Source organism: Moschus berezovskii, chromosome 13 (assembly GCF_049115385.1).
Source record: "Moschus berezovskii isolate FMDL1 chromosome 13, NW_MosBer_1.0, whole genome shotgun sequence".
NCBI classification, from domain to species: Eukaryota; Metazoa; Chordata; class Mammalia; order Artiodactyla; family Moschidae; genus Moschus; species Moschus berezovskii.
The window spans coordinates 65,008,350-65,143,600 of record NC_142472.1 but is presented as its reverse complement, the minus strand read 5'-3'; the positions used below and the strand labels follow the sequence as shown (position 1 = coordinate 65,143,600).

Here is a 135,251-nt window from a genome sequence, read left to right as displayed (position 1 = left end):
GAGCCTGGGAGCTGCAACTGTTGAGCCCACAGAGCCCCAACTACTGAAGCCTGTGTGCCCCAGAGCCTGTGCTTTGCTACAAGAGAAGCCACAGAAATGAGAAGCCTGCCACACTGCAACAAAAGAATAGCTCCCCGCCTCCGCAACTAGAGAAAAGCCCGCACAACAATGAAGACCCAGCAGAGCCAAAAATAAATAAAATTTCAAAGACAAAAATAAAGCCTAAAAGAAAATAATGTTACCTATTAAAAAAAATGCTCAAAGTAGTGAAAATCAGGGGAGAAAAGTGCCTGTTGCCTGGAGAGCTAATAAATAAACTGTGGTTTATTCATGCCACGGGACTCTACACAAGCAAAATGATGAAAATAGAGCTATACACATCAATACATATGAATTCAGACGTTGAGTGAAAAATAAGTTGCAGAAGAATGCGTGTAATATCCTCCTCTTTACAATCCTGAATATATTGCAGAGCATTAAATATGATTACAACAAAGATCATGAGAATGATAAACACAACACTGTTAACTCACAGAGGCAGGAGAGAGAGGCTATGGCATGGAGGAGGTACGCCCAGGGAGCCTACACATGACTAACATTCTATTTCCAAAGTTGGGTGGTAGGTTCACACGTGGTCATTTTACTATCACGCTTTAAAAGTTATATTACAGATCTGCCTTTATATGTAGTAACATTTCATGATATTTAAAGGGGATGAATATAATTGGATACATAACTGGAAGATATGTAAAGTTTGGCCATTGCTTTGAAGGATATATCCCCACAGTTGAGACCATGACATTAACGATGTTTTAAAAATATATATATTTATTTACTTATTTGGCTGCATGGGTCTTAGTCGCAGTTTGTGAACTCTTAGTTGAGGCATGTGAGATCTAGTTCCTGGACCAGGGATCAAACTCGGGGCCCCCTGCATTGTGAGCCAGAGAGTCTTAGTTACTGGACCACCAGGGAAATCCCAAGAGACCATGACATTAAAAACACCCTTTCTTTGTCCACTTTCACACTTGATTCTAAACAATGTACTATCTTGAGATTCTTGGTCCTAAAGAATACGTTGTACTTAGATTCTTACCTGTTCCTATTCTTAAAAGTGCTCTGAAACTTGCTTGAGTAATCAGTTTTAAAGCATGCAAATAAAGACAACAAAACTATCTTAATCCTAAAGTTGCTTTATTAAAAGAACCTATGCATTTATTCATGTATGCAAATTGCTATTAAATTAGGAAGATTTCATTCTAAGTAACCAGGTTTTAAGAGGCTAAAGCAAACCTTTCAGGACTAAGCTATTTCTGAACATGGTATGATTTATGAGGTATCTTAATATCTCCTTGAACTAGAATATTAGTGATGGTGGTGGCGGTGGGGTGGGTAAGTAGCTCTTACTAGGGAAAGCAAACAGTTGCTGGAATACGCTCGTGATTTACAGCCTCTTTTTTTTTTTTAATTGTGTTAGCTGCAAGTGAAAGGAAGGACTAATGTTTTCCAAGGTTTCAGTAGCATTTTTGTGAAGAAAGAATGTAGTATATAATATTAGAAAACACTATAGTTTCTGGAATTAGTACTCCCCGTGTGTGTGCTCGGTCATCTCTGACTTTTTGTGACCCCATGGATTCTAACTCTCCAGGCTCCTCTGTCCATAGCATGCTCCAGGCAAGACTACCAGTTCAGTTCAGTTCAGTTGCTCAGTTGTGTCCAACTTTTTTTGACCTCATGGACTGCAGCAGGCCAGGCTTCCCTGTCCATCATCAACTGCTGGAGCTTGCTCAAACTCATGTCCATTGAGTCGGTGATGCCATCCAACCATCTCATCCTCTGTCATCCTCTTCTCCTGCCTTCAATCCTTCGGAGCATTAGGGACTTTTCCAATGAGTTGGTTCTTCGAATCAGATGGCCAAAGTATTGGAGTTTCAGCTTCAGCATCAGTCCTTCCAATGGGTATTCAGGACTGATTTTCTTTAGGATGGACTGGTTTGATCTCCTTGAGCGGGTTGCCATTCCCTTCCCCAGGAGATCTTCCTGACCCAGGGACTGAACGCTAATCTCCTGCATTGCAGGCAGATTCTTCACTGTCTGAGCCACCAGGGAGCCCGTGCCCAACCCAAGAGGGAGCATTTCATGTATCTGATAGCTGTTTACCTTAACCAATTTTCTTTTTTTTTTTTTTTGGTTTGTTCTTCCTTTACCAATTTTAATTGTGACAAAGGTCATTTTTCTGTCTGGTTCTTAAAACAGAAAGCAAAAGCTGGTCCAAAATAGTTACCTTTGCATGCACTACTATTCACCGACTGAACATTTCAGAGGGTAAGGAAACAACCAGAAATGCTCCGATTGGTTTTCTGCATTATGGTTTCTGGATTGTTGACAAGTCTGCAGTGCCCTTTCTGTGTTTTTCTATCCTTTCTTCCATTTTTCTTCTCAACTTTGGAATCAGAAGCTTCAGTTAAAAATCCTGCTACATCAATAGGAGCTGTGATTCTAAGAACAGGACTTCATTATTCAGGCTCTGTTTCCTCCTTTGCAAACAATGGTTTTAATTCCCATCTCAGGGGATTTGTAGATGTTAGAATTGAATGAGACAATGTATATGTAACAGTGACTAGTATATAAATGCTTTGAAAATAAGGTTGGTTTTCTTTCTCTGTACTCCTCCTTGGGATCCCAGTGTCAAGAAGGACAAAAAAGGAGTCTTTTTTTTTTCACTATCCGGCATTCAGGATTGCTGGCTCCTTGCTCATTTATATCATTACCTCTTACCTGTGAAACAGGATCCTTAATTTTTATGATGTATTTTTCTCACCTTTGAATATCCATAACATTTTTTTCTTCACTATTTTCATCACTGTTTAGTGGACTCTTGCTTTCCCAGGCAGAAATGCGGATGGGCAAGTGTTGGGATGGGATTTGTCCTCTGATCGATGGGTATTCAGTTCTGTACCTGAGAGCTTCAAGTTCTCTCCTGTGGAAAAGGGCCCAGGTTTGTGCAAAGGAGCAGATCCCCTTATGAATGCTTTTCTCCATGATCTGCTTTGATACCTCGCAGGGTGTCCCAGTGAACTTTTTTTTTGATGATATACCGTAGTTCTCTGACCAGGGATCGAACCCATGTCCCCCTGCGTTGGGAGTGCCGAGTCTTAACCACTGGACTGCCACGGATTCCCTCGGTGTCCCAGTGAAGCAGAATAAAAGCAGGTCTTCTCATGTCAATAAAACAATAATGGCTAACACCTGTGCGTTATTTTGTTAATTTCTGTTGGCGTATAGTCGCTTTACAAGGTTGTGTTAGTTTCTACTGTACAGCAGAGTTGAATCATCTGTATGTGTACATATGACCCCTCTTTATTTTTTTTTTGTAATTAATTTATTTTTTATTGGAGGCAAATTATTTTACAATATTATATTGGTTGGTTTTGCCATACATTGACATGAATTCGCCCCGGGTTTACATAAGTTCCCCCTCCTGAACCCCCCTCCCACCTCCCTCCTCCTTCCTCCCTTTATCCTCCCTCTGGGTCATCCCCGCATGCCAGCCTCGAGCATCCTGTAACATGCATTGACCCTGAACTAGTGATTCATTTCACATATGACAACATACGTGTTTCAATGACATTCTCCCAAATCATCCCACCCTCACCCTCTCCCACAGAGTCCCAAAGACTGATCTATACATCTGTGTCTCTTTTGCTGTCTCGTATACAGGGTTATCATTTGCATCTTTCTAAATTCCATATATATGCGTTAGTATGCTGTATTGGTGTTTTTCTTTCTGGCTTACTTCACTCTGTATAATAGGCTCCAGTTTCATCCACCTCATTAGAACTGATTCAAATGTATTCTTTTTAATGGCTGAATAATACTCCATTGTGTATATGTACCAAAGCTTTCTTATCCATTCGCATATGACCCCTCTTTAAAGTTTCCTTCCATTTCGGTCACCCCAGAGCAGGAGCAGAGCTCCCTGTGCTGTATAGTCGGTTCCCACTAGTTACCTACTTTATCCATAGTGTCAACAGTGTGTATATGTCAATCCCAATCTCCCAATTCATCCTTGCTCCCCCGTTCCCCCCGTGGTATCCATCCATTTGTTCTCTACGTCTGTGTCTCTATTTGTGTATTACTTTTATAGCTTCTAAAGTGTTTTCACATCCATCACACATTCATTAGCTTGTTAAGCATTTGCTGGGTTCTGCCATGTTCTGGCCTCGCCTAGACGCCAGACAATAAATGCACTGGTAAGGACTCCCTGGCCTTGACATTCTGTCACTTCCCAAGAACTGTCACTTCCTGAGAAAGCCTCCTCTCCCTGCCTCGTTAACTTCCTACCTTCTCATTGTCTAATGCGGCACTGTTTCCTTTATAGCATTTCCCATCCTGATCTCTTTAAGGGTTGGGGTTATGTTGGCTTTTGTCACCTCTGTGAGGTCCTGTGTTCAAGATCTAGCATACTGCTAGGCCCCAAGAGGAACCTCAGGCTTCCCAACTGGCTCAGTGGTAAAGAATCTGCCTGCAATGCAGGAGATGCAGGTTTGATCCCTGGGTCGGGATGATTCCCTGGGGGAGAAAATGATAACCTGCTCTAGTGTTTTTGCCTGGAGAATCCCATGGACAGAGGAGCCTGGTGGGCTACAGTCCATGGGGTTGCACAGTCAGACATGAACCCTACCACCAAAAAGAGGAATCTCAAAAAGTTTTCCAAACTGAGAAAGACAAACATCTTTTACTGATTCTCCATTCATCTGATTCAAATGGATTGAATATCACCATGTGAAAATAGCTCACTGTTATTCATTACTGTGAAAAACCAAGAGATTTAAATGAGATTAACATCTTTATTACTCTCAAATCATCCCACCCTCTCCTTCTGAGATATTAAGAATTAAGAATCCAATTACCTCTGCCACATAAATTAACGTTGGTTCATGCCTTGACATATTGTGCTACAAACAGGCATTTATAGTCTTTGGTCACTTCTATACCAAAACTTTTAGCCTAACTTGGAGATGGAGGTCTAGCTAATAGGAGCCAAGAATTATGACTATGAAGCACAGAGTTCCCAAACTGAGAAAGACAAATATCTTTCACTGGTTCTCTCATTTCATAGATGTGGGCAATGGAGGCCCAGAGGGAGTAACTTGCCAGTGATTTCAGTTTGTTTACTTTTTCTTGGCCATGCCTCGAGGCTGGCAGGATCTTAGGTCCCCAATCAGGGATGGAATCCAGGCCCCCAGCAGTGAAAGCAGGGAATCCTAACCACTGGATCTCCAGGGAAGTCCCTTATAGTTCATTTATGGCTGAGCTGAGACAAAAGCCCCAGATTCTTATCAGGGACTTTTCCACCGTGTCCTACCCCTCTCTTTGATATTAATCAATAGCTTAAGCTGATAAGAATTATTTTCTGAATGAACAATAGTGAATTCCATAAACTCAAAGATGAAAGCAAATGCAAATTGTTCTAAAACCATTTCAGCCATTTTTATGAAAGCACATGATTTCGATGAAGAGCAGTCCAGTATTAGAGGAAATGCTGAATAATATTAAAATGCTCAGCATAGCCATAACCAGGAGGATGTGGTTTCTAATGTGTACAGCGAAAATCATGCTTCAGGTGAAGCTTATTTTATTTTCAATTAATATTTTTACTTTTGAAATAATTTTAGACTTACAGAAAAGTTGCAAATATAGTAGAGTTTATATATACCCTTCACTCATCACCCTCTAATGTTAACAACTTACACAATCATAGTTCAGTGATCAAAATGCAAAAACTGAGGGACTTCCCTAGTGGTCCAGTGGTTATGACTCCATGCTTCCAACACAGGGGACACAGGTTTGATCCCTGGTGCAGGAAGACGCCACATGCCACAGGACAACTAAGTCCATGCGCTATAATTACTGAGCCGGAGTGCCTGGAGCCTGTGCTCCCCAATGAGAGAATCCATCACAGTGAGAAGCCCGCTCATCTCAACTAGAGAAAGCCCCCCTGTAGCAGCAGACCCAGTGGCCAACAAGTAAATAATTCTTTTAAAAAATTTAAAAAATCGACACTGATACAACGCTATCGATTAAAGCACAGACTGTATCTGAGTGTCATCGTTTCCCCCTAACGTTCCTTTTGAGGAGACCCCACACTGCATTCAGTCTCCATGTCTTCCTAGTCTCCACTCTGAACCAGGGCTAGTCTTTCCTTGTCTCTCACGGACTCTCCGTTTTCTATTACTGGAGTATAAGCGCTCTCCAAGTTTCCCTGGTGGCTCAGAGGTTAAGGCGTCTGCCTCCAATGCGGGAGACCTGGGTTCGATCCCTGGGTTTGGAAGATCCCCTGGAGAAGGAAACGGTAACCCACTCCAGTGTTCTTGCCTGGAGAATCCCAGGGATGGGGGAGCCTGGTGGGCTTCCGTCTATGGGGTCGCACAGAGTCGGACACGACTGAAGCGACTTAGCAGCAGCAGCAGCAGCAGTGAAAATATGGCGATGTATATATTCTCTCAAGTTGTCCCACGCTCTCCTTCCCCACTCTGTGTCCCCGAGGCTGTCCTCTGTGTGTATTTCTCTTCCTGCCCTGCAAATAGGGGTTCTTCATCCCGTGGACTCTTGAGGAGTGCTGGTCAGCTGTTCTGTAGAGTGTTCCTCCGATGGGTTTGTTCCTTTTTTAATTTTTTTCGTGATTAGACTTAGGTTACAGATTTGAGAGAAGAATGCCACAGAGGTGAAGCTCTGTTCTCATGATTTCATCTCGGGGGTACACAACGCCAGCTTGACTCAATACTAGTGAAGCTTGATCACTTGGTTAAGGTGGTGTCTGCAGGGTTTCTCAACTGTAAACTTACTGCTTCCCCTCTGCAATGAGAAATGTCTTAGAGATGCTTGCAGACTTTGTGAATGTCCTTTTTCTCTTCAAACTTTTGCCCCACTAACACCCATCAGTGGACCTTGCCTGTAGCAATTATTCCTATGGTTTTCTAACGGGGAGTCTATATTTTCCTCATTCCTGCTGCATTTATTTTTTTTTTTTGATCTTTAATTGGAAGGTAATTTTTTTACAATGTTGTGTTAGCTTTTGCTGTACAGCAATGTGAGTCAGCTTTAGGTACACATCTATCCCCTCCCCCTTAGACCTCCTTCCAACCTCATCCCCCTCCCCCACATCTAGGTGGCAGAGGTGACACAGGTGATCTAGGGGACCGCAGGGCACCGAGCTGAGCTCCCTGGGTCACACAGTCGCTTTCCGCTACCTGCTACATGTACTCACTGGAATTCTCCTCCACATTTATTCAGTAAGTTAACCACAGCAGTTCAGACTATGGATATTAATTTTGTTCTATAGATTACTCAGATATGCAGATGACACCACCCTTATGGCAGAAAGTGAAGAGGAACTCAAAGGCCTCTTGATGAAAGTGAAAGAGGAGAGTGAAAAGGTTGGCTTGAAGCTCAACATTCAGAAAACAAAGATCATGGCATCTGGCCCCATCACTTCATGGGAAATAGATGGGGAAACTGTGGAAATCGTGTCAGATTTTATTTTTTTGGACTCCAAAATCACTGCGGATGCTGATTGCAGCCATGAAATTAAAAGACGCTTACTCCTTGGAAGGAAAGTTATGACCAGCCTAGATAGCATATTAAAAAGCAGAGACATTACTTTGCCAACCAAGGTCCGTCTAGTCAAGACTATGGTTTTTCCCGTGGTCATGTATGGATGTGAGAGTTGGACTGTGAAGAAAGCTGAGCGCCGAAGAATTGATGCTTTTGAACTGTGGTGCTGGAGAAGGCTCTTGAGAGTCCCTTGGACTGCAAGGAGATCCAACCAATCCATTCTAGAGGAGATCAATCCTAGGTGTTCATTGGAAGGACTTATGCTAAAGCTGAAACTGCAATACTTTGGCCACCTCATGCAACGAGTTGACTCACTGGAAAAGACTCTGATGCTGGGAGCGATTGGGGGTAGGAGGAGACGGGGAAGACAGAGAATGAGGTGGCTGGATGGCATCACCGACTCGATGGACATGAGTTTGAGTGAACTCCGGGAGTTGGTGATGGACAGGGAGGCCTGGCGTGCTGTGGTTCATGGGGTCGCTAAGAGTCGGACACGACTGAGCAACTGAACTGAACTGAACTGAACTACCATTACTGGCTTTGTTGCTCAAGTTGTTGCAGCCTTAGCCTTTGGGAGATTTTTCGGGTTGGTGCTTGTGTCTTTCTGACACGCTCCCATCTTTTTAGAGAACTTTCCTGTTGTCTGCTATCCCTAGATGCTACAGGCTTATCCTGTCCCTGCCCCAACCCTGGACCCAATAACTTCTCTAAGGTTTCTCTTGGGCTTCCCTGGTGGCTCAGAGGTTAAAGCGTCTGCCTCCAATGCGGGAGACCCGGGTTCGATCCCTGGGTCGGGAAGATCCCCTGGAGAAGGAAATGGTAACCCACTCCAATATTCTTGCCTGGAAAATCCCATGGAAAGAGAAGCCTGGTAGGCTACAGTCCACGGGGTCGCATAGAGTCGGACACGACTGAGCAACTGAACAGAACAAACAGAACAGAAGCTTTCTCTTACTGGAGGAAAACATGTAGAAACCAAGATGTGTGCACAAAGGGAAGACATTCTTTGATGATTATAAAGCTTTTATATCAGAAAACTTAAGAGTATAGGATCATGCAGTGTCTCCAGTAATAATTCTGAAGCAGAGCAGTACATATAGGTTGGCTTTATTTTTAAATTTTTATTTTTTTATTTGGCTGCACAGGTCTTAATTGCAGCATGTGGGATCCAATTCCCTGATGAGGGATTGAACCTGGGACCCTGCATTGGGAGCATGGAGCCTTAGCCACTGGACCACCAGGGAAGTCCCTATAGGTTAGCTTTCTCTGTGTATACTCAGTCGTGTCCGACTCTTTGCCACCCTGAGGACTACAGCCCACCAAAATCCTCTGTCCTTGGAATTTTCCAGGCAAGAATACTGGAGTAGGTTACCATTTCCTTCTCCAGGGGATCTTCCAGACCCATGGAGCAAATGCACGTCTCTTGCATCTCCTGCATTGGCAGGCGGATTCTTTACCACTGCACTACCTTGCAGCTTAGTTATCCTTATATCTCCATGTCTAGCATAGACTGATGTGCAATAAATAGCTCCTGAATTAATGAAGTAATTCAACTGACTGTCCCTGGAACAGGGTCTTAACCTGGCATCTAGAGTGTCACTGGAGGAGGAGATGGGTCTACGGATAGTGTGCAGGATGAGGGGATATATGTGAACCTAGGGGGAAAAAATTACTTCCTTATTTCCACTCACCTCTAACTGAAAATTAGCATTTCCTCCAATTATGAATGCGTACAACAAAACACAGTAGTAATAGCAGTATTAAGACTCTGTCACCCATTGAAGTCTGTTTTCACATCAACATTAGAGTTGTTGCAGCTATCTCAAAATATAATATATGCTCATTACCATTTCAAAATTACAGTAATTATCAGACCTGCCACTGGATCTTGTTGTTGAAAAAGAATAACTCATTATTATATCACATTAAAAATATTTTGATGAGTGTATTTCAATGGAACTGGCTTCCTTTGTGGTCCTTTGTATTTTGTTTTATGCATTTAAAAACAGTATTCTGAGAGGAAGTCTGCAGTTATCTTTAAGAGTTCATAACCAGAGACTTCCCTGGTGGTCCAATGGTTAAGACTTTGCCTTCCAGTGCACGGTGAGTGGGTTCTATCCCTGGTCAGGGAGCTAGGATCCCACATGCATCGTGGCCAAAAAAAAAAAAACAAAACAGTAACAAAAATTTCAATGAAGACTTTAAAAAAAATGGTTTGCACTAAAAAATTTCTTTAAAAAAGTTTGCAACCAGGTGGTAAAGAGTGAGGTATATATAAACATATACTCTCTGTGATGAAGAACTGTTATCGTAAATTGCAAGTGTCACTATCCAACTCCCATTCTAACAGGTGTCACCTGAAAGACACAGCGCAGCACTTCTCCTTGATCCCGCAGGGCCGTGTGGCCCAGTGTCCATGCAGCACTTAGGCCACTTAGGTCAGGGACACAAGCAGCCAGACTTCTGATGAGCTGTGCCACTGTGCAGCAATTATTTACTGCCTCTGTGCCTCGTGCATGCCTGCATGCTAAGTTGTGTCCGACTCTGTGCAACCCTATGAACTGCATCCCTCCAGGCATGGGACTCTCCAGGCGAGAATACTGAAGTGGGTTGCCATGCCCTCCTCCAGGGGATCTTCCAGGCCCATGGATCGAACCCATGTCGCTTTTGTCTTCTACATTGTCAGGCAGGTTCTTTACCACTAGAGCCACCTGGGAGGCCCCTCTGTACCTGTTTCCCCATTTGATAGCGATTGTAAAATTTGATTCCCATCCAATAGGGTTGTTGTGCTATGCTGTGTAATATAGTGCTGAAAACAGTACCTGATACATAACAAACAGGAACTAAATGATAGTTCTTTTTCATAAACACTGTGTAAGGAAGCATAAGTGAGTTTCTCCTTGAACAACTATGCAATCCTAGGTTTTCTCTTAAGTTCGTGATAGGGCTCAGCATAAAGAAAATCAGGGCCACTATTTTTCTGTTTGTTTTTCTTTAATGATAACTATTTTGAATTTTAATTTATTTGGCTGTGCCAGGTCTTAGTTGCAGCATGGCAAACCTATTTTCCCAACCAGGGATTGAACCCGGGCTCCCTGCATTGAGCGTGCAGAGTCTTAGCCACTGAACCACCAGGAAAGTTGTAGAGCAAACTGCTTTTTGTGTCTGAGCTTCCAACTTTACCTCCCTGTCATTGTTGCAGTTTGGTGGCTAAGTCACATCCGAGTCTTTTGTGACCCCCATGGACTGTAGCCCTGGCAGGCTCCCCTGACCATGGGATTTCCCAGGCAAGAAATACTGGAGTAGGTAGCCATTTCCTTCTTCAGGGGATCTTCCCAACCCAGGGATGGAACCTGTGCCTCCTGAATTGGCAGGCCGGTTCTTTACCACTGAGCAACCAGGGAAACCCTTATCTACCTGGAGAGGTTGTGATTTCAAAACAAGAAGTTCCACACTCCCATTCAAGACTGTATAAGCCATAATGTGTTTGTTGGTGACAGTCTATTTGTATTCTTTTTTTTTGAGGTAGATATTTTAGTCAAACTATGGAATGCAGATGAATACGAACTCTTTCATCATGAAGATCTGCATTTTAATAGGCTTGGTTATTTTTTTTAAAAATTGTCCTGTCCGTTCCCTTCCCCCGAGCTGAGATGTAAAGTTGAGTCAAATTTATTATATGCTTTTGACCTTATGAAAAACAGGCCCTGGAGACAGTTTTCAAGTTGTCTACTTCCTGCAAAATTATAGTGGGTAGGTTTGGTTTGAGAAGAACTGTCAGTTAAGGCAGCATCCCCCCCACACAGTATGACTAATAACGGCAGTTATTAAAATTGAAGTTAGAATACCTAGAATTAAGATTTTGGCAGAACACATGGAGACATTCCATGGTTTTGGACATTTTAAGTATACGCCTTGATGAAACGTTCGCGTCTCACTTAACAGATTTTAAAAGCGAGAGGTGGAAATAAATGACAGAAATAAAAGTTATATGACAAACGTATCTCAAATGCTCCTCCAATGAATTTTAAAATTTAAAGTAGGAGAAGGAAAAAAAAAGTCTGAGTAGAAGATCAAGTCTAAAGGATTGAAAACAGCTTCAAAAATCCTTGAGGAGAGCATTTGGGGCAATTTAAGTTTCCTGGGAAATTTTGCTCTTTGTGAGGACATAGTACTTTGAGGGCAGCTTTCGCTGTGAGGGCTAGTTTTCCAGATCTGGTAGAAGATTGTTGAGTGAAAAGGTTTCCCTTGGTCCGTTTTTGACATGAAGTTATCTCCTGTTTCCCTCCAGCTTTGCAAAAACAGGCCCTCCCGTCACTGACTGAAGTGGAAACCCCTGTTGGGCCCCTGGGACCTTCAGGGCAGACCAAGTTCCAGTAGGCTGTGGAGCGCTGTGGAGTGCTCTTACATCCTTGCTTACGTGTCCTCCCCTTTGGCTAAGAGTTGACTCAGAGCTTGAAGCATTATGGGCTCTCTCTGCCATAGCTGATTGCACATTCTACCCAAAGAATGTGAGGAAAAAATAAAAAAAAATTCCCACGTGCAAATTGTTGTTCCCAAATTATTTTACTATCTAAAACAGGGTTTGTTTTATCAGGGACAAGACTCTGTCCATATTTAATTAATTGTCACTCTGGTTCCAACCCTTACCCCCCACCCACATCTCTGCCTTACGTCCTGTCCCCTCTAGAGCGTCTTCCGTCCACTGATCTCTGGTCTGTTCTCTATCTCTTGTGAGGAGTGTGTCTACTTTGCACAGGGATTTTGGATTTTATCATAATGGCTGTTTGGCAGTCTGCCTCCGTTCAGTTCAGTTCAGTTCAGTTCAGTCACTCAGTCATGTCTGACTCTTTTCGACCCCATGAATCACAGCACGCCAGGCCTCCCTGTCCATCACCAACTCCCAGAGTTTACTCAAACTCATGTCCATCGAGTCGGTGATGCCATTCAACCATCTCATCCTCTGTTGCTCCCTTCTCCTCCTGCCTTCAGTCTTTCCCAGCATCAGGGCCTTTTCCATTGAGTCAGCTCTTCGCATCAGCTGGCCAAAGTATTGGAGTTTCAGCTTCAACATCAGTCCGTGCAATGAACACTCAGGACTGATCTCCTTTAGGATGGACTGCCTCCGTAACTAGTATCATTGTTCATGAAAATCCAAAGCATCAGTTTCCTTTGAAGATTTATCCATCCCCTGATCCCAGTGCAGCCAAATAAATATTTCTTAAAAAATATAAAATAAAGCCTACTTACCAAAGCCTACTTCCTCCCTTTTTCTGAAGTGAAACAAAAGTTCTATTTTAGACTGATAAGCAGCTTCAGAGAGGGTGTGAAGATGTAAGGGAAATTCTCTCTTAATGAGTATGCTTTCTAATTAAATAAAAAGGAGCCATTTTCCAAAACAGTTTTTTCCACCCAAACTAAAAATTAGATACAGAGAAAGATGTAAATAAGACACTTAATGTTAAAATATGTCTGTATAATGAACAACAACAAAAATGGTGGAGTATTTATACTGCTTTTAACTAATATAGTATAAAAATTAAGTGATTTTTAAAGGCTCAAAAAGGCTTATTTTTCTTTTTTATGAATTTATTACTTTAAAAAGAGAAGTGAGCCTTTTTTTTTTTTTTCGCAAACGGACTATGAATGTCACACACCAGTAGGGGGCACTAAAACATCACTGTTAAATGTTTAAAAAATCACGTTTGGCAACTTTAGCTCCATCAGTTTAATCAGAAATGATGGAGGGCAATGGCAAGGGAGAGAAACAATTCAGTTAGAATATCAAAGCTAGCTAGCAAATTTTCTTAGCTAAATTTGCAGAGAGAATCCTTTTCTGTGTAAAAACTAATGCGACAGCTGTGATTAATATGTCTGGAATCAGTGAAACTGTGGACACAATACTTCCTGCTGGCTCTCTGACACCCCATAACGACTGAGGACAATTACGTATGGGGAATCCTCAGATGGAAAGAAATGGCAAGACTCAGCTGTACGTGGTCTATTATAGCCTGTGATGGCCTTGTTGTTCAGTCGATCAGTCGTGTCTGACTCTGCAATCCCACGAACTGCAGCACTAGAGGCCTCCCTGTCCATTACCAACTCCCGGAGCTTGCTCAAACTCCTGTCCTTTGAGTCTGTGATGCCATCCAACCATCTCATCCTCTGTTGTCCCCTTCTCCTCCTGCCCTCAATCTTTCTCAGCATCAGGGTCTTTTCCAATGAGTCACTTCTTCGCATCAGGTGGCCAAAGTATTGGAACTTCAGCATCAGTCCTTCCAATTCAGGGTCTAGAATACATAACCTTAAAATCCTGGATTGGGACTTCCCTGGTGGTCTAGTGGTTAAGTCATCGCCTTCCGATACAGGGGCTTTGGGTTTGATCCCTTGTCAGGGAGCTGGGATCCCACATGCCTCATGACCAAAAACAAAACAAAACATAAAACAGAAGCAATGTTGTCACACATGCAATAAAGACTTTTTAAAAAGTGACCCACAGGGAAAAAAAAATCTATTAAATATTTTTTAAAAAATCCTAGGTTGTAATAACTTTCAGGTAGATGGTAGTTTGGGCTTGGGCCCTTTGTCAGTCCACTTGAATTACAGCCAGGTATATGGTGGGGAAATGGCAACCCACTTCAGTGTTCTCACCTGGAGAATCCCAGGAACAGGGGAGCCTGGTGGGCTTCCATCTATGGGGTCACACAGAGTCAGACATGACTGAAGTGACTTAGCAGCAGCAGCATATGGTGGGGAATGGCCAGATGACACTCTTGGGTGTCGGTACCACACTGACCTGGTCAGCCTGGACCTGGAGCGACCTGCTCTTTACTGTCAGGAACAGCTAACACCATGAGGTGAAGGAACATCTGGTCCTAAACAAGTGAGTGCTAAGCTGCTAGGACTGTTTATTTCCATGCGAGGGAAAAGCAAGCCCATGCATGTCTCTTTGGCTATGCCGCAGAGCTAGAGAATGTGCCCTGAATTTAGCCTGGCCTGTGGCATTCTGGTTGTTTGTTTTGCAAATTGTAGCAGTATGGAAAGAAACTAGGAGCACAGGGGAGAAAAATTCCTACGGCACTGAATATGTTGAGATTGTTATCAAATACAGGGCCCGGCCCAGCTAGTCTCCAGTGGGGTAGACTTGCACTCCATCCCAGCCGAGATGTTGAAAACTCCCGGGACAAGGTGATTCAGCTGCACCAGACGCAAGATGAGAATTTAGATTCAGACACGGGAGCAGCTGCAGTAATGTGAGCGGAGAGGAATGCCAGCGTGTGTGGGGAGTGTGGATTTCAAAAGCAGGTTCTCCAAAGAGTGTTTCTCTCCCTGACGAGAGGCTAACATTAAGTCCAGACAGGGAATCAATGACATGTTGTCATCGACCCAAACAGGTGGACGCCAGAAGCCTGGATGATGGGGATGAGAACAAGTCTGAGAGAGGAGGGTGACTGACTGACTACTCAACTTGTCAGTAGTGATTCCAAGAGGCCCAGGCTGCGGGCAGCCTGCACAGAGGTTATCTGCACAGCCAGTGTTTACAATCTGGGCGGACTGGACCCAACGGCGACGTGGGAGGCCGGCTCCAGAGAAGGCTCGTTTGGCAGGAGGATGCCTGCAGCCTCATGGACCTGGAGGGGCTGGGGGGTGCTGGGAGCTCGAGTGGTCTTTATCTAGGTGTGGGAGGGCGCAACTTCTTGTGGTTCTGTAGGTTCCTGAGGGGACTGCCATAGCGTCTGGTCCGTGTGTGCTCAGTCTCTCAGTTGTGTCTGGCTCTTTGAGACCCCATGGACTGTAGCCCTCCAGGCTCCTCTGTCCATGGGATTTTCCCAGGCTTCCCAGGTGGCTGAGTTGTAAAGAATTCGCCTGCCAATGCAGGAGACATAAGAGACGTGGGTTCGAACCCTGGGTCCAGAAGATCCCCTCGAGGAGGAAATATCAACCCACTCCAGTATTCTTGCCTAGGAAATCCCATGGACAGAGGAGCCTGGCAGGCTACAGTCTGTAGGGTTGCAAAAGATTGGACACAACTTAGCGACTACACACGTGTACAGGGTCTGGTCTATCCTTGCCTTATTCAATAGGCTGGCCTTCCCTTTCTTTCATTGAACCCCCTTGCACAAATGATTTTCATTCACATCCCTAAATGTGATACCTCTAAGGGCTCTCCAGAATCCTAGTGAAGGAGGGAGAGAAGACCTCTGGGGGTGAAGAAGACAGTGAGGACCTCTTTTCCCTCCCTTTCTTACGTGTCCACTGGACAGTTTACTGAAAGCAAGGAGTGATGGACTTTTGCGGGTGGGCATGGATGAGCCCTCCTGCACTACAGATACAAGACTAACTGGAAGGGGATTTAAGTCTTTGATGGAACTAAAACCACGCTAGATGCTGGATTTCCACTCAACAGACAGCCCCTCTGAATATCTTTAAAAATAATCTCAGAGCTTGTAAATGCATCTGCAATGCCTGGGGCTCATCCTACCTGCAGGTACTTTTATATAATTATCTCAGTGGAGCCCCAATGCAGTAAGTGATACCATTCCCATTGCTCAGATAAGGAAACTGCCTGGAGGAGTAAGGAGTTGTTATTGAGTCGCTCAGTCATGTCCAACTCTTTGCGACCTCATGGACTATAGCATGCCAGGTTTCCTTGTCCTTCACCATCTCCCAGAGCTTGCTCAAACTCATGTCCATCCAGTTGGTGATGCCATCCAATCATCTCATCCTCTGTCGCCCCCTTCTCCTCCTGCATTCTATCTTTCCCAGCATCAGGGTTTTTCCAGTGAGTCACTTCTTTGCATCAGGTGGCCACAGTTTTGGAACTTCGCCTTCAACATCAGTCCATGCAACAAATACAGTTGATTTCCTTTAGGATTGACTGGTTTGATCTCCTTGCTGTCTAAGGGACTCTGAAGAGTCTTCTCCAGCACAACAGTTGAAAAGCATCACTTCTTCAAAGTGGTGTTTGAATTTGAATGTAGTTTCTTTAAACTTCTACCACTTTTCCCTGACGTGTATTGGGTTTGTGACAGAGTGCTAATAGGTATTAGATCTACAAACTAAAGAAACCACATGGATTATTGGTTCAGAGCAAAGGTTCTGGAAGCAACTGCTTGGGTAGGTGTCCTTGTTAGCTAGGTGACTGTGTACAAGTTACTCAACCTCCCTGGTCCCAGTTCCCCGTCCTGTCAAAGAGTACCTCCCCCACAGGGTTTGTGGAGGTGAAATAAGTTTATGTGGTTCAGTGCTTGGAACAGAGTAAGTTCCAGTGTGTGTTTTCCTCTAATGCTGACCCTGCTGCTTGTTCATAAACCATTTGTTACCAGCATGGATTTGATTGAGACTTCGCTCTCAAGTTAGGGCTTTATTTGTTTAACTGCATTTCTGGGTTAAGTCCCTTTAGTCCCCCAGTGGAATGTTAAAAGTCTATACTAACTTTTAGAAAAACGTAACTGATCCTTTAGTCAGTGCGTTAGTTTTCCAGGGCTCTGTGTGTGTGTGCTCAGTTGCTCAGTCATGTCTGACTCTTTGTGACCCCATGGATTGTTGCCACCAGGCTCCTCTGTCCGTGGAATTCTCCAGGCAAGAATACTGGAGTGGGTTGCCATCTCCTACTTCAGGGGATCTTCCCGACTCAGGGCTCGAACGCTTGTCTCTTGTGTCTCCTGCATTGGCAGGCAGATTCTTTACCATTACACCATCTGGGAAGCCCCACTTTAGCCATTATGGCCACCTTAATAATTTTTTCATCACGACCCATTTAAAAGTAATTTTTCTGTTATGACCGGTTCAAGAATTTATCAGCAAAGTTGCTAATAAAAAACTTTCACACCTCTAAAGTGTTCAGGGTTAACGTTTACATTACAAATTCTCACCTTCACTATGTAATTTTAGCAGCTTCTTTTGTTTGTTAATTTCAGGCAGGTCCTCCTGATTTCCAATTTAAGAGGTTTCCATGGTTCTCATCAATTTTTGTTTATTAGTGAATAAATTTGTTGTATGTTTTAATTGGGCTGTAAAAATAAGGTGGCATTTACAATCTTTTAATAGAATTCTGGTGTGTATACATAGGAACGTGAACGTGTGAGCCTGTGGGTGTGTGTGTATGTGTGCACAAACCAGAGGTTGAGACATAGTTTTATGGTAGCATTGCCAAGAATAACTAATCTAGGAATAACTGCAGAATCTGATAATACAGGTGGTGTTTCTTGTTAGAAATAATTTGTCTACATGAACAGACGTGAATTCTTTTTAACTTTAAAACTGAACATTAAAATTAAGCTACTGCCCTTTTCCTAAATTAGTGTTTTAATAGTCTTTTTTTAAAAAAATCACATCCAGGAAAAAAGATTCTGGATTCAAAAGCCATTCTAGTCCAATTCCCTTTAAGTAGAGTACTTTTTGCTGTTATTGTTCTGTATGTTTTTCCTTTTTTGAAAGAGAGCTAATTTTTTAGGACTATTTTGTTTCCATGAGAAAATCACTCATCTCCAGCTTTTATGCTTCTTAGAGACAACATCTAACTCTTATAAAATACATTGTGGTGTTTGAGTGGGTTTAGTTTTTAAGAATTTCACTCCCAAAAAGAACTGCAGAAAACTACGAATATCTTCTATCAATTCTCCCTTGCAATTGTTTTAGAAAAATTTGCTCTATTGTTGAAGTTGTGCTGTTTTCTGTGATAACATTATCTGTTAAATGAAGCTGTCAGTATCATCATCAGCTAAACTACCAAAATGAGTCAGCTAACTTTATTTTTAACCGCTTTTTAATTGCCTGCTGAGACTATCAAGAATAATGTAAGAGGATTTTTAAAGCCTTTATAGCAATGTTTTAGTATATCAGGCTATATAAAAAGGTGCATCAAAGGTTCAGAATTCTCAAGTCATTTCCACGAATTTTTCCTTTTAATACTCAGCTGCAGGGCATGGAGCAGTAATGAAAGCCCTTGAGATCCGAGGCTTTCCTTAAATTCTTGCTATGACATTCCATGGATGTTATACATACTATCTCTTAATTTACAAAGAATCAGCTGGATTTGGGCAACCAGTGTACGTAACACTTGAAACATGAAGGAGCCATAGCAGGATTTAGAACAAATATCAATGATTTAGAAATCATGTGTTTACCTAAGCCGAAGTCATTCGTCTAGTAACAAAAACCTACCCACGAGGTTGTACCGATGTCAAAAAACAAACATTTCATCCCTGTTTCAAAGCACTTTAAGATGTTATTTTAATCCTTACAATACCTCTTTGAGGTATGTAGGTGGCAAGTAATACCAAGATAAAAATTCAAAATGCAGAATAAGTTGAACACTACTTGGTAAAAGGACTTTAATTGATTGTGCTTTGCTGCTTTGCTTGGACAGTCCATTGGTGATTTCATTTTATCATATTTTGCAGGATAGGACCAATAGCACGACCTATTTGCTAAAACAGTTACCGTGGTCTATGAGAGTCACTGTGTTTCCACAGCTTTAAAAAAAAAATTATTTTACATTTTTAACAAATTTTTTTATAAACTTTTTATTTGTATTGGGATATAGCTGATTATACCTGGTGGCTCAGAAAGTAAAGAATTCGCCTGCAATGTGGGAGACCTGGGTTCAATCCCTGGGTTGGGAACACCCCCTGGAGGAGGGCGTGGGAACCCATTCCAGTATTCTTGCGTGGAGAATCCCCATGGCCAGAGGAGCCTGGTGGACTACAGACTATGGGGTCCCAAAGAGTCGGACATGACTGAGCGACTCAGCACATAGCCTATTAACAATGTTGTGACAGTTTCAGGTGAGCAACTAAGGGACTCAGCTATACATAGACATGTATTCATTCTCTCCCAAACTCCCTTCCCATCCAGGCTGCCACATAACACTGGGCACAGTTCCATGTGCTATACAGGAGGTCCATTTTAAATATAGCAGTGTGTACCTGTAATCCCAAACTCTCTAACTACCCCTTCCCCCTTGTTCTTCCCTGCTGGCAATCATAAGTGTTTTTCTCTAAGTTTATGAGTCTGTTTTGTAAATAAATTCATTTGTATCATTTCCTCTTAGATTCTTGATGTTGTTGTTGTTTAGTCACTAAGTTGTATCTTACTCTTTGAGGTCCCATGGATTGCTAGCCGGCCAGACTCCTCTCTCCAAGAATACTGGAGTAGGTTGCCATTTCTTCTATTTCTGTTTTGCTAAAAAGTTAATTGTATCCTTTCTTCTTAGGTTCTGCATATAAGGGATGACATGATATTTCTCCTTCTGTCCACAACTTTCTACTCTTACTAACCTTGGCAGAGATGAGCAAGGCACACATGTGATTTGTTCTCTTATCCAGATGGAGGCATCCTATACTCCTTTCTCCACCCAACTTCCCCAGGCCTTGAGGGTCGTGCCTACCATGAAAAGTAAAACATCAAATATACAGCTCTTCAAGAAAAGAGATTATATATTTGGATGATCATACTGACTTTACTCAATGATCATATAAAAGTTGCATTAACCTTCAACATCTTCCGACTCTCACAACTGAATGCATCGGCTAATTAAAACTAGGATATCTCCTGGAAATGGGAGAGCACGGAGGGGTGATTTTCCTTCTGTGATTCATTGGTAATTTAAATTGGCTGAAGGGAAGGTAGCCACAGATAAGCTCTTCTGACTAATGCCACCCTGCAATCTGTAGGTTGTAGAGGTGGCAGATACTTCTTTGTGATGGGAGGCTGAAGACAGGAGACCGCCTCCTGAACTCTCAGCCGAAGGGTGTTCCACTCGCGCTTTTTAACTGAAAACTGGGGGCATTAAGATAGGATCCCATCCCACTTCCAAACTAAGTTTTTCTAAAGGTGCTTTACAAATATTCCTGATACTTTATGCTCACTTGATGGCGAAGAGGAGAGGGCACTTTCTAATTCACTTTGAGGTCGAGAGGAACACAAGGGTTTTGTTTTGCTCTTAATTTTGTCTACTGTCTCATGTCAGTGAACGTTATGGCTCTGATCAGTCCAAATGCGTTCAGCAAACAGAGCTGGATTAAACAGTATGGGAATAAGGTCCTCCATTTGAACTGTAGAATATACGCTCACTTGTTCTAAGCTAAGTCCAAGCTTCTGAAGCTCTTCCTGATCTCTGTTGGCCTCGGGCCTGCAACGACTTGGAGCGGGGCTTGGGTTCCCAGCCAGAGATCCGGCTGGGTCGAGACAGTGAAAGCACACATCCTAGCCACTAGACCAGGGTCAGTGACAAAGGCCCTGACCCTTCAGCTTTGCGGAAAAGAATTTCCACAGAGACGGAAAGTAACAAAACAAGTATTTATTAGCAGGAAAAAAATATAGTATGTGTGGACAGACATATGGGCGGACTCAGGGAGAGAGTGTCGCTGAGTTGTGCCCCCGTGGCAGTTTGAATTAGTTTTATGGGGTATTTCTTCCGGGTTTACTTCGTCCAGTCATTTTGATTTGCTTGGTACACATTCCATATATGGTATATGTCAGGATCCTCTTAGCTGTGCACACATATCTCTTAGCCAAGATGGATTTTACCGAAGAGGCCTGTGGGTAGCCTGGCATTAGTTAGCATCACTCCCCTTTGACCTCCAAGGAATCTCTGCACATGTGTGGTTGGGGAGGTCTCCTGACCTCAAGAATAAGAAATGTGTGGTCTGGGCAGGGCCCTTCCTCCTCCCCTAATTGTCCTGCTCTTCTCATCTTGGAGTTTTGATCCACCAGAAAAGGCATCTCCAATTGCTTTACCCTGTGAGGGGCTCATCTACCTCCTGCCTCAATATGTGGAATGGCTTTTTGATAAAAATCCAGTGCTAACCACTTTCTTTGTTGGGGATAGAGCTCAAGAGAGCTGTTGAATTTGGTTTTGTTAGGAAGGTAGAATAGGGAAAAGGAGTCCAAAATGGCGGTGGCCAAAAGACAAGGAAGGGAAAAGCCCGTGAAAATAGAACAAAGGAAGGTCCGAGGACCGGAGTGAGGACCTCAGGTAAAACAACACTCCTGGCTGGCCCAATATACATAGGGCAGGCCCAGGGGGAAAAAAGCATATAAAAAGAGGAGCCAGAGCTAGCTCTCCCTCTCTCCCCCGCGAGCTGGGCCACTCTTCTCTTCGCGTCTTTGGACCGACGTGCCCTCACGCCTCGAAGATGTATTTTCCTGCTATCTTCTAAATAAAATAGAGCTGTAACACTGAGCTGTAACACTGATTTGTCTAAGAGCTATATCACGGTCCATTCGAGAACTGAGAGCTATAACACAGTCTGTCCAAGACCCGAGAGCTGTGACACGCTGACGGGGCTTTAATATCCATCATTCCAAATTTTTGTTGTGACGAGACAAAGAACCGAGGAACACACACACGCGTGACAGTTTGATGTCTATTCAGATTTAGGAGAGCTTTGGAAAGAGTTTCAGATGAGCCAACCATTCCGGAAGGGCAGGTTGCTCTTACTGAAGATGGTCTGAGGCTGTCTGTTCAAATAAGCAAGTGCTAATGGCTTGGAATCCCCCACATAATTTGTGTCATACAAATGCAAACATCAGCATTATTATTGTTATTTACAGTCTATCTCTAGACTCCTTTCATTAACATAAACTAAACTGGTTTCAGGCAGAGTTGATAGCTGACAAAGATCCCTCCACCCCCTAACAAAACATGTTTAAATGTCAATTTTATGGAAAGAAAAAACTGAATCATCAAATTAACCTCTGGTTAGGCCTCTAGAAAACCCCAACATTTTACAAAGGCAGAAAGTGTGGAAACAGGTGACGAGCCCTGGATTTTGATAGTAGTTGGTTCAAGTCTGATAACAATTAGATAAGCTTCTAAAGTAAGTAAACTTACCTTCAGTAAGTTTCTTAGCTCTCTGTACCTCAGTTTCAATTTCTGTAAAATATAATTCCTAATAATTTCTACAGTATTGGTTTGAGGACTGATTCAGATAATAGCTATATAACACTTCATCCATAATTACTGTTGAAAATAGTAGTTTTTATTAACCCTGGGGGAGAAAGAAAATGTGTATATTCTGATTCTGGGTGAAGAATGATTTATGACTTAGAAATGAAAACATTTTGAAGTGAGAGATATATATTTATATTTATCAATATATCATCTTATTTCAGATGATATATAAATCTGAAAAACAGGAGGGTGGGATCTCACCCAGCCTAGTTCTGGGTTGTGGAAAGAACTTTTCCAGGTTGGAATCTTCTGGAGTGCAAGCGTGCCATGTACTTGTCAAATGTTCTGTTTGCAGTTTGTTGCTCAAACACAAAATTATTTAACGTACATACAGCATCACAGGAGACAAATCAGTTTTTTCTTCCAGCATGATATCGGTGATCAACTAATTGAAAGTTCCATTTTTAAATGTTAAACCTTAGAAGGTAGAGTATCTCTGTGTGTCTTAAAGGCTGTATTTACCACAAAATAAAAACCTGATATTCCAGAGAAATACTCATTCTTCATCTATGTTTATTCTCTGGCATAGCAGACTTCACATATGGGTGGGCCCTGTGAGTCGGCCAAATCTGAAATTTGATAAACTCTTCCCTCCTGTTTCTACAGCATACCTGACACAGACAGTGACTACGTATCATATTAAAAACACACGTGCTCCGACTACACAGTCATTACATCTTGTTATTGATTTTTATCAACAAATGACAAGCAACATAGTTAATTACTATACAATGCTAGCTGTTTCTTCTTGCTTCATTCTTTTATTACTGTGGTGGACTTTCTTTTTGGAGGTTTGTTTACAATCACACTTGACTCCCTTTCCCTACTGTTATGTTGTGGAAATAGCGCAATTTGATTGGAAAAAATGGATTATTGTAAAATGGTGATTAATTCTTACTGCTTAACGTGAACATTCATACATATTAGTTTTCCAAGTAAATAAGTAGGACGCCTTGTTAAACTTCCTTTCTGCCAAAAATGTAGTACCATCTGTGATCTACATGGCAGCTTTTTCTTATTTAATACATATGTCCCCCCCCACCCTTTTTGGAAGCATGCTAAGAGCTTTAATATGACATGAAACAGAAATAAAATAATAAAAACACATTGTGGTGCAAGCATGCATGCAAAATTCAGATTCATGACATTCAAAGAACTTGGGATTTCAAGTGCCACCCATTCGTTTTTAGGGCAACTTGCAGTCCTTAACATTAGAAAAAAATTTAAATGTAATGTTGGGAGTTTGGGAGAGTAATTTTATTGTTATGAAGACAGCTAAGACCTAGTGTTTAAAACAGGCTGAATTCCATTAGTGATCTGAAAACCTCCAGTTAGAAAGTTAAAGTGAAAAGCAAAGCGATACAAAGAAAGACTTTTGGCCTGAATTCTAGGAGGCCTGAATTCTGACCCCAGCGCCTTGGGCTCTATTACTTAACTTCTCAGTGTCTGCTTTCTTACTTGTAAAATGAGGGGTTTCTGTGGGCCCAGTAATGATCACCTATAAATCCATCACCCAGATACAACCATTGCTAATATTTTTAGCCAATAGTGATACATCCAACCTCTTATCTTATAACCAGTTTTGTCACAATGCCATTGCGAATGCTTGGTTTACTTTATTTTAAATGACTATATATGATTCTACCTAACAGATATGCCATTCTTTAATCATTCTCTCTGGTCATTTAGATTATCTCCAAATACATTTTTAGTATAGTTGTAGGGACCCACAACTAGCCTCTCACTAACAATTAAAGCAAAGAAACAGAGTTTATTGAAGAAGACAAACATCTTCACAAGAGAACTGAAAATACTGGGTCTCTGGTTTATGATTTGCCCAGTGCTTGTCTCCAGTTACAGATTAGTGAGTGTCACTTGTATTAGACAGTCTGATGTAGCCTGTATTTTTTGATCATCCCAACTCCAAGGCCTGCTCAGAGCTCATACTCCCAACACGTGTGGATGTGCATTTATTCAGTTTTTCTACCTCATTTTATTATTTTTCTTCAAAATGGTGACTATGATAATACTTAAATTCTTTTCTGCCTTAGCACTCCTTGTACCTATCAAATACTTTTTTGGTGTAATTCCTTCAAAAAATATTGTCAAAGATGCATTGCTGATTCTTTAAAGAGCGACACAGTTTTAATTCTGACATCAAATATCATGTAAAGCAAAATAACATAAACTGTTTATGACCTGGGCTTCCCTGGTGGCTCAGTGGTAAAGAATCTGTCTGTAATACCAAAGTCTTGGGTTCCAGGTTTGATCCCTGGGTCAGGAAGAGCCCCCAGAGGAGGAAATGGTAACCCACTCCAATATTCTTAGCCTGGAGAAATCCATGGACAGAGGAGCTACAGTTCATGGGGTCGAAAAGAATTAGACACGACTGAGTGCTTTTGAACTGTGGTGTTGGAGAAGACTCTTGAGAGTCCCTTAGACTGGAAGGAGATCCAACCAGTCCATTCTAAAGGAGATCAGTCCTGGGTGTTCATTGGAAGGACTGATGCTGAGGCTGAAACTCCAGTACTTTGGCCACCTCATGCGACGAGTTGACTCACTGGAAAAGACTCTGATGCTGGGAGGGATTGGGGGAGGGAGGAGACGGGGACGACAGAGAATGAGATGGCTGGATGGAATCACTGACTCTATGGACGTGAGTTTGAGTGAACTCCGGGAGTTGGTGATGGACAGGGAGGCCTGGCCTGCTGTGATTCATGGGGTCGCAAAGAGTCGGACACGAGTGAGCGACTGAACTGAACTGAACTGAGTGACTTTCACTCACTCACTCTTTTCTGACCTCAAAGAATTTGCCATTTAAACAGGGTATTCAGACACATGGCACCAAGCCTGTACATAGTAGGTGTTCTATAAATATTTGTTGAATGAATAAGAAAATCCAAAGAGAATTATTCAAGAAAAATGAATGACCACTTCTGATATTTGCTGTAGGCCAGGTTTCAGGACAAGGGTTTAAGAAGCCAAAGTTGTGCTTTTTCAGGTGATTATTTTCTATGGGCAAATGGAAGAAAGACTGTTTTTAGTTGATAGCAGTGTATCCTAATGATTCAGAGAAAATATTGAAAATGAGCAATTCTGGGGAAGAGAAGGTGGAGTATGAAGTTAAGTGCCATCCACTTAAGAAGAATAAGCATCCAAGCTTTTTACTCATTAAATTGGACTTAAATTACCTATTTTGACAAGTAAGAATTTAAACCAGAGATCAATGTGATGGTGGTGAGGGGTAAATAGGAATTTCTGCCTGGGAATTGATCAAAGGAAACCACCCCTCAGTCTTCCTGTCAAGGATGATGTAATAATTACTCTGAAAAGTGGCAGAGGAAAGAATATCACTATGGTTTGTGAGATGGACTTTGTGAGCATAAACTTCCTTTTTCATCTTAATTGTCCTTACCTGACATAAAATGTTTTTCTTCCCAGTTTGGCCACATGCACCAATGATAATGATTCCACACTTACTGATTAAGAAGTGAGAATCGTTAGAAAAAGCCTTCAAAGCAAACAGCTACCATAGAAAAAATACTGAAGGAGAAAATAAATAAACCTTTTTCTCTTAAGAAGTACTAGTGCCAACCTAAATCCTTTGCCATCCTTCAAAGAAAACATTTACATGTTTTGACTGAAAAAAAAAAACCACACAAAACTCCTAATCTTTTTATCTTACTATATTTTTTGTGTGTCTGCTTTTTAAAAATCTTTTAAATCAAAACTTCCAGCTCAGTAATTTCATCTAAGTAAAATTACTAAAATCTCTGCGATCGACTGAGAAATACACCATAAAGTTTTATTGTGATTATCGATACCTTGGGGTTGAGCTGTGCTCAGTTGCTCAGTCGTGCCCAGCTCTTTGCGATCCCATGGACTGTAGCCCACCAGGCTCCTCTGTTCGTGGGACTCGCCAGGCAGGAATGCTGGAGTGGGTTGCCATGCCCTTCTCCAGGGGATCTTCCCAACCCAGGGATCCAACCCAGGTCTCCTGCATTGCAGGAGGATTCTTTACCGTCTGAACCACCAGGGAAGCCCACATTGGTATTATGTGGTATTTATAATTTTCTATCTGCAGGTACTGAGATTATTGATGGGAAAGCAGGAAATTGAAACTCTAACCCTGACAGCATCACTGTCACTTATGTGAACTTGGGCAAATCAGTTCACTTTGCTGTATCTCAGTTCATTGTGTGGTGCCTAACCACTAGGATGATCTCCAGATTTTCTTCGAACTTTAACATCCTCTAAGTCTAGCCGAAAAGAAAGTTCATCCTGATACACCCATAATGGCAGGCAATTTGGCAGTGTCTCAGAATTACAAATGCACTTGACTGCTGACCCCACTGACCTTTCTGGACATTCCACCCGTGGATGTACTTGCACATATGCAACATCTCTTAGGTCTATGAGATTACAGAACACTTTGTGATCCCTCAAGAGTAGAAACAAGCGAAAGTCCTCCAGCAAGGGTGGGTAAACTGATATGGTAGGCAGCTATAAATAGATATTTTTAATTTTTTGTAACCATGTGGCAGGAACATTGGTGCTGTAGGTACTCAGGATAGACCAAAGAAAAGCGAATTTGTCAGTTAAAGAATGGGCAGGATAGCTCAGAAGATTTCAAGGATCTGGGGAGAAAGTCTGTAAGAAAACTCCCTTAACCAAATAACCTTCCTCCAGTTGAGGTCCTGAAAAACCGGAATTGAAATGAAGGCAAGGACAGATTTGCAGTTGGCTTCCTTTGCCAAGCATGATCCACTTGGGCACCGCCTATCTGTAGGGTGCGGTCGTCTGAATGGGGGCTGCCTGTACAAAGCGTAGTCGGAAAGGTAGAGGGTAGCAGCGGTTGTACACTACCGCCTTCCTTTCGGCTCATCATCTGGGTTACTGAGGTCCTCTAGCGGCTGGCTGAGGAGGCCGGAACAGTCTCAATTTGATAGTAAAGGCAGAGACCATAGGAGGCGGGTGGGAACCAACCCTATTTTCAACCCATCAGGCTCACGACCCCCATCCACCCCCAGTATCAGTGGGAAGCTGTTGTGATAATCGGATTATGAAGCAATCGGAGTTTGGAAGGGTGAGAATGTCAACGAGGACCAAATCTTTCTCTAAGTCTTTACGAACTTTTCTAAACGAGGCCTCCTTTGCTTTAGATGCCACTTTTTTCAATTGAAGAACTGTCATAGTTTTTTTTTTTTTTTGCCGGGGGGTGGGGTGGTGGTGGTGGATTGGAAGCTGTCGTTTTGGACAAAGATATTTAAAACTCTACCGTCAGTCTCACATCTTCAGTGATCCCATCTCTCTGAAAGGAAATGCCTTCCATATTCCTTCTAAAAAAAGCAAAACAAAACTTGACAAGTATTTCTTCTGCTCCCTGAGACACAAGGGCCATTGTCTTCCTTTGGCCCCCACTGATCTTGGCAGGACAGCCTGGACCTAGAGCCCAGATGGAGCGAGGTGGGGTGGGATGGGAGGGGGCGGTGATTGACACGCGGGACAAGCAGCCTAAAGCAACACCTGGGAGTGGGGCAGGGCTGCGCCCCAAGCCTTTGGTTTGTCCCCTGTTAGGTTTTCACTTCTCAACGTCTCAGCACTTGCATTCTAAACAGCAAAGCAATGACAAGCAAACAATCGAACTTAGTGTAAGTAAGTAATAAAGTGACAAGGCTCTCCCTAAATGCTCTCCTCTGACCCCGCCTTCCCCGTCGTCCCGGACTGACTCAGTGGACAATCTGAGGTTCCCGCCCAGGGGAACAGGTTCCCACGGAGGGCACGAGGGTTGAGGCTGCCTTCGGGTCTGAGGGTGCGTGTGCATGAGCAACTGTCTTTGGCCGGCGCCGAGCCTCCCTTCCCTCATTTCTAGTCTTAGGTCAAGAATGGAGTGAACCCGGCTCGGGGCGGCTTGGCTGGCCACCGGCGCCCCCCGACCCGTCTACACCGACCGCCGAGGCTCAGCTCGCGGGTGCGGACAGGTGGGTTCCCGGCGCGGCGGCGGCGGCTGGGTCCTCCGCGCCGACTCGGCCGTGAGAGCCGCGGCCCCGCGCGGGACTGGGGACAAGCGTGTGTGCGGCCCGCGCCCGGGGCCGGAGAACTCGACACATCGCAGGAAAAGGAAAAAAAAAACAACACCCAACTAAACCAAACAAAAACAAAACCCACCGACTTGCCCACGTTTCTCTGCAGAGAAACCGTGGGCGGAGTCGAGAGGGGGCGAGTGAGCAGAACTCCGACGAGGCCGCCTCCGCCCGCCGCCCCCCGCCCCGGCGGCCCCCTGAGCGCCGAGCGTCCCCGGCCGCCGCCCGGCCCAGCTGCGGGCTCCCGAGCGCAGGTCGAGGCGAGGCGGGCGGCTCGCTCCACTCCGGCTTCCTGAGTACTCGGCTGGGCTCCTCGGTAGTAAACAAAGTGTCGCCGCCGCCTCCACGTTGGTTTGCCTCCTAGCAATCAAAACACTGAGAGGGCGAGAGACTCATAGAAACACTCGAGAATTACCAGAAAATAATAACAGAGAGCCAAAAAAAAAAAAAAAAACCAGAGAGAGCGAGCTAGCGAGCGAGGGAGAGTGTGCATGTCAAATAGAAAAACACCCCACTACCCCCACCAACCCACTGCCACCTCCCCGTAGAAAACCGAGCCCCGCCCAGGCCGGCGCCCATTGGCGATCCGGGCGCCGCCGCCGCGCTCTCATTGGTCGCAGGGGCCGTCCGTCAGGGGCGGGCCGGCGCGCGCGCCGCTGCCGCCGCCGGCGGGGGGCGGCGGCAGATCCCGTAAGTCGGGGCGGCCGCGTAGTCGCTGCAGCTGCTGCCGCCGCCGCCGCATTCAACAGGCAGCAGCGCCGCGGTCGCGCCCGCCCGGGGAGAGCGAGCGACCCGCGGCGTCCGTCCGTCCGTCCTTCGTTCGGCGGGGAGCGCGACGCCAGCGCTGTCGGAGCCCCGACGACTCTGGCCTGCCGTCCCGTCAGTTCAGCGGACCCGGAGGCTCCTAGATGCGGACGGAGCCGTGAAGTTAAGTTCTGGGCTCGCACTTCCACTCCGCCGCCGCCGCGCCTCCCTCCCGGTTTTCGTCCGCTCGCTGCACCGACCTCACCCCTTCCCGCAGATCTCGGACCGGCTCTCGGGGCCCTCTCTCCCCTCGGCGCCCCCGCTGCCCGGTGCTGCGCTTTTCTCACTTCTGGGCAAGTCCCGCGGCTGGGGGAAGGGTGGGGGTGTCACCATGGCCGAAGCGCCCCAGGTGGTGGAGATCGACCCGGACTTCGAGCCGCTGCCCCGGCCGCGCTCGTGCACCTGGCCGCTGCCCCGGCCGGAGTTTAGCCAGTCCAACTCGGCCACCTCCAGCCCGGCGCCGTCGGGCGGCGCGGCGGCGAACCCCGACGGCGCCGCGGGCCTGCCCTCGGCCTCGGCGGCCGCTGTCAACGCCGACTTCATAAGCAACCTGAGCCTGCTGGAGGAGAGCGGGGACTTCCAGCAGGCGCCCGGCTCCGTGGCGGCGGCTGCGGCGGCGGCTGCGGCGGTGGCAGCGGCGGCGGCGGCGGCCGCAGCTGCCGCCACCGGGGGGCTGTGCGGCGACTTCCAGGGCCCGGAGGCGGGCTGCCTGCACCCGGCGCCGCCGCAGCCCCCGCCGCCCGGCCCGCTGTCGCAGCACCCGCCCGTGCCTCCCGCCGCGGCCGCCGCTGCCGCCGGGCCGCTCGCGGGGCAGCCGCGCAAGAGCAGCTCGTCCCGCCGCAACGCGTGGGGCAACCTGTCTTACGCCGACCTCATCACCAAGGCCATCGAGAGCTCGGCGGAGAAGCGGCTCACGCTGTCGCAGATCTACGAGTGGATGGTCAAGAGCGTGCCCTACTTCAAGGATAAGGGCGACAGCAACAGCTCGGCGGGCTGGAAGGTGAGCGGCCTCCGGGCGCACGGCGGGAGCGGGAGGGGTGGGTGGGTGTCCGGGGGAGCCGGCCTTCGCCTGAGGTCGCGGCGGAGGAGGAGGAGGACGGGGGCCGGGGGCCCGCCGGTACAAGTTCGCTTGGGGCTGAAAGTGCAAGGCACGCGGGCAGCGCGTGCAGGGTGAGGGCGAGAGTGGCAGAGGTGGGTCGTGGGCTTGCCCGGGACCCGTCGGGGGGTGGGGGACAGAAATGAGTGTGTGTGCGAGCGCTCTAGTGAGAGTTGGAGCGGGACCGGGAAGGGGCTCGCTGGGACCAAAGCGGGGAGAAAGGACGCCAAGAAGTGGACCTCCGAGCGGCCAGAAAAGTTCGCCCGTGAAAGAGGGGTGGGGCGGGGGGTTCACTGGGAGCTGCTCCCCCTCGGCTCGCGTGGACTCCAGCCGCTGCTCATATTCCCCCCACCCCCATCCCCCAGGACGTCGGGGGTGAGGGCGGCTCCCCGCCGCCCACGCGGCGCGGGTCCCCCACCCCCAAGCCCCAGGACGCCCCGCGGAGCCGTTTCCGCAGCGCGGGGCGGAGGAGGGCGCGGCGATGGGGGCCTCAGAGCCCCGCCGCCCGGGGACGGAGCTGCAGGTGGAGGGGACCGGCAGGGCGCCAGCCGGGAGGCTTGTGGGGCTGACCGCAGGGTTTTGGTAGGCCGGCGTGCATTTTGTTTTGTTTTGATTGCGTTTCGGAGTGGCCTCGAGTGCCGGGGGCCGGGCGCGCCCAGCCAGAGGTAGCGCCTCCGACACGTGCGAAGGGGCGGCCACCGCCGGCGCAGCGCCGGCGCCGGGCCTCGCGGGGCGAGCTAAAGTTCAAGTGTGACCCTCGGCGGGGGCGGGAGCTGGCGACGGCGAGGGAGGGGCCGCGGGCGCAGGAAGCTTGCGCCTTTAAAGGGCCAGCGCGGTCTGGCCGTGCGCGCCGCCGGGCCCGGGCCGCGGGGCGGCGAGGCCAGCGCTTCTCCGCGCCAGGAAGTGCCCCGCAAACTTGGCCTCGCCCTAGGTTCAAGGCCTTTAATTAGGCACAGTGAGGCTCCCCTGGATGACCGGGGCTGGGAACATGTGTCCTTTGTTGCTTTTCCGTCTTAGCATGGAGGTGCAGATCCGAGAGGCATGGCAGGGGGCTTCGAGACCAGTGTTTTGGGGGAGTTGGAGTGGAGGTTCGAATCTAGGGAACCGCAGGGACCACCTCCCTCGATGGAGACCCTGTAGATGAAGTGCCTCTGGCCCTTTTTTCCTTTCTGGAGAGAGAAAGACAGATACCCACCTGGAGAGACCCAGGAGGGGGCAGGTTCATCCCTACCGAGAGGAGGAGAAGGCCCTGGGGTGCTCTGGAGGGCGGGCTCAGGGGAGGCTAACCGGCCTTCCGTCTGCCCTGCGGCTTCCAGATTCTGGCAGTTTCTCCGTGTCACAGGTGGAAGGATGGATGTGAAGGTTCTGTAGTTGATCTAGACTTCTTCCTCCCTCTTCAACTGGACTGTACAGCGTAGTATTTTTCTTTGCTGCGCTCTTGTTACACCAAGGTTGTTTTATATAGTGTCATCCCAGTGGTTAATGTGTGTCGGAAAGGTTAAGTTAATCACATCTATTGAAACTAGTGGAGAAGGAGCCAGGATCTTATTTCTTCCGAAGTGTTTTTTAGAGTAAAAGCCTCACATAAAATCTCATTCATTACTAGGCATTACATGCAATTTTATCAAGTGCTTCTAAAAGGAAAAGAGCCTCTGTACTTTATGCGCAGTGTATATTCTTTTATGTTAGAAAATAGAGGATGTCTGCCAAATTCAGTTTTACTTTAACGTTCGAATTTAAATAGTTGACTTATTTATCAATTCTACTTGAGCTCTTATAAAGCATTTGCCATTAAAAAAGCCTTTTTTTAAAATCATTCAGAGTACAGTATGTACTTAACACCGTTTTTGCATGTCCTTGGAAATGGATACAGCCTACTTCAGCTTGTTGGAGTGCCTTTCTTTAAAGATGGGGAAGGCAAAGTTTGGGAATTATTTTTAGTTTCTCCTCTCATGTGGCCTTAAGACATTCTTAAACGAGGAATATAAATTAAATGTTTTTAGTTTTTTTTTAAGTGCTTTAAAAATAAAAGATTCTAAGGCTAAAATCACCCCCCCCCCAGCCATTTATATTAGGTTCTTACTTGTTTTAATTTTTTTTTCCCAAATGCAATTATAATTAAAAAAAAAAAATGAACTGCTTAGATCTGGAAGATCTGTTAAATGTTAGTAAGAATTATTGGTCCAGAATTAGAGGCCCAGTGGCAGCTCCCAGCAGTAGCAGCTCTGAGTAGAAACCTCATGGGCTTTGGGAGGGAGCAGGCTGCCATTCTCAAGTGAGGAAATGTTTCAGGTGTATCAGTCAGTTGGTGCAAGTCAGATTACAGCAAGTGCATTTTCACTTTGAGTAAAAGGGTATTTTAAGAAGAAAAGAAACAACCTGAAGTGTTTTCTAACTCATAACTCGTCTTCTGGTTGGAGTTTTGATAAAAATGAGTTACTTGTTAAAACCAGGTTTCACTCTCAGATCTGAAAGACTTGCTGTGTTTTAAAGATTCATAAAAAGGAGAAATTTTACTATGACTTTTAGCTTGAAAAAAAATTCAATTCTAAGATGCAATTCAACCCAAACTTGACTGCTTTAGGAGAGGCTGCTTTGGAACTAAGTTATTTCCTGTGATTTACTGTAGGGAATTAGATAGAATATTTAATTAAATATAGTTTGTTGTGCTTTACTTCCTGAGGCCTGCCTGAGAATTTGAAAGTGATTTGCATAGGACAGAATAGTTGGAAAGCTGTTGAAAAGTTCAGAAACTTTTAGTTCCTTAAAGACTGGTTGTATTTGTGGGATATGCATTTGTATTTGTAGGAATGGTCTCTATACTTGTTTGAATATTGCTTAGAGCTGTCGTAAGGCTACACGCAAAGTGGAAGCTGAGACTTTTGGAAAACCCGGGATCTTTTAAACCATGTACAGTATTTATAAATAGAGAAACTTCGTTTCTGTGATCTGTTTTTTGTTTTTTCTCTTCCCATACAGAAAGTTTTCTAGAGCTTGGGAAGTAATATTGTGAGTTCTGGCTCTGTGTTTTGTTTTTGTTTTGAAATTATTTGGAACAGTTAATATAGGTTAATAGCTTACTTCAACAGTAAGAGCTAACAGTTGTTAAAATTGTTTTACTATGAGCTACCTGAGATAGTCTTTATTTTGGAAAGAAGTCTCTTTAATTTGTTCTGTGACCTAATGGTGCATTTTCTCATAATGTTTAAAAATTCTTATCTATTCTATTCTAAGGGCTTTCAGTCTGCAGGTGAGTAATTTAGCCACAGAAATTCCATGGCAGGTTTGATGGCTGCTTTCTTACTGCACAGTTATATTTGACAGAATCCTGTGAGGATTATTGAAATTAACCTTAAAGAAAACCTTTTTTACAGTCAGGTGAAAATCTCAATATATGTGTTTGAGGAAAGGAGCATGAGGAAAGAAAGTTGGGAAAGGGGCTAATGCAGCAAAGTGTGATGTCTTATTTGCTATAGGCTGAAAGTTATGTGGGCCTGATGTGACCATGTCTGTGGCTGAGATGTTTTGTTCAGAAGTTCCCAAATAGATGTCAAATATGAATATTTAATTGCCCCTCCTAAGAGCTTCATTTTTATTTTACTTCTGGTCTTCTGGTAAATCCTTGGGGAGATGCGGCGGGAGGGGTGGCTTCTATTTCTGAATGATATTCAGCTTTTTATTTTTAAGTGACAAACATGTGAATACTGGAAAGAAGGCATTTTTAATTCTTATGTCTCATGGAAACTTTAGGAAATGGTAACGTTTGTTGAGATTCTACACACACATACCCCCGTTACTGAAAGGCTATGGCATTGGTAATGGGCACAAGTATTGCCAGCTATCATGCACTGCACGGGGATCTTTTAAGTGGTTGCTTCCCAGGTGGGGCAGTGGCAAAGAGTCTGCCTGCCAGTGCAAAAAATGTGGTTTCAATCCCTAGATCCAGAAGATCTCCTGGAGGAGGGCATGGCAACCCACACCAGTATTCTTGCCTGGAGAATCCCATGGACAGAGGAGCCTGGTGGGCTATAGTCCATAGTGTTGCAAAGAGTCGGACATGACTGAGCCACTGAGCGTGCGTGTGCACGCCCAGGGGCGCGTGCGCACGCACACACACAGACACACATACAGACACACACAGACCACACCGCGCACACACACACACACACAGACACACACCACACACACACACACAGACACACACACCACACACACACACACACATGAAATGGGGAGGGAGAAGTGAATACTCAGTGGTTGCTTAGAACCCCTGATAGGGAGGGCCTCAACGTTTTGCTTGCCCTTGTTCTCTAACCTCTTGATCCAAGCTCCTAAACTGTAGTTCTGGGTGACTTTCTAAGAGAACAGCTGTCTGTGTTAGCCTGGAATTTCTTTGGGAAGCCTGAACTGTTTGCATTTTTCTGGAACCCTCTGCCCTTGGAAATGACCCAGTACCCTGGCATGATGGGAATTGACTCTGCTGGTTTGATTTTTTTTTTTTTTTTGTCTTTGTCCGCCATAACTTTGGGGCTTCCTGGGATCCTCTTAGAAAGGCTGTGTAAACCCCATGGTGATGGGAGAGAGCAAAGGAGTTTGCTGTTGCGCTCCACATTGAAGGAGCGGATCAGCCCTGCTTCTGCAGTTCAAGGTGTGCCTTCATAGTAACAGTTTGCAAAGACTTGCCCAGACCCCCCACCTGCCCTGGTGCGCACAGAGGTCTGAAGTTGGTAGATTGTTACTCAGTTGTGAATCAGAGAGGACCAGATGAACTTGAAAGTGTTTAGTTTGGTGTGTCCGAGGGATAAAGCCTTGTTATTTCAATGGATACTCTGTGTACAAATGTACTCCAGTGTTGATGGAGTCTCCCTTTTTGTTAATTACCAATAAGGACTAACAATATTCAAGTCAGTGGCACAGAAAGTCTTCAAAGATAATTACTACTTTTTTTAAATTTTGGTAGTTTTATATAGAACACAAGAAACATGAAAATGCTTATTTGTACATTGGTGATTTCATATGGTTCAACCTTTAAAAAAAAATTTTTGTTTTTTCACTGGCATCCCCGTTTACTCCAGTCAGTCTGTCTATGGTTTATGGACTTGTGGGCCAAGTGCTGAAAGTACTGAGTCTTGGTTGAGTTATTCTTGCCACTTGGAAGGCATTTGGGTCACCTCTCCCCCACCATCCCCCATCTATCCTCATGTAGCTTTGCTGTAACCAAAAGAAAGAAAAGTGAGCTAGTTTCGGTATTAGGCCCAATAAAATTGGAAAGCTAAATCTGCAATTATTCTCATGAGGATAATTTTATTAGTAGTACAGCTAAAGAACAGTGATTATTTTCAGTCTGTAGTCAAAGTATTTTCTTCCCATTTGTTGAATGATTATTGTAAGAGGCATTTGATTGATAGAAAAATGATTCAGAAGTGGATCCTGTAGGGAGGTGAGATGTGACATGTATTAATTATGATACATGGTAGCATGGTTAAGTGCTTTTGAGAAAAGTGGAGTTCTGGGTTGGCCATTGAGGTGGACCTTGAAAATGGAATGTTATTCTCCCAAGATTTCGTTATAAAATATTCTCTGCTGAACACTCGTCTGCCTACCATCTAGTTTCTACTTCTGTCATTTTATTGTACTTGCTTTATCATATATTTGTGCGTTGGCACATCCATCTTCCCATCAATTTTAGTTGTTAAAATTTAGTTTTGGAATGATGGGTTGGCATTCATAAGGGCATGAAAATAGGGAAGCACAGTTTCTCTGTGAGATGGATATATGCTGCACATAGGGGAGGTTTGAAAAGTATAGGAAGCAGAGCCTACTGTCAGACTGAACTTGGACTTTACATACATTATAAAAATAATATAAACCAAAATTTTCTATGAGATTGTATCATTGTTTTTGTAATTTAAGAAATTTTGAAAATATGCTTACATTTTTAGTTTTCTAAATACAATTTCTCAGAAACATGCTCTCGTGTAAATATAGAGGCCCATGGAATGCGATTTAAAGAGAGCGCTGCATTTGATTTAAAACTGATGTACAGAATTTGGTAATGCGTGGAACAGAATCAACTTCATGTGACTAGTAGAGATTTATAAAATGTTTCACTTTTTTGCTTGGTTTGTCCTTTAAAATCAACTTTCATGCCCAGTGTCCTGGGGACAGAGTGATTCAAAGAAAGATGATTGAGTGTAATTCTGTTTTTTTTTTTTTTTTTAATGAGAAACCTTGAAGTTAGCAGTCTTTAATAAACCTGCAGCAATTATGAGTGGAAGTTATGTTGCTTTACAGTTTAAATGTCAGTTCTCGTATTAGCTAAATATTAGATATCCTTAATAACTTTCTCATTATATTATATCTTTATCCACTAACCCAAGTACGGGATGAAGAAGGTTATAAGGAGGTGTTACAAGAGATCCAGAGGAGGTTAAATTTAGATAGACTAAACCAAAAATTGATGTCAGGAAGGTAGACATAACTGCATGAATTCAGAATACTTGGAGTGAGTCTGACTAGCCTTTTGGTGACCTAAAAGGTTTATACAGTAAAACCTCTGGCATATCAAAAGGCAGACATACAGATATAGTAAAGCTTATTAGCCATTTAAGAAATGACAGGTATTGAAGAAATATAGGAAGCAGTTTTACTTGTGTGTTTATACTTATAGTAGCAGACAGCACTTTATTCAGAAGGTACCCTGCTGCTGGGAGGGGGACAGAAATAGACCACACAGTTCACCACCATGATGTTTTGTTAAATGAGTAAGTTACCGTCCACCTGGATGAAATAGCTTTCACAGCACAGCAGCTCATCCCTCTTGTGTGATTGCTAACGCTGTCCGGGTCACCTAGTTAGAAGCAACCAGGAAACGATTGGTCGTCTTAATTTTTTTCCCCTTCTCAACTTCTGTAGATAGAGTGAGGGTGAAAATTGCTGGCCAGGTCTTTGGTCTTTCATTCTGTAAGCAGAGAGAGAGGTAAAACATCTCCCTCTGGGCAGAGAGTCAGAAGTCATTGCTGAGGTCTGTGGGTTGACAGGTCATTTCTTCCACGGTGGGCCGTTCCTGCTGACACCAAGTGATATGAATTCTTCAATTCTTAGTGATCGTGGGTGGCACTACCGTCTTTTGAGAAGAGAATGTCACCTCCAAAGCACTTGGCCAATGGGTGTGTGCCTGTGACCTGGCATGTGCTCTTGCCTCCGACAGGTCCTGCTCTTCTTGAACCCTTGCCAGCCACATGCATGGAGATGCCCAAGCTGCCACCTTTGTTATTGTGACTTGGTTCTGTAATCTCTGCATTGGTCTTAGACCTAAAAAGAAAGTCTTTTTCTGCCTTGATTAATTTTCTCCCCTAGATGATATTTGTCTTAATTGTAGCATCGTTCTTTGTGTGGCTGAAGTGAGAGACCTGATCCTAGAACTAAACCCCGTGATCTTAACAGCTTTGGAGATGCTGTCCAGCTCACCTGATTAAACCAAAGCTGTCCTGAGAAAGAGGGTTGGCAGAGCTGGTGGCCTGTGTCCATTTGTTTTTCCTTCATTTGATGAAGTCAAATGAAGGCTGTTTTGATGAAGGCTATTTCTCAATTGCCTTTCCTTCTGAATCTAGAAAATGGGTCATGGTTTTATGAATCTTTCCTTTTATTAGAGATTTGATAAGAATCCGGACCAGGTGGCTCAGTGGTAAAGAACCCGCCTACCAATGCAGGAGATGTGGGTTCAGTCCCGGGGTTGGGAAGATCCCCTGGAGTAGGAAATGACAACCCAGTATTCTTGCTTGGGAAATCCCTGGACAGAGGAGCCTGGCACGTTGCAGTCCACACACACGGTTGCAAAGAGTCGGACAGGACTTGTTGCAAAGCAGGAACACACAGTCAGGGTTTGAGGAGAAATGTTTTTCTGTTTGCAGCTGTGACCCTGAATTGTTACACAGCTTGCCTTTGCACTGCTAGTGAGGGGCCTACATTATTGGTTTGCTGAGTTAAAAATTTGAAAGTAGCTAAAGGAACCTGATTTCAGGAAGGGGGAGGGGACCTCAGTGGTTGTGTTTTGTACCTGCAGTAAAAAAGTCTCAAAGAGCATGATTAACCCCTTCTTATTTGGACTCAAGCCAAGACAGAGGCCTGCCTAGTGAAGGAAGGAGGAAGAGGAGAAGGAGGCACTTAGCTTTGTCTCTTTGCACTGCCCCCCTCCCATATCACTCTTCCTATTTTAATTAAAAAATAAGTGCTTTCCTCCACCAATATCATGCCTCAGAAGCCTGCCATGTAGGTGTCTTGAGGGAAGACCTGTCTTGTCTGAATGAGAAGTGCCTGCCCACAGAATGAGGTGTATGTTTTTAGTGATGCTGAGGGTAAGAGTGAAGGGGTCTACCTGAAAAGAAATGCATTTGAATTTCAAGTCCAATTTGGAGAGATAAAAAATTGAATTACGTTAATTCCTAGACTTGTTAATATTGTGTGCCCTTCAAAGCTAAAAAAAATAAAATAACCACATAAATATCTGGAAATGGTCTATAGCAGTAAATATATTTCATACCTCAGACAGTTTGGTTGTTTGGAAGCAAGGTAAAAGGAAATGGTTTGCATATGGTTTAGCCAGAGGGTCTTATTTTGGCAGATTCTTGAGACAGTGGATTTCATCGCACTCCTATTTTGACATGAATTTTTGCAGTTATTCTTTAGTGTAGGGTTGCAGCGAGATAGGTGCATTTGAGATGTTCTTTACTCTATAATGTTTAATTTGCCAGATCATCAATTTGTCACACCAGCGAGGGTTCCTTGTCAGGTTTCAGCCCGCCAATACTGTGATTTGAATACTGGAGACACCCAGCCACCTTAAAGGCAGGCGTTGCATCACCTGTCTGCTCTGCAAGGCCAGCCTTGAAGGGGTCAGAGAGGGAGGTAGCCAAGGGGAACTTGCTGAACTTGTAAATATCAGCTGAGGTTGTTTATATACCCGATAACCTAGCTGGCTGGACCTCTCTAAACTTGAAGGTAAAGCTTTTTTCTCTGGATGGGTAGATATGCATGCCATCATGAAATTTACATGCAATGAATATGAAAGAATCCTGTGGACCCTCAGGACTGAGAGAGTTCTCTATAATCTGTGCGACTGTATTGGTCTCTCTCCCTCAGCCTTTTGGAATTTAATTTTCTCTTTGGTGGCCCGTTGTGACATTTGCATGCACTGAATGTGAAAGATTCCTGTACTCCGACTCTTGTTACCCAGAGTGATTTCCTGAACCCTTTAGAATTCCTGGAGTAGAATTACTTAACGTAGGGCCTGGGTTTATATTTATTATGTGCATTTGCATTAACGTGCAGGCTTTCAGGTTATGATGGAACGTTGATGTTAAGCACAGTATTTGGTGACCTGTTTTAGAAGAGGGTCACTGTAATGGTTTTTATTGTTGTTTTTATTATCTTCTGAAATACGTGGGATAATTAAAAAATTAATGCCAAAGAAAGAAATTTTCTAGAGTTAGAAATTCCTGTAATGAGGCACATTTTGATGCCATTTACGTTCTCTTTTTTTTGTTTCTGTAATGAGTACTTCTCCACCTGTGATCCCCCTGCTCTGTTGTAGCCCTGTAATATTATATTCCAGTATTCTTGAGGTGTTTCCTTAAAGTGCTCTATATTTCTTGAAATGCCTTTTGATACTTTTGATAATGAATTGTACCAAGAACATTTTTTTTAATGCAGAAATCACTTTATTAAATAAAATTTTAGAAGCATGATTATCAGAAGCTTCCAGAATTCCTCTGCCCACGCTTCAGGGTTTAGGTGGGTCCTTGTGCTGGAGGGCTAGTCTCCCTGTCTGTCACCATCCTTTCAGAGATTGCCCTTATTCATGGTCTTTTCAGCCTGAATTTCTCACTGTGGTGTCTGACTCTAGTCAGTATTATCTATTCAGCTGAGTTGAGTTACAAGCCATTTGGTGAGTAGTATGAATATTAAGTCTGTGCCTTGCATTCCTTGGTGTGATTGCTTTATTTTGAGCTGAAGGGTAGGGGATAGAGAATAAAGTGGAGGGAATAGTGATATTGATATGGAGGCAGCTCATATTTATGCTGAGTAGTTTTTTCTCCACGAACAATAGGAGGGTGCATGCTTGAAGTCAGTCAGTTTCAGACCTTACTACTTCCTGATTGCTTGCCTTCTAAATTATATTTCTACGAAAAAAATTAAAAATACTGATTATTGTGCCATGTGCTCCTATCTAATACTGTAAACTGTCTTGAGTCACTTGAAATGCTGAATGTGTTCCTAGAAGGAATTCCTGCTTAATTTCTTTTGTGATGAAATTATGGAGACATTTTAATCAAAGACAAGCTGCTGATGGCTGTGTCCTTAGACTACCCATTACCTCTGCCTGTATTTATGTGTGAAAGCCAAGAAGAGAAAAGGGAAAACACATTCAGTCCTGGAAGTCTTAGAGCTGAGATCGATTGCACTGCAGTTGACAACTCAGGGCCGCCAATTATGCCTCATTTACACTCCCCACCTCCATTTGTGTTTCAAATCACTCTTAAAAGAGCACTGGGAGGAAGAAGTAAGGAAGGAGAACACGAAAACTTAAACCGTTTCAGAGGGATTCCTTTCATGACTGAAGGCTTTGTGATCCTTGACTCTGAATCCACCCTTGGGATTGGAACCCCCAACCCCTTAAATCATGTGCCCCATTAAACTCATTTCTGGGTGGCTTGCTGAGACTGTTTGAGGGACTCACTGAGAAAAATTACATTGAATTTTACTAAGCAGAGTTTCAAGTCCTCCACCTGCCTTTTGCAGACAAGCTCACCTCTGCTGATGAGCTGTCCCTGCTCCCCTGGACTGTTGTCTTGTTCCTCAGGCCTGAAACAAGCCAGCAGCCACCTTTCTGCAGACCTGCAAGGGGCACACTGCCAGCTCACGGGCCCACCGAGAAGAGCATAATGACTTGTCAGACCACATTTATTGTGCAAATGAACTTGAAAGTCAACCGGGACAGCTCCCCTCTGTAGGCTTAAACCCTTTTGAGTTTAATGTCCCTTCTGCCTTTTTTCACCAGGTTACAGCTTTTGCACTTACAGTAACTCATTCTGGCTATAAATATATTTAGTAGTATTTTTGTGTGGTTACACACGAGGCATGACCTTTGACATCCTGCTTGGCTTGCTTGACAATTTGACATCCTTCACTTTAGATGGAGTTCCCTGGCTTTGTTTCCTGTGATAGTGTGGGGAGTAGGCATTTTGGCTCTTTCAATCAGAGGTGGAGGAAGACAGGAAAAAAGTAAAATTGGATCACACAAAGAGGGTATTAGTTTTCTCTTCTGGGTGTGGTGCAGTTGGCATGCTTTTTATTAGGAGTCTGAGCCTACGAAAGTAGTGCCAAATACTGAGAAAATGCTATACTCATATTTAGTTTTATTTTCTCTGATCTGGATTTAAATTTTTGACTAGCTCGACATTTTAGGGTCTTTGAACTCTTCTTTCATCTATCTTCACATGGCAAAGAGAACTAAAATGTTTGTCTTTTTGTGATGTCCTAACCAGTCCTAAGTTTGCCATCAACTGCAAAGGGGGGACGTATTTGCGCCTCTCCCTGAGGAGGGGAGTGTTGGCTGCTACTGACTAAAAGCTTACATGTGTGATTATGTTTCCTGAATGTAGTCAAAACTGACATCAAAAATTATCCCCTTTGAATTGTCATGAAATTTTAGCATCTGAAACTTGATGAAGTGGAGAGAAACTGTTGAAGTCAGAGTTTTACAGTATTTTCTTTTTAAAAGCCACCTTTTGCTGTAAGCACTTTAAACAGAAAATCGTAATGTATTTATCCCTACCTCCCAATAACCCACCAATAGGCCTGCCATTTAATTTTCTCATTCCCCATCTAAGGTCAGTCAATACCCAGGGTAGGTTAGTTAACAGTGTACCATGTAGGGAAGGACTCTATTTTGTTTACAATTATGCACTAAATGAAGAATGCCTTGTGCAGCCTTCGGAGCTTTTTGAGGGCACAAATTCACATGCTTGTATTTTAAAATAGCGCTGCTTTTGATCATCACCATCCCCCATCCTTTTTCATCTCCTCTTTGCTTTCCTTCTCATTTCAGCCCCCTCATTTATTTGTTTGAATGCATTTTTCCAGGTGAGACCTTTCTTTAAAGTTTATTGCTGGTTCCAGCAACCTGATTGTATTTACGACTGCCATTGGAAATGGTCCCTAAATCATTAATAGATCTGATCCCATTCAGAAATATTTACAAGGAGATTTGTGTCTGAAACAGACAACAGGGAGGTTGTCTGTATAAAGGTTACCTTAAAGAGTTGGCATTCTTGTTTATCTCCTCGTTCTTGACTTTTGGCTCAAGGCCCTTAAAGTGTGCTAAGCTTTGTATAAGAGAAGGTACGAGGAATTATGAAGTTTTTAGCTGAATAAATTTTAAAAGCACTGCTTGGCGTGTGAGCCTTTTCTTGGCCACTTGGTGATTTTGAGAATCCCTACCACCCACACTGCTAAAAAGTTTATTTCTGTATTGAGCCTCTGTGTTGATGTATAATTCCCCTCCTCCTTGCCCCCGGTTTGTTCTGGGTCTGGACTTGGGAGCTTCATTGAATCAGCTTACTTTATTTCCCCTTCATGTACCCGAAGCCAGTTCCCATAATTATTTTCCCAGCTAACCAGTCCCAGCTTCTTAATAAACACTTCCAAGGACTTAAGATTTGTACACGTTGTCAAAATGTCGAACCCCAAACCCAGTTGTCTGTGGATGGGGAATGACCAGTATAGTGCACGGCGGTGCCCTTGTCCAAGGACAGCACGCTTCTGGTCGGGTGGCTTGAGAGAAAGCCCGTGCTGACTTTTGGACGCTGTGACTCCCATTGACATAGAAGAGAGGTAAGAGAACAGGGCTGGGAGGCCTGCGTTGGGTTCTCATCAGGATTTGGAGGACGGTGGTCCTGTGTCTCAAATGAATGAAGTAGGAGCCCCGCGTTAAGCCAGACCTGTGAAGAGGAGATCTGCAGGGAGGCGAGTAACTGAGGGGAGTAAACTTAGTGGAAGCCACTCAGTGTATTTTATCCTTTTATGCTAGAGACCTGTTGGTCTGCCTGTCTTGATTTTTTATTTTACCCTAACTTCAGTTTGTACTGATAAGTAATCAGGAAGGGAAGGAAAGAGCGTTTTGGATGTGACTTTCTGCACTGCCGCGTTCATCCCATTCCGTGATGTGTAGTTAACCTGTGTTTGACTTTTGGAAGGGAGAACCACACCAAAGTGCAAGATGAGTAATCCTAGCCATATCAGCGTTATGCTAGGCGTATATTGTCATCAGCTGTTTTTACTGAGCTCCAGTGTGTCCTCTTGCTTTTCAGTGGTGAATCTTGAACTTTGTCTCTAGCCAGAGTCTGGCTTAGCAAATTCTGTAATTTTCCCGCTCCATCCGTGTTAAATGTGGAAATGCTTGATTTTTGAGATGGGTGGTGTTGGTTGATTTCACATTCTGAAGTCTTAAATTTCAACTTCGGGCCTAGAGAATATGTATGAGACTGCAAACTGGAGAAGTCTCTACATTAGTAAAAGCACTTAAAATCTCAGGGTTGTGTGGTTTTTGTTTTTTTAATGAGGAGAGAGAATGCTGCCCCTGTTAATTGCAGAGATTTGACCAGGCAAACCAGGCTTTATGGAGCTGAGATCTCTAATATTAAGGCCGTGAAGCTCCTATAAATCACTTAAGAAGTTCCTGAGCCAATACTGTATACATGCAGACATTCTTACATCAGGGTGCGTCTCTGTGTCCTTTGGATTGATGCTCACCCTTATCACCGGCTTTTCCTTGGTCCTCCCAGTCAGTACCTTTGCCCTTTCTGTTCAAAGCAGTAGAGTCCCCACTCCTTGTCAGTCCACCTGGAGACTTCGCTTCCCTGGCTCCACCTGGAATGAGCTGAGGCGGGAGAGGAACATTTGTCCTGTTTTAATCACGGATTGTTGGGACTAATTGGCTGGCCAGTGCCAGTGTCTACAAAACACACTTAGATATCTCTTCTTACACCCCTGGGAGGATGCCCATAGACCATCAAGGTGTTTGAGACTTAATGTTGAGGTCACTACAGAGCCATCAGAATTCCCTCTGGCATTTGCTTTTCCTAATGCCCTCATGAGCCTAGTCCAGATCTGTGATTTTTCGGTGACTTTTAGAGGAGGTCCCGGGTTTTGTTTCTAGATGGGTAAACAGATAATTCATATTTAGACAAGTCACATTTCTGCTGTATTAGCTTCTTTATCTGTAAAATGGGCCTAATGATAGCACGGGGAGTATTTGTAGGGCGCGTTGAGGTGCTCAGAGCAGGGAGCTAGGTAGTTAGGCCATATTACACGTTTTGGCATTAGCCGAAATACTTGGACTTGAAATTCAGAGTAGCTGAGAGTCTGGGGCTTTCATATTTTGTTTCTGGACGTCTTGATTATATAAAAATATGTTTGGATAAAAACACAGAGTAGAACCAAAGAAAGCTAAAATGGTTAACGAGACCTTTCTTTCCTAAACTTTCCTAGTAATTCTGTAGCAAAATTTAATAAGGATGTTCTGGAGACTGGTTTTGTGTTTTGGAAGAACCTCTGATAGTACAGGAAAATAGCTGGCAATATGAAAAAGCAGAGAGTAAAATTGTATGTAAACTTGTTCAACGGTAAGAGATATCTTTCAGTTTCAATTTCCAACTGTGTGAAATGTCTGGAAGGAAATATCCCCAGATACTACAGGTGGGTTGTATTTAAATTGTATAAATATGGGTAATTTATTTTTTGCCTTTTAAAATTTTAAACAACACATGCCTTTATTAGAAGCATTAAGGTTTTTGAAATGAAAATGAAATTTGAGATTTTCCATCCCTCCTCTTCCTCCTCCTCCTTGAGAGAATATTGGATTCAGGCAAGCAATCACATAAACATAAAAGGTAGTAGCTGCCATTACTATCCCCATTTTTTTAAAGGATTGACGCATTTTATTATGCCAGAATTGAAGTATTCTATGTAGTAAAAGGTATGTTGGATTATTATCCAGAATATTGAAAATAACTCCCACAAATCAATAAGAAAATGTCAAACAACTCTCCCCAAAATAAACACTGTGTATGAATAGGCAATTTATAGGCTAGAGAAAAGCAGATGACCAATTAGTACCTTAAAAGATGACCCAGTTCATCAGTAACCAGAAAACTACTAATTAATACTGTAATATTCTATTTTAAACCCTACAAATTGGCGAACACTGTAAATATGACAATACCAAGTGTTGAACAATGATAATTTATAAAAATGGACTGTTCCTATTTCTTAGGTGAGGAACCTGAGGCGTACACAGCCCAGTGTCACACAGTAAGTGAAAGGACCGAGATGCCGGGGGTTTTATTGTAGATCTCAGACTCTTAACCACTTCACTTTGCTGTATCAGAGAGAACGACTGTGTTTGGGATCTTGGAGGAAAACTAGGACTTCAAGTTGGAAATAAGATAAAATTAATGGATAAGGTGATCAGTTAACTTTCAGCATCCAGACAGTTAATACACACAGTGACAGTCCTAAGACAGAAATGTTACTAGCTTATCCAGTTAGCTAACTAGACTCTTAGAGATGAAAGAGTACTTTGGTATAGTATGCCTTTGGGGTAGTGAGCTTTCTGGTCCTCTGAGGAGGGAAAGGCATGCATTTGTGGTGATGATTAATGAAGGGTTGGGAGAAGTGACCCAGTGACCCAATCATGGTTTGCAGTGTGCCAGAAAGGAGCTTTTGGCCCATATTTTCCTCACCAGATGGCCTGGTGGGTGCTGGGGTGTTCTGTGGGCTCTGTTACTCTGTCTGCACACTGCTTAGTAGGAAGAGTGCTTCTTGCACGGGGAATGATGGACTTGGCCTGGTGATGCCCTGGGGTTAACAAAGAACAAAAACTGACCCATTTGGACAGAAAAGACTTGTGTTTGGGCCGAGTTTACGCTTCAGGAAGGCAATTGAGCCCTCATTTAAGGGACAAGGATGAGGCAAATTCTTATCTGACCTGTCACCCAAACTTTAATAAGATGCTGGTCAGCCTTCTTTACCAGTTGGCCCTGTTTCCATTCCACGGCTGGGACCTTACTAGGTCATCAGTTGGTCTGTATAACTGTAGGATGCCCCTCGTCGAGAGAAAGTCCTCTGCGTTGGGAACTGCTTGACCAGAGGATTGTGGTTTGGAGGGAATGGTAGCCATGCTTCAGAGATAGATAAATTAAATTCCACTTAATTTCGGATCCTCCTTCCAAATGGTGTTCATTCCCCCCTACCTTTCCCATACAGCCTTGAAAAATGGTATCAACCCACAGCAATTATTTCTCCCATCTGCCTTTGTGTGAAGTGGTAACATGTTAAGATTTTCCTGAACAAGTAGTCCCTAATAAATGGACAGGATTTGTGCCATTTAATTTAGAATGTGGTTTTATAGAAGGTTAATAATATTTATTTTATTTAGGTAATGAAATTTCTCTTTACCTAAGTAAAAGGATCCCTTGGAGCGGTAATGTTTGCACTTGATCTTAGCCGAAAGGCTGAGAAGCAATAGCAGCAGTGTTTAGAACCTGGAGTATTGTCACCAGATCCATTCAGGCTTGTTGAACTTAGCAGAACTTTGGGTAGGTTAACATTAGGTATAGGTTTCCTCATCTGTAAAATGAGAATACTACGTCCTGGGATTGTTGTGAAGGCTCAGAGCTTGGGGTTTCTACATAAGAAGACAAAGGTTACTGTCCCCCTTGTCCTCTTATCTGTTTTATCTGGAGAGATTTTTCAGATTGAGGAGAGGAAGGAAAAAATTCTAAGTTCAGCCTTACCTCATTTTATTGCACTTCTCTTTATTGCGTTTTGCTGATACTGCTTTTTTTTTTAAGACAAAAACAAATTGAAAGTTTGTGGTAATCGTATGTTGAGGATGTTTCCTGATGCCATTTTCCCAACAGCATTTGCTCCCTTTGTGTCTCTGTCATATTTTGGCAATTTTTGCAGTATTGCAAAAAATTATTGCAATATTGCAATCATTATTGTATTTGTTATGGTGATCAGTGATCTCTGATGTTACTGTTGCAAACAGATTACAGCTCACTGCAGGCTCATCTGAGTCATCTGACTGTTAGCGTCTTGAATGAAGGTCTGTATATATTTTCTGAGGTATAATGCTGTTGCACTTAGTAAACAGGACAAGATGGTTGGATGGCACCACTGACTCAGGGGACATGAGTCTGACCAAGCTCCGGGAGATAGTGAAGGACAGGGGAGCCTGGTGTGCTGCAGTCCATGGGGTCGCAAAGAGCTGGGCACGACTGAGCGACTGAACAGCAGCAACAACAGTGTAAACGTGACTTACATGCACCAGGAAACCCAGAGGTGCGTGTGACTCACTATTGCGTGTGTGCCTTATCTCGGGGGTCTGGAATGGAACCTGCAGTGTGTCCGAGGCCTGTCTGTATTTCTGCATCCCTGACAAAAGACTAGGCCAGTGGTTCTCAACTGGGAGGGATTTGTGCACCCCCTGCCCCCAAGAGTATTTGGCAATTTGGGAGAATTTTTTGGTTGTCACAATTGGGGATGGGGCTGCTAGCACCATGAGGGGAAAGACCGTGATTGCCGCTAAACATCCAGCGGCATCCAGGACAGCCCTCCAGCAGAGCATCATCCACTCTCGAGCCTCAGTACTGCTGAGATTGGGAAGCCTTGTTCTGTGTAAAATTTCCCTTTCTTTCTTTCCTGTCCTAACATCTCATTATTTGTTGTTTATCGTTGTTGTGTGGTTGTGTGTGCTCAGTCATGTCCAGCTCTTTGCGACCCCGTGGGCTGTAGCCCGCCAGGCTCCTCTGTCCTTGGGATTCTCTAGGCAAGAATACTGGAGTGGGTTGCCATTTTCTCCTCCAGGGGATCTTCCTGACCTGGGGATCGAACCCACGTTTCCTCAGTCTCTTGCATTGGCAGGTGGATTCTTTCCCACTGTGACACCGAGGAAACCTCATTTATTGTTTTATTAAATGACTTCAGAACTTCTTCCTCCCTCTTCCTGGAGTGAATATAAAGTTTGCTTCAGTTCTTTTCAGTGCTGTCATAACAGGGAATGAGTTTTCCTAGGACGGTTTCTGCCTGCTGAAATCCTAGGTGCCCCCGGGTATGTGGTGGCAAAGCGTTCCGCCGGGCCTGGTCCTCGGGCACTGCTGTGTGATGGGGGTTGGTGCCCCCCTTTCCTGCACGGCCTCCTTCCTCTGCTCACAGTTGCCTCTTTTGCTCATGCCCTTACAAAGCCTTTCCTGGTTCCCTCCCAGTTGAATCCCAATCCAAAGGGGTCTCTTGCCTCTGATTCCTTGTGATGGGTGCGCTTTCTCATGGACTTGTCTCTTGCTTCCTGTCTCACCATGGACTGGCAGCTCTTTAGGGCAGAATTCTTCCCTTCTGTTTCCTGATTTTCTGGAAACAGTTGAGTATAGTTCCTCCCACATAAATTGATAGGAAACAAATATTTAGAAAACAGCATATTACATTTTTCTTGAGGAGGACCAAAAGATAATTTCTTTTATTTGTTCATATTATGTTTTCATATGTCACTGTAATGTTCCTCTGTAAGTTAGATGATGATGATGCCAGAGATTCTCATATTGCTTGATGTGTTTTTCTAGAGCAACTTTTAAATTACCAGGTCCTTAAATTACCTGGTTCACTATTAATTGTACTCCGTTCAGTCGCTCAGTCGTGTCCGACTCTTTGCGACCCCATGGACTGCAGCATGCCAGGCTTCTTTGTCCATCACCAACTCCTGGAGCTTGCTCAAACTCATGCCCATCCAGTCGGCGATGCCATCCAACAATCTCATCCTCTGTTATCCCCTTCTCCTGCTTTCAATCTTTCTCAGCATCAGGGTCTTTTCCAAAGAGTCAGTTCTTCACATCAGGTGGCCAAAATATTGGAGCTTCAGCTTCAGCAGCCTTACCGAAACCTATCCATGCTGTTCCTGGATTTAGGAAGGGAAAGAATCCTCCACAGTATTCCAGTCTTCTCTGCTGCTGAACTATACTGGCAGAAAAAGAAATTCCAAGAATTAAAAAAAAACAGACACAAAGTAGACAAACATATCATTGTTAACTTAGTAAGACACTGTTGGTAAAAATGCATACTGCAACTGGAAGTGATCCTGAAATGTGATGGTTCATCCAAACTAACTACAGATGAGAAATGTTTTTTATCCTCATCTGTAGTTAGTTTGCAGATAATCATATGCTTTTTCTGAAATTCTGTAGTGTTGGTTATCTGAACCATAGATGTGACAGTTACTCTCATAAAGTAATCGTTGCTGAGGAAGTACATATTCTGCAGTGGTAAGAACTCCAGTTAGCTAGTCACATGCCCCAGATGATTCCTGCTTTTCACACTTAGCAACTTTGTCACTTGGGCCTCACTTTCTCATCTGGAAAATGTAAACAGTAACTCTTATGTCCCAGCTGTTCCTACCTTTCAAACTTTGACTCAAGAAAGTCAGCCTCATCCTTCCTGCCTTCTATGTTATGTTCTAGTCTGTGCTAAAGTAGTCTATGCTAAAGTCTATGCTAAAGTAATAATAGTAATAAATAATTTATAAATAATTTATAAAAGACACTTGTACACACTGAACACTGCGCTAGAGTATTTCATACTCTATTGTATTCTCATAACAACTTATAAGAGAGTTCAGTTCAGTCGCTCAGACATTACTTTGCCAACAAAGGTCCGTCTAGTCAAAGCTATGGTTTTTCCAGTAGTCATGTATGGATGTGAGAGTTGGACTATAAAGAAAGCTGAGCGCCAAAGAATTGATGCTTTTGAACTGTGGTGTTGGAGAAGACTCTTGAGAGTCCCTTGGACTGCAAGGAGATCCAACCAGTCCATCCTAAAGGAAATCATTCCTGAATATTCATTGGAAGGACTGATGCTGAAGCTGAAACTCCAGTACTTTGGCCACATGATGCGAAGGGCTGACTCATTTGAGAAGACCCTGATGCTGGGAAAGATTGAAGGTAGGAGGAGAAGGAGATGACAGAGAATGAGATGGTTGGATGGCATCACCGACTCAATGGACATGAGTTTGAGTAAGCTCTGGGAATTGATGATGGACAGGGAGGCCTGGCGTGCTGCAGTCTGTGGGGTCGCAAAGAGTCAGGCATGACTGAGCGACTGAACTAATCGCGGGCTGCTCTTGAGTTGCGATCCACAGCCTTCTCACTACAGTGGCTTCCCCTGTTGCAGAGCCCAGGCTCTAGGAGCACAAGCATAGTTGCTTCTCGGAATGTGAAATCTTCCTGGACCAGGGATCAAACCCATGTCCCTTGCATTGGCAGGTGGACTACCAGAGAAGTCCCTGTTGTAAACTTTTCACACTGGGATCCATAGCTGTTGCATAGACCACCACTAGTTGACGGGCTGATAACCATCAAACTGGGAATACTTCTTTTCTTGATTTTTGAATCCAGATTACCTGACTGGTGGGTGAAATTCATAACCTCTTGACCTCAGTTTTCTCATGTATAAGTCAGGATAATAATGATGGAGGGTTGTTTTGAGAACCGTGTTAGCTAATACGTGTAAAGTGCTTAAGAAACCAGTGCCTGGCACAGTCATTGCTCAAGGAATGTCGGAGTTAATGATCTCTGTCATTTGTTCATCTCGCACCTCATGACAGGGACCGTGCTAGCCTTGTTATGAGATGATGTTTGGTGCTCTAAGCAAACCTTCCAAGGTGTTGTCATCAGGAGACCCCGAGAGTTAGGAGAACTTTGCCTGAGGTTGTATAATTTGTTTTGGCAGAGGTAGGACTGACCCTACAGCTTTTTCCTGCAGACCTGTGCTCCTGTGGGCCTGTGAAATGCACATACTGGGGCCCCAGGGAGGGAGCAGCAGTTAGAGTACCCAGCATCTCGATGGCTATGACTGTCTTAGGTCCCTTGACCGGGCGGGGTGGGCCCCCAATGGAGGGTGAAGCACTCCCTAAAGCCATTTCCCTCATCAGGGTGTGGCTGGCCGTAGGCCAGAGGCGCTGCCTGCCCAAGGGACCAGCCCTGCCCAGTTGTAGAGGGCAGTGGTTAGAGGTGAGAAATCTAGTTCAGGGAATCGCCCAGACATGACATCTTTAAGTTTTTTTTATATACAAATTCTCTGGCAGGATTCCGTTTCATTTTAGTCTTAACAAGATATTTAAGAATTATAGACCTGATTACAAAAATTTCACTAGTGCCTGACAAGCAAATTATGAAGCTGACTAAAACCAAAACTGGCCATGGTAATTTTTCTTTTTAAACCACCCTGGCAATGTATAAAGTGTCTCCTCAGTCCAGTGTGTTGTAACATTAAACTGTAATTAAGCCTTTAAAAGTTGCCCTTCTGGGTTAAAAGGCTTTTTATTAGAAGTAATTACAATTTTTTCTTTTTTAATATTAAGAGAAGCTTGCAATGTAATGGTTCTGTAAAGTTATACATAGCCTAAAGAAAAATATTACCTTGAATTCACTCCCTATTATCTTCTTAGGAAAAATTGAATAAGCAGGATGAATGGGAAGCAATATTTTTCTAAACTCTTTCTGGTTAGTTAACGTGGAAGTAGGCCTTACGATTTCTTGATTGAATAATAATATTACTCTTCTGTAATAATAAACATTTCTGATGTCTAATATTTCATTTCAAGCATGTAGAACAATGCCAGACACCCTGTAAGGTTGGTTATGACTCACAAGTGTTGTGAGTTATGTTTAGACGCGTAGATTTTAGTGAATGATATTAAAGTGACGTTGAAATTGTACTTTAAAAAAAAAATAAGACCAAAGCCACTTTTCTTAGTAATGATACTCAGTCATTTATAAATTATATGTTTTCTACTGTAGCTTCTTAAGTTTATATTCATTTTATTGAACATGGGACTTTTTTATTGTCTTAAGTGAGATTTGTTATTGTTTATATGGCCAAATAATTAAATAATGTACTCACATAGACATGAACCAGTTATGCTGTTGAGTCTTCTGAAGATTTCCCCAACACAAGGTGAGACTTTGTGGTGTAATTGGGAAAACTCTGAAGTGACATTATCATGGACAGTTTAATTAGAAAAGTGAGCCTTTATCTTTTGCTGTTAAGTCATAACTATGGAATATCACACCTTGGTATTCTGTACCTGTCTGTCATGTGGGCAGAACAGTTTGATGTTCAGGAGTTGTTGTTAAGTCCTAGACCGTAAGGGAACCTCTCACGAGTAAGCTTCCAACCTTCATAGTGAGCGAGGTGCTTGGGTACAGTGCCTTGTCACTTTATTCGGTGACTTTGGACGCTGGGCACAATATATATAACATGCACTTCTGCTGATGAGGTGTGCCTGGGCCAGTAGTTTGAGTTCCTCCAGTTGATTTTAAGGAGACTTGTGAATTTTTTCCTTTGCCACTCAGAGAGTTACTGTGTCTTGGTATCTTCTAGGTAAGGCATGGATAGACGTTCGCATTTGTATTTTTTCACAGTGGCTTCATTGAGATATCATTCACATATTGTGCAGTTAGCCCATTTAAGTAGTAAAATTCAGTATTTTTAGTATATTCATAGAATTGTGCAGCCATCACCACAGTCAATTGTAGACCATTTTCATCACTCCCCAAAGAAACCCGTCAGTATGGCTAATCACTCTCCATTGCCCCCACCCTTCACCCCTAGGCTCCTAACTGTTCATCTGCTTGCTGTCTTTATGGATTTGCCCATTCTCGACATTTCCTATACAATATGCAATCTTTTGTGACTGGCTTTCACTTAGCATGACATTTTCAAGGTTCACTTCATTCCTTTTTATTGCCAAATAGCGTTCCACTGTATGAATAAACTACATCTTATCAGTTGATGAACATTTAGTTTGTTTCAGCCTTTAAAGTGTTATGAATAATGTTGCTGTGGGACCACTCATGTGTAATGTTTTTGGTGTGTGGACATACCTTTTCATTTCCCTTGGTTTGGATATATACCTAGGAGTGGAATAGCTGGGTCATATGGTAACTCAGTGTTTAGCCTTTGAAGAACTGTTGGGCTTTTCTAAAGTGGCTGCATCATTTTATATATCTAGGGGGAGTATGTGAGGATCCTAATTTCTCAATATCCTTGGCAACACTGGATATTATTACTGTTTTTATTTTAGCCATCCTCGTGGATATGAAGTGGTACCTCATTGTGCCTTTGTTTTCCACTTTTCTGATGGCTGATGATGTTGAGCATCTTAGTGGCCATTTGCATATCTTCTTTGGAGAAATTTCTATTCAGATTCTTTACTTATTTATTATTTTATTAAAACCGTCAATCTCTCAGTCTTGTCTGACTCTTTGTGACCCTATGAACTGTAGCCCTCCAGGCTTCTCTGTCCATGGAATTGTCCAGGCAAGAATACTGGAGTGGGTTGCCATTCCCTTCTCCAGGGGATCATCAAAGGGAATGGCAACCCATTCCAATATTCTTGCCTGGAGAAGTCCAGGTTTTTGTTCTTCCTTTGACCTTACCACCTGGTCTGTAAGATCTCAGTTCCTGTCTAGGGATTGAACCTGGGTTACAGCAGTGAAAGCTTTGAATCCTAACCACTAGGCCACCAGGGAACTCCCTGGATTCTGTACCCATTTAAAAGTTATGTTATTTATGTTTTCTATTATTGAGATTTAAGAGTTCTTTATATATTCTAGGTATAAATCCTTTATCATTTATGATTTGTGAATAATCACTCCCATTCTGTGGGTTGCCTTTGCACTTCCTTGGTGGCAGTATGGTATTTTTTTTCTTCTACTTTAAAAATTTGTGGTAAAATCCACATAAATTTTCCGTCTGAATCATTCTGAAGTATGTAGATCAGTGGCCTTAAGTGCTCTTGTAAGGTGCGTCCATCACCACTATCCATCTGCAGAATTCTTTTCATTTTGCCAGATAAAAGTTCTTGACGCATTAGTTGGTAACTCCCCACACTCTCCAGCCTCGCTCCCCGGCAGCCGCCGCTCTCCTTTCTGTCTCTGCCTTTGGCTGCTCTGGCTACTGGGTGCCTCATGGAAGGCTTCGTGTGCTGTTGTCTGTTGTGACGGGCCTTTTTCCACCTAGTGTAGCGTTTTCAAACAGAGACTATTGTATAGAACAGAATTTTCTTCCTTGTTAAGGCTCGTATCCCCTTCTGTGCATGTACCACACTGGTTTATCCATTCATCTGCCAGTGGACACTTGAGTAGCTTCCAGCTTCTGGTTACTGTGAGTAATGCTGCTATGAACATGGGTGTAGAAAATGGGGGTGGTGTTCTTCAAAGTACACAGGTTTTAGATTTACATGAAGCCCAATTTGTTTATGTTTTTCTCTGTTGCTCGTGCTTTTGTCTGAGAATCCATTGCCTGGGACTTCCTTGGCGGTCCCGTGGTTAAGAACCCACCCTGTGGTGCAGGGGACTCAGGTGTGATCCCTGATTGGGGAACTAAGATCCCACAGGATGCACAGCAGCTATACTAAGCCTCCTGGTGGCAGCTACTGAGCCCACCTGCCCCAGCTCGCCCATCTGTACGCCACAACGAAGATACCATAGGATGCAGGCAGATCCAGTGCAGCCAAATACATACATAAATATTAAAAGAAAAAAACCCATTGCCTAATCCAAGGTTACAAAGATTTCCATTTCCTTCTAAGAGTTGAGTAGCATTAGCTCTTCCATTAAGGTCTTTGATCCTTTGGAGTTAATGTTGGTGTATACTGTGAGGTCACATTCTGCTTTACTGAACGGTGGCGCTAAACTTACCCTCTGGTTGTGAGGTCCACTCGGGTTGTGTTGCCAAGCTGGAGCTTAAAGGTGTCGGCGGGGAGCCCTTCTCTGCCACAGTGCGACTCCCACCTGCAGCGGCTCCCCACGGCCGGCCTCTCAGCCCCGAAGGATTGAGAACTCTGGAGCGACGACTTCAGCAGTGATTATCTTTGTATCCTCTTCATTTTTTTCTTTATTCATCGTAATGGATTCATTCTTCCTCTCTTATCTACCCCCACAGCATCATTTACCTCAGGCAGAAAATCCCCCCACGCTTCAGCAAGCCTCTCGGGGCTTCAGAAGTCACACCTGTGTGGAGGCATCGGCTCTTCTGTTCTTCTTCTCGTCTCCTTCTGAACCACATTCCAGCAGAGTGGGCCCAGGAGGAATCTTGGTGTTACACCTCAAGGCAACTTCCCTCCCTTCTCAAGGCAACTTCCCTCCCTTCTAACAAATACAGAAGACTTAACCCAAGAAAAGGACAGAGTGCTGTTGCCAAGGCATGTAGCTGTCACAGTACTTCTCGGGAATGAATGGATTGTTTTAGCCACTTTTCTTGGTTACCAGACCACCCATTAAATGACAAGCCTTTCTTGGTTTTTCCAGTGCTGACCGATCATTTTTGCTCTTCAGTAAGAGCAGAGATAAAACTGGCCCAGACTGTTTTGGAGGATTCCCCTGGCCTGTGTGTGTATAAACTACATGCAGATTTTCTGTATAATCAGAGTCTCTGGGTTTTGGTTCCTCTTGCTGTTGAAATTAACAGTACTTGAATTCCTAGAACAAAATGCCTAGCATTTTGGCCCATCTGGGGTTCCTGGTCTAACTCATTACATTTTAAACCTTCTCTTACCTTTTGGAGATAGAAAGGTAGAAGATATCAATGTTTTTAAAGTAGTGAGCAGTGAGTTAAAAATCCTAAGTATGATGTAGCCAGAGGTTCCGAATGATCATTCCATATGCTGATGAGCTTGAGTGCTGAGCTTGAGAGAGGCCTTAACTCGGCTCCTTGTTCTTTCAGAGGCTTCCCGACCACCAGTGTCCGTCTGCCTTCTAGGTCCCCTGGTTTCTGAATAATGTGTATTCACTCCACCGGCGCCTGTTTATCAGAGTCCCATCATCTGTAGCTTCCTCTTATAGAACTCAGTGCCCCAGAAGGGCCAGGTGGAACCAGATGGCCACAGGGAAACTGGATCTGTGGTGGTCTCCCAGGTTTTAGCCAAGGCTCACAACTCAAGTCTGAGACGGCGGGCCACGGGTGGGTGGGCGAGCCTCACATCCAGCCACTTCGTACATCCTCAGGTTGTGAATGAAGGCGTAGGCAGTTCAGAACTTACCATTACAACTATTCGTTGCCATTTATTGGCTGAGCTCCTTCGGTGATTAGGATCTCATCATTGTAACGCAGTATGATTATTGCATTCAGATCCTGCACTCTTCCGAAGTGCAGGGAGGACACATCAAGATGAGGCTGTTACACTTGGGAATTGAGATAGGTGGGCCTCACTCACGGCCTGCACTTGTGATGAACCTGGCCGACCTAGGCTGGCCTCACTGAGTGTCTCTGTAATACTGTGTGATTCAGGGGAGAGGTGAGTCTGTTTCAGAGAAGGTGCCTGGGAGAAGACTTGGGGCAGAGGGTTGAGCCTGTGGGCTTCAGATGTGTGGAGGTAATGACCCTTGACACTGTCGTGTATTATCTGAGTCTGTCGGACTCTCTCACCTCTCCACCTCACTCAGCTGGAACCTCAGCCACTGGACCAGTCCCCCGTCTGTGTCTGGACTGTAGGTGGTCTTAACCCCCATTTCTCAGGCTAGGCGCTGGGCTGCCAACTGATGTGTGACTGGGTACAGATGAGAGCTGAGTCTAGTAAGTTCAAATTCCACTCCGCCTTTCCAGGAAGTAGTAGAAGAATGAACAAAAAGAGGGAAGGGAGCTCAGACAGCACAGCGAGTTCTTCAGGACTGTGGGAAGGAAGGGTGAAAAGTGCAGAAAAGCGACGAGAGGGCCACACGGTACAAGGTGTGTTGGGATGCTTTTGTGAGAGTGCTCACGAAGACCGAAACCCTCAAAGGGCTGTGCGTATGTGTTTTTAAGAAACGGCTTCATTGAGGCATAACTGGCGTTCATCTGTTGCACGTATATACTGTGCTCCTCGATGAGTTGTGACACACCTGTGCACTTGTGAAACCTCACCACAGTCAAGATAATGAACGTACCTTGTGTGTCCCCTCAGATGATAAGCTTCAGTTCAGTTCAGTCGCTCAGTCGTGACCGACTCTCTGCGACCCCATGAATCACAGCACGCCAGGCCTCCCTGTCCATCACCAACTCCCGGAGTTCACTCAAACTCATGTCCATCAAGTCGGTGATGCCATCCAGCCATCCCATGCTCTGTCGTCCGCTTCTCCTCCCGCCCCCAATCCTTCCCAGCATCAGAGTCTTTTCTAGTGAGTCAGCTCTTCGCATGAGGTGGCCAAAGTATTGGAGTTTCAGCTTCTGCACACTCTTTACCCGGATTTACCAGTTTTTAATATCTGCCACATTTGCTTGCATTCTGTTGTGTATAAGTATATGATGTTGTTCAGTCGCTAAGTTGTGTCCAACTCTTTGTGACCCTGGGAACTGCAGCACACCAGGATTCCCTGTTCTTCACTGTATCTCCTGGAGCTTGCTCAAACTCATGTCCATTGAGTCAGTGATGCCATCCAACCATCTCATCCTCTGCTGCCCCTTTCTCTTCTTGCCCTCAGTCTTTCCCAGCATCACGATCTTTTCCATTGAGTCAGCTCTTTGCGTCAGGTGGCCAAAGTATTGGAGCTTCAGCAACAGTCTTTTCAGTGAATGTTCAGGGTTGAGTTCCTTTAGGATTGACTGGTTTGATTTCCTTGCAGTCCAGGGGACTCTCAGAGTCTTCTCCAGCACCGCAACTCAAAAGCATCAATTCTTTGGCACCCAACCTTCTTTATGGTCCAGCTCTCACATCCGTACACGACTGTTGGAAAAACCCAGGGAAGTCCCGTATATATGCATGAGTGTGTATAAATTTATATAGTAGACATACATTTCCCCCCAGTTTGTTCAAGAGTAGCTTATGTGAAGAGTGGATATTTATATGTGTATAACTGACTCACCGGAGAAGGCAATGGCAAGTCACTCCAGTACTCTTGCCTGGAAAATCCCATGGATGGAGGAGCCTGGTGGGCTGCAGTCCATGGGGTCGCTAGGAGTTGGGCACGACTGAGCAACTTCACTTTCACGCATTGGAGAAGGAAATGGCAACCCACTCCAGTGTTCTTGCCTGGAGAATCCCAGGGACTGGGGAGCCTGGTGGGCTTCCGTCTATGGGGTCGCACAGAGTCAGACACGTCTGAAGTGACTTAGCAGCAGCGGCAACTGACTCACTTTGCTGTATAACAGACACTGCTGCCACTGCTGCTAAGTCGCTTCAGTCGTGTCCGACTCTTCGCGACCCCATGGACTGCAGCCTACCAGGCTCCTCTGGCCATGGGATTTTCCAGGCAAGAGTACTGGAGTGGGGTGCCATTGCCTTCTCCTATAACAGACACTAACAGATTGTAAATCAACTTTACTCCAGCTAAAAAGAGTAGCTGATATAAATGGTGTTGCTTTATTCCTTAATGTTGCCGTGTATGTTTTCAAAGAACAAGTGTAAGCTTTTTAGTATCCATTGTACAGCTACCGCACTCAGGAATACAGCCTTTTTTACCTTATTTTTTATTCCATGTTCCAGCTTTGTCGGCTTCCCAGTGATGTCCTTAATCACAGCTTCTTTTGACTCACTGGAAAAGACTCTGATGCTGGGAAGGATTGGGGGCGGGAGGAGAAGGGGACGACAGAGGATGAGATGGCTGGATGGCATCACCGACTCTGTGGACATGAGTTTGAGTGAACTCCGGGAGCTGGTGATGGACAGGGAGGCCTGGCGTGCTGTGATTCATGGGGTCGTGGAGAGTCGGACACGACTGAGCGACTGAACTGAACTGAGCAGGTCCAGTGCACATGCACTTCAGCGTCACCTTCTTTAGTGTCCTTGGATTTGAACAGTCCCTCATTTTTCATCTTTTAGGCAATTGACAGTTTGGAAGAGTGCAACTTTTATAGAGTGTCAGAGGGTTTTGAGCAGGTGGGGAAATAGGATCCTTTGGACTTTGGGAGGATGAACAGGTGTGAGAGGCATGGGAGAGGCAGAGCGGGTTGAGAGTAGTGGCCTCGTCGCTTGGCTCTGAGAGGCCAAGTAGGGGGGAGGAAATACTGCTGAAATTACTTGGCTGTAGCTGGCACTGGACAAGAGCAGAGCACATTGCAGGGTCCCAGTGAGGCTCGTGATCGGGAAATGAAATAATGAAAGAGGAGGAGGGAGAAGTGAAGACAAACTGGGAAGGCATTTTTATGTCTCCGAGGTGTCTATATTCATTTCTGCATACTTGATGGACTCTGTGACGCCTCCAGTTTAGAAGGAGATGGTGAAATCTTAGGAGTTTTAGAGCCTGTGGCCAGATTGAAGTTATTTGCATGAAGGGCCCGTGCACTGAAGTCACCCTTGGGCACAAGTTGGTAGCTGGTAACTCTTCAGCCTTAGGTGGAGGGAAGTTTGTCTTCTTAGCTTTAAGGAGTCAAGGCTGGTGTCATCTTGGGCTGAGTCTAGTGTACCAAGTTTTAGGGAAGTTCGTGGCCCCACTAGTAAAAGTAGCCCAAGATCTCCAGCTGAGACCATATGCAGAGCTTCACCTTAACGATGGGCTTTGAACAGAGAGAGGCATAGGTGGAGTTTACAATTTTGTTATGTAGCCTGTGTAGTCTAGTTATCCTTTCTGTGTGTGTGTAATAGTTCACTGAGTGCAAGGAGTTACCTCTGGATCTTCCATATAGTAGAGTCTGGGAAATTTAGCAATCTTAACTGACCAAGAGTTATTTTTATAATCCTTGTAATGCAAAGAACCTTGCAGGGTGTGGGGCAGGAGATCTCTCACTGACAGGGCAGCTCTAGAAACTTCAGTTCAGTTCAGTTCAGTCGCTCAGTCGTGACTGACTCTTTGCGACCCCATGAATCACAGCACGCCAGGCCTCCCTGTCCATCACCAACTCCCAGAGTTCACTCAAACTCATGTCCATCAAGTCGGTGATGCCATCTAGCCATCTCATTCTCTGTCGTCCCCTTCTCCTCCCACCCCCAATCCTTCCCAGCGTCAGAGTCTTTTCCAGTGAGTCAACTCTTCGCATGAGGTGGCCAAAGTATTGGAGTTTCAGCTTCAGCATCAGTCCTTCCAATGAACACCCAGGATCGATCTCCTTTAGAATGGACTGGTTGGATCTCCTTGCAGTCCAAGGGACTCTCAGAGTCTTCTGGGTTTTCCATTTAGTAAAAAAAATGTTTATCACTTAACATTGGTCTATGGTAATGCCTAAAATCAGTGATTCTCTTTGGTTCCTTTGTCAGGAGACTTGGGACTATCGTTTTCTTCAGAGTTTTTACAATGTTTTAAGGGTGGGGTTCGTTTAAAATGCATCTTGCTACCGGACTGTCTAGTGGCTAGGACTTTTTTATTATTATATCTGAATAGAACATATAGAACCAGGTATTTTCGAAAGCAGTCTTAGGTTTTAAAGTAAAGAGTAGTAAAGATGGAACGAGCTTTTCGTTCCAGTCCCTGGTCCCTGGTTACGTTTGTCACTTGGACATTCATTTTTCGGTTTCCGCATCTCTAAAATAGAAGTCATAGTCATTCATGTCCTGGATTGCTTTCGATGGTGTGCATGTGAAGACTTGTCTTCAGATGCTCGTGGGAAGGTTGGTGTCCATATAATTACCTATCATGAGCTGTGTTTTCCTTTAATTTGCACCGAAAATATTTTAAAGAGGCAGTTTCTTTACGTGGAATTATCACAAGATCATATAACCGTGTTCTCTTTCTTTGTGGAAAATTAGACTTTTAAATCAAGCCTTAGTTAATGTAGATTTAAGTATTATATTGTTGTTCAGTTGCTAAGTCAAGCCCGACTCTTTGCGACCCCATGGTCTGCAGCAGACTTCTCCATCCTTCGCTCTCTCCTGGAGTTTGCTCAGATTTTTGTCCACTGAGTTGGTGATGCCATCTAACCATCTCATCCTCTCTTGTCCTATTTTCCTCTTGCCCTCAGTCTTTCCCAGCATCAGGGTCTTTTCCAATGAGTTGGCTGTTTGTACCAGGTGGCCAGAGTATTGGAGTGTCAGCATCCGTTCTTCCAATGAATATTCAAGGTTGATTTCCTTTAGGATTGACTGGTTTCGTATCACAACCCAAGGGACTTTCAAGAGTGTTCTCTAGCACCACAGTTCGGAAGCATCAGTTCTAAACTCTGGCTTACAAAATTCTCTATTAGGCCACACTTGGATTTCTGCTCTTCCATCCTGAGCATTAATGGTGGGAAACTGTGGATACGTAACTGAGCAGTAGTCAGAATTTGCTGTGTTTGTTGGAGAAGTGATCCATTAGCACTGGGGACTACAAGCAGTCAAGATTGCTGATGCCATGTTTATTTTATTTTGCTTAAGTAGGAAGGAGACCTGTTGAGTGAGAGTTCTCACATGACACATTTTGTGCTTAATCGTAAGTGCATTTGTGCCATGTCACATTGGTTCTAGGTCATAATAAACAGTTTATCAACATGCCACATACATAATAGTCTGTGGCGATACTTTTATCCCTCCCACTTTTGTTTGCTTAGTGAGATCGCTGTTGTGTCTGACTCTTTACGACCCCATGGACTGTAGCCTATCATGTTCCTGCATCCATGAGATTTTCCAAGCAAGAGTACTGGAATGGGTTGCCATTTCCTTCTCCAGAGGATCTTCCTGACCCAGGGATCGAACCCGGGTCTCCCACATTGAAGGCAGACGCTTTACCATCTGAGCCACCAGGGAAGTCCTTTTGTTTGTTTGCTTAAGTGGGATTAATTTACTGTTTTGTGTTTCTTTCAGTTCACCGTGGTAATTCTATTTCATTAAAGCTTTAATCAATTTTGTCTGTACTAACAATCCACTTTATCACAATAAGTAATATTTTTATGAATTCTGATTTAAATTTATCCAATCAAAACCTTGTTACTAGACTTTTTGTTATTTTTCAAATGGCATTTAAAACCATGTTTTATAATTGTTTGGCAAGGGACTTTAGAATGTAGACACAAATTTTTGCTGCTGATACTGGTATTATTAAAATTTCTAACTAATGAAATGCCAGAAATATGCTTTGCTATATACACGAAAAACTGTTAGGCGTACTCAGTGAGATAGTTATTGCCTTTACTGAAACAATCTCACTGAAAGTTGTAATCATATGTTCCTTTTCATGTTTACAAAGAGATTGGGAGAATGGGTGATTCCATACACTTTAAAATTTTCCAAAAAGTATTTCGAGTGGAGTTGGTAAGTTTTAAAAAGTAGTAAACTCATACACTCTTTGTGAACCCCATGGTCTGTAGAGTCCATGGGATTCTCTAGGCCAGAATACAGGAGTGAGTATTCCCTTCTCCAGGGGAATCTTCCCAACCCAGGGATCACATCCAGGTCTCCCGCATTGCAGGCTGATTCTTTACCAGCTGAGCCACAACGGAAGCCCAAGAATACTGGAGTGGGTAGCCTATCCCTTCTCCAGCAGATCTTCCTGACTTAGGAATTGAACCATGGTCTCCTGCATTGCAGGCAGATTCTTTACCAAATGAGCTATCAGTACTTTGGCCACCTTATGTGAAGAACTGACTCATTGGAAAAGACCCTGACAAAGATTGAAGGCAGGAGGAGAAGGGAACGACAGAGGATGAGATGGTTGGATGGCATCACCAACTGGATGGGCATGAGTTTGAGCAAGCTCCGGGAGTTGGTGATGGACAGGGAGGCCTGGTGTGCTGCAGCCCATGGAGTCGCAAAGAGTCGGTCATGACGGAGCGACTGAACTGAACTGAAACTCATCACAATGTCCTCCTGCCATTTGCCTGGCTAACCCCCATTTAATTTATGATGAGATGGTTACCCACCCTCTCCTATAGTCAGAGTTCAGTTCAATTCAGTTCAGTTCAGTTCAGTCGTTCAGTTGTGTCTGACTCTCCGCGACCCCATGAATCACAGCACGCCAGGCCTCCCTGTCCATCACCAACTCCCGGAGTTCACTCAAACTCATGTCCACAGAGTCGGTGATGCCATCCAGCCATTTCATTCTCGGTCGTCCCCTTCTCCTCCCGTCCCCAACCTTTCCCAGCATCAGAGCCTTTTCCAGTGAGTCAGCTCGTCGCATGAGGTGGCCAAAGTATTGCAGTTTCAGCTTTAGCATCAGTCCTTCCAATGAACACCCAGGATTGATCTCCTTTAGAATGGACTGGTTGGATCTCCTTGCAGTCCAAAGGGACTCTCAAGAGTCTTCTCCAGCATCACAGTTCAAAAGCATCAATTCTTCGGCGATCAGCTTTCTTCACAGTCCAACTCTCACATCCATACGTGACCATGGGAAAAACCATAGCCTTGACTAGACGGACCTTGGTTGGCAAAGTAATGTCTCTGCTTTTTAATATACTATCAAGGTTGGTCATAACTTTCCTTCCAAGGAGTAAGCGTCTTTTAATTTCATGGCTGCAATTAGCATCTGCAGTGATTTTGGAGCCCCCAAAAATAAAGTCTGACACTGTTTCCACTGTTTCCCCATCTGTTTCCCATGAAGTGATGGGACCAGATGCCATGATCTTTGTTTTCTGAATGTTGAGCTTCAAGCCAACCTTTTCACTCTCCTCTTTCACTTTCATCAAGAGGCTTTTTCGTTCCTCTTCACTTTCTGCCATAAGGGTAGTGTCATCTGCATATCTGAGGTTATTGATATTTCTCCCAGCAATCTTGATTCCAGCTTGTGCTTCTTCTAGCCCAGCGTTCCTCATGATGTACTCTGCATATAAGTTAAATAAGCAAGGTGACAATATACAACCTTGACGTACACCTTTTCCTATTTGGAACCAGTCTGTTGTTCCATGTCCAGTTCTAACTGTTGCTTCCTGACCTGCATGCAGGTTTCTCAAGAGGCAGGTCAGGTGGTCTGGGATTCCCATCTCTTTCAGAATGTTCCACAGTTTATTGTGATCCACACAGTCAAAGGCTTTGGCATAGTCAATGAAACAGAAATAGATGGTGGGATAGGGTGGGAGAAACCCCGTAAGTGGTATTTGGCTACTGTTCTTCTTCAGGGCAGTTTTAGATGTTATAAAGCAAAGCACTGACTGCTGTGGGTTCTGGTAAGTTTTTGGGAAGCTCCTGTGGTCCATCATTTCTTTGTGCTCTTAGGAGCTTCATGAGTGGTCTGCAATATTAGCTGCTGTGGGCTTTGATCACATTACTGATCTGTTTCTTGTTGGTGCTCTCAGGCTGTGATGCGGCAGCAATTCCCAGGTGCATGATTTCAGAGCTGAGACTGGGTCGCATCCCCTCTCAGCATCTCCTGCAGAGGGTTACCTAGTCCCTTTCTGTCTCCAGAGGTGAGGACTTTTTGACCCGAGTTTGCAGAACTGGCCTCCGTTCTCTTTTTGACAGGTATGCTCATGTTCATTTTAAGTGATGATAAAGAGCTCACCGGTCCTCTTCTAGCTGTTACATGGCCTCTTCTGAGCACATGGGACTTTCCTGTGATCCGAAAACTATACTTTGTTTTTTCAGGTTATATCTTTTAACAGCTTATTCAGCATCTCTATCACTCTGATGCTTCCTCTGAATCCTGCAGTTAGCAGACATTTCTCTTACTACCTCCAAACATATTTTCCCCAGGTTTCTCAAATCTTTTAAAATTTGTACTGGAGTATAGTTGATTACACTGTTGTGTTAGTTTCTGGTGTAAAGCAAAGTGAATCAGTTACACATATATACGTGTCCAGTCTTTTTTAGGTTATTTTCCCATATAGGTGATTACAGGTTATTGAGTAGAATTTCTTGTTCCATACAGAGGTCCTTATTGTTTGTCTTATATACAGTAGTGTGTGTATGTCAGTCCCAATCTCCCAGTTTAAACCTTCCCGCCTCGGTAACCATAAGTTTGTTTTTTACATAAATGACTCAATTTAAACATTTTTATATTATTATTTTTTTTCCTTTGAACATATCACATGGCTTGGCTTGTGGGATCTTAGGTCCCTGACCAGGGATTGAACCTGCACCCTTAGCAGTGAAAGTTTGGGTCTCAACCACTGGGCCACCCGCGTTTTATTTATTTTAGTTTGGTGTTTCGTAAATAAGCCAGCTCATCTGTACCATTTTTTCAGATTCCACATATAAGGAATATCCTATCATGTATTTTTTTTTTTTAACAATTCTGTTGAACTTTCAATTTTACCTTGATTTAGCCCAGCATTCTAATTTGCCGTGCAAATTAATTCTTCTGTTGATTTTCAATTATCTTATTTTGCTGCTTCTCATTGGCGGGTTTGCTGGTCTGCTTTCTGATTCATCATGTGATCGATATACACAAGGAGTAAGAAGAGCTTTGTTAACAAGTCAGCACCAGTAAGGACGAATGCCCCACACGATGCCCAGTACCACTTAAAAAAGCCTGTGTTCATAGAGTGGTCCTCCAGTGGGTTAGTGTTTTGCGGTCAGATTTTTGATAGTCGGGGAAATATATTTCAGTGTGAAGGTGGTGCTATTTTTCAGAAGCCAGTTAGTTTCCTATTTCCATTTGTCCCTCTTCTCCTTTAAACTCTCCCATTGGAGGATTAGTGGAAAGGTTAATTAATGCAGATTAGGTTGTTTTGTTTCGATTAAGTGGTACTCTTGATAAAAGGTATTTTTTCAGCTGAGAATTTGACTGTATAAATGTGTTAACCATTAGCCCATTCGAGCCCTAAGAGATGATTGGCATAGGCTTAGATCTGTGATTCTAACCGTCCAAGCAGATAATGCCCCAGGAGTCGCCTGTCTGGACAGGGAGCTCCCTTCCTCCTCCATGCTTCCTTACAGCTCTAGGAATTCTTGCAGAGTGGGCACAGACAGCAGTAATATTAGTAATGACAGCAAACAGCTCACGTTTTGGTTTTCATCACTCTCTGCCTGGCATACAGCTTAATTGCCTTCTCCTGTTTTTTTTTTTTTAGAATTTATTTTTTATTTATTTTTTTTAAATTAAAATTTTTTTTTTCTTTTTCTTTTTTTTTTATTGGAGGCTAATTATTTTACAATATTATATTGGTTTGTTTTGCCATACATTGACATGAATCCTCCCCGGGTGTACATGAGTTCCCCCTCCTGAACCCCCCTCCCACCTCCCTCCTCCCTTTAATAATCACAGCAGTCCTGTTATCTAACTGTGTTCACAGTTGAGGAAATGGGCTAGGGAAAAGTGGAATAATGTGGAATCGACGAAAGGTTGGTATCTTTTATATAAGTGTCTTTGACTTGGGAAAAGCAGAATTGCCTTCTTCCAGAAAAGAAGGAAACTCCGTAGGTGACCAGGCCATGGATCACCCAAGGAGTGATATCTTGGGGTGTCATATTGAGACTCAGTCAGTTCAGTCAAAGGTTTTGTTTTGGATAAACATCCATCCGTAAGTCTAGCTCTTAACCACAATTGTGTGTTTGAGATTTTAAAATGAAGGATAAATCTTTGCTGGAATATGGGCCATTACATAAGAGATGCCAAGCCTTTTAATTAGGAGAAATTATACAAATCATATTTAATACTATATCCAAAAATTATATAATGCTAAAGAATACTATTAATCCATCGAGTTTCTTTTAAGGAGGCTCACGCATATGTAGATAACCACCAGTCTCTCTCAGGACTTTAAGGAGTGCAGCCAACTCCATTTTTGTACTGTTTTCTACTTCTGGAATGGCAGTAGAAATAAAAATCAAGCTTAAGTTGGAGATGAGCTAATGAGATAGCTGCCTTTTACTGAGCACTGCTTATTCTGAGTGCGATTCTGATTCTTACTCCAACCATATAAGGCAGATAATGTTGCCGTTCCCCTTCTTCCAAGTGGAAATCAAGGCTTAGCTATTTTAGGTAGATGACATAGTTAATGAAAAGGACAACCTGGAATCAAATCCAGGTCTGTCTGTCTCCAAGGATCTTGGTTTTAAAGCTCCTGCTCTGTTCTCAGTTGTCACTCTGCTCTTCGATAAAATGACAGTCACTTTTCTCTCTGCCTCATCACCCAGTTTAGGAAAGTCACCCACCAAAATCTAATCCTGTAACATGAAACACCGCTCTGGAGAGTGGAAGCGTGAAGAGTGTTTGTTATGAGTTTGTACATGTACTTCTGCTGTCCTGAAGTCTTGAATTACACCGGATGGAATATCTGGAAATGCAGATAATGTAGGTTTGACAGGCATGGCACCTGCTGGTTTCTGGAACACTGGAGGAACCTGGGCTTGCATGCGGAAGGAGCCCCGGGGGTGGGGCGGGGAGAGGCTGTGAGCAGAGAATTTCTCTGCTCTGCTTCCCTTCCCAGTGGGCCCAGGGTAGCCCTCTGCTCACAACCCCGCTTTTAACCCTCCCCCTACCCTGCCCCGCTCCTTCTGTGTGCAAGCCCAGGTTCCTCCAGTGTCCTTCCCCCAGCCCGACCCCCAGCCATTTCTCTGAACTCATTTCCTCCTTCATGTCCCTCTGGTCGCATTGACCTTCCTGCAGGCCAGGCATCCTTCTGCCTCAGGGCCGTGGTGCCGTCCTTCACCTCCGCTTGGAACGCTCTTCTCCACGTGTCTGAACAGTTCACTTCCTTCACGTCGCCCCCTTTACTCAGATGTCACCTTTCCCATGTGACCCTCCCTGACCCCTCTGTTGATAATTATAGCCGCCTGCATCCCCACTTTATTTTCCCTCGTAGCATTTATTGCTACCCGATCCACTGCATTTACTCAGTCCATCTCCCCTGCAGAGCCCGGGCTCCACAGGGACAGGCCTCGCCTGTGTGTTCTGTTTGTTCCTTGGAACCCAGGACGTGTACGTGCCCAGCAACCGTTTGCGGCGGGAACGTGGTTTCCCTCTGCCTCTGATGTCGCCATATGCTCTCGCCTGCCTGTGACTGTGGTGGTCATTGGGAACGTTCACGCTTTCACTTCCCACCTGTGTCCTAGTGTCCTCTGGGGCTACTGAAGCGCCTCTTCTCAGCTGTGCATTGTTTGGTCTCCCAGCTTCTTAAAAATGGCCCTCTACCTAGGATTGAGTGAGGCCTCAGGAGAACCTGTATAATAACCTGTGCTGAATAACTGACCTCATTTTGTACTAAAGTTATTTAGGTCCAGCAGGCACTGGATGAGGGTCTCAGGTGGTCTCCGTGCTGTGTGGATTAGTACTCTCATCATTTTCCTCCTGCCCTGGCTTCTCTGACTCACAGTTGTTTGAAGAGTAGAAATGCTTTCTGAATGGTCGAGGTTGTTGGAAGGCTGACCACCAGGTAAGAGGAGCACTGCTGTGCTTGTGCTGCTTCCCCTGCAGGGCCCGGGGCCTGTGAGTCTTCCACGGACAGTGCAATACCAAAGATCGTCTAGCCTCGCTCTCAGGAGCAAAACCTTCTTCGTGAAGATTTGTCCCTTCTGTTCCTTAGTTTTCTATTTGCAAAATAAGGTGGACCAGAGTGACTGGCCTTTTACAATTCCAGTGACCTTGAGTAACTTAGGCTACTTCCTGGGCATCATTTTCAGGTGAATCAGGTGTGCTTCCATCATATTGCAGGATCGTGCTTTGAAACAGAGGGTCATATTCCCACCAGTGCTCTTTCCTTCCTAAAGTGGATTTAGTGCATGTCATTTCCTGGTAGTTGAATGTATCTGGTCTCAAAATTTCCAGTCACCAAAGGAGATGGAACCTGCCTAAACTCAGACGGGGATCAAGCTTACAGCAAACACTTAGACTTTGGGAAGCATCTTGGCATGGCCGGGTGAACTTGCCCATAACCACTGGGCCGAGTCAGTTCCCTGGGGCTTTTCCAACATTTGCCTCTGTATTGAATTTTGTTCTTATTCCTGAAACAGTGGCTACTGAAATCAGGAAGTAGAATTGCTGGAAAATACCTTTGGAAACCACTATGTTGCTTGGTAGAGGAAAGGTGACCACTAGTCATTCAGATGCTGGGTCACATGCTAGTTTTTTTTCTCCTTCTGATTTTACTTGATTTACTTTCCCTTCTGTCTGTTAAGGCTCTTAGAAAAATGAGCCATTTCACGGTACAAGCCATGAGGGTCCCAACTCTAAGTCCTGTCAAAGCTGTCACATCGGTCCTGGTCACGGGACCGGAAGACTGTACTACTGAAGGGGCGGGGCTGCCGGGCAGGCCGTCAGATGGTTCTGGTGTGACTCGCGCTCGTGTTTGTTCAAGTGACCTGAATGTGCTTCCTCTTTGGGGACCTGTTTCAAATACAGATGCTCACGCCCCATAATCACCCGCCTCAACTCAGCCAAGCGAGGGTCAGGAAACCCAGATTCACAGTGCACGTGGCATGGCCCCGCTGCCCGCACACTCTTGAGGGTCTTCGGTCAGAGACGCTTGGTGTGCACAGTCCCACTCACGCTGCAGATGGGAGCTGAGCTGCTGTTGCTGTGGGAACTGCATCTTTGAAGTTCTAGACTTTGATGTGATTACAGTCTCAGACTTAAAGTCCCTCTATGTGTGGCAACTTTTTTTTTTTAACTGAAAATAAAAATTGATTTCGACTGGGGATGGGGTAGAGAAGCAGATCATAAAGGGAGGAGAGGCCTCTTGCTTACCACATGTCAGCATGTCACATCCTTGTGTGCCTCAGGAAGAGAGAGGTGGCAGGCCGCTGACCTTTTCACTGTCTCTTCCTTCTCAGAACCGTTTCGCACACATACCCTGCTCCCAGCACGCATGCCGGGGCCCCCCGCCCCCTAGAAGAGGACGCTTATACCAGGCTATGTTTCATTGACCTAGTAATAATCCTGATGGGGAAATAAGAGTTTATTCCCATTAGATGTTCTTTTTAGCCCAAGATCTCAAGGTTCAAATGCTTGAGCTCATATAGGAGGTTTCTGAAAATTGTGACTAGTAGCAGTTTAGTTCTTTGCCTTTATGTTGATGATGAGAGGAATATGGGGAAAGGGAAAACTGAGTCTTGGGTCATTTTCTTTTTTAAAAAGTTGACATTAAAATTCTAGACTGGTTGATAAACCAGTCATAGAATTGACTTAAAACGAACAAAAAGAAATTTTGTGCCTGGGAGTTTAACAATTCTTGGCTATAGAAATTGTAGGGTCAGCCTTCTTTTTGAAAGGCATTTTGTTAAGTATGCTTGCACTTGTTTGTGTGTGTAACACAGCAGATACGTCTATCACGAATTCCTTCTGGGGAGTTCCCTGGCGGTCCAGTGGTTAGGACTCTGAGCTTTCACTGCTGAGGGCCCAGGTTCAGTTTTTGGTTGGGGAATTAAGATCCCACAAGCCACACGATGTGGTCAATATAGGGAAAAAAAAAAAGAATCCCTTCTCTTGTTTATCCCTGAAGTTTGAAAACCTGAGGTATCATCCTGATACTTTATTTTACAGATTTATGGAGCCCGTGTAACATTTTTCCCCTTGTAAATGGCATGATCTCTTACTCTTTGAGTGTGTGACGTGCTGTGTGCTTGCCATGCTCTGTCCCACTTGGACTTTACAGGACCCCGTGGGAGAGGTGGTGAAGCCAGATTTTATCAGTCCCCACAGTGAGACAGCTAATAAACAGAAGAGGGAGAATTGGAATGTCTGAATGCAAGGCTCTTTTCCTGCTAAGCCTCTATAAAACCTAAGGACCCTGCCCTTGGTAATTCCTGCGGAAGGCGGGGCAAAAGCTGGACCCTTAGTTCTTAGGATGTTTTTTTTTTTTTCTAAACTGTTGATAACACTACAGCTGTGATGGGAGGAGAGTGACAGAAGGGCTTGTGATGGACTGTATATAGAGTTTCTGCCTTTTATTAATAAAACTCTTATTTGAAATTGGGAGCAACAACATGCTGAAATGAAGCTTCTGCTGTTTGCCTTCATGCCTTCTTTCCCTACTCCCCCATCCGTGTTCAGGGATACAGGTGAGAAGGGAATGGGCAGGTGAGTCAGTGGGAGCTCCCAACAGGTCTTTCTGCCTCTCAGCACCATCTCAAGGAGATGGAATGAAAGTTAACCCTCTCCTTATAATAAGTCAGCAGAGCTGTGAATTCATTTGTCTTCAGGTGTATTACACACTGAGTACTTTATATGTAATTCTCAATCATTTGGTCAGATCCTGAAATATGCACTGTTTGTACCTAATGTTGGCTGCAGTGATGATGTCTTTTTTTTTCCCCCAAAATGTACTGAACTACTCTTGCAGAGTTTTGGGTAGCAAAAAAGATTACATTCTGAAGCGGTGGCATCAGTGATCTCTGGAACTCTGTACGGTCACAGAGAAAGTGTTGAAATGCGGGACAAAATCAGCTCGTTGTTCGTAGAATATACTGCTCACTCACTGCAGTTATTGTATCCACAGACATGATGGGTTTGGCAGTCTGCTTGCAGCATAGATGTCATTGAATAAGTATTCACCTTTGGTGATGATGTCACCTTTCCATCAGCTTCTAGTTGAGAGGGTGCAATAGCTAAGACTTTGGGTTCTGGAATGTGTCTCTATATTTGTGTATAAATAAATGTAGTTTTCGAAAACCTGGCAGCCTTAGCAAATGGTGGTGAAAGATTTTGACTGTCATTTAATAGCATTATCACATGGTTGACAGTTTAAATAAGCAACACTTTATCTTGATGAAGTGAATGCATCTGATTGGTTGTCTTGGCCCACCAGGGTATTTGTTAGTCAAAAACTTAATTTTCTTTCTGAATGTTTATGTTACTTTTCCTTCTCGATGTTTGTGAGGTATTGTTTTTGCAACTTATATTGAAAACATGCTTTTTCTTTTTAAAGTGGATGTAGTAAAGAGCTTTGTTAATTAAAAAAAAAAAAATTAAAAGTGGTCAGGTAGAATGACTTAGTTATTTTTATATTTTCCTGTAAAAACAGCCTCAGTTAAGTGAGCCACAATGAGCCGTGATGTATTTCCTCCATCAGGATGGAAAATAAGCCATTTATTATTTCAGGTCTGACTCACAGTGAACCTGCTGACACTGGGATGTTTTAAAATCATAATCATAAGGAACAGGTTAGGGCAGAAACTTGGACGCTGGGCCTAGGATTACCTGCTTATTACAGTGTTTTACAACTTGGACGCTTCAGGTTTTCTGGCACAATGTCCGAAACCTCACACACTAAACACCCCCTTGTTGTACAATTATTGCTTGCCGGTTTTAGATGGTGCCAAACAGACAGATGCCTCATCATAATTACCATTTTTTAATTTCACTGCTATAGACACATATATAGGTCGTTATTGCCTCTCTCCCCGCCAGAGTGCTTGTCTTCCTCCCTGCCCTGGGCTCCTTCGTTCATGAAGACTAGGGAGTGAGGGATGTGGTAGGTGGGTGCAATGCGTGTGATGGCAGAGAAAACCAGTTATAGCGAATACAGTTATCAGAACTGTCACTCGTTAAGACATGTGCTTCTTTATCAATACATTAAAATAACAGGATTTAGTGGCAAGGCACCATAATTTTTAGGTAATTACTCATCGCAAGTAAAAAGTCTTTTGAATTTTTGACAGATCTATTTCCACTGGTGTCACAGTCACAGGTACTGCTAATACCGTGTTGCATTGTTCTTTTCATAATTGAAAGAAATGCTAAATTTCAGTGATTGGTTAGTAAATATCAATATGTATGTGTCTCCCCTGCCCCCCCAACCTAAGTTTTCTTAAATTCCTTGAATTCTACCCATAGGCTCCAGGTTAAGAACCATTGAGGATTTTTTTTTCTCTCCTGCAGGCTGTCCTTAGACATCGGGTTGATATATACAAATCCAGTCTTCCTTGAAGATAGTGCTGTTCTACTGGTGTTGGTTCCAGAACAAGAAGGAATGTTTAGTTTTGTCTTCCTGGTCAAATTCTAGTTAACTATCTGCAGTCCAAATGGACAAATTAGCCTTCTCTCTCCTAAGATCATAAAGTGCTTTGACATCAAAAGTTAGATGCCCTCAAATCTGTGGTGTCCCATCAGTGGACTCACAGATATGTTGCTCATACGTAATTCTGTCTGCATTCCAGGTATATAATACTGTGCATATGTAGTATATGAATATATTAGACATGCTATATATGTATATATAAAGTAGAAATTATGTCCTTTCAGAGGAAATAATATCCTTTTCATTTTTCAAGACAGAAAAGAGTAAAGGAAACAGATTAACCTTGTCATGGCAAGCAGAAGAAAAAATAAACTGTAGATTCCTAGATTCCCAGTGTGGTGTTTTACCCTCCAGATGACTCTATTGCATAAGGGCTTTTGTCATCCAAATGTAATTCTATTTGAAGTCTACTGAGCTTCAAAAATTACAAATGATAACGATAATTAAATTGGAGTAGTTTTAACAATATCAGGGGATGTGCTGAAATCAGAAAATGGCTAAATCAAAGGACATTTACATTGAATGTCATTGTTTAATGTTACCCTGATTTAGAGGACCTTTAAAATATATTTTAAAAAATTGGTGTTTTTAGCATTTATTCCGGGTGAGGGCTTTAAAGCAGCCTTGAAAATTTTTTTAGTACCTGCATTGAAAGATACACGTATTCCTTTCCCACCTATCTGTAGGATCTATCATATGCGTTGAAAATTATTAAATTAATAGTGATCATGACAAATCTTACTGCTTTAAAGGGAGACAAGGCATTTCATGAGATTATGCTGAAAGGATTCTTTTTTCTCCCACTTACGTAATACCTACCACAAGAATCAGTGAAGCACTTGGAGATAACACTTTAATTTGGAGACATGATTCTTTTCTGAAGATAATTCAAATAAGAGATGGTCTCAAGAAATTCGCAAAATGGAAGTAAAAGAGAGTAAATCAGTTTCAGCGTTGACAGCATGCGAATACTCTGAGGGGATGCAACAGTGACAGATAACCAGAAGTAAGCATTTTTGGCTTGAGGATAAATAAGACATTGTATCAGTCGGCTTTCGCTGCGTTAACAAACCACCTGGACATCTCAGAGCTGTACACCTGTAAGCATGTATTGTTCTATATCTAACTCACCTGTATGAAGTTGTCTAGGGAAGCTCACTCTGCTTCTCACTCTGAGGCCCTCCTGGCAGGTAAGTAACTGTCTGGGGTAGATTCTTCTTGGGGTGATGTCAGATGCACAAGAGGGAAGCCTTACTTCGCAAGTTCGTTCCTTGCCTCTGCTGGCTAAAATAAGCCATACGGCCAAGCCTGAAATCAAGGAGTAGAGAAGTACACTTCAGCAAGGGGCCGTGAGAGTAACCACATTGGAACATTTGGGACCGATGATTCTATTTACCACAAATTCGACAAATGCTGGCAGCTGAAGGAAGCCTTTGGTTAGGGGAATCTTTGGTGCTACTTGGTTGCCTTTGGCTTTTGTCCTTTCCTCTGCTCCCAAGAAACATCAGTTCAGCTTTTCCTGTGACTGTGGTCTGAATCTAACGTATAACAGCACGTGTTTCTGTCGGTTGAGGGACAGAGCAGACAGAGGGAAAAAGAATGGAGCTGAGACAGGAGGTCTCGATTCTAAGTCAGGTTTCGCTGTAATCTGTTGGAAGACCGCAGGCAGTTGGGTGATTTGTCTCCTGTCTTGGGCTGCTTGTTCTGTAAAATGAAGCTGCTGGGCTAGTCTTTGTAGTTCTCTGCACCACTAGAATTGAGATTTCACTCCCTGTCTGTAACTGCGGGCTTCGTTTATTGGCACCTCCAGTCCACCTTTATGTTGCCATGTGTCATAAGGGAAACGTGGGAAACAGCCAAGCATAAGAGGATGACTTTCGTAGGGAGAGGAGGTTAAATAGTGGGTGAGAATAAAGGCGCTGCATGTGTGGAGACTTACTGTGTGCACTGTACTAAAAACGTGGAATGATTACTGAACGCTGTACTGAGGGGTTATAGAATCCCCTAGTAGGCACTCAGTTTCCTGAGAGTGGAGGCAGTGCTTTCTGTGTCTGTCTGTCTGTCATTCATCCATGCATCCATTTGTAGTGCCCCCTGTGGTAGAGCACGTTTGAAACAAATGGACGGAGGAAAGAAGTCTCACATGGGAAATTAGCGAGGGTGTGGCCTAAAAGTGTCTTTAAGAAGAGAAGGCTTTCTGGTGCTGGGTGGCTTTCTGGTGCTCCTTCGTATGACCAGGATGGACAGTTGTCCGCCTCAGGGTGTTGGGAATGTTACAGTACTCCCAGGATCACACCAGTGCTCAGACGTCACGTACTCTTGGACTTCTTGCTCTGTCCTCCTGCATTTTGCAAAGCACTCAGGGTGCAGGACAAGAAAACAGGAGAAAGCAGTACCCTCCCTCCAGTCGGAAGGGACAGGGCGCTGTCCCTGGGGAGGAACGTAAGGGCTTTCTCTCAAGAGCCTCCGGGAAGCATGAAAAGGACACAGTACATTTTGGGAGTCCCAAGTACAAAGTCTGAAGGGAGATTCAGGGTGAAACAAGGCTGCAAAGGCAGGCAGGGTCAGGTCTGAGAGGCTTACACGAACTCGATCCTTATCTGATGGAAAAAGGAAGCCAGGGGGGTTTGAAGCAGGGTCAGGGATGTGAGCAGATGGGCTTTTATAGAAAGTGGGGACTAGGAGTGGCCGTGAGGAAGTTGCGTGGGTGGGGAGGCTGGAGGGGCAGGGGGCCACCTGACGGTAGAGTCTCCCGGGACATCTGCCTGCACCATCTTTCCCTACCCCTGTTGGCACCCCGCCTCATGCCACCGTCCTTCCAAAAAACAGAGAACATGGTGTGCAATCGATAAAAACCTTTTTCTCTGCTGATAGGAGCTGGTGTACTGCTTTTGAAGTGTCACCCAGCCTAGAAATCAGCTGTCTTAGGCTAGATAGTAGCTTCAGGTGACAGGATGGGTGTGGTGGAGTCTCAGGGTTGAAGGCTGATACCACCGCAGTTTGGTTAAAACGTCTCCTTGGGGTGTTTGAAAACACCTTGTTCACTATAGTAATGGCTGTTATTTTGATCTTCAGTTATTAATGTGTGCTTCATCTCACTATCTTACACTTGGGAGAAAAGTTGTTCTTACAGTATTTTGGTTAAGTAGAATATGCCTTTCAGTAAATTCCACCAGTGTCGTGTCAGAATGTCTTTTATGTTGTCTCAGCTTTGTTGATATTTGTATTGCTTGGTCCACATACGTCTAGAGTATTAGGCTCATATTTGGCTAGCCTTGAGCACTTGTCAGCTGACAGTAAGAGGCATCTCTTAGCGGTTAGTGTTGACAGCACTGTTGGTGTAACTTGTGGCATTCTTCCACACTCGTTGGTTGGTTTTGCCAGCCTGCCTCTCCATGGATCACCAGTGGTATTATTCCTTCGCCTTGTGTAGCCGATGATGATACAACTTCTGCCTTAAGAGGTCACAACAGGTCAGGGCTTAGATAACTACTGACGGCACAGGTGTTAAGGGCAAGTGACCTGAGAGAAATGTGACAGGGAATACTGGGGCTTCAGGGGTTGGAAACTCCAGGAGGAGTACGGCCCACGCCCGAGAAGAAGTGCAGGTCGGATTTCAGCAGTCTGACCCCGCTTCTGGGCCGAGCAGGGAGGAGGTAGTGGGTGGGCGGAGCGGCCTGAACACAGGGCTGTTGGTGGGAGAGAGCCTGTATGTTAAGGGAATTGAGAAGTGCAGTGTAGCTGGAGGTGGGTTCCTGGAGATCATGCCAAAGTGGGAGCCTTGTCCTGTCCCCGTCATTTGTAGTTGAGGGTCAGGAACTATGGAGAAGGAACTGTTTTCATACGAATTTTTGCTGACAATAATGCTGTTATTTAATTTTTTTAAAGTGCCAATTACAATTGCTTGGATTTGTGACTGAGCATCTGAGAACAGACTGGAATTATCCTGGAAAATAACCACTCGATCAAGGAATAACATGATATGATCACATGTTATTAAGGGTTTTATTTTTCTATTTAGTTATTTACTCCTGTAGTCATATACCAGTAACTGGCTTTCATTCAGTATTGACTTTTTTTCCTACAGTGTGTGGTTTTGCTTACTAAAAATAAGGACTGGATTATAGTTTATCAGGAAAAATATATATTAATTATTGTGTTGGAAATTTTGAGTTACCAGTTTTGTCTGCTGAAATTGTATTAAAAGGACTTTGACATAACTGAGCATACTTATTTTTCTTGGGAATGTCAGTTCCTTTACTATTATAGATTCAGTGTGTCCATTTCAAAGATTTTTTAAAATGCTAAATCTCATTTAAAAAAGAATAATAGTTTTTTTGAGTGACACAGAACATTACAACCCAGTTTTTTTTTTTTTTTTCAATAAATCAAGAAATACTTAGCAGTTTTTAAATTTTGGAAACAGAGACTTCAGCTTCAGTGGTGTTTAATAAATGTGATTAATAGCAGAAACTGCATTCCTGAAGCAGCTTAAGAACCAGGAAAAAGTGTTGGCATCAAATAGGAACCAGCTGGATTTTAGAAAGAAAGAGTTAACATACAGCTGTTTTGCTCTCTTAAGTAAATACACTTTGGATTTCTGTCTGGGAAAAAAAAATCACATCTTAACCTGGTAGTATGTGACTTTGTTCTGCATAGGACAGTTTTTAGGGATGACAGTAATATTTACAAGTATGTGAGCAAATACAGAGGTGTGTGGTGTGGAGCCACATTGCCTGTTAGGACATTTCTGAAGAAGAAAAGTTTCCAGCAGAGAAAGGCTGATGGTGACTGAGTGGCATTCCCCTTCAGGGTCTGCAGCATTGGGTTGTGTGTCTGTCTTTTCATCCACGCTGGCACGTCTTGCCTAGTCCCAGGGTGACACTGGGCTAAAGGGCGCAGCGTCAGTTCTAGTACAGAGAGCACGAAGGAAGAGAAGTGTGCCACGAGAGCTCCCTAAAGACCATACCGTGGATGTCAACCCCAGGAGAGTTAAAAAAAAAAATTATCTGGCACCAAGCGAATTATGAGATAATTGAGTTACATGCGGCCGTGTGTGCACATTAATGAGCACGCACATACATGCACATACATACACAGTATCACTGTTCAGTTTTTCCAGAAAATGGACTTGTAGGAACAAGTAACATTCAACTCTTACACATTTAATGTGTTAATATTAGTGCTTCTTGGGTGGCAAGGTTTTTTGTGTTTTTTTTTAATGGAAGTGAAACATTTCAGATTAATTCAGTCAGATTCAGCATAAATTGAGCCTTAAAAAAGAAATCCCATATTCTTCCCTGTCTTTACCCCGATCTGGCAGATAAATGTCTGTGTTCCACTTTGGTGATAGGGGAATTCCCTGGTGGGTCAGTGGTAAAGAATCTGCCTGTAAATGCAGGAGACGGGGATTCGATCCCTGGGATGGAAAGATCTTCTCTGAAGTTCAAGGAAATGGCAACTCACTTCAGTATCTTTGCCTGGAGAATCCCATGGACAGGAGAACCTGGAAGGCTACAGCCCATGGGTCTGCAAAGAGTTGGATGCACAAAAAACATGTACAATTTGGTGGTAATGCCAGCATATGCAGGAACAGGCCTCGTGGTTGACTGGGGCTTAAGCAACACACACGTGAACCCATGCTCTGCATTCCCTCATGAAATACACCTTCCTCTGCTGCTCATGCTACCCTCTAGTACACCAGCTTGGTCTCATTTTTTTTTTTTTTTTTTGAAACTCATTAGTGTCTTATCAGACATTTTATGTAGTTGTATTGCTTTCCCAATTAATAAAAATAGTTAACATTAAATGAATCCATTAAATATGAATTAAAATAATTATCTTTAGGAAAACTAAGTTGGGTACTTTGGAAATAAATTGCTGATAAATTAGGTGTGGTCAGACCCTATGGAAAATAAGGGGGAAAGCATGAAGAATTCTGTGGTTAGATTGCTCTACAGTGGTCTGGTAGATTCCGCCACTTTGCTGTGCTTAGTCGCTCAGTCATATCTGACTCTTTGTGACCCCACGGACTGTAGCCCACCAGGCTCCTCTGTCCATGGCATTCTCCAGGCAAGAAGACTAGAGTGGGTTGCCATGCCCTCCTTCAGGGAATCTTCCCAAACCAGGGATTGAACCCAGGTCTTCCACATTGCAGACAGGTTCTTTACCATCTGAGCCACGAGGGAAGCCACTTTAAAGAAATCAATGTTGTAAACCTTTGGTGACAGTGTATTGTGGGTTTATAAGGAAGATGGGGCCTGTCTCAAAGGAAAGATTTTACCTCACCTCACACATCTGCATGTATTTAAGGTTAATGTTTAAGGCCTGTATATCAGTTAACAAATTGTACACTTTAGCGTTCCCTTTTTAAAATAAATTGGCCAACTCCAGTTTTGATCTGGGATTGTATTGGGTGACAAATGTATTTTAACCTGTGGTAATAAAAACTTTGACCACCAAAAGCCACATTGTTAGGGATATATCTTGTTTTTCTTCATTACCTTGTGTTGAAATGATAGACTATCTCAGGAATGTGCTAGGAAAAGTCCGAAATGCAAATACAAGGCCCAGGTATGGTAAGACTTTCAAAGAGACTTGAAGGATTATTGCCAATGCCTTCAATTAAAACTGGGGAAATGGCCCTAACAGCGGCGTAGCTGCTGAGTGACCGAGGCAGTGTGTGGGTGAGTGTGTGCTGGGTACTTGTGGGTGGAGTGTTCACATTCATCCCTTACTCATCCCACACAGGACTGCCTCTAGCCTGGGACCTTGACCTCTGTACCAGTTTTATGGTAGTGTGAGTAAGGTGTAGAAGATTCTGCTCATTGAGTAGGTGAGCTTCATAGTGTGGTTTTTTTGGTTTTGCTTTTCATTTGGGTTCATCTTTACTTGTGTCAACTAAAAAGAATAGATTGTTAATCTATGCCCGAATCCTGAAGAAGGATTGATTGCCAATTAGTTGCCAAAGGTGGTGTGTTAGGGGCTGTGTAAACAAACAGTGCCTGCTAGGTAGAATGTACTGTTTAGGATGAAATTAAAACAAGCCCCCCACCTCCCCAATTCAAATGATTTTGTGTAGAAAAACAATAGCATTAAAAAAGCTCTATTAGCGATTGAAGGTAAGTGTCTCTCCATTGCTTCCCTAGTGTCTAAGTGGTAAAGAATCTGCCTGCAATGCAGGAGCCTCAGGAGATGTGGGTTTGATCCCTGGGTCGGGAAGATCCCCTGGAGAAGGAAATGGCTACCCACTCCAGTATTCTGGCCTGGAGAATCCCCTGGACTGTATGGGGTCCCGAAGAGTGGGACACGACTGAACGACTTTCACTCCGCTGGTGTTTGAAATAATTGTTTGTAGTGCTTGTATGGACTTAATTCTCTTTTACATTTGACATTGGCTATGCATTGTCCCCCATCCACCACATTTAATCCCTTAGGGATCTGTGTTAATGAGTTTTATGCTTTGAAAAGTTAAAAATTGTTTTTTTTTTTTTGTCCTCAAGAGTTAGTCTGGGGAGAAAGAGAAGGCGGGCTTTTCACATTTCCTTTGGAAGCTTTTATTTCTCTCACATACCTACTCCTTTTGAAAATTTCTCTGTGTGCGGCAGGCCTAGGGCTTTGCAGATGACCAGTGCCAGAGAGTATGTGCAGACTCACTGTCCCTTGACTGTGCATGGCCCTGTTCCTTTGCTCGGATTCAGCTTCAGAAAGTTCAGAGAGGAAGCGTAACCTGTAACCTGCCTGCACGTAAGGCATAGGTCGGTCATTTGATTTGCACTTAGTTTAAAAAAAAAGTTTGAAAAAACTTTAATTTGTTCCTACCATGATGGGACTAAACTTTTTTGCTAAGGTCTGTGTTGTTGTTTTTCTGTGTGCTCCGAAAGCTATATGATGAAATTTTGTATATTACATATTTAACAGTAGTATATGTACCTCCATAATAGGGTTCCAATTACCTTGTTTCTTTAAAATCTCTAATATTTGAAAACATGGTACTGATTTCAGATTTCATAACTGGTCTGAACTGAGGATCTTTGGTGATACTTCTATTTCAAGCTAGTTTTCAAATGAAGATACAAATGATAAAACTGTTTTTATAAAGATATGACTAGTTATTGCTCTATACAGCAAAGCAAGAATAACATCTTTGAAAACGTGTGCCAAAAAGTGACAGTCTGACAAAAAAGCCATTCAACCACTGTGAATTTTAATGGGAATTTTAAAATCACATTTTAGTGAAGTGTCAGTGTTCAGTGTGTTTGGGCAGCTCAAAAGATTGATTTGTTCAGATTTGCTTGAAGACTTGATGTGAACTAATTTGACTTTGTATTTATAATTAAAAAATACATAATCATAAAAGACATTTGAAAGAATAGGGAAAAGAGCCATATTTCTTTAATGAAAGAAAACAATGTTTTAGTAATGCTCCCCTTTTCATTTCCATGCAGTGTCTTTAAAAAAAATCTCCGCTTAATGCTATGTATAAACTTGCCAACTTGCTTCTGATTAATAAAGTAAGTTCAATTAGGGAATAAAATAAAATGCTATTGTTGGCAACATAACTGGAAGTGACTTGAGCAAATAAAAATTAAGCTTTAAATCCAAAACTAAATTCTTCCTTTTATATTATCTATTGTCATCATTTAGAGAAGAGAAACATACCTGCTCTTAGGATTTTTCACTTACTATGTCCCAAAGACTGGGCTTTAACAGACAGATTTAGCAGTTGTCATCTGGTGAAAGGCGGAAGATGAGTGCAGAGACGGAAGGCAGGGGCAGTGAGCTGTGGCCCATGCCTGTGGGTTGATTTTATATTATACCCAGACCAGGCCCACCTTCGGCTCTGGCTTCCACACACCATCGCCTTGCAGACATTGATCTGCACTTTTCTGTTTTCTTGTCTCTTTTCAGCTTTTCTTTGTAGTGGATTTTCTTGATGCAAGACCACTGTTGATTGTTGTTAATCATCTGAACTTTGGTGGTTATGATGACTAGGAAGCCTGAATAAAAAATCTGTTAGCTTCAATTTGGGCTGAAATGCGAATGCCCGGTTTTCTAGTGGGTTTAATCATCCTTGGCGATACGTAAGTCGAGTTAGAGTTCTGAGTATGACGAGCACCTCAGGAGTAAATTAGATAGTTTGAAAGCCCCATTAACTCTTTCAGAGCGCTAGGCTACTATTTAGTTCACCCAAACAATAATTTACTAAGTTTAGCATACCCAGACAGTAATTTGCAAAGTAATACCTTGAAGATGCTAGAAAGAGTTAATGAAGCTTCTGAAGTACCTTGCGTTTTCTTAGAGAATCTGGTTTCAGGATTTACAGTGGTTAGGCCTGAGAAACTCTGGAAGTTGGTGAAGGACAGGGAAGCCTGGCGTGCTGCAGTCCATGGGGTTGCAAAGAGTTGGGCACGACTGAACAGCAACAAATGCTTGAGAAAAAGAGTCTTTAAATGCAGTGCTGTTGTGGGAATTGCTGCTCAGTGTATTCTGCCATCTGTCACGTGTTTGTGCTGCTCCTGCCCTGTTGCTGTCCTTGTTTTGCAGGCTCCTTTCCCCCTGTCCTGTGAGTCTCCCCAGGGCGCAGTCCTGCGCCTCACGCTATTCCCTGGTGGTCCTCTCTTCTCACTGGCTTCAGCGGCCTTGATTCAAACACATGGTTTCTGAACAGCATTTAATTCTCGCTCCTTTGTTCATCACCTCCTACGCGACATCTTCGGATCTTTCCTCCTGAGCATTTAAGGGTGACCAAATGGCCTTAAACCTAGGGTGTTTTCCTCCCTAAAACTGGTTTCCCCTCCTGACTTCTCTGTTGGTTTGAGTAGCACCTGCCACTCACTTGGCTGAGAGAGGTCTCATCCTGGAGCCATGGAGAAAACTCCTCCCAGCCACCCCAGCCTCCACAGCGGAGGCCCCCTCGGAGTGTCTCCTCCCTCTCCTCCCCTGTGGTCATTACCATCTCGTACCTGGGTCCCCACACTGGGCTTGCCGCCTCCAGTTCTCTCCTCCTCCACGCGCCTCTGGGCAAGCTGTGACATCAGATTCCTTGACATGTCACTTTATTTTATCATTAATTAAATCAGTCACCCCATCAAACACTTGCACACTCTCTATTGGCATCCAGGGCTACCCACCATCCAACGGGCCCACCTTTCCAACTTCCTTCCTACAAACTCCTCTACCAGTACTGCTTTCAGGGTCCAGGGCTTTCTCCTCCTAGTTATTTTGCTCACTCTGTTCCCCCAGCAAGGCCTTCCCCTTCCCTAGCCACACTAGGTAGATCCTTCTAGACCTGTTCAAGGAAGGAAGCCAGGCTTGAAAGGTGGCGTCTGCCTGGTTCTTTTTATATGACGTTGAGTAAACAATCAGAAGTAGTGTATCTGCTAGAAGCCAGATTAGTGGTTAATCTGTGGGGAAGGGGCTGCCGACTGGGTGCAGCCGGGAGCCTGATACTGGGAATGACTGGGGTGGTGGTTACATGAGGGTGTTCAGATGTAAAAACTCACTGAGCTGTACACAGCAGATTCCAGTGCTCGTCTATATGTAAGTTAAGCATCAATAAAACAGACTTAAAACAGTATCCATCTTACGAGGCTGTGATATGGCTTAAATTCAGTAGTGTTGAAAATGCTGAGGGCAGAGACTGGCATGTGGGGGAAACAAAAGTTGTCTTTTTCACTCTGAATTGTATAGCAGATATTCCCTGGCAAGATGAATTTTGCAAATAATTTTGTCTTGGAGACAGTTTGGGTACCTTTTTCACTTGAATGGCTGTGTTTATTGCTTGGTTGATACTGCTTATTTAATGTGGATACCTGCTTTTATTTTTGTTTATTGGGTACATTTTTTGATCCTCAATAGGAATAGTGGCATTATGGTGTGTCATGGATAGCTTAGAATGAATTTAGAGATTTTTCTTCTCTCATGCATTGCACACAGAAACAAAAAGAACTTTGAGTATATTTTAAAACTATTTCACACAACAGGCTTAAGATTGGAATTCTTTGCCTACGAGTATTCCAGTTACCAGGAAGCATCTATAAATGGGACATATGGGAGGGCAAATTACAACTCCGTGTAAGGAAGACTTTTTTTTTTTTAGCAGAGCTGTTAAAATGAGCTTAAGTGACTTTTAAATAATAAAACATCTTTTGAGATGGTGGTTAGCAAACTTGAACGTGTATGTGAATCACTGGGATCTTGTTCAAACATCGTTCTGACTCAGTAGGTCTGGGGCGCAGCCGAGATCCTGCATTTGTAGCCAGCGCCTGGACGAAGCTGCCGGTCCCCAGACCACACTTTAACTAGCACCGAGTGCGGGCCGTGTTCAGGTTTAGGGATGTGGCGCTGTAAAGGGCCAAACAGGAGCAGCTTCGCCATGAGAACCACTCCTCACATTCGGGTGGATGTGACCATGGGGGCCACGTTTGTGTAAACGTTCCTGAAAGAATCCATTCAAAAAAGTATTGACTCGTCTTTTAAAGTTCTGGTGTTATATGATTTTTCTTTTTTTTTTTTTAATGCTAGTGGGCAAGACTGGTTGATTTCATGCATTTATTTTTGTTTCCTCTGGCAAATAATATTGTATCAGTGGAAATGATTGTGAATCCAACTGGAATTTTTAGGGGGATGAAAATGAGAAATAACTTGGAATCATTTGTGAATGCTCTTCCTTAAAAAAAAAAAAACACCAGTAGGACACATCCCTTGCCCATTTGTGACTGTTCTGCGAACAATGCTTGGCAGAATCACCACCACTGTGCCCTGTGCCATTTGAAGAGCCAGCTTTTGGTGCTCTGCCTATTGCATGGTAGATTTCCATCCCCTTCTCTTTTATCCCGCGGTTTCCTTTTGCTTGTCATTTTCTTGACTCGCTACACGATGATTTTATTACCCCGTCAGCCTGTAACCTCTGTCAGCCTGTGATTTGAAACTGAGAAAAAAGTCCCAAGTTACAAATTGAAGACACGACCTGGCCCTTTGATGTTGAGCAAGCAGAGCTGTCAGAAGGCTTGTCCCCAGCACGGCTGCAGCCCGCCCACCCGCCCGCTGCTGCAGGGTGACAGGAGGAATGTGGCTCGGCCCGCCAGCTCCCGGGCACATTCCTTTCTGTTTGGGACTCAAGTACCAGACGCTCATTATTAAATTACTTAGTGGAGATGTTCTAGCACCTCCGATGCCTTTGAAAAGGCTCTTTCAGCCCGGGACGGGTGTGTGGGCAGAGGGAGGGGGAAGGCAGCTCTCACGCTGGTGAACAGGCCCTCGCGCGGTCCTCTTGCCTGTGCAGCTGGCTGTTTCTGCTCAGCTCTAAATCCCGAGCTCAAGGGAACGTTCTTCACAGAGCAGGGCCCTTCCTGCTCCAAGGGAAAATGCAGGGTTGGTTTCAGCTTCACCCTTGACTCAGCGTTGCCATTTACATTCCAGCGCGTGAAACCTTCTTAAGGCTGTGATTAAGGGCCCGCAGCTGGTGAGCTGTGGTTTACGGAGCCTGATGACCTAGAACGGGGCGCAGCTCAGGCTGATAGAGTGGGTCTATCAGCCAGCAGTCTCTGTCAGAAGGATGTGTGCAACTGAGTGACGCAGATGGTTCTGGAATGTCCTCCCCACCATCTTCCTGGGAAACCTCCATCTTAAGAGAATGAGAGAAGGTGGCCATGAACTTGTCTCATTTATCACTCTTTGTAAGCGTTTATCTGTCACGATGGTAATAAGAAGAGCAGTTTTAAATACGTCACAGGGTTACTGTTGGGATTGAGTGGGATAATATATATTGGAATACTGTGGACTTTAAAGCATTCAGTTCAGTTTAGTTCAGTTGCTCAGTTGTGTCTGAGTCTTTGCGACACCATGGGCTGAAGCACCCCAGGCTTCCCTGTCTATCACCAATTTTGGAGCTTACTTAAACCTCACGTCCATTGAGTCAGTGATGTCATCCAACTGTCTCATCTCTGTCGTTCCCTTCTCCTCCCACCTTTGATCTCTCCCAGCATCAGGGTCTTTTCCAGTGAATCAGTTCTTCCCATCAGGTGGCCAAAGTATTGGAGTTTCAGCTTCAGCATCAGTCCTTCCAATGAATATTCAGGACTGATTTCCTTTAGGATGGACTGGTTGGATCTCCTTGCAGTCCAAGGGACTCTCAAGAGTTTTCTCCAACCCCACAGTTCAAAAGCATCAATTCTTTGGCTTTCTTTAAAGCATTAATTTCTTTTCTTTAAAGCATTAATCACACGCATTTATTTGTAAACCATGGTCTACCAGGGTTTTGCTATTGTAAGTAGCCTTCCCGTGTGGTCCGTGCTGAACTGGCAGGGAAAGGCAGTCATTCCTTCTCACATCCTGCTGGGTAGACCAGTTGCTGTTGGCTCAGGGAGGACACATAGTAGGGAGATGGGGTGAGGGGACAGGCTGTCTTCTTCCACTTTGGGGTGCTGAGCTTCTGACAGGATGAGGATGCAAGGGGAAGGTGGTATGCAGGGAGGATTAATGATGAGATGGCACTGGGGACAGTAAATATTACAGTCTTCCTTCTCACCATACCACAGTGCTTAGATGAGTACAGAGGAATCAGGAGTTCTCAGTGATGTTTAAAAAGTAGGTGTGACTTATGCATGTTGCTGGCCCGGGGCATAAGCTCACCTAGAAGAGAGCCCACCAGCGGTGTGTGTGTTTATTACAGCGCAGGTTGGGATTGCCTGGCTCAGCTGGAGAAGGTGGCCCTGGTGGTCCTGGTGGTATTCCTGCCACTGAACCTCACCAGGCTGGCCACTGAGTGCCTGAGCTCACTGAAACCTCCCTAGGTGGCTGCTGTCCTCGTTTTATCGTCGAGGAAACAGCTTTGAATAATTTACCCAAGGTCATGTAACTCGTCACGGTCAGGGATTTGGATCAGATCTCCAAATCTCAGCTCTCCAAAGCTACTTTGGCTTCCTAAAGGCTCCTTGTAAAAATTGGATTCCTCAGGTGTGGAATAACTCGCAAAGACTGTAAGACAGTCTTCAGAAAGCTTGACATTTCCACCACAGTGCATGAGACCGTGGAAAGGAGTGCCGTCAGGTGTTCTAGAAATGCCTGGGCGAGAGTAGCCCCCCTCCGTGGTCTAGCCCAGGCCGTCCTGTGGGCTGTCACAACAAGCCATAGGACTCCTGGAAAGAGAAGCAGGGCCCATTCTGAGTGCAACTTGGGGAGATTAGCTTTCATGCAAATGAACACATGGTCCATTTGACCACCCAGGAGGACTTAAACCAGATTCTGTGTCTCCAGCCTTTACTGTTTCTTGTATGACAAACACAGAGGCAGTGATCCCCTCCCCGCCGCCAGCAAACCCGGAGCAAATTCTCTTGTATTAAATAATCACAATGCCATGTGCTGAATGCTTTTGTGTATACTTGTTGGACTTGAAACACCCCCCCCCCCCGCACCTCTCCCCCAAGAAGTTGTGTTGACATTTCTGCAGAGCCTATCACTCATCAGGAGGAGAAAGACTCACATGTCACTGTTTTGTAGCCAGCAGTCCGAGTTGTGAGATAAACATTCGTTGAAATGTGGTTTTCGTACATCTTGTTGTTTTATGGCCTTGCTGCTTGACGTGTGGTTCATGGACAGGGCCCGTGGCGTCAGTATCACCCAGGAGCTTGTTAGAATCTCAGGCCTGACCTCAAGCCTACACAATCAGAATCTGCATTTTGACAAAATCCCTGGCAATTCCTGTGTGTGTTAATATGGGAAGCACTGGATTTTATGGTACTCTCCCCTACCTCCCCCCACCCCTCCCCTGCCCTAAAGTTAATGGTTAAGCTTGTTGAATGGAGATTTTTCTATTCTCTACAAAGCCTGTTTCAAGAATATAATCTCATATTTTTGGAGCCAGGCCCTAAAGAACAGAAGTCTTAAGTCTAGCTGTTGAGCACCCAAGGGGCATTTTGCCATTTCTAGCAAAGCCTGACCTTTATTAAACCTCTTGATCACGCCTTCTCAGTTTTCTTCATTTGTAATTCAGAGTTCCTAGTGAAAGTGATGGAGAAGGCAATGGCAAGCCACTCCAGTACTATTGCCTAGAAAATCCCATGGATGGAGGAGCCTGGTAGGCTGCAGTCTGTGGGGTCGCTAAGGGTTGGACACGACTGAGCGACTTCACTTTCACTTTTCACTTTCACACATTGGAGAAGGAAATGGCAACCCACTCCAGTGTTCTTGCCTGGAGAATCCCAGGGACGGGGGAGCCTGGTGGGCTGCCGTCTATGAGGTCACAGAGTCGGACATGACTGAAGTGACTTAGCAGCAGCAGCAGTGAAAGTAAAAGTGTTAGAGGCACAGTCCTGTCTGACTCTTCGTGACCCCATGGGCTGTAGCCCACCAGGCTCCTCTGTCCATGGAATTCTCCAGACAAGAACACTGGAGTGGCTTGCCATTCCCTCCTCTAGGGGATCTTCCCAACCCAGGGATCGAACCGTGGTCTTCCATGTTGCAGGCAGATTCTTTATCGTCTGACCCACCAGGGAAGCCACAGAGTTACTAGGGTGTTCTTTTATTTGGGGAGAGGACTTGATCTTGGCCTCTTAAGAGTATAGCAACCATAACCCAATTACGAGTCTCTCTCTTGTAGGTACCACTGAAGACAGATACTCAGTGACCAACTGTATGGTCCAGACGGCCCCTCCTCCTGGGGCACACCTTGTCTGCTGCCTTCATCTTGTGCTCTTCCTTGGAGGGGAGTGTGAGGTGAACATGTGGAAAGCTTTTCCACACCATGTGGTTTGCACGTCTTCCTTTGTTGTCCATGCATCTTGACTTCTCCAACAGGGAGACTTGAGCAGCCCGGGCTGGTTACTGTCACTTACTGGCTTTGTGACCACCGCCTGTTTCCTCACCCCTGAAGTGAAGACATGGGATTCTGACACTCCGGAGACCCTTACCAGCCCATCTCCACCCTCTCCAGCCAGCTCTTTCCCGGCCCAGGGCTGCCTCTGCGTGTGCTTCTGACACTCCTTCCTTCTACTCATCCTCCCTGCTCTCCTAAGTGCCCTGCCTTCCGCTCTGCACCCCCCGTGTTCACGAACCTCCTGAAACTCCAGAGAAGCATAGAGGTGACTAGCGTGGGGTTTTTGTGCACTGTCTGTCTACTGCCAAGGACTCGGGGGCAAGCTCGTGAATGCATCTGAGTGTATATTACTGCTCACTTGGTAACGATGCAGCGCTCTTTCTCTTGGGGGCCCTTCAAACAGAAGACACCCCTGTATGAAATCTTGTCTCTCTTTATTCCTCCATTTTTAGGGAGGAGGGCTCCCTGTATCCTCTCCAAATTCAGAGGGATCAGGAAATCTCGGATCACCCCGGTATCTAACTCAACTGTGGCTTGTTGTCAAGTGAGGCTCGTCTGAGGGAACCTCATTAGGCAGCTCTCTAGGGTGGTGACCCAGCGGCTCATGTTGTCTGGCTCCTTGCAGGTGATCTCAGGGTCAGCTGTTGAGTTTCACTTGGAAGACTATGAAACATCTAATTAAGGAGCAAAGAAGGATCCAGAGTCCGGAATCCTTGTTATATTGACTGGAAGCTGGAGGATTCTTCATATGGTAAATTGCTGTTTGATGAAGTAACAAACGGAAAGCTAAATTTTTTCACTTTTCTTTACCTGTGATATCCCAGGTTGGGATGTTCAGTAGTTTGTATTTGTTACCAGAGTTCACATCTGAACTTGAAATATATTTTTAAAGCACACCATGTGACGAGTTGACTCACTGGAAAAGGGTCTGATGCTGGGAGGGATTGGGGGTGGGAGGAGACGGGGACGACAGAGAATGAGATGGCTGGATGGCATCACCAACTCAATGGACATGAGTTTGAGTGAACTCCGGGAGTTGGTGATGGACAGGGAGGCCTGGTGCGCTGTGATTCATGGGGTCGCAAAGAGTCGGACACGACTGAGCGACTGAACTGAACTGATGCAGTAGTAATAGCTGTTCTCTGCAGTCTGTATAAAAGCTTTTTCATATCATGTAGGTAGAAAACAGTAGCTTCTTGGAGTGATAGAACACTTGGGCTTGAGACCCTGAAAGTGAACACTTTTCTCATGATTATATTATGTGTGTGATCCAAGGTTCAATACCTCTCCTCCTCAAGTCTTTGATTTTAAATGATCTCATTCAAAATGCCTCCTATTCTTGAGGCATAGTAGATATTTTGTGTTAAGTTTTATCAACTTAAGTGTTGTTGTGAAGTGATTGTGTATTACTATATTGTTAATATCATAAGCCATGTGCCTTTTTATTATGTTTAATAATGTGAGACCTGGAACTGCCCCTTATATTTAATATTTCATGGCAAGACAGTAAGGACCTGCCATCCCTGCTAAGCAGTAAAGTAATACAAAGAATTGGAAAAGAGAAATTAGGACCATTGAAATTGGAAAGAAGGAGGGAGAAACTTAGATCCTCCTCAGTTATTAGAAGTTTGGTTTCCCAACTGTGCTGAGCACTGCAGAAAGACAGGGTCAGACTGAGCTTTAGTCCCGGGAGCTTGCATCCAAGGCGCAGGGGTCACCTGATGCTGCAGTTCCAGTTGTAGAATCGGAGCTATTCAGAAAATGTTCCCGAGGAATGTAGCCAGCCGGTGCTCTTCTGGTTTAGTCTTGCTGCTTCTCTGCTTTCACAGCTATTCAAAAAGAGACTGTTCTTTGTTCTGGATCTTTGAAATACAAATTGATCTGCTGCTTTTAAGCATTTAAGATAACTCCCTGGAAGACATTATGGGCTTAGTTCACAAAGCAAATTGTGCAGTGGGCAGGAAGCAACTGGCTCTGTGTCCAGAGTTTTGATTTTTTAATACAAAAGTTTATTTGTTTATTTGTAAAGCGATGGCAGGTTCACCCGTCCTTAAATTCATTTGTCCGCAGTTGAGTAACCCGAGAGCTGTTGGAAGAGGAGATGAGAGTGGCGTGATGATGAGATGAGATGGGGGCTGCACACTGTGATACACCAAGCTGAGAAGAGTGGCGCGTGTGTAGACGTGGAATGTTGATGTGGGAAGATGCCAGTGTGTGAGAATTTAGCCTCGTGATTTGTTACATTTAATCTACTTGCAAAGCTTTAACTTATTTACTCAGCTAGAGCAACCAGTGGAAACAGTGACAGATTCTATTTTCTTGGGCTGTAAAACCACTCTGGACAGTGACTGCAGCCATGAAATTGAAAGACACTTGTTCCTTGGAAAGAAAACTATGGCAAACCTAGACAGCATATTAAAAAGCAGAGACATCGCTTTTCCACCGAAGTTTCATTTAGTCAAACTATGGTTTTTTTCCATTAGTCACGTATGGATGTGAGAATTGGATCATAAAGATGATTGAGTGCCTAAAAATTGAATAATTGGCAACTGTGGTGTTGGAGAAGACTCTTGAGAGTCCCTTGAACTGCAAGATCAAACCAGTCAACCCTAAGGGAAATCAATGATGAGTATTCATTGGAAGAACTGATGCTAACGCTCCAATACTTTGACCACCTGATGCGAAGAGCCGACTCATTCGAAAAGACCCTGAGGCAGAGAAAAGAGGGCATAAAGAGAAGGGGACAAGAGAATGAGATTTTTGGATGGCATCACTGACCCAATGGACGTGAATTTGAGCAAGCTCTGAGAGAGAGTGAAGGACAGGGAAGCCTGGTGTGCTGCAGTCCATTGGGTAGAAAAGAGTCGGACGTGACTTAGCGGCTGAATAGCAACAACAATTGTGAATCTCCTCTGTCTTGCACTGTGCTCTCTGTCATGCTCAGCAGTTGTGGGTGCTCTCCCCAGCTGGCGTGCTGGGGAGGGACGAGTCAGTACTCACCTCCTCAGCCCCTCTGCCCCTGACTGGTTCTGGGACTTTGGTTGCCCACAGTTCGCTTACCTCCATCCAGTTGGCAGCTGTGTAGCTGTAGCTCAGTGCCAGTGACGGTTTCTTCTTTTTGAGATGCTTGCCTTCTCCATGTGAGCCACGGTCTGCTGGAGCATGTCTGGAGCTAGTCATAGTGCTCTGTGTCCAGAACATGGGAGCTTCAAGGAATCTGTCTACATCCCTCCCGTCCCTCAGCACCAAGGGGCCAACCGCCCTTTTCCAGAGTCTGCGTTCCGCCTTGGACTTTACGGTGCTCCCTTCCCTCCTCCATGCTTGTTGGCAGAAGGACCTCTCTGATTCTCAGTGGATTTGCACAGCAAAAATGATGGACTTCTGATGAACCCACTGAGTGGTCACCCTCTCTGCCTGGGACTCTCATCCTGCCCCCGTCAGTCATGCTTCAGCCCTGCAGAGCTCTGGAACCTACACATGGTGTTTTTAGTGATACCTAACACATGGGGTCGCAAAGAGTCGGACACGACTGAGCGATTGAACTGAACTGAACACTTCGAAAGGGGCCTCCCTGGTGGCGTAGATGGTAAAGAATCTGCCTGCAATGCAGGAGACCCAGGTTCAATCTCCAGAGAAGATCCCCTGGACTGGCTACCCACTCCAGTATTCTTGCCTGGAGAATTCCATGGACAAAGGAACCTGGCAGGCCCTGGGGTCGCAAAGAGTTGGACACGACCGAGCAGTTAACACACACATACGCACAGCACCTTGAAAACCAGAAGGGAATAAAAGGAAGAACGGAGGAGTGGATTTTAAGTAGAAGAGGATTTTTCTGGGCAGCTTGTAAAATGTAATGTTAAATGAAAAATTGTCATGTGCCAGGCAAAACGTTTAGTTAATGTTAAGTCCACTGCTCTCCCCAGAGCAATTTGATTTTTTTTAAAAAAAAAAAAAGAAAAGAAAATCTGCACAGAAGGCATCAGTCCAGTTCTGGGTGTGTTATTGAAACTGGCTTGGCATTTCATCGTGTCTCCCCATCCTCATCGCATTTCCATTCACAGCCAGTCTGAGCCATCGTAACAGATCGAGGCTTTGAGACTACTGGGATTAACCTGTGCTGTGAGGATGGAAAACTCAGTTCTGTCTGTTGAATTTTCTGGGTTTGTGCTGTTTTGGCTTCATCTTTAGATTTCACTAGTTCTGGTTTGGAGTTTCTATATTTTAGAAAGCTGGCTAGGTTCCCATGTGGGATACAGGCGTACCTTGTTTTCCTGTGCTTCACAGATAGTGCGTGTTCATAAGTGAAAGGCTTGTGACAACCCGGTGTTGAGCAAGTCTATTGGCACCATTTTTTCAACATTATTTTTAAATGAAGGTGTATATATATATACACACCCACACACACATATATATGTAGGATATAATGCTATGGCTTACTTTAAATAGACCACAGAATAGTGTAAGCATAACTTCCGTATGGACTGGGAAACCGAAACATTTGCACACCCCGCTTTATTGCCACATTCCCTTTATCGTGGTGGTCTGGAACCCAACCATGGTATCTCCAAGCTTGGCATGCAGTTCGCATCCACCCTGCAGGGTTTTCTTAGGTCCTTTTATTTCCCGAGAGTTGGCTAAATTACCAAGATGGGGCCCAGTTTTCTCAGACCCACAGACGACTATAGGAACTGAAGGATGTTTTGGGGGCCTCCAGTTTACTTGAAGAGTCTGAAAGGTTAGGGCTGGGCCTGAGTCTCCAGGCCAGCAGGTGACACTGGGCAGAGCCAGGCTCTTTGGCTGCCAGCTCAACAGCCTCCCGCTGGACACAAAGTGACTTTTCCCAGCTGCCGGGCCGTAGAGCCCACGGAAGGCGGTCTTGTCTCCCATCCTGCACCCCTGACTGGCGAACGCTTCTCTCAAACTTGAGTGACTTTAGTTGTGGAAAGGGTGGACATTTGGATGATGGTTCTTTGGGAAAGAAAGCTTATTTTAGGGATGGTAACTGCCAGGAGTTATTATGTAGGAAGAGACCTGGGCATCTCAACAAGATTTCCCCGTGTGTGGCATCTAGGCCGTGGTATGAATTCTTTTTTCCAGTATTTTATGTGCATCCTTTGTCTTAGATGTTATTAGCCGTTCCTAGTCGAATCCAATCCCTTGTTTTGTGAAAATAGGTTTTTTGTTTACCCGAGAGAGTCTCTTCTCTGCCATGGTGCTGGAATAGCTCTTCGGGGACAGAGGACGGCTTTCAAAACTGTTACGTTTTTCAGACTTGCTGGAGGGGTTGTAAAATAACATCGTTGCTACTGGGAGGAGTTGGGTAGGCAGAGAGAGGCTGCCAGGGACAGAACTGCAGACTTTTACTAAAACTTGTTGATTGCAAATTATGGCAGAAGAGGAAGACGTGTGTCTGTCTGCGAGTTCCCACTGTTTGCATCTTCGCCTTGTTTCCACACACCCCTCAGACACCTGTTGCTTCTGCTGTCAGCCCAGTCATGCCCCGGTGACCAGCCTCAGGAGTCTGGCGGCCTTAACTTCCAGGCGGAGCCACCGTGGGCTCTGAAACCAAATGAACTTAGAGGGTTCTGTTTATCTATTCTGATTTATTTAGGAGGCAGCAGCATTCTTGACTTGACTTCTGTTACTGGTTAATTAACCAGACTAGAACATGTTTCATTTTTACAGATTGAATGCTGAAAGAGTAACAGAGACCAAATATTTTACAACATGGGATCCTTGAATTTGACTCTGAAATATACCATATTTTATTTTGCAGCAACTTCCGGTGTTAGTGACACTGAAGTGCTTTCTATTATTAGCAAGTTTTGAATTTTAAGTACATTGAAATGGAAATGAAAATTATTTCTAAAAATAACCCTGACTGCTTATGTAATTTTTTTTTTCTCTTTTAAATTCCATGTTGCTGTGGGTGAGGATGGCCTTGATTGGGAAGCAAATGTAAATTTCATGCCAGTCTTTTCTTGTTTAGAATGAATGGGAACTGGGTGAAACTGTGTGTGAGAATAGGTGGGAATATTTGAGGGTTCTTTTAGTGTTGGGTACTCTTGTGGTCTTTTCTTGATGATCTGCCCTGACTGATTGTCCCCTGGGCTGTTGGTGCCAGTGGTATTTCTGAATCCCTGTCTTGTTGACAGTGATGGACTGCCTTTTATTTTACCAAGGAAGGCCCCTTCATTGTGGATTCTGAATTCTCCAGAGCAGGTTTGGTTGAGGACTGCTCTGATGAGGCTCCTGCCTTCTTCCAGGGTGACCTGAGGAGATTCAGTGGATAATTAGATGGAAATGACCACACTACTCTCCAGCTCCTTTTTAGCCAGTGTCTTCTTTGGGTGTCTTTCTGTCTTGGAATAAATTCCCCTCCAAATGTAATATACTCGTTCAAGTATAAGGTGAAAGTGTTAGTTGTTTAGTCATGTCCGACTCTTTGCGACCCCATGGACTGTAGCCCGCCAGGCTCCTTTATCCATGGGATTCTCCAGGGAAAAATTCTGGAGTGCAGCGGGTTGCCATTCCCTTCTCCAAGGGATCTTTTGTACCCAGGGATTGAACCGAGGTCTCCTGCATTGCAGGCAGATTCTTTACCATCTGAGCTGCCAGGGGAGCCCATTCCAAAGCTTAAAAGAGTTTTTTCCCCTGGACTTCGGGATTCTGTAAACATTGTTTGCTTCTGCTAGTTTAGATAACTCTGGAAAATGAAAAGGAAAGCAGAGCTTTGTTTCACTTGTGACATCATTTGGCTTATCATCAAGATGTAATAATCAAAGTAGAGGTTCTTTCTCCACATGTACCTAACCTTCCTGAGAAGTATAGGGCATGGAATTATCAGAGCCTGTCTGAGGGGGAGGAAGGGTGGGAGATTTAGCACTCCCTTAATCCTCCACTCTTAGTTTCTTTAGGGTTAAATTAACAAGTATTTAAATGTAGGGCTTCTGTTTGCCAGAACCCCTAACCCTTGTTAATTGAGTTTACTTTGTGAGATTGCGGGCCTCCTGCACCACCCCCACCTTAGACCCTGTGCGGACTTGGAACATGTTGCTGTCTTCTGCCCTCTGCATTATGTAACTTGAAAAGCACTGTCCTAACCTGAAAAAAAGTCTGTTTCGTTTCTTCTCTTTTGTGCGGAAGGCCCTCTGGTTTGCTTGGAGGTCAGCCTACGGAGTGCAGAGGCAGAGACCCATTTCCACTGCCAACCCCCTGGGCACTTTCAGAGACAGGGAAAGGATAGGGTGACTGCCAGAGACAGTGCTTTAATTGGATGGGTTTCATAATTAATGTCTCCTTAAGTGAAGACTTCTGTTTAATTTGCCTTTCCAGACCATTTGGTAGAAATTGCAGAGGAACGGAGGGAGAGAACAGCACGTCGTAGCTGGCAGGCAGAGCAGACGTGGAGGTGCCAGCTCCTTTGTTTAAAGGTGGCTGTTTTCTTCTTTGGGCGCTTGAAGGAGGTTTGGTTTTTGTCCACTGAGCTATGCTATAGGTGCAGAAGGGCAGCTTTGGGACCATCCTAGTAATTCTTCGGGTCCCTCCCTCTGTTCTCGAGTCTCCTAACAAAAATGACATCATCTGACCAAGGTACCCAGCCTTGGAGAGGGGATGAAACTTGGGTACAGTGTTTGAAAACTTGCATTTGAAGGGGAAGATGAAAACTGTTCGTGTAAATAACTGTTTGGCGTCCATTATTTGCGTGATGCTGCTGCTTGTGGATAACTGACCATCCACCACCTGTTGGTGCCCGGGGACCTTCTCCCTCGAATCTGCTCTTTCTCTCTTTTTCTTTTTTGTTCTGAGCTCTTCTTCCCAGGCAGAGGAGGTCAGGCAGGTACACGTGCACTTGGGAAGGAGGTGGTGGAGAAAGTATGGAATAATGAGCCCTTCTGACTTTGGATTCAGCAGTTTAGCATTGGAGCAGTAGGTGGAGTTATTCTCGGAGCCCCATTTTGAAGATTGCTTTGCAGAAACCCATCTGTGCCGCTGGTTGCCAACATTTCTGGTACAAATATTGTCATTTGCTCTTGAGGCAATCTGCTATTTCAGTCCTAGATGCAGTTTTGTAATATGCTGGGCAAAATAGTAGAGAAAAAAATATCTTAAGTGGTGGTATAATCTTCAGTTTCAAAACACTTTAGCAGTGTTTCCAGTAGAGGGTTTGTTCAATGCGTCTTCTTTTCTCCTTCCCTTGGCTTGTAAACATAATCTAAATTCACTTTTCCTGCTTGCCCTCGCCATGGTTTTCTTGTGCTGACTCTCCACCTCCCTGAAGGAAAGATGGAAGCTTAAGTAATATTTCTTTGAGATCTCACCCTATGAAGGTTTGGCACCCGTTTTGTTCTCTGGATGAGAAAGTAGCTCGGCCAGAAGTTACCTGATTAAAAAAGAAGTCAAACATGAAAGCACACAACCTTTTCCCTGCCTATATTCTTCCCAGGCCCAGATGGTAAGCCACCTCTCACCGGACATCGGGGACAAGGCCCTTCTGCTGCCTGCACTGCGTGGGCATTCCCTGAAGGTTTTGAGGGTATTATCTCCCGGAAACCCTGGGGATGGAACCGTGTTCTTTTTCACTGGCCTCTATCATTAGGCCTTTCCTAGAGAGGGAAAGTGGGTCCTCTAGGAAGGAGTACCTTTCTTTCTGTTTCTGCGGCTTTCTCATTTTTTTCCCCCAGCCTGATGCATAGTAAGAAATCCATTTTCTAGTATGACTCAGTGTACATGTGTATACACGTGACACAAGAGTTTTACAAAATAAAAAAGCTTTCTATTTTGTTAATTAGAAAAAAAATCGCTAGCCTCCACCCTCTAGGTTGGTTTCACTATTTTATGGATTGTGATCCAGAGTTTTGAGGGCTTTCCCACATTTATTCTTAAAAGACCTTCATGTCAAAGTCACCTTGGAGTTAGGGGGTAACTGGATGTCTCTATATATGAAAGACATGGCCTTTGGTCGTGGACAGGGAGGAGGGGGCCCACACTTCCCTTGGGCATACAGCCCCTTTTTCGATTGGTTTTATCTTATACATGAACTTACTAAAAGCATGTGCTAAGTTACATGTTTGATGCCAAAGTGAGTCCGTGTGACATCCTAGCCAGGATCACGTTGAACTTTTCTGGATATCTTGGTCATCTAGATTTTGCTTTCAGCCCTTCAAAACTGGCGGCTGCTTGCATCCACTTTGCTGGATGGGGTTTCAGCTCCTTTTCTTCTGCAGTAATCTGAGGTTCTCCTGACTGTGGTCAGCTGTGAGCAGAACCTTTGCTCCCACGAAAGTGCATTCCACTGGTAATTTCCAGAGCAGATGTGATGTCTGCCCCCACCCTGGAGTCAGATGGTGTGTCAGAAAGGAGAAGGGATTTTAGGTGCTATCAGTGTTTGATAAGGAGTGATTATTCTTTCTCAGCCAGAGCAGAAACCTTGGAAGCGGGTGCAGTCAGGCTGCAGTAGGGTCCCTCCCACAGAGTCCCTGGCTGGCCTGTTGGTATCTGCAGCCATGATCTTGTAAAGACTCCATTGTGAAGTTGGCTGTGTGTGTGTCCAAAGGAAATACTATATATTAAAGAGGAAAGTGGGGGAGGAAAATTCCAGGAAACTGAAAGGTGAGGTTGACACGTCCTCATTCACTAACGATGCTTTTGTTTTTCTTTCTGGAAAAAAAAAAAAAACACCAAAAATGATGATTTAAAATTTGATCTTAGAACACACTGGCTTTTATCCATAACCATATAATTGTATTTTTAATTATCCTTTTAAAACTATCTATGAAATAACATCATGCCAGTAAGTTGCCTTATATTATTTGGTGTTAGTGACTGCAAAGTACCACTAACATGGTGTTTCTCAAACTTGCATGTCAGATGAGATGATTGTTAAGAATATTCTGGGACTTCACTTTCGTCCTGTTGAATCAGAATCTCTTGGAATGACACAGTTGAGTTATTTTCTTAGAATTAGAACTGAAAGAAGGAATGTTGGGCATGAAGCTAGTCCAAGTGTTCTCAAACTTGGTGACGCTCAGTATTATAACTTTTTTAAATTTTTTTTTTTTACGATTTTTTTTTTGATGTGAACCATTTTAAAAGGCATTATTGAATTTGTTACAATATTGCTTCTGTTTTATGGGGTTTTTTTTTGGCCAGAAGGCATATGGGATCAAAGCCCCAACCAGGGATCAAACCCACACCCCCTGCATAAGAAGGTGAAGTCTTAACCAGCGGACTGCCAGGGAAGTCCCAGTACTGTGACTTTTTAAAATACAGAGCCCTGGGCCCCACTCTGAACTTGCTGAATCCCAACCTCTGAGCCACGGGTTTAGGGTTTCAGTTTTCAACATGCTCCCTAGAAGTAGCCAGTCATTAGTCTGGAGTGGTACCATTCATCATCTCTTCAGACTCCTTTAAGAAAGTAAATTGGCTTGATGTGCTTGGTTATTGGGCTAGGAAATAGCACAGAAATCCTCTTGGGCTGTCTATTGATTGACTCAGATAATACTCACATCTCAGGTCCTGACTGGGTGGGTAAGCGCTGGCAGTTTCGAGATGAGTGAGTGGGGTCCCTGCCCTGGAGGCATGTGGACTGTTACTCAGCCTTTCCAAAGGGTGAGGGCATGAGAATTTGGGGAAGCTTTTTCAAGCTGTGTCCAGTGCCATCCTAGCTCTCAAGTGGGGTCAGAAGGCATAGGGTACCAGCTCACCTTAGCTTATTGACTGCTGCCTGCTCCCTTTGTCTTTGTCCTACAACTGTATGAAATAGTCCCAACATCTGGAAGCACACAGAGGCTAGTATAGTCGGTGTTCTTGCCTGGGAAATCCCATGGACAAAGGAGCTTGGCAGGCTGCAGTTCATGAGGTTGCAAAAGAGTTGGACACAACTGAGCGACTAAATAACAGCATTGCACACCCCACCGCACGGTTTTAACAAATGTCACCTACCTTGCTCGGTGCCTTCCTGTCTCCCCAGAGGCGGTCACTGCTTCAGAGGTGGCGTGTTGGCTTTCTTAGAGAATCCTGCCCCCTGGCTGGGCTAATGTATGAGGGCCCATAAATCCCATGTTGTCACCCCTCCCCCCCTTTTACATTTATATAAATGTTGTCAATGTAGGTATCATTCTGCAACTTTTTTTTTTTAAGTCAGCATTGTGTGTTTGAGATTGAGCCATTGTTATTACATGACCTGACATGGCCCCATACTTAACAGTAAAATCAGGAAATTGAAGCCAGACAGCTTGAAAACCTTCTTAATGGAAAAAATGCAAGAAGATGTGGGTGGGAGAGAGTTTCTGTTGAATTTTTAGTATAGAACTTTGTCATTTATGGGAAAATAGTTGACTTGAATCAGGCACTATTTTGAATAGCCCAGTATCAACTTAATGAAAATTAATTGCGTGTTGTACAAAAAGTTCAGTGTTTTTATTTACTATGGGTGTAGTTAACTGCAGTTTGGCTCCAGACAGGTGAAAGTTAAAATTTGTGGTATAAAACAGGAAGCAGATGGGGGCTAATTAGAGTTCTGTTGATGATAAAAAGGATGACTGATCAAGGAGCAGCTGGCTTCCCAATTTAAACACAATTTGTACAATTGTGTGAGGACAGCCCTCCACAAGTTCTCTTGACTGTCTTTCCAAGGTGAAGGAATGTGTTTCAGCAACAAGTGTGAAGGCTGTTGGACTCTATTTTTGTTCACTTTTTTTTTTAAATGCTTCCAAGCAGTTTCTCCTCAGGATTTATCCATGATGAAGGAAGGGGTCACAAAACACAGCTGAGATGTTCTGTGATGCTCCGTCCACTCCAGACACCTCTTATACTCTGGAAAAGCCCAAATGCCTTTCTGTATTCTCTGAGGACATGCCCAAGCACTTGATTTGATTTTCACATTTCTTCCAGCACCCTCTCCTGCTGAGTTTCAGAATGTTGGTGCCCATGTCTCGCTAACTACATTACCCTTGTGTGTCTATGTGTAAAAGTGAAAGTGTTAGTCACTCTCTGCGACCCCACGGACTATAGCCCGCCAGGCTCTTCTGTCCGTGGAATTCTCCAGGCAGGAATACTGGAGTGGGTTGCCATGCCCTTCTCCAGGGGATCTTCCCAGTTCAGAGGTCGAGCCTAGGTCTCCTGCATCATAGGCAGATTCTTTACCGTCTGAGCCACCGTGTCTGCGTGTGGACAAGGTGTAAGGAGTAGTTTGGCATCTTGAAGCGTCTGAGCTTCTGGCTGAACTTCCTTTGCTTGATCATGCCCTGGATGACTTTTACCTTCAAGTGACACCTTCTTTTGTTGCTACTGCTAATAACGGTTGGATCAACATTAAGACCCAGTGCCCAGGGATGTGTTTTGCCTAAAAAAACGTACCAGTACTTGGTTCTCTTTGAGTTTGTGCAGGGTGGTGACTTGAGGCTTGCCTTGCTTGTGTTCAGAGACTCTATGTTTGCTTGACATTTTGTGTTTATAAGTGCTTTGTGTGATTATCTCATTTTAATTCTTATGAAAACTCTTTTGAAGTGGCAGCTGCTGTCCCCATTTTGCAGATGAGGTGATTAAAGAAGCATGGAGAGTTGAAGTGACTCATCCAGGGTCACATGTTCACTCAGTGCTAGGACTGGGTTGTTCGACTCTAGTTTTGTATGACAGCAGGCTCACGTTCTTTGGCCCAGCCACCATATTTGACTGGTTTTGTATAGAACTCGTTTTTTTTTTTACTTCCTGCTTAACGAAAGAGCTATTGTTCCCTGAAAAAATAATAAAAATCTTAGGATATAGCTTGTGAACTTCATTTTATTTGATTATGAAAATATTTGTGTGTGTGTATGGAATGATACAGGTGTTGACACTTGATAGGAAATCAGTTTTTTTGAATGAACAAATGAAAGAGGAATAGGCAGAGTTTTTTTGGTCTGCCCCCAGAGGAAGTAGCTTTATTCTGATTTTGAAAGTTGTGCATGCTCTTTCTTTTAGCAACAGCAAAAAGACAACGTTCAACTAGAAAGTAAAGATCCCTGTTGCCTTCACCACTGAGAGACATCATTATGTTCATTGAGATTGTCTTGTAGAAGAAATAGTTGACCGTACAGATTCCATGTAACTGGCAGTGAAGGTCACCATTAATGCTAGCTGCAAATAGCACGCACTGGAGGTTTCAGGGACCTGATAGTCGACTTTCATTGTCAAATGTTGTATATAAATAAACCCTCCAATCCTAGCTGCTGCTTTTGCCCAGTCTCGTTCTGCAGTAGTTCTGCTAACGAAGAGCCAGTGTGCAGGCTCCTGTCCTCTGGACTCTGTTTCCATGACCCTGGAGACGGGCTCCCTGCTCACATCATGGTTCTTACCCAGTATGGTGTCATGGCCAGGGCTGGGGTATGTTTTCCTGAGCTAGGAGACTTCTTAGGAACTAAATCATTTTTTCCATTCCCCTGTCTTCTGAGCAAATCTGCCTATCACGCTCTCCTCCTGTCATCTCCTCCCCTTCCTCCTCCTCCTGTACCTTGTGTTTACCTGCCTTCCTCCCACAGAAGCATTCAGGAGGGGTGGGGGGGATTTGGAATTGAAATTAGAGTGGGCTCATTCTGGCCCCTTGGTAAGTCTGCCTTGTGTGTTATTGAAGATACTGGTGTTGGCTCTTACTGTGAGGTCATGGGCGAGGAGTCTGTGCGGGATCCGCAGTCTTGAGTCCCCTGGCCTGCTTGGGGGAATCAGTGTCTCCTGCATCCTTCAGAGAGGGAGGGTTCCCGGTTCACCGAGCACCCAGTTTCCCAGGGCACCTGGGACAGGTCTGCTCTTTGGGAGGCAGCTCAGCAGCTTTCGGGTGGCCTGTCCTTCCACCCTGGGCGCGATCCTGAGACCTCACCAGTGCACAGTACTCTCTGTGTGCTTCCTGAAGACGCCGTACCCGTCTCAGCTCCTCTTTGGACAAAGTGGAGAGGCACAGGAGATGCAATTTGTCCAGAGTCCTCTATACAGAGGTGGAGCCAGACCTTCACTCCCTTGGCCGCCATCTTGCCAGTCGACCAGCGTTTCCCAAAGTGTGTGCCCGCCGCTGACATTGGTTTCACAGCATGGTCTGTCAGGAAGTATCAGACGTGGGGGGTGTACGTGCTCACACTCACAAAACAAACAAAAGGTCTGCGTTAATGAAGGGTGTTGTGTTTTGCTTTGTGTTGCTTTTGTGTATGAAGTTAGTGTATTAAAGGCTCTAAAAACCCCGCAGTTGGGAGTCCAGTGTAAGTTGAGGAACCCTTGCTCTTTGGCTCGGACGTTGGAGACACTCTGCTCGGCCAGAACGTGCTGCTCTGTCCAGGGTTTACTCTGGAAGTGGTCCAGGGGAGCTCCGTGGGGAGAGGACACCTCACCTTTGGACAGCTGGAGGCGAGTCCACCTGGGCAGTGGCTGGAGATGCTTCTGGAATAGAGCATCTCCCCTGGGAGTGGGGCTGGGGGTAGAGGCTGGCCGTGGGGAGTCCTGTCTGTCACCTTGTCATTGTCAGCAGCTCAGCTGGAGCTGTGTGGAGCGGGGGTTGAACCAGAATGCAGGAAGGGTCTCAGTCACCAGGATCAGCGCTCGAGGCCCTTGTGTCAGGGTTGTTAGGTAAAGATTCATGAACTGTAGCCTGGGTGACAGCTGTTGTGTTTGGCAAGGGCAGGCTGCAGAAACCTGGACCCAGAGCAGCGTGCCTCTGCCTTTTGGCAAGTGTTTGACCAGGCCCGTTCCCCGAGGGAGGCCGTGTGTGTCAGCATCCCTCCCCCAGCTCATCCTTAATATCTAATATTCGGCTCGCCGCTTTTTGTTGCTCTCCGGAGATTGCTCGATTGTGGCGGGGGCGGGGAGCATGGTGGAGGTGCAGATTCTGCATCCCTCTCACCCATCAGTCAGCCCTCTTGCTTTGGGAGAAGCAGAGCTTCTTAGCAGAACTCTTCTGTTTTGAGAGAAATTGTTCCAGCCAGGCAGGAATGATTTAATATTTTGCACCGAAATCTCAAACTCAGGAAGCACGTCTGACTTCTGAGACCTGACCCTTGGCCAGTACACTTGATGTTCTTTCTTCCCTCCCTTCCTCCGTCTCTCTCCCCCTGCCCCTTCTCCCCGCTCCCCTTTCCCTCCTTCCCCGCTTTCTCTGGATCTCTAGTTTCTTCCTGCTTTCATCCTCACCTAAACTAAGCTGTTCCAGGAGTTGAATGTAGATGGAAGGTTCACCTAAAGTATTTTAAAATCCAAAAGATAGAAACTCTGAATCGGTGGAAGTGCTTAGTTGGGTTCTGTTTGTTTTCGTGGGGAGAATAAAATGATCCCACCGGAGCCACGGTTGGGAGAAAGCGCCATGAAATAGATGGGGCTTTTGGGACCTTAATAATGAAAGGTGTGGTGTCTCTCTCAGCAAGTGTTCCTCAGCGGCAGAAAGGAAAGGAAGCAGACAGAGGCCAGGGCCCCTGGGCCGTGGAAGAAGAAAGGTCGGTGGAATCTGCTGAGGGTAGGGTTTTTATCCAGAATCATGTGCTTGTATAGTCAAATTCTGACTGGATAGTTCGCCACTGAACATTAAGTTGCCAAGATTTAGACCTTTTTCTTGTGTGTGTGTGTGTGGGGGGTTTGCACCATGATAATGGAGGTGACGTGTGCTGTGTGGTGGAGTGAGTGTGTTTGGGGGGAAACGCCATCTGTTTATCTGCACACCACTGCCGTCCAGCCACAGGTTGGTCTTGGCCCTGGATCTCACATGCACCCACCAGGGTACTGAATAGCTGAGTGATCTGCAGCAACTTTATCCCTGTTTATGTTGAACGGTCCATGGTTACATTGTAGGGCATTATTTCCTTTAATTTCCCTTTAGCCTTGCAAAACACCCTGAAAGATGTTATGGTTGAGCCTAGACAATGACCTCAAGAAACAAAAATAAACCTCTCAGAGTAAGGACGGTGTTCATATGCCAACTGTTGTGAACGATGGATTAAAAACATGAAAACACAGCAGACTTCACGACTTGTAGAATTTGTTTTCAAAACAAATGGTCCCAGCTCCAGTATCCTGCCCTTCTCTGACTATGAAAAAAAATCGTAGTCATATTTCTGAGATCATGCCACGAGTCTTAGAACCACCAAGCAGCGTTAGAATCACGAGGAAAAAAAGCCCAGCAGCAGCTTGAGAGAGATGCATGGAGCCCGGAGGTGATGCTTCTCAGCCTTTCCACGCACGCTGCAGCTGCCTCCGGTTGTGGTGTGCTTGGGGTGGTCTGAGCCAAGGACAGTTTTCTGGGTGAGGAAGAACCACACCAGAGATAGCACCTTCCTGAGATATTTTTGCTAATCAGCAAGCATTTATGTGCACATCAAAATACAGACACCCTCACATTCTTCAGTTTTTGGATAATCAAAAATATTAATATCTGCTTTTTGAGAGGAGACACGGTCTCTTCTACCGTTTCGTGGGAAGACAGGTTGGCTCGTTCCTCTAGGTTTCATATCATAACTTTATTCTGATTTTTCACTTGATCTCCTGAGCACTGCATGTGGGATAAAACACAAGCTCCTGGCTTGTTTTTATTAATAAAAGTCCGCTCCCATCTTGTTTCCTCCTCTTTCGGCGTCTGAACTCAAATACGGCCACACTTACCCCTTCTTTCTCTTCCAGACACATTTTTAGTGCTTTTCACAAACTTTTCTTCCGTATGCTGTTTCCTTGGTCACTCGGTGCACACTGAGCATTTTAGTACTGTGAGTCAGTAAGATGAAACTTATTGTTAGATTGTAAGTCACTTGCCCAGGAGTGTTCAGGTTTGGATTTGAATCCAGGTTTCTCGGGTTTTAGAACTCTTCTGTAGTGTGGTGGTGCTGGTTTAGTTGCTAAGTCATGTCCAACTCTTGCGACCCCATGGGCTGTAGCCCGCCAGGCGCCTCTGTCCTTGGGATTCTCCGGCAAGAATACAGAGTGGGTTGCCATTTCCTTCTCCAGGGTATCTTACCAAACCAGGGGTTGAACTCCTGTCTCCTGTATTGGCAGGCAGATTCTTTCCCATTGAGCCACGTGGGGCGCTGTTACATAGTATGCCTGTCACCTGTTGTTTCTGCACTCACATGGAGAACCCCCTCTCTTTTATCCGGAGATCTGACTCTTGCCTTCCTTCATGCCCCAGTTCCAGGTTAGGGTCTTTCCTTCCTTGTTTTGAGAATGTGCCTCCTTTCGTTTGTCAGCCTGGGAGGCATATGTTACTCTGCTTTTCCATGTACCTAGTATCCAGTAGAAGCCCAGTAAATACTTGTTGAATGAAAATGACATTGTAGAAGGCCCTGATTTATGTTACTGATATGGAAATGGAAATAAGTTAATTTCTGAGGTTGTCTGGATTTAAATAGTTTGTAGTAGACCCACTTCAGCAAAGCTTTGCTTGATTTCTTGATAAATTTTGGATGGAGTTTTGAATGATAAAAATGAAGATAAGAGTTTATCTTCCATTTGTATTTCCAATAAAAATGACTGATTCGGGTCCTGTGAGATTCATGGTACCCTGGCCCCCTCCATCTCCCAAGAGCAAAACTGCTGTGGTACCACTGGGGCAGAGCTGACTGGACACGTCCAGTTCCAGTCCTGACTGACCTCGGGGTCCTTTTGAAACAGTCGGCTGTCTATGTAATTAAATAAAAATACAAATAACCCAACCTTGAAGACTCTTTTAAAGAAAATATTTTGTTCTAAAATTGCATGCTATTCCTGCTTCGTTTATGGCTACTTCAAGGACCAAAATAGTTGTGCAATGTATTGGAGCCTATCTTCATTAATTGTTTGATAGAAATGTATCATGGGCTCCAAAAATGGTTAAAATATAAAACTTCTTACCTTTGGGGTTAGAGCTGCAGTGAAGAATGAGTGTTTCAAACTTAGTTCACCCACTTAAAATTCTAATCTCGCTGACAGTCTTAACTAGGTTGTCAGAATTTGTCTCAATTAGTTTTCCAAGTAATTTAAAAAAAAAAGAAAGGAAATAAGCTAATATCAAAGACACTACCTGTTGTTTATAACAAAGTGAGAGGAGTTGAAATTAGATTTATCTCACTGCTCATAGTTTAAGTGTCTAATAATGGGCACAACAACATCCAGAAAATCTTGCTTTTGTTTTAGATGATCAAAGATTTCTAGAAATTGAAATATTTAGCGTCTTTCACATTTTTAATAATAAATACTGTGTTTTCCCAGTGTGCAGTCACTACATTTTCACCATGCTTCTTTGGGTTATATGATGGTAAAGTATAGCGCGTCATCTACCTGGCTCAGATTCATATGCAGGAGAAATGGCCTAACTTGGACATGAATATAAACCTTTACTCTTCTGCAAAGACCCTAATACTGAACCATTTTGGCAAATGCATAGTTTTAGCAAAGTGGAGAAAAGGCACCGAAATGTACTAACATACTGTGGTGAATTGTAGCAGTGGTTCAGAGTATACTTGAATGCAGTAGCTCAGAAGAGATACAGAACATTTGTGCCCTGTGCAAGATTCCAGCCACAATGGTTGCTATTCACAGTTCCACTTTGGGCAAAATTCAAAGTGATAAAACTGAAAACAGTGAGCAGTGAAGTTCCAAAGAGGAGTTTAAGGTGTACCACCACAGACTCTGGGCTCGGGCAAGAAATTCTCATTCTCCATTGGTTTGACTCACCTTAAGAAACAGTTCATATAATCATTTATTCGTTCTTCCTTTGTCCATTTCCCTCTAGTATTTAAGATAGAGCTTAACTGTACAAAATTCTCTCCTTGCTTTCTCAACCCAAAACAATGGATATGTGTAGCCAGGGCATTTGAAGAGATCAACACCTCCTAAAAATGATATTCAAAAGTAGCTTTGAGGTTTTGTCTTTGGAGATTTGCAAACATAGGCTTATGCTTTTAATTCTTGGCTTTGTCATTCATGTTTCTAAAGAGGTTATCAGTTCAAACTGCAGTGTGAGAGTGAAAGGCTTAATACAAGGAGAGCTTTCCAGATGGGCAAGGTTTGCAATCACTCAGTTGGGGATCCTTTTTGTCCTTCTTGGGTTTCCCTTGTGGTTCAGCTGGTACAGAATCCGCCTGCAATGCGGGAGACCTGGCTTTGATCCTTGGGTTGAGAAGATGCCCTGGAGAAGGGAAAGGCTACCCAATCCAGTATTCTGGCCTGGAGAATTCCATGGACTGTATAGTCCAGTTCAGTTCAGTTGCTCAGTGGTGTCCAACTCGTTGGGACCCCATGGAGAATCCTTGGGTTTGCAAAGAGTCGGACACAACCGAGCGACTTTCACTTTCCACTTCATTTTGTCCTACTTGACTTTCTTTCTCTCTTCTCTCTGGAATATGGACCAGCCTAACTCTGAGGCTAAGCTCAAAAATAACGGAATCCACAGAAGTCCTAGTAGGATGTCCCCAGGTCATCTAAATCAGGTTCCAGGGCAGACTCAGTTTGGAGCCTTCCAGCACCCTGAGCCCTGGAAAGTCTTGGTGAAGCACGTTCTCCCAGAGCTGGCCTTAATCTTGACCTGAGACCTGACTTAGGCTGCGGGTCCTTGTGGACATCCCTTAATAAATGTGTTACTTCTGGTGGAGTGTCAGCGACTGTGCAGAAGTAAGGGGACCGCTTCTTGGGCTCCTTCTCTGTTGAGTTGATGCACAGTTTTCCGAGGTGACAATGCTGTTCACAGCATAGGTGACAGACAAGAGTGGCACCATGTTGCAGCTGGAGCACCTTGGACAGATGCTGCTCAGGTTGGGCACAGGCCTCATGCACAGACAAGCTGTGAGAAGGTGTGGCTTTGAGGATGGACACATTATGAAAGGCCCTGAGGGACCTGTATATGTAGGCACTTAGGTAACTTAACTGAAAGCTGCATTTCTGATGTGTTTTGGGGGTTCTCTTGGGGTCTTTTGGAGAAGAAAATGGCAACCCACTCCAGTATTCTTGCGTAGAGAATCCTGTGGACGGAGGAGCCTGGTGGGCTGCTGTCCATAGGGTCGCACAGAGTCAGATACGATTGAAGCGACTTAGCATGCATGCGTGCATTGGAGAAAGAAATGGCAACCCACTCCAGTGTTCTTGCCTGGAGAATCCCAGGGACGGAGGAGCCTGGTGGGCTGCCGTCTATGGGGTCGCACAGAGTCAGACACGACTGACGCGACTTAGCAGCAGCAGCAGCAGCTTGGGGTCTCTGACCTGGCATGGGTCCTGATGCTGACGAAGCCTTTGTTGTTTGGAAGGAAGGAAGGTGTGGGGAGTAGGGCTGTGGTCTGTTCACTGAGGTGGATCCCTGCCGTCTGCAGGGCGTGGGGACTGCTCTGGCTAGCCCAGTCTCCCGTGGTGGGTGGAATTTTGCTTTATCTTAAAGTAAATGGGCCCAGTGTTTTTGCTCGTATTGGGTCAGTGTGAATATTTGTAACTATTTGACTTGGGACAAGCTCTGAAGAATTTTTTGGGGGGTGGCCCCACAACAATGTGTACTTAAGAAATCATTGTTGCTTTATTCCTTAGCCAGAATGATGGCCCGAACGCTGGTTTCAAGATTCCGTGTAACCAAGAAAATGCTCCATTGCAAATAATGTGTGATTCAGAGTGGCATATTTTATTGCAGCTTTCTGTTCATTTTGCAGTCTAGATTTATCATATTTGAGTTCCAGAGTAGAAATAAAAGTCCATGTAAGCCTAGATTTTGCGCTTTGTAATCCTGTTTACTATGCGTACTGTAGATTATGCATTCCGTGGGCTCATCTTTTCCTGGCATTTTCTAGACTGTGAACATATTAACACATTTACGGTAAAAGGCAATTAAAGACAGTACATCCGATCGGTGGGATATTATCCTGCAGATTCTAATCTGTCCCAGGTTTCAGCATATTGCCTTTACATTCGTAAAGCTTTTTGTTGGTTCTTGTAAGCAGTTTAGGTGCACACCTTAGATAAACATTTGCTTAACATGAACAGGTTTAATGGGCTCATCACTAACTTTGACCAAACATTTTGACATTCACTTAGTTCTCTTTACAAGAATTTAAGATGTATCAAACTCATGCTGTATGCGAAGTTTCACTGTATGCCCGATTTAAGTTCCTCACCAGACGAGAGTCAATCCTAACGTATTCTTTGTTTTTTGGTTTTGATTTTGTTTTGCCTCATTCTGGTAGCCAAATGCGTAAGGTAGTTAATTGCATTTGTAAAGTAGCGTGTTTATAGAGCCATTGCAGATTCGGAAAATGGTATGGCCTATATAATAGACAGAGACTTTCATTAGGCAAATGGAAAAATCGCTTCAACAAATGAGTTTCCTCTTAATATTCTGTTCTGGTAGGGCCTTATGTGTTTGAAGCAGTCATTAGGCAAGAGCAGTGAAAAAAAAAACAAAACTCCCTATTCTGGGCAGTTAACTAAAAAGACCTTTCGGAAAGGAAGGGGTCCTTCAGGTCAGCCGACAGGCAAAGTGGGGAGTGGTGGTTCCCCGCCATGGACTTGGCAGTGCCCTCCGGCCTCTGTGCCTCCCTGGGGAAGCCGTGAGCAGGTTAAAGGGCCGGGGCTGCCTGCTTGCCTCACTGGAACTAAATTAATACCAGGAGAAACCAGCTCTACTTTGAAATCCTTAGTAGCTGACACATCCTCTCCCCACACCCACCCCCCCTTTTGAGGTATTTAAAAGAATTTTAGCTAAATGAAATTTAGTCTCTGTATATCTACCACTGGGACCTTATTATAAATGCCAGGGGTGATGACATTCACCTGAGAGTTGGCCTTGTTGGCTCCCATGGCAACCTCCGGCCCAAGCGTGTGACTGTGGGAGGTAGTTTCTGTTTTCCAGGGTTTACTTAAGCAGGACTCCACGTCAGCCGCTCTTGTGGAGACTGTACCTGGATAAGGGGGTTCAGGTACATACCTCGACATCTGGAACAGAGGGAGATGCCTGCACCTGAGGCTCCGAGCTCACTTGGGTTGTTTGGGGCTTTGCCTCTTGGAGTTCCTAGTTTCTGCTTGTGTGTAGAACACAGGACATGACATGGTATGGGTTTTCACATCCTGAGAATCAAGGACTTTGCCCTTCCTTTCATGAAATATAGCTTTCTGTGACACAGTTTTCCTTTGGGACGCAGCATGGGGAAACACCGTGCTTCTTTTTAATTACGACCTTTGGAGAAGCCAAAGCTTGGCATGGTTTTAATATCATCAAGTAAAATTTCTTTTCCATCCCGAAGATTTTTCCTTAAGTCCTCAGTGTTTGACGTTGGCAGCTGAAGATTTACCCTGAAACACTGAGGCTTTTGGCAAATACGAGCTTACTAAAGATCAGGCCAGTTGTGGAGCATCGCCTGGTTCTCTGTTGCAAGGCTTCCTCCTTGGCCAGGGAAGAGACAAGGAAGCGAGTTGTCCTCTCCTATTTGCCATCCCGACTACAAGCTGTTCCTCGGCCGGCGTGTGCGCCTCTCTCCTTGAACAACCTTGCAGACGACGCCGGTTCTGACAGGGATCACCCCCAAAGCTGACCGAGCACACTAGTTAAACGATCCAGATCTCTACCTTTCAAGTCCTCTTAAGGGGGTGGGAATAATTTCTCTGTCAAAAGAAGGGTCGCAGCTCAGTTGTAAGGACATGGAAACAGCCTCAGGAAGGCCGGCTGCCTTGTTGAACAGGAAGTCTGTGATGAATGGTTTTTAATCAAGTTGTAACCATTCATGATGGCCAAAAAATTCCTGTTTATACATCCCTTTACTTCCTATCACAAAGTAGCCAACCTTCATTTCCCTGCTTTGTGCCAGGTGATTCTTTGAGCGCTTTCTGTGGAGAGGATGCCGTTCTGTCCCCAGCGATCCTGTGTCACAGCGCTGCTGTGTCACGGGTGTCAGGACGTGGGGAGACCAGGAGCCCACGGGCCGACCTTGGAGTCCGCCTCCCCACTGCCCCCTGAAAACCTGAAACTTCTCCTGAGATGTTACATTTGCCTTTTTGGTTCTGTTTCACATGAGAACATAGTCTGCCATATGCTTTTTTTTTTTAGTAGAAGCTGATGTAGTCATATTTTACTTCCTTTGAAATTATTTGAGTCAGAGATAAAGCTGCTTTTGGAGCTAAATGCACACCTACAGCCATTGGAGAATGTGTATCTGAGATTGGTTTGGTGTGGGGGAGGGTCATCGCATGTCCTTGACTCTGATTTTACGGTTCTTCTAGGGCTTCTGTACCACGTGGTTCCTGCCTTTTGTAAATGAGCTTTCCATCTGCATTTTAATCTTTCTGAACTCTATTTTCCCTAATACAAAATAAGGGTGTGAGGACAGGTGACCTTCCCAGGACTTTCCGGCTCACAAGTTTAATGAGGCTGTGAGTCCTCTGTCCACAAAGGTTCCCGGGGAAGCGCGAGTCCTGGTGCAGACTGGGGGCCACTGATTGCAGGCAAGAAGGACAGGTTTCGGGGAGGTGAAACCAGCTTTCCAGAAGAAGAGCTGGGTGCCGGAGCCTGACGTGAACACGTGATCAAGCTCTCCACAGCGGATCTACCATTACAGCACTTTCTAAAATTGAATGTACATGCTTCGATTGGTAACATACGTCTGCCACCATCACCTGTGAAAAAGGATGGGCAAAAAGGTCATACTTTCCTTCTGTTTGCAAGCAACATGCATTACTTTACAGAGTTATTGTTTTATTAGCACCTCTCCTGGGAACTCTGCTAAACAGAGATTATTCCTACTTTCTCCTGAGTTTGTTTTCACTCTTGGAAGTGCAGGAAGGGATGTGTAGAAAGCGAGGAAGCAGGAGGAGGGGCCACGTCCATGCCTGGAGCCTACGAAGCCATTGCACACACGGGCAGAGTTCACAGGAATTCGATAAAACACTCTGGGAAAAATCTAGTTTGTCTCGCATTTTTGAAAGAATTTCTAGAATTTCTGGAACAACAAGTTCATTTAGTCATGTGTCCCAACGTCTGGGTTTGAAGTTCTCTTTGGCTGGCTGGCCGGCTGTTGCTCACACCCACCCTCTCGCAGGGCGATGGGCAGTTCTGGGCTGTGGGGCCTCTGAGGGCCTTTCCATTCTCCTTTTGGGTTCCCATAGCCTCTTTGCACATGCTTTCCCTGAGGCAACACTCGCGTCTGAAATTCACACTTCAGCTGCTCTGGTTTCCTGCCTCGAAGAGTAGCCAGTTAGAATTAAAAACAAATCATATTTTGTAAATTTATTACCCGTTGAGGCAGAAAACGAGCTTTCTAAACTAGTATTTTTAAACAAGAATTATTTCCGCTCCCTCAAGGATGCACACAGGTAACCTCAGTCTTAAGTAAATATGTTCCTGTGATTCTTCTTAATGATGGTGAAGCCAAAACATGGTTTTTCCAGCCGGCAGTGGTGTTGCGTGCAGAGACATTTTGCAGGAGATTCATTTTCTGAGCCTCAGTGCTCCCATTTTCAAAATGGGGCCAGTGATAACCTGCCTTACAGGACTCTTCCAAGGATAGCATGACACATGATGTATTGAAAGCAGTTTGTAAGCATTAAAGTAAAATCCAGGTGTAAAATAAGAAGACCCAGGGGGTCCTGAGCAGGATGTATTCAGCTTTAAGTTGCTGGTTTTGTTTTTGGTTGAACACAGAGACCAGAGTAGTCTTAGAATGCCCAGCAGAAATTGGGGTGAAGAGAGGTGCCTGAGAGGTGGTGGTCTCATTCTCATTATAAAGGAATAATTTAATTATTATAATAATCTAGTTATAAAGAAATAATGAGAATGAGACCGATGTTTGTAATATGGATGAGTTGCTGAAACACAGCCATTATCCTATTCAAAACAGCGGCTGATATTGGTTGAGCTAAGGGCATCTGTTATCTCATTTAATCTTGAAAACAGCCTGTAAATGTAAGATCTGTTCCATCCATCCAATAGATGCTTCGGTGGTAGAGCCGTGAGGGTCCAGTGCCCAAGAGGACAGCCCAGGTCTCCAAGCTCCTGGAGCTCACAGACTTGTGGGAAGCCAGGTGGAGCAGAGTGGTGCTTGTGGTGAGCAATCCAGGCCCTGTGTCAGCTGCAGAATGGGATGGGGTTCTCGGGAAACGCTTTCAGAAGAGAGAAACAGTCAGGCTGAGACAGAAGTGGCGGGGTGGGGTGGGAGTGGTGACCTTTGGCAGGAAAACGTCAAGGCTCCTGGACAGTCCTTTGTACATTTCCTGTCCTGAGTGGCCATTTAGGTGGACTGGTTCCTTCCCCAGGTAGATCATAAAACACCCAGAAGGCAGACTCTGTGAGTAGTTCCTTCTGATGTCCCTCGCTGCGCCCAGCATAAATCAGCCCCAGTGTTAATAAAAGTTACTTGGCATGAAGTGGTGCAGGAATGGTCAGAGAAAAGAGGTGGATGGCATGGCACCTTCCCTGTGATGTTTTTGGGATGTTGGTCAACAGCCGTTCACTGAATGTATCTTGTGTGTAAGGCGTCTTCTAGAAGCTTTGAGATGAGATTAAAAAAAAAACCAGAAACCCTTACCCTTCAAGAGGTGTGGAATATGGTCTGCAGAGGGCACGGAATGAACCCTTGAGCTAGAAACAGCCACTAGAGCAGGTTGAGCAAGCCGGGGCACCCAGTGGGTCCAGGGTGCCGCTGCCCCCATGGACTTGCCGCCTCGCTCGGGGTGGGCAGGCACGCAGATGGTGAGGGAGGGTCGGGGGCCGGCAGCTGAGGGGCGTGTGCAGCAGAGATGACAGCTGGTGGAGGGGGGAGTTGCTGAGGGCTCCTTTTCTCTAGTGATTTCGGCGAACATTCGGGATTTGGGTGAGCGGTTTGCAGTGCGCGAGTCCTTCTGTCCTCACACCGTGCCTCTCTCTTCACGTGATACTTGTTCCCAGTTGAAGCTCAGAGCCCTGCTGGCTGCGTGTGGCTCTCTGCCCGGGTCACAGGGAACCACGCTTGCCCCACCTTGGCTGTGTCCACTGCATCCGGCTGAGATTCGCAGACATCACATCGTGAATTGATGTTGTTCAGTCGCTCAGTCGTGTCTGACTCTTTGCAACCCCGTGGACCGCGGCAGGCCAGCCTGCTCTGTCCTTCACTGTCTCCCGGAGCGTGCTCACACTCACGTGCATTAAGTCGGTGATGCCATCCAATAATCTCTTCCTCTGTCACCCTCTGTCTTCCTTACCCAGGGATCGAACCCTGGTCTCCTGCATTGCAGACAGATTCTTTAGTGTCTGAGCCCAACATCATGACTAGCGACATGTATTTTTTCAAGCTTTACCTATTCAACATCTCCCACTCCAATTCCTCCCATTGGATTATCATAGCTTCTTTAATGTCCTGCTGGCTGTGTGAAAAACAGGAATTTATGTAACCAGCCCTGCACAGCAAACCTTTTCCTGTTTGGGGAAAAATTTTTTTTTAATTGTTGGTAAAGTTAGGAGACAGCTCTGTTACTCAAAGAGTGACCTGAAATGTCCTCTTAGGAAAATATGTAGCATAATGTTTTGATAAGTAAGGTATTGCTTACACCCCATGTGCACCCCTGCACGGCATCCCCCCCGCCCAACATTTTTGGTAAGTCCGAGTAGTAAGCCAGTGTGTGTCTTGCCCAGGTTAGTGAATACTTCCTGACCTTGTGTTTTTTTTTTCTTCTTCCTGAACTTTTTAAAGATTCCGTCTTTAAACAGCTTCTGCAGTCTTGTTCGAAGTGTCCCCCAGTTGCAGTTACAAATGATCTGACCTAATGATATGTATCATAGAGCTGTGTCCCCGCACCCTCACCCCCGAGTCTGTACAGACAGCCAGGAAGCCACTATCTGGGAAGATCTTCCCCCTTCATCATTAACCAAATGTGACAGGGACAGGAGTCAAGCTTCCTTTCCTCCAGAGATTCCATCGTAGCTTATCTGTGTTTCTATTGTGTTTAAAGAACAAGATAGTCATGATGGAATATTGTGCAAATGCCCAGATGTCCAGCCTGTACAGGCTCTGCTCCAGGTTGGCCCCAGGAGCAGGCCTGCTTCTTTGAGGAGGAATGTAGAGGTTGGGGGGCCGTGTGTGTGTGTGTGTGTGTGTGTGTGTGTGTGTGTGAGTGAAACCTTCCTGAGCCTTCCCTGTAGGGTTTGGAGAATCTGATGGGGATGGAATAGACTATTAGAAAGATGCAGCTCCCGGCCTCTTTCCAGGGGCTCCAGTCTGGACTTGGGGAGAGGTCTGTAGGTGGGAAGAAAGACAGAGTCTTGGGAACAGAAGAAGCCCCTCCCCGCCACCCACGTACATGCTTGCCCAGCATCCAGCCTGGAAGCCCCCTTCCAGGGCCGTGACTGACCCCGCTTGCTTGGGCCTGGCCAAAGGGCTGTCCCAGGGCTGCTGTGTTGCAATCCTCGCGTGGAATGTAGGACAGAGGGTCAGAGGGCATTTTGAAATGTAGATTTCTCAGCCTTGACTGTCTGGCCTCATTCTGACTTCTGTGTCTCCTTTTAGAAAGGGAGATTTTTTTTTTCTTTGTTTGTTTTCTACCTCCTTTAAATGAGAGAGATGGTGAGCTCATGGTTTGCATGGAGCCCCGGCCGGTCCTGCCTTGCAGAGGCTCTGTTCTGGCACAGCAACTGGCACTCAACCATCTGAGTCCCACGGCGATGAGGATGTGGGCGCTGTGGCTGCATCTTTGGGTGACCACAGATCCAGCCAGAGTCGCTTCGTGGTCAGGGAGAAGGGGCCGCAGGGGTCCCGGGGGCTTGCTCAGCAGAGCCGGGCATCCAGAGGAAGCCAGAGAGGTGTGGGGGCCATGCGCTCAGTCCTGCTCCGGGAGTCCGGGACGCCCGGAACCTGCTCTGGGCCCTGATGATGGAGAGCCGTGAGTGCACAGAGAGAGGCTCCTGCGTGCCTGTCCCGCGCTGGGGCTGAGCCAGCCAGGGTGCGCCCTGCTGCCCAGGAGCCCCTCCTCCTTGTCCACAGCAGGCTTTCCAGGTGCCGGCAGTCTCACGCTTCACCCAGGACAGGAGTCGCACTCGGGCTTCCCCCCTTACAGCCCGGCCCTACCGCTTCTGCCGGGGCTTGCGCTGTCTTTGGCTCCTGTCTCAGTGTGTTCGGAGTTGGCGGGTTTGTGTTTGTAATACCACTAAGCTCCTGCCCACACCCCAGTGACTAGGAGGAGGGGAATGGGTTCAGAAAGGGTGGTGCCTTGCGCCCTCCCGCCACGGAGGGATCTGATAGCTTCTTCTCACCAGCCATTTACCATGTTGGACACTGGCTGAGCTCCTGACATACCTTGTCTCGTTGGACCCGAGGAACCACCCGCAAAGGGGGTTCTAAAGCACGTGGGGGCCAGGCAGCTTCCCAAGGTTTGTAGCCAGTGAGTAGCAGAGCTACCCAGGGGCTCAAGGTTGGTTTTCTGTCCTAACCATCCTGGGAGCTGTATATGTCACAATTTAGTCATGGAGCCGTACTCAGTGGATCAGAGCCACCAGCTCTCTGCCCTTTCCACCACTCCTTCCCTCCCAGGGCAGCATTTCGGCTCGAGTAGAAGCTGGGAAGAGAGGGTTGCGAACAGCAGTTGAGTTTTAAGTTTTTTTTTCCCTTGGTATTTCAACTTTCTAAAATTAAAACCACCACCACCACCTCGTTTTCCTTCCGTTCACCTATATCTGCCTAATGGACTTTAAGAATGTGAATGAATCTAGGTCTTGACTAGTTTTCAGGGTTTTGATTCTTGACTGAGAATATAATCTGCTTCCTTTCCCTCCTGTTGGTGATCACGTGGACCCCATAATACAAAACTTCTCACTTCATGTTCAGTGGCGCATGTACCGTCCGCAGACAACTTGCAGTAGTTCTGGGGGGGGTGATTGGACGGATAGGGGTTTTGATAACACTCTGTTAACGGAGTGGTATTTGCATCACAAATCTAAGTGGTTTAAAAACCAAGTCCTGTCATTTCCATGGGAAATAGAGCTATGTAAAAGTGTTTATAATAATGCCTGTTTAGCTTTTTCCCCTTGTTAAATTAAAATACAGATACTGTTTTTAAGATACAGTACTGCTTTATTCGTTGGAGTGGTCTTGTAGTGACGGTGCAGATCTGTACCATAAACTTTGAAAACATGACTTGTCTTCCACGTGAGACGGGTCTGTGTGTACAGTGGTTCTTCCAGCCAGAGCAGTATTTGTATTTCTGACGCGGTGTTTTGCTTTACAGAATTCAATTCGTCATAATCTGTCCCTGCACAGCAAGTTCATCCGCGTGCAGAATGAAGGAACTGGAAAAAGCTCCTGGTGGATGCTCAATCCAGAGGGAGGCAAGAGTGGGAAATCCCCCAGGAGAAGAGCCGCGTCCATGGACAACAACAGTAAATTTGCTAAGAGCCGAGGCCGAGCTGCCAAGAAAAAAGCGTCCCTGCAGTCTGGCCAGGAGGGTGCCGGGGACAGCCCAGGATCGCAGTTTTCCAAGTGGCCCGCAAGCCCCGGCTCTCACAGCAACGACGACTTCGACAACTGGAGTACCTTTCGCCCTCGAACCAGCTCCAACGCTAGTACCATTAGCGGGAGGCTCTCTCCCATCATGACCGAGCAGGACGACCTGGGAGATGGGGACGTGCACCCAATGGTGTACCCGCCGTCCGCCGCAAAGATGGCTTCTACCCTGCCCAGTCTGTCTGAGATCAGTAACCCCGAGAACATGGAGAACCTTTTGGATAATCTCAACCTTCTCTCGTCACCAGCGTCATTAACTGTGTCCACCCAGTCTTCACCGGGCACCATGATGCAGCAGACGCCCTGCTACTCCTTCGCGCCGCCAAACACCAGTCTGAATTCACCCAGCCCCAACTACCAAAAATACACGTATGGCCAGTCCAGCATGAGCCCCCTGCCCCAGATGCCCATGCAGACGCTGCAGGACAACAAACCGAGTTACGGAGGCATGAGCCAGTACTGTGCGCCAGGACTCCTGAAGGAGCTGCTGACGTCCGACTCTCCCCCGCACAACGATATCATGACGCCAGTCGATCCGGGGGTGGCTCAAGCCAACAGCCGAGTGCTCGGCCAGAACGTGTTGATGGGCCCCAGCTCGGTCATGCCGGCCTACGGTGGCCAGGCCTCTCACAACAAAATGATGACCCCCAGCTCCCACACCCACCCCGGACACGCTCAGTCGACATCCGCAGTCAACGGGCGTGCCTTGCCCCACGCGGTAAACACCATGCCCCACACCTCGGGTATGAACCGCCTGGCCCCGGTGAAGACAGCTTTACAAGTGCCTCTGGCCCACCCCATGCAGATGAGCGCCCTGGGGGGCTATTCCTCGGTGAGCAGCTGCAATGGCTACGGCCGGATGGGCGTTCTCCACCAGGAGAAGCTCCCCAGTGACTTGGACGGCATGTTTATCGAGCGCTTGGACTGTGACATGGAGTCCATCATTCGGAACGACCTCATGGACGGAGACACGTTGGATTTTAACTTTGACAACGTGTTGCCCAACCAAAGCTTCCCGCACAGCGTCAAGACGACAACACACAGCTGGGTGTCAGGCTGAGAGTGAGCCAGCGAGTGAGCAGGTAAGACCCCGACACCAAAAGGCCTTCTGAAGACAGGACTTAGAGAGAGGAGCCCAGTAACTTGCCTTGTATCTTCCGGGGTCGGGACTTTTTTATTTTTATGTCAGCCGGCCGCCATTTGTGGAGAGGCATCTTTTATCATTCATTCTCTGCCCTTTTTGGCAGCTTATAAATTCTCCTCTGAGCTGAAACATAAGGAAGCTTCCTCTAATGGCTTTAAAGAGTTTCTTTTGACAGAAGGCTGCATCTTCTTAGTAACTCTTCAATAAATGAGTACATTTGATACAAATCAAATGCTGAAGGGGTTTTTAAAGTGGAATTTTCTCCCATTGAATGATTTCAGAGCTGTTTGAGAAAGCCCAACCCTCCCCCAAGTATGTCTGTCATCCGAATATGTTAAGTTGAATCGATTTTCATTTGGTTGTTTTCAATGCTTGTGTGTGTGTATGTGTTTTTTCCTAGGCTACACTTAAAAGTACTTCAGATTGTCTGACAGCAGGAACTGAGAGAAGCAGTCCAAAGATGTCCTTCACCCTACCTTTTCGTTTTCTTGATTTTAAAAAAAAAAACCAGAACGCATTTCTTTTTTCCTTTCGTCAGACTTGGCAGCGAAGACACTTTTCCTGTACAGGATGTTTGCCCAATGTTTGCAGGTTATGTGCTGCTGTAGATAAGGACTGTGCCATTGGAAATTTCATTACAATGAAGTGCCAAACTCACTACACCATATAATTGCAGAAAAGACTTTTGGATCCTGGTGTGCTTTTCAACTTTTGTACATAAGCCGTAGCTACAGAATTGTATCTGTGTGCATTTTTTTTTTTTAATATTCATTTGGTCCAAGGAAAGTTTATACTCTTTTTGTAATACTGTGATGGTTTCATGTCCTTGGTAAGTTAAACTTTGGTTTTGTACTACCTGTGTTCTGCTGAACTGATGAATCACAGAGAACCAAGCTCTCCGTTCTGCAGCTCCACTGAACAGCTCTGCCTCTGTTCACGGCACCGCATAATTCACAGGAGAACCAGTAGCCTGTTGTCCATCTGCTGAATTAATGGACTTATCAAAACTCTTTTGGGGGGAAAAAAAAGATTAAACTCCAGCCTTGTACAGGTCTTTTCTATTTTTTTTCTTCTTCGTTTATTTTGTTATTTGCAAATTTGTACAAACACTTTAAATGGTTCTAATTTCCATATAAATGATTTTTGATGTTACTGTTGGGACTTGAGATCATTTTTGGAATAGATACTGAACTGTAATGTTTTCTTAAAACTCGAGTCTACCTTTGTTACATAGTCTGCTTGTAAATTTGTGGAATCCCAGACATTTGAAGCAGCATCTGTGATTTTCCTTTTGTATTTCTAACTGGACTAGTACTAATTTTATACATGCTTCACTGGTTTGTATACTTGGGGATGCTCCTTGGTGATGTTTTCTGACTAATCTTAAAATCCTTGTAATTAGTACTTGCACACCCAACATTTCTGGCCCTACCTTGGCAGGAGAGTGATGTATAGTTCCAGACAGTTTGTGTTTCACGTTGAGAACTTGATTTGTTTTTGTGTATGTGTTTTACAGAAATCCCTTCTGCTTCTGCTGTCCTTGTGAACTAGGCATTCCTGCCCGGCATTGAATCTTCTGATCAGTGCCTGTATGCGCTTTGTTTCAAGTACTCCTGGGGGGAGGCTGCGTAGTATTTGGAGATCAGAAGCGGAGACCCACCTCCAAAACAGTGCTCCTTTCTCAAGCTGGGGTTTTGATCAACTTAACCTTTTTGAGTTGAACTTCAGCAAAAGTTTTCCCTTGTAACACTGTGCTCTTCCTGGTCTAGGTGGAAGTTGGCTTTGTACGTCTGGAGAATTATGTCCATACTCACTCTTCAGCCCCCTTCCCCTTCTGTCCTGCAGATTACTTGTTGCACTGTGGAAAGTGGGGTTGAACGGGGGAATTTTTAAATAGGACTTGAGTGATTTTTAAAGTGCTTGGTGTTCATGAGTGCAGATGACTACCAAACAGACTAGCACTTGCTTAAAAATTCGGGCACTAAATTTGAAAACCGACAAGCCAGCAGTAAGTTATACCTTTGAATCTATTTAGAAAGCCATTGCGTTAAGAATTGGAGAGTTTCTTTCCCCTTTAGCAACCCAAACTATAATTCTGGTCATTATGTTGTAATATTTTCCAGTTACCTGTAACTGATTAGACCCAAGTTAATTGGCTTTGCATCCCATTTAGTCCCATCAGTGTTTTCAAGTCGTGCGGAATGTCCAGAGTCAGCACAGTGAAAGGAACAGGTGCACAAAAGTGTTCCTCTGGCCTTCTTGAGAAAGCTCTGACTTCTGTGACGCTTGCTTTGTCTTGCCCAAGAATTGTGTCTCTCCTGGCTTGGTTTCTCCTCCACGTTTAACAAGAACACAAGTGTTCTGGATGGATTTCCTCCAGGAGGCAGGCTCTATTGTATGCTTCCCACAGTGACTTCTATACTTTGGAAAATTCATTAAATAGCCACCCCTCTAACCATCTTCATTGTTGGCCACTCCAAAATGAGGGTTTCAGAAGCCCTGGTTCCTCTGACCAGTGCCCCCTGCACACGTGCTCAGACTCGTTGGGGCCGCAGTTCTCGTGTTCCCCTCTGTGACCACCACTTCCCGCCCCCAGGCCAGCACACACTGAGCCTCATCAGGCCCATCGTTCACTGAAGAGACAACTAGCTACAAAAAAAAAAAAATCACTGTTCAAATCTTACTACTTCATAGAGTGACTTTTTAAAAGATGTTGCTTCCTCTTGAGTCTATGTAAATATCTTTATTTTTCCCTTCAAATTTTTTTTTTTTGTGTGTGTGTGTTGAAATTCTAACAGGAATCCTGGGTAGCTCTCCAGGGTACAGTGAAGTTCAGTGAAAGGCACCTTGTCGGTTTTGAAAACAAACATTATGTGACCTCTGGTAATTCTTTTTCTGTACGAATACTGACTTTCTGGAGTAATGAGTATATCAGTTATTGTACATGATTGCTTTGTGAAATGTGCAAATGATATCACCTATGCAGCCTTGTTTGATTTATTTTCTCTGGTTTGTACTGTTATTAAAAGCATATTGTATTATAGAGCTATTCAGATATTTTAAATATAAAGTATTGTTTCCGTAATATAGATGTATGGAGTATATTTAGGTGATAGATGTGTTACTTGGAAAGGTCTGCTTTGAAAAACTGAGAAAGTCTAAATTAAAATCCCAGTGAGCAGTAAATCAATGGGACGTCCCAAGAAGGAGGAGAAAGACACTCAAAATGGAAACGGTTCCCCTGAAGTATATGATTTGGACTTAATTCAGCTGCTGGATATGTGTTACCAATCTCCCCACCCCACCCCACCCCTGTCCCCAGCTGAATGATTACCGAGTAATCGTTCAGTAAAAGATGCAATGTGGTTTATGCAGACAAAACAGCCTAGCATTACTCTTGGCCTCCTCCCTGAGGAGGGTGACAGCCTGGCGGCCTGGCCAGGCCTGGCCACGTTCATCCCATCTGGATGCAGACAGACCCGCCCACCCTTGGCCAGTCGAGTTTAGTACCCGTGCAGATCCTACGTTCCTGCTCCAATACAATGAAAAGTGCCTGATGATGCTGATGTACTTACAGACACAAGAACAATCTTTGCTATTATTGTATAAAGCCATAAATGTACATAAATCATGTTTAAATGGTTTGGTGTCATTCTTTTTTAGTTGTGCAGAGTAAGCTCTTTATTAGGTTCTTTTTTTTTCCCCCCTTTGTGTTTAGCTATCACATGAGTTGAAACCTTGGCAGCCACAGTGGCATGCCTTATTAAAATCTGGTATTTCTTTGGTGAGGGGGGGTGATGTGGAAACACTCTCTAGGACCAAACTATAGTCCCTGAGGGTTGGAGAGCAAGTTGGATCCGTGATAACAAACCACCCTGGAGTGCTTCATCTCTCCGTGCATGACACAGCGTCGGCACAGAAATGACTAGGTGTAGGAGAACTCGTGCTGGAGTAGGCAGAGCTGAAGGTAAAAATACCTGAAGGTCAGGTGGGGAGGGCCCTGGCTAGGAAGTCGCCCAGCAGGGATGGGTGGTGTGGTGGGAACATTGGCTTCCCAAGGCCACATGAAGGAGGGGGCGGGGGGTAGTTCTTCCATTCAGTGGCTGCAGATGGGAGATTTCTATGTTTGCTTCTCTTTAGAAAATGCTCGAGGAATAAACTAGGATTAGATTGTGTGTGTGTGTGTGTCAGTTCAGTCATGTCCGGCGCTTTGTGACCCTATGGATTGTAGCTTACCAGGTTCCTCTGTCCATGGGATTTGCCATGCCCTCCTCCAGGGGATCTTCCCGACCCAGGGATTGAGCCTGTGTTGTCTCCTGCATCTCCTGCATTGCAGGAGGATTCTTTTCCACTGAGCCATCCAGGATTAGGTTAATAATGGTTAAAATGCATCTTAAAACCAGAATTAAGTCCCGGCTTTCCATGCTTCTACTCGAGGTCATTCTAGTGTTGTATCCATGTGGACAGTGGAAGATCAGTCCAGCTTTCAGGATTTTTTTTTCTTCTCTTCCTTCCTCCCTCCCTTCCAGCTTTGGAACCCTTGCTTTAAAATAACGATAGAAGCCCAGAGTGCAAAACAGATAACCCCATCTGCTCCCAGACGTGGGGCTCATGTACACATCATTGTGAAAACCACTCATCTCGTCCAATGGAGAAGGGAATGGCAACCCACTCCAGTATTCCTGCCTGGAGAATTCCACAGACAGAGGAGCCTGGCCAGCTACAGTCCATGGGGTTGCAAAGAGTCGGACGCGACCGAGCAGCTAGCACAACACAACCATCTAGTCCAAATGCAGGGAAACGCCTTGACTGCACTGCCAGAACACACCAGCAGGCTCCTTTCAAAACCCGCCGTGCACGTTCCCCAAATCACACATCTAAGTGTCATTTATTAAGGCTGGTTCCCACGTTGTCACGTCCGTTGATAAGAGGAAGCAGCGCAGCAGGAAGGGACAGATGCGTGGCTGGAGCTGGATGGTTAACATGGAGGGAGAGACTTCCTTCCTCGGACAGTATCTCGGCGCCTGCTGTGACCAGAGACCGACCGATTGTTTCTTGACCTGTGACCCTGCCATACCGCCAGGACTTTGCCTTGGCTATTGTCTCTCTGTGACCTACTGAAACGATGATGCTGGTTAAACTTAGACCGGTTGGTGTGGTCAGGTCGGTGGAAGGCTCTTCCAAGAGGTGTATTGCCCTCAGTGGCAACCTTGGCAGTAGTCACTGTCACACAGAGAACGAACCTTGTGTCACCTGTTGAACTTTGTGGGTTAGGAGCCTGCAGCTGGGCTGGGCTGTGACCTCCAAAATGAGAACGTGTTTATGCAAGGCTTCCTTATTCTCATTTACTATTTCGTTATTTTGGTGTAGGAAATCACCCTGGTGATCACTTAGATACATGGTTCCTAAGACATTTACCAGTTTAATTACCTGGAAGATGAGTGAAGTTACTGGGAACTGGAAAGGGAGGTCTTTGTTGGCCGTTAGGTAGTCCTGGGTGGTTGTGGGTCATCGGGATCTGAGCCGGAGACAGCTGAAGGTCAAGGGCAGGCCCTTGGATCCTTTGACCAGAGGAGCTACAGAGTGGCATGGGCCTCTGAAAGTTGAAGAGAGAACTTTTGAGTTTTGCAGGTGGCTGGGAGAGGAGGCTCTCTGGGCAGACCCCTGGCTTGCCAACGTGGCTCTGAGAGGAGAGAGCTCCGTGCTGGTAAGGAGTTCACCTGTGAAGGAGAAAAAGAGGGAGTTTGAGGCCAGCTTTCTGAAGCCAGCTTTCCTCAACTTGACTTGTAGTGGGACAACTTTTCCCTCCCGCCCATGAACTCAAAGGTGGAACGAAACTGTTTAGCCTTGGTACTTTGATCACGTTCACCTCTTTGAAAAGTGAGGCTTGTTTGCATTGGAAGCCACTTGTGGGAAGTAGAGGTTTACATCCTTCAGGAAGGAGGAGGGCAGCTTGATGAGGGCTTGGTAGTCATTACCTCTCCTTCCTTCCATGAGCTCCAGCCCCCGACAAGCAACTTTTGAATTCCCGTAAAACTTCAACTTGGCCTAGGATGGGGACCCACTTGCTGGACTTTCTGCAGATACACTTGGGGCTGTAACGTCACTATGAATACAGTTGCCACTCCCTCAAGATGATCTTAGCTGCTTAGAACAGGGCTCACAGGGGGCCATTTTAAACCTGATTTCTCTCCCTGGTGCATTGGGATAGAGGGGGCAGTCTGTTTCGCATTTTGTCTGCAAAGTGGTTCCAGAACAAACTAGAGATGCCCACTTGCTCAGTCTGTGCTGGTGGCAGGGATGCTCACAGTGTTGGCAGGCCACTAAGCTGGTCTGATGCTTGGGCAGCGATTTCCCCATAGGTGAGGTAAGTTGAGGATACTGTCTGCTACATGCCTCACAGGTTTGACGTGAGGTTTGGAGGGTGAGATAATGTCTACAGATGGCGTCCCCTCTCTGGAAAGGCCTCTGTTTAGGAGCTGGTGTCAGCATAGGTAATGGTAGGACTCGGAGATCTGTTTCCTTAGTGGGCTTCTGCATAGTCATTGCTCCCTGAAGGGTAAGCAGAAGGACTGCTTGGTCTGTTTCCATCGTATTTCTGCATTCCCATCTGCGGGCCTCCATCTCTTATGCAGGAAGTGGGTGGACATCTTACCAGACCCAAACTCCAGGAGAGTCTGTCACCTCTCCTTGGTAACTCCAGAAATACTTGATACATAGTAAGTTGTAAACCTGCTGTTCCCAGTCTAAACTAGTTGAGATATTTGTTTCCCAAGAAATCCTCTGTGGACCCATATGCAGAAAATTGAGAGACAGTTTTAGACAATTTGACCTTGACCTCACCTCAGTCATGTTCACCCAGACACTGCCAACTCCTTGTGCCCTTATAAGCTGACCTGTTAAGACAGCAAAAGAGGAGAGGACCAGGCTGAGGTTGAGGGGGATTTGTGTGCTGGAGCCTGACTGCCAGTTCACAGGAAGTGATGCTTAAGTTTACAGGAATCCTGTGAACTGATTTCAGAAACCACTGTTGTTTGCAATTGACTTAGAGAAACTTACTACTAAATAAGTTACATTAAAAAACTAAAGTAGTGGGACTCAGTGGTTAAGACTCTGTGCTTCCAATTCAGAGGGTGCTGGTTCGATCCCTGGCCTTGGAAGTAAGCCCACATGCTGTGCAGCCAAAAAAAAAAACAAAACAAAAAGGTAGTAAAGACTCAAAACTCATCATGCCCTAGTCTCTTGTCTACTCTGGAGGTGTTTGAACTTGTATCTTATGATGGGGATGCTGCCACTGCTGGTGCTAAAGCTGAACAAAGTTTCAGTTTAATATAGTATGAACGAGGGTGGGAAATGACTTAGCAATAAATCATGTCACTAAAGTTTTTTCTCTTTTGGCCACACTGCATGTCTTCTGGGATCTTTGTTCCCTGACCAGGGATTGAGTCCCAGCCCTTGGCAGTGAAAACGGAGAGTCTTACCACTGGACTGCCAAGGAATTCCCATGTCAGTTAAATTTTTTGAGAAGAGAGTGGATTGATATGCAAGTGCATTTGTCAAATTCCAGCTGAATTGTGTGACCACCATATGTTGGCTGCAAAAATCAATTCGCCTAGTAGAGTTTAAATTCAAGGCTATTGTATATTTTATTCTCTATAGATTGTGTGCTACGTCTTTTTTATGTAAACTCATAATAAACTTACGTACATACATGCCAGCATATGTTGCTGCCCCATGGAGCATGTTAAACATTGACCAGCGCTTCACTGATGGGTGTAACGAGGGCATTAAAAAGCTGGCAGTTTGGATGACGTAGAACAGATGGATTGGCAGAGAGGGGGAGGAGAGAACAGGAAGTTGTGTCAAGGTCTAGGGTGTGGTCACGATAGTGATTGACATGCAAGATGGGGCCCTAGAGTGGTAGAAGATCGGGGAGGAGGAAGCCTGAAGATTGCATGGGGTGTTCAAAATAGACTTCAGGTCCAACAAAAGGTGTAGCAGGAATGCGGTGGAGAGGAAGTCTCAAGTTCAAGGGCCCCAAATCTTAATTAGGGAGAGGAACCAACCAAGTGGCTGGTAGGGTACCTGCCTAGGAAAGGCGCCCAGGGTAATTGCTGAATGCCCTCAGCATCAACAGAGGTTTTATTTAAAAATTTTTTCAATTACAACCTTTTGGCTGCACCGCATGACTTGTGGGAACTTTTTTCCCTGGCCAGGGATCAAATCTGGGTCCTTGGCAGTGAAAGGGTGAGGTCCTAACCACTGGACCTCCAGGGAATTCCCTACCTAATTTATAATGAATATAAAAGAAGGCTGAGCGTCGAAGAATTGATGCTTTTGAATTATGTTGCTGGAGAAGACTCGAGAGTCCCTTGGACAGCAAGGAGATCAGACCGGTCAATCCTGAAGGAAATCAGTCCTGAATATTCATTGGAAGGACTGATGCTGAAGCTGAAGCTCCAATACTTTGGCCACATGAGGCGAAGAGCTGACTCATTGCAAATGACCCAGATGCTGGGAAAGACAGGCCAGGAGGAGAAGGAAGCGACAGAGGATGAGATAGTTGGATGGCATCACTGACTTAATGGACGTGAGTTTGAGCAAACTGTGGGAGACTGTGAAGGACCAGGAAACCTGGAGTGCTGCAGTACATGAACTCGCAAAGAGTCAGACTCAACTTAGCGACTGAGCAATAACAATTTAACATAATCGTATATCCTGCGTTGTAATATATAATTATATTTACTATTGACTTTATATAAAATAAGCATCCTTGAGCTAATACTGATAAGTATAAATGACTAAAATAAATAAACGTGTTAGGAGGAGGGATGACTACTATTTTTTTTTTTGGCCACACTTGAGGGACCTCAGTTTCCTGACCAGGGGTCAAACCTGGGTTCTTGGCAATGAAATTATGGAATCCTAACAACTGAATTGACAGAATTCTCCAGCAGAGGATTTTTAAACAAGAGGGTGGAAGGGGAAGATTCTGGAGTTGGGAAAGAAATACAAAAACGATGCCAGGTCTGCTTTGGGGGCTCATCATGGTTTGCCAAATGGAAATAATGACACCTACTCAACTGGAGTTACTGAGGGAGACAAATGACCCAAGTTAAGACCCTATCATGGTGCCTGGCACACAGAAAGTTCTCAAGAAATAATGGTGACCAGACATTCTGGTTTGGCCAAGACAGGCTTGGGCTAATTGTGCCCAGCACAATCATTAGTTGCTCTTGTCAAGCGTTGGGGTGGTTAATGATATGTTCACCCTATCAGCAAATGACTGTTTTCCAGTGAATTGCTTTCTACAGCCCTCGCTTCACAGCGGACGTACCAAAAGCCTTCCTGCAAGAAGCTGGCAGTGGTCAGAGGGTTTGGCTTCTGAAGGGATGCTGGCCTAGTGTCTGAGTGGCATAGGTTAACCTAAGCTATACACAGTCTTTTCCTCCCTTCCTTGGGATTCTCATTGCTTCTGCCCTATGCACCAGTCACACCCAACAGCCATTCCCTTTTATGCTTCCACTTGTTTCACAGGCTGGAAGGTTCTGTCTGGAATGCCCTTCTCCTCCTTTCCTTGTCAACAAGGTAGAGCTTAACCTCCTCCTACCCTTTAGGCCCCTTGTATGAGAGTCATTCCTTGCACGGGTGGGCTGGATGCCTCTCAGGACACCTTTCCCAAATGCAGGCACGTGGGTGGTGTGTTTAGCTCTGGCTCCATCATAGTCATCCTCAGTGGTCCTTCTGAGGCAGCCCTCTTGCCAACCCACGGAGAAGTTCAGAACCAGGCCTGGCTGGCACGGGTCATCACTAAGCTCCCAGTGAGCCTAAAGCAACTGGCCAGTGCTTGCCACTGGACACAGCCAAAGGCATTCCTCTGGGGTGTGCCAGTCTGCGTCTGCCAACATTCCAACAAATTAAAAGCAGACCAAGGAGCCCAAGGTATTTGGACAAGTCTGGAGCTGCTAGTCACTTTCTTCAACCAAGGGAAGTTCAAAAAGGCAAGAGAGGGGATGGGACCAAGGATGAAATGCCTTAAAGGGACGTCTGGCTTTCTTTCCAGCTGGTCATCCGTGCAGGCTACTCAATCCTTTCTCCTCATAGCTCATAGGGCTCCTGGGTCAGGCTCAGTCCCCTTTTGCTCACTTCATACCTTGAAAATTTCCAATATGGAGACTGAAATGTCAGTTTCTCTGCTTACCTAGAGTCTTTGCTTCACGGTGGACATACCAAGAGGCCTCCTGGAAGAAGCCGGCTCTAACTGGAGGGTTTTGCTTCTAAAGCCAGCGTACGTTAACCTAGAATGTACACAGTCTTTTCCTGCCTTTGGCATCCTCATCTCTCCCGCCTTATGTACCAGGCACACTGGCGTTGCACGTCTTTAGAAACAGCTCAGTTGTGCCAATCCTGGGACAGTCCTAGCTTCTCCATTAAAAAAAAAAAAGACAAAGTTGGTCACCCTGAGGGAGTTGCTGATTTGTTTTCTCAGAACCTCACCCAAGAAAGACACTGTCATTTGTAATCTTTGCCTTACTGTCATGTCATTGGGTTGTTTCCACTTCTCCCCTACAGAACAGAATTAGATAAAATGGGTGTGTGCTTTTTTTTTTTTAATTCTGACTTTTTGAATAATATTTTTGAAGTTAATTTGAAATATTCCAATATTTTTTGAAATACAATATTATTTTGAAAGGAAGGTAATTATCTCCTTTACAAGGTAACAGTTCTTTTCCTACCTCAATTCACCACACCTACCAAAACAATGGCTTGGTAAAAAGGAGTCGTTTCCTGAAGTCAGACAATTCTGTTTAGAAATACTTGGTGAAGTTGTGAGGGAACACTCCCTGAAGAGAAAATTTCATTTATTCTTAGGAATGTATCTTCGGAGATCTCAACAGTTCTTAGAGCCCTGTGGGCTGTATTTTAAATTAGTGTTATCTTTAAAGTTCCAGGTCCCTTTTGATTTCTTTTTTCTGTCTTAATTGAAATTCCATTAAAAGCGTGAATAATTTTCAAAACCTTGGATTGGACTGGCTGGAGGCATTTAACAGCTGTATGGAATCTCATGTAACCATCATGTGGCCTTTTTTCTTTTTGAAACAACAATTGTCCTTGTCTTTTGTAAGCAGATCACATGATTAAAAAAATAGACGACTAGCAATAATTCTGTTGTCACTTGGCTGCTGACAGGAGAAGAAATAGGGAGGAAGACATCAGAAAAATGCTTTCTTGGATCCCTCAGCCACACCAATCTGCAAACCTTCCTGGAGTAAATAATTTCCTTTGTCATTTCTGGGTAACTAAAAAAAGGCTTCGGAATGTTTCCAGGCTTGGGTATTTGGTTGTGTAATACTTTTTGGAGTCTGAGTTACCTTAGTTTGCTCTAGAAGTTGGCTCAAAACCCAGCCATCATCCCCACTGCTGGATCTGAGTGTCAAAGAGTGTTATCAATTTGATGAATGAAAACTCAAAAGTCTTTATTATGGACAATAATACTCCCTCTGGGATTAGACATTCTTAATATTCTTGAGAGCAAAGAGAAGTTTGATTCAGCTTTGGGTCCCAGAGATGCTGTCATGAGATGCAGCCTGGCTCTGCCTCACATGTCCCCACCTGCAGGCCTCCTGCCGACGTGGGTGAGGGCACACCTCCACCTTCTAGAGTCCAGAGAGGGAATGTTCCACATACGGAATGTTTGAAAGCGGTAGGGCTGCTCATTGCCCAGCACAAAGAAAGTGTTGAAATTGAGTGTTTCTCTGAGGAATGAGTCGATGTTATTTTCCAGGGGAGTTCTAAGACTCGTGGAGGAAAAACTATAATTAAGAAAAGTGGGTGGATTATTGGGAAAGGTTTTTTTCTTCAAAAGGTTTTGTGATCTTAGTAGCATTTTACGTGTGTCATACTTTCCGTGAAAGGTTACCTGGCATCTTCCGAAGTTTCTTCCGCAGCCTCCCTTTGAATTCAGATGAGCAGAGCAAACCCACTCTGCACGGATCACACACTAGGGAAGATGTTCCCTGGGTGGAGTTTAGTTCCTAGAGACCCTGGGGAAACTTGCTGAAGTAAGACACGGTGTTTCTCCAAGTGTAAACTACCAACCGTGGGCAACAGAATAATTTGAGGGGGACTTCCCTGGGAGTCCAGTGGTTGAAAATCTGCCTTGCAATGTAGGGGACACGGGTTCAGTCCCTGGTCAGGAAACTAAGATCCCACATGCTGTGGAGCAACGGGGCCTGGGCTTGCTCCAGAGCCGGCATGCCACAACTAGAGAAATCCATGAGCCACGATGAAAGATTTCACTTGCCGCAGTTAAGACCTGACACGGCCTAATTAATTAATTAATTATTAAAAAAAAGAATAATTGGGAAGATTTGTAAAAAAAATGCAAATTCTTGGGTTTCTCCCCATACCTATATATATATGGATTTAATAACTTGGGATGGGTGGTGGTGGGTAATGGCTGAGAAATCTGTGTTTTAACTATTCCAGGTGATTTCTGTGAGCACTAGAATTTGAGAACTACCACCAGTCTATGGAGATGATATTTATTCATTAATTCATTCGCTCAGCGATTAAATAACTGCTGAGCACCACCTGTGTAGCCGGTCCTCTGCAGGGGACTGGAATGCCCAGTGTGGGGCACAAGACAGGCTTATCATCTTCCTTCAGGAGGCTTTCAGTCCCCTGTCCTCTTCAGATGTGTGGTGAGGTGTACCAAATAGATGTCACGAAGAATTCTTTTAAACATAGACTACTTGGGACTTCCCTGGTGGCTCAGTGGTAAAGAATCTGCCTGCCAATGCAGAAGACACAGCTTCGATCCCTGGTCCGGGGAGATCCCACCTGTCACGGAACAACTAAGCCCATGCACCAACTGTTGAGCCTGTGCTCTGGAGCTCGGGGACTGCCACTGTTGAGCCCATGTGCCATAGAGCCTGGTCTCTGCAAGCAGAGAAACTACCACAGTGAAGCCCATGCACTGCAGCTAGAGAGTAGCCTGTGCAGCAATGAAGACCCAGCATAGGAAAAAATAAATAAAATATTTTAAAAATATTAAAAAAAAGTAGGCTACTGGGATCAGATAAATACTGGGCTGATAACTGGTCCTGAAACTCTAAAATTTCCATCATCCATCACAAGGCTCTCTGCCTAACCTGCTGGGCATGCCGCGTGAACTAGTTGAGCAGACTGGCTTTTTGTCCTCGAGGTGCTAGCAAATCCAGATCTGGGCTGGCCTCTTGCCAGCACCGGGCTCCATACCTGAGTAACACCATGGAGAGGCATTAAAGCAGCTTCGGCCAAGAGGCCGAACTGGAAACACGGCCAACGTGATCCCTACTGACCAAATGGCAGCGCTAAGTGCATCCAGGACTGAGGAAAATAACCCAGTCTGTGCAGGGTCTGTTTTCCATTGGAAATGAAGCTTTTTTTTTTTTTCAATTAATTTTATTTTTTAAGAGCTTCGTGAGAGAAACAGCTCTTCCTGCAGCAGCTTTGAAGGAACGTAAGCTGGACCCAGTTGTCCCGTCTCTGAGATGAGCTTACCATACTGAGCACTGTGGTCCAGGCTGGGCAGACACCGCCTTGCTCCTGGGCCAAGCCTGTGCAGCTCCGGGCAGAGTGCTCCAGGGTGGAGAGCCTCTGTTCCAAACCCCAGTGAGGACCAACAGCCTTGGCCCTGGGGCAGGGTCAGTTGCCCGTGATGATAGCACCTTGACACCTCATTTGGGTGGTGTCCTCAGGCTGAGCTCTGCCCCAGACAAGGGAACATTCCAGAATCATGGGAAGTCTCTACCTCCGTGGCTGCCTGGATTTTTTCTATTTTGTTTGTAAAATATCTCCCAAAGTAGGATATAAATCTCTCTTACAAAAGAACCGTATCCAATTCAGCTTGACCTTTTCAGGGTCTTCACAGACATATCTATGGTTAAGCCACGTTGATGTCCAGAGGTGTCCTTGATGCTGAAAACTTGGACTTTGTGTACTGGTGCTGAATTGAATCTTGGAAACAGAGTTTTGGGTGAAATAGAAAAGAATAGTTTTATTTCTTTGCCAGGCAAAGGGGGACACAGTGGGTTCATGCTCTCAAAACTGTGTCCCAACCTGGAAAGATTTGGTGAGGAGTTTTATAGCAATGGTTCGAGAGTGAGGTTGCTGATAAGGATCAGAATGTGTCCAGGGCTTGTAGTCCTTTAACCTGGCTTCAGGCGGTCTCTTGAAGAGTTTCTTTGGTTTCTTTAATCTGGCCTCAGGTGGTCCCCTAATGAATTTCTTGAGGTTGTCAAACTGATCTTCTCTGGAAAGAAGAATGCTAATATCTTCTGTTTGTTGTTGTATGTGTGTGTATGGAGGGGAGGAGGTGATTTCTAGTACTGGATTTCTTGTACCGGGTTCTAGCTCTGTAGAAGAGCTCAAAGATAGCATGTTTTTCCCTTGAGGTGGAACCGGAACCCTGCTCCAAGGCAGCACCATTGTTTCTCGGCTTCTTCTCCCTTGTCTCTGCATCCCCTCTGCTCCCTGATTAGCAACTGCTTGAATCTGCCCTTTGGAACTCAGGAAGGGTCATGGAGGCTGGAGTCTATTCCCTACGAACAAGAAATGGGGAACAGACAGGCTTCCATGCCCAGGAGCCCCACAGAGTCCTTCGGTGTCATCCTCAGTGCTGTGAAGTGAGTGGATCTTGTAGTTGGATCCATTTTTCCTTCCTCCTGCCTCCATCTCTCTCTCCCTCATCCCCTCACCCCTTCACTTCTCTTTCTCTTACTCACTCTTTATCAAGGAAAATTCCAAGCATAAACAAGAGTAGGGAGAATAAAAAGTATCATGAACCTCCACATACTCATCACCCAGGTTGGATAGTTCTCAGCTCATGGTCAGACTTGTTTCATGTATACTCACCCTTGACACTGGATTATTTTGAAGAAAACCCCATATATCATATAATTTCATATATATTAAAAAATATAGTTATGTAGATTAGCATCCTTTTAAGTTTTGAAATATTTTTATTGCCGCATAGTTTACATGCATTCTGATCCTCAGAACTTGTGTAATTAGCCAGTTGGACAGCTGCACATCAAGGAATGGCATGTTTTTTTTATCGTTCCATCCCGTTCTGCCCCTTCTCAGTTGGTTCCCTGCATGGAGAAGCAACCATTGATCTGATTTCTATTGTTTACCAGTTATTTTTTTGCCTATTCTAGTGAAAGTGAAAGTGTTAGTCACTCAGTCATGTCCCGCTCTTTGTGACCCCATGGACTGTAGTTTGCTAGGCTCCTCTGTCCATGGAATTATCTAGGTAAGAATACTGGAGTGGGTTGCCATTTCCTTCTCCAGGAAATCTTTCCTACCCAGGGATCAAACACCGGTCTCTTGCATTACAAGCAGATTCTTTACTGTCTGAGCCACCAGGCCGATTCTAGAATTTCATATAAATGGGCTTTTGCATGTTATTTTTCTGCTCCTGGCTTCCTTCACTCAGTGTGTTACACTGGGATT

The 135,251-nt window shown here is 44.8% G+C and overlaps 1 protein-coding gene across 1 annotated transcript; it reads left to right on the top strand.

Moving 5' to 3' along the window:
• The first annotated feature begins 29,343 nt into the window (after positions 1-29,343).
• FOXO1 (forkhead box O1) lies at positions 29,344-123,396 on the top strand. The gene is made up of 3 exons (XM_055426196.2): positions 29,344-30,463; positions 118,335-119,691; positions 120,154-123,396. The coding sequence occupies exons 1-2, from the start codon at positions 29,795-29,797 to the stop codon at positions 119,667-119,669; spliced, it is 2,004 nt and encodes a 667-aa protein (XP_055282171.1). The 5' UTR covers positions 29,344-29,794; the 3' UTR covers positions 119,670-119,691; positions 120,154-123,396.
• Positions 123,397-135,251: the final 11,855 nt, after the last annotated feature.

What these genes read in the sequence shown, in the direction of transcription:
- FOXO1 (XM_055426196.2), top strand. Translation starts at nt 29,795, where the DNA reads ATGGCCGAAGCGCCCCAGGTGGTGGAGATCGACCCGGACTTCGAGCCG. An exon ending in ACAGCTCGGCGGGCTGGAAG is followed by an intron (nt 30,464 to 118,334) that starts GTGAGCGGCCTC and finishes TTTGCTTTACAG; the next exon opens with AATTCAATTCGTCATAATCT.